Source organism: Pelodiscus sinensis, unplaced genomic scaffold (genome assembly GCF_049634645.1).
Source record: "Pelodiscus sinensis isolate JC-2024 unplaced genomic scaffold, ASM4963464v1 ctg34, whole genome shotgun sequence".
NCBI lineage: Eukaryota > Metazoa > Chordata > Testudines > Trionychidae > Pelodiscus > Pelodiscus sinensis.
In genome coordinates this window covers 3,898,398-4,001,427 of record NW_027465849.1, presented here as the reverse complement: position 1 = coordinate 4,001,427, position 103,030 = coordinate 3,898,398, and the positions used below count along the sequence as shown (strand labels likewise).

Genomic DNA, 103,030 nt, shown 5'->3' with positions numbered 1-103,030 from the left:
CCCCTCAGCCGCCATATTGGATAAGGGCAACGGAATGCTGCCCCCACCCACATCCATGGTCACCATGGCAACTCCCAGTCCGTCATCCTGGCGACAGGGGGGTTGTCACGGGGCTCATTTGCTTGTGACATCATCACATCCCCGGTGACATCATTGTCTTCCCTGATGAGCTCACCAGATCCCTCTGTGATGTCATTGCCCCTCGTGACATCATCATCCCAGACCATGGCACAGGCCTGTCACATCACTGATGGCCCCGCTGCCATGGAAACCAGGGCGGGGCATCTCGGCCACAAACATGATCTGGTGCAATGATGTCACAAGGGGAGACGATGACATCACACGACACAGTGACCTCATCAGGGGAGCTCACGTAGTCCCTCAGGGCAAATCATTTCCTGCCCCAAAGTACGGCCCAGAGCCCCACTGCCCCCCTGCCCCACGGCACAGGCCCCCAGCACCAGCCGGGGCACCAGAGACGGCCCCGCCTGCCCCCTACTGCGCCCCGCCTGCCCCCTACTGCGCCCCCTGCTGGGTCCCCGCTCGCCCCCTGCAGCCCAGCACCCCTTGCTGGTTCCCCACCCCCTGCAGCCCAGCGCTACTGCTAACGCCCCCTTACAGCCCAGCGCCCCCTGCTGGGTCCTGCCTGCCCCCTGCAGCCCAGCACCCCCTACTAACACCCCCCCCTGGAGCCCAGTGCCCCCTGCTGGATCTCCACCCCTTACAGCCCAGTGCCCCTACTAATACCCCCCTGCAGCCCAGCACCCCCTGCTGGGCCCTGCCCGCCCCCTGCAGCCCAGCACCCCCTACTAACACCCCTCTGCAGCCCAGCACCCCCTGCTGGATACCCACCCCCTGCAGCCCAGTGCTACTGCTAATGCCCCCTTACAGCCCAGCGCCCCCTGCTGGACCCCCACACCCTGCAGCCCAGCGCTACTGCTAACTCCCCCTTACAGCCCAGCGCCCCCTGCTGGATCCCCACCCCCTGCAGCCCAGCGCTCCTACTAACACCCCCTTACAGCCCAGCGCCCCCTGCTGGATCCCCACCCCCTGCAGCCCAGCGCTACTGCTAACGCCCCCTTACAGCCCAGCGCCTCCTGCTGGATCCCCACCCCCTGCAGCCCAGCGCTACTGCTAACGCCCCCTTACAGCCCAGCGCCCCCTGCTGGATCCCCACCCCCTGCAGTCCAGCGCTACTGCTAACGCCCCCTTACAGCCCAGCGCCCCCTGCTGGATCCCCACCCCCTGCAGTCCAGCGCTACTGCTAACGCCCCCTTACAGCCCAGCGCCTCCTGCTGGATCCCCACCCCCTGCAGCCCAGCGCTACTGCTAACGCCCCCTTACAGCCCAGCGCCTCCTGCTGGATCCCCACCCCCTGCAGCCCAGCGCTACTGCTAACGCCCCCTTACAGCCCAGCGCCCCCTGCTGGATCCCCACCCCACTCCCTTCACCCCAGCGCCCCCTGCTGCCCCCGCTCCCTGTATCCCAGTGCCCTGTAGTTCTGCTCCGTGGCCCTGGGGCAGCACTGACTGGCAGGGCACAGCTCTCTGCTGCCTCCCTTCCCTGCGCTGGCCCCGGCTCACCTGCGCAGGCAGTGAGCGATGGCGCTGACTCCAGCGGGGCCGCGACCCGCCCGCTCCAATGAGCACAGCAAATTTCACAGCCAAGCGGCCACAGCTGGGCGCCTTCACCCCGCGCTCACTGACGATTTACGATCCTCGCCGGGAGGATGGGACAGAGATGCCGCTGGCCTTGCCCCAGGCAGGGTCTGCGGGGCGGGAGTGGGGGGCACCGGCGGGGCTGGCGGGAGCCCAGGGCCAGGTTGGCCTGCGGGGCGGGAGTGGGGGGCACCGGCAGGGCTATAAGGCAGCCCGGGGAGGTGCCATCGCTACAGGCATCACTGCAGCAAGTGCCCACCAGGGGTCACTGTGAGTTCACGCCCGGGCATGTGGGGCTGAGCCCTGGGCAGCTCAGTGCACTGATGTGGAAGGGACCCAAAGGGCTGAGCCAGCAGCAGGGGAGTTAACAGCCCCTGGGCCTCACCAAGAGAGAAACCCCCCCAGCCACATACCCCCGCCCGGGAGCTCTGGGTATTCCCCCCACTGTGCCCCTCACTTCCCCTCCCCCAGCCCTGCCAGTGCCCCTCACTCCTGACCCACAGCCCCCGCCAGCCCTGCTCTCCCTCTCCCACCCCCTCCCGCCTCCTGGCCTGGCAGCCTGTCAAAGCTACTGCAGGACTGGGGGCTCCCCAAGGAGGAGCTGGGCTGAGCTGTCGGACTCCCCACTGGGCTGGGGGGGGGAGTCAGAGCAGCTGCAGACAGCTCAGGGGAGCCTGGGGAGGAGGGGCAGGGACATGGAAGAGAGGGCAGTGGGGAGGGGAGGAGATGGCAGAGGAGGACGAGGTGGGGGCTGGGGGCAGGCAGACATAGGGGTGGGTACGGCTGAGGCAGGGGATCCCCCCAACCCCAGTCCTGCTGGATCCCCCCAGGTGCTGCAGTTACGGGGTGCTGGGGGGGGTCCTATGTTTGCATCTCCAGCCCTTGCCTCTACCCCCGACGCTGGCAGGGGAGGGCAGCACGGGGTTGAGGAAACAGAAACTGGCATCATCAGCTTGGAGCGGGGACAGCGTCTAGGGGGCACCAGCCCCCACTGGCCGCAGGGCAGGGCCTAGCTGGTCAGGCTGGTGCAGGCAATAATGAGCCCCACGCCCTGCCAGGACCCCAGGTACCCCTTCCCCCCCCAGTGACACCCCCGAGGGGCTGCGTGTGACCCACAACTCAGGCAGCGACACACAAACATAGCACACACTGACCCACAAAGAGCTACTCCTTAGAGTGTGCACCCCCCAAGGGGGACCTCCCGCACCCACATCCATGCAGGCATGCATCCCCACACATGCACACTCACACACGCCAGGGCACGCACACACACACTCACACCCCTGCGCACGCATGCACACGCGCACGCACAAACATGCGTGCACACCTGCACTCCCCCCACCCACATGCAGATACTCACACCCCCCCGAGCATGCATACAGATACTCACACACACTGTCACACACAACATCGGTGAGCCCAGGGCCAGGTGTGAATGCTGAGAAACCCCCGAACACTGGTAAGCGCCACTCTTGCTTGTGCTGGGACGCCAGGGCTGGGCCACCTGGCTCCGCAGCTCAGGGGAGTTAGGGATCCTGGGGGGGGGGGGGGGGGCGGTTGGTCTCGCTCCAACTCTGGGAGGGCAGTGGGGGCTAGTGGGCAGAGGAGGGCCGCATGGTTTTGGGTGAGGGGCTGGGGTGAAGATTTGGAGGGTTGGGGGTGAGTTTGGGGGTGTCCGTATGACTTTGGGTGACGCTATAGCTGGCATAGCGCACAGTTTGGGGAGCACAGCAGGACATCACCTGGGCCCCCTTGGGGGGACGGGTGTCTTCAGCCTTGTTGGGCGTCACCATCCCCCCAACCCTCCTGCTGACTGTAGCTACAGGCGCCCTGGCAGGAAACAGTCCTGTGCTGAGGGTGATGGATGGATTCATCTCGTGGCTGATGCGGCAGCTGGTGCCACACCCCCCCCCCCCCCCCCCCCCCCGTGGCACTGAGTCACGGACCCAGCTGATGCACAGGGGCAGGGTGGGGGGCCAGCAAGGGACACTCCTCTAGCTGCCTGGGCTGGGCACATCACCCCAGGATGGCCGGGGGGGGGGGGCAGTTTCCCTCACTCACACCCACCAGCTGCCCCCTGGCTGGAGCAGTTGCCATGATGCCTGTCCGCCCTGTCAGTGCTGATGGCCCCTGGCTTCCCGGGGCTGTGCTCCTACCTGGCTCAGTGCACAACCACTAGGCCCCACTCCCCTCCCAGAGCCGGGGAGAGAACCCAGACGTCCTTCCCCACACCTCACGTTCCCTGTTCCGGGGAGGATCAGGCCGTGGGGTCCCTCCTCTGCTGCCTCTATCCGGTGTCCCAGGGGGCTGGTTAGAGAGGGGCTCCGGAGCTTGCACTGCGAGCGTCCCCACAGCAGTGCCTCCACCGGGGCCCCATCCCTCTCTATTCCCTGTCTTCCTCTCCTCCCTGTGTCTCTCCCCCGCGCATCCCTCCCCCGGGGGGTTGTCACACATCTCCCTGAACCCCTCGAGCCCCCCTCACTTCAGTTCTCGCATCAGGGGGCAGCCGGGGTCTTGTTTATTCCTCAGGGACCATCTGGAGAGACGGAGCCGATAATTACAGGCCTGTCACCGCCGGCTGCGCTGGCGTCAGCCGTAGATCCCGGGCGCGGCCGGCGGGGAGAAGGAGAGCGAGGAACGAGGGAGTGAGAAAGGAAGGACGAAAAAGAAGGAGATTGGGGGCCCGAAAGGGGCCCTTGAAGGGGATGCCCCATTCCCTGCCCCCCTGAGCCAGCAAGCCCCTGCCCTGGGGCAGGTGGGAGCTGGTGCCCCTAAGGGGGAATGACCCCTGCCCCATTCCCTGCCCCCCTGAGCCAGCGAGTCCCTGCCCTGGGGCCAGGTGGGAGCTGGTGTCCCCTAGCCCTGGTTAACACTAGGACTTTATTCCCCCCCCTTAGGTTGAATGTGTCAGCGGCGCGTCCGTTCTCCCGAGCCCCTTATTTCGAAATCCGCCCTCCTGCTTTCCTGGAGGAATGACGCTCATTCCGAAATCGTTATTCCGCAAGAGCGGTTAGTGTGGACGCTCGGGTGCAGCTATTCCGAAATAACCACTCCCCAGACCTGGCTGCTCCCCAGTGCGTCCTGGGCTCGACGTCGGGGCTGCGCGTCCATGTTCACGGCCCTGCCTCGGGCTCTTTTCGGGGCTTCCCCATAACAGGGACCCGCTAGCTCGATTTTTGTAAAATCGGGAGCTATTAAGTCAAACTTAGTTCTTTCCAACCCCTTTCCTAGTGTAGACCTGGCCCTAGGAGGGATCGGCCCCGATCCCCACCCTCCGAAGGAGACGGCTCCGTGGTTTGAAGCACCATAAGGAGGTGGCAGGGGTAACGGCTTGTGGGCTTACGGGGGCTGAGCAGAGGAAAGGAGAGCTCCCCAGGCCTCGCGCTCCACCCCAGAGGTGGCTGCATCTCAGCACCGGGGGGGGGACACACACGTCTCTTTCGTCTCCCGGCTTCCCAGTGCAGATTTGTTTGTTTGTTCATTGTTATAAATAAACCCTGTTAATTAAGATTCTCGCCGCGTGAGGCCAGCGGCTCCTGTCAGGCCGCCTGTGAGCCTGTCCCTGGGGGGGAGCTGAAGTGGGGAGGCGGATTCATGGAGGGTGCCCTGGCGCTGAGCCCGCAGGCGGGCGGGGGGAGGGAGTGTGGAAGGAACAGGTGTCGTCTGAATGCCGGAAGGCTGTAGAAGGACTGGGAGGGTGGTGCGTGGGGGGGACCCCAGCGTGGTGCCAGGAGGCGCTGTGCGGCAGGGAGTAGGGGGCCCAGCAGGGGGCGCTCTCCACTGGCGGGCAGCGCTGGCCCTAATGCCCCAGTGAGGCCCTAGGGGGCGCTGTGCTGTGAGGAGTAGGGGGCCCAGCAGGGGGCGCTCTCCGCTGGTGGGCAGGGCTGGCCCTAATGCCCCAGTGAAGCCCTAGGGGGCGCTGTGTGGCAGGGAGTAGGGGACCCAGCAGGGGGCGCTCTCTGCTGGTGGGCAGGGCCCCAGTGAGGCCCTAGGGGGCGCTGTGTGGCAGGGAGTAGGGGACCCAGCAGGGGGCGCTCTCCCCTGGCGGGCAGGGCCCCAGTGAGGCCCTAGGGGGCGCTGTGCTGCAGGGAGCGGGGCAGACAGCCTGGAGGGGGCGCTCTCCCTGGCCATCCGTGCTGGCTGCGCCCTAGCTGGAGTGCAGCGCGGCGGGGGAGGGGTGCCTGTCCTCGTTACCCAACTAAACGATATTTCACCTCCGGCGAGAAGGCCGCGGTTACAAACGAGCCTCAGTCACGGTAAGTGCCGGCCTAAATTATTCACCGGGGCAGCTTCCCTTGGGGCGCGCGTGATGGATGGATGCCGGGGAGGGGGAGGGAGCTGCTGGATTTCGCCTCCTGAGGAGAAAAGGCTCATCAGAGTCTAGATCATGGGAGGGGTAACTGCTGCACTGCAGTTCTAGGTCAGCGAGAGCCAGCGAGAGCCAGAACTGCCCCCTGCGTTCCAGGTGGCGGGAGGGGGAAGAAACCAGCCCCTGATGTTCTAGACCTGGGGGGGGGGAGAACCGGCACGTATGTTCTTGATCAAGCGTGAAGGAAGGAAAGCAGCCCCAGTGTTCTAGATCCATGGGCGATGGGAGCCCAGAGCTTTCTAGATCACGAGGAGGGAACCTGCCCTTAGGCCTCAGAACCATGGGCAAGGGAACCCCCGGGTTCTAGAGCCAAAGCACTGGGGGGGGGGTTGCTCTAATGTTCTAGATCTACAGAGCACAGCAGGAGGGGACATCTAGGCTGGTGTTCTAGATCCAGCAAGGAGAGAAGCCAGCAGTGTTTCTAGATCCCCAGATGAAGGGATGTGCCTGGATGTTCTAGATCACAACATGGGGAAAATCTGCTGCTAGGTGTGAGCATAGAGGGGAAACGTGGTTCTAGGCGCCAGGAAAGGAAAGGTGCTAGATCTTGGGGGCTGTGGCTTCAGTGGCCCCGTGTGTCCCTCTGGCCCCAGGGACGGGCCGAGTGTTTCAAGCTGCGGCGCACCTGGGAGCTGCCCAAAGCAGTGAAAGTCTGGCGCCCGGGGCCCAGGAGTCCGCGCAGAGGGGCCCAGCGCCAGGAAACCCACAAGCACCTAGAAGCCAAACCCACCTGGACCCCACATTTAGCCCCAGCCTGCTGAGGCCCAGGAGAATCCCCCTTAGCCAGGCCAGTACAGGGGCTAAGACACAAGGTGGATGGTTGCCTGTGCGTGCACACGCGCACACACTCGTTAAGCTTCTAGACACTGAATGGAACAGCCACTGGCCAGCATGACGTGGGCCCATCCCCAACCCTCCTCCCCCGGCCGGGCCCACGTCTCTGCCTTAGCACAACCAACCTGGCCCAGCTGTGCCATGCGGCCGGGCGCGGAGCCAGGACCCCGGAGTGACAGGGACCTTGGGGCCTCATGCGGAACGGGCGGCTGAGCGGCTGTGACAGCTGAGGTCACCAAGGACGTGAATGGACGAAAAAACAATCGGAGACGAGAGATGCAGCCACCTGTGGGTTGGGACGCAGGGGCTGGGTATCCGGGGCCGTTCGTCTGGCACAGAGATGCAGCCACCTCTGGGGCAGGACGGGGGAGGCTGGGTACCTGGGGGATCCTGGACGCTATTTAACAGGGATGGATGGGGGATCAGGCCGCCTGAGTCCTATTGCGGGTTCTGGGAGGGGAGGAGGGTCCAGTGGTTAGAGCAGCGGTGGGGCGCTGGGAGCCAGGACTCCCCGCTGCAGGGCCGGGGGCATGAAGCAGGCCGTGGCTGGCTGAGTGCGCTCATAGCCCCCTCCTCCCACAAGTCCTCCACCCGCCATCTCCCCCTCAGGTTCGAGGCTGGCAGCGAAAGAATTTTCCAGCTAAGCTAATTCATATCCCAGACAGGCCCCGTCCTCCAGCCATCCCCTCCCCCGGATCCCCCGGGAACACGCGCCTGTGTCCTGCCGCCGAGCATTTAGTGTGGAAATAATCACGGAGCAAACATAGGCCCCTAGGGCCCAGAGCCCAGCGAGGGTGGGCAGAGAACAGACACATTACACACGCTGAGACACACAATGACAGGCAGACACACGTTACACACGCTGAGACACGCAGTGACCCACAGACATGCACGTTACACATGTTGAGACACACAATGTCACGCAGACACACGTTACACATGCTGAGACACACAGTGACCCATAGACATGCATGTTACACATGCTGAGAAATGCAGTGACACGCAGACACACATTACACACACTGAGACACACAGTGACCTGCAGACACACGTTACACACGCTGAGACATGCAGCGACACGCAGACACATTACACACGCCGAGACACGCAGTGACCTGCAGACACACGTTACACACGCTGAGACATGCAGCGACACGCAGGCACGTTACACACGCTGAGACATGCAGCGACATGCAGGCACGTTACACATGCTGAGACACATGGTGACCTGCAGACACACAGGCTGAGACAAAGATGCATGCTACACACAGAGGAGCACATGGTGACATGCAGACACACTACACACACAGACACATGGCACACACCCCAGAACACATGGCAACATGGACATACACATGCCAAGACCCAGGGTGAGACACAGACGCACACGCTACACATGCTGAGACACATGGTGACACGCAGACACACACCATGACACACGTAGACATTCCTAATTTGTAAATGTTTTGATCTGGCCTCAGGGCGGGGAATGGGGCAGAGTCCTGCCCCCTCTAGGGGTCATCGGCTCCCCCCTGATCCCAGGGCAGTGACCGGAGATTCTAGCCACTTGCTTGCTGGGGATGTGGGGGGCAGGGATGAGGGATGGTGGGGCCGGGAAAGGGAGGGGACTGGAGGGGAGACCATGTGGATGGAGGGTCTCTCTCTGTGCATTTCCCTGAGTCCCCTTCCTCCTTGCCCAGAAGGGGGTGCTATGGGGAACAGGCGGGAGCGGTTATACCAGCCCCAGCCTCGCCAATGGGGGGTGCTGTGGGAAGTGGGGGAGGGAGTGCTCACGGAGGGGCGGGGGGGGGGGGACAGTGTTCCAGTCCCAGCCCCGGCCTTGCCCAGCGGCTCTTGGATCCCAGTCCTGGGTCTGCCTGGAGGTGGCAACATGAAAGGAGGTGTCCAGAGGAGAGACGCACTCGGTAAACCCTAGGGAGAGGAGAGGAGGCAGAGGAAAAGGGGAGCAGGGTTAAGTGGTTAGAGCAGGAGGGGCTGGGAGCCAGGACTCCCATGTTCCATTGTTTTAGTTCCTCTCCCCCCTCCCCGGCATGGCTCTGTGCCTCAGTTTCCCCTGTCAGTGCCAACTGCAGGCCACGGGCTGTAAATAACGGGGGGGGGGGGGCACCATGCTGGGCCTGAGCGAGCAGGAGGAGAGTGCAAAGTGCTGAGCGGAGAGCCAGGGCCGTGTTAGTGCGTCTCCCCGCAACAGCACCTGCCTCTCACGGGGTCTGGCACCCCCCAGATCTGGCACCCCCAGCCCAGCCACAGGGACGGTTTGCTCAGTGGAAGGAGGCTGCTGCGGTGGGGTCTGCTGGGGAGGAATCTCTCTGGGTGGGGGCTGGGGCTGCTGGCGGGTCACAGACCCCCCCCCCACGGCTTAGCCCGTTTCAGTGGCTCTAATGAGCAGGTGTGATATTTGCACATGCGGCTGGTGTGAAGATAAATACACATGGAGCAAGGCCCCGGTGCCAGCCTGCCTGGGGCAGCACCAGATGGGCTGGGAGAGCGGCTGGGCAGCAAGCAGATGGTATTTACCAATAGCCGTGTGTGTGTGTGTGTGTGTGTGTGTGTGTGTGTGTGTGTGTGTGTGTGTGTGTGCATGCGCGCACGGTGCTACCCCATGCATGTGTGTGCCCAGTGCTGCCCCGAGTGTGTGTGTGTGAGCGTGGGTGTGAGTGTGTGTGTGTGTGTGTGTGAGCGCGTGGGTGTGTGTGACCATGTGTGTGTGTGTGTGTGTGTGAGGGTGGGTGGGTGTGTGCGAGCTTGTGTGTGCATCGCTGCCCCCTGCTGGGGTGGGGGTGCAGGTTGGGGTGAGGCTCCAATTCTGAGCTTGGGAGCAGGTAATGGAGCTGAGCTAGTGAATTACCTGAGAGATGCTACTGAGCCTACAGGCCCCCCCTCTGCCCTGCCAGTGCCCCTCACTCCCCACCCACAGCCCCTGCCCCCTACCCTGGGATCTCCCAGGCAGGGAACATGGTGGGGAGCAGCCACGTGGGTGCCCTGTGCTTCGCTAGGGGGCTGGGAAGGGCACAGCAATAACAGGGGTGTAGCCCACCAGGGCTGGGCGGCTGTAGCTGGCGTGGGTGTCTGGGTGGAGGCTGCCCCTGTCTCCACACACCATCAGCTGACACCCGCTCCTGACACAGTCAGGTGTGGCAGGCATTCTGCCTCAGTTTCTCTTTCACCTGTTGCAGCCCGAGCAGCAACTCGACCCATTGGCCAGCCCTCTCATCCCTGCAAGAAATGACTGTTCCTTCGGCCCAGCGGGTCTCCGCCCTCGCCCCCCTTTGGTTCTCTTTGCTCTGCTGTACCCCTGCTAGGATCCCGGAGGACAGGCAGCCATAGGGTTGGCATTCATCTCCCAGCTCCCCCACCCTGCAGGCTGGCATCTGGCTGTTGGTGAGCTGGGGTGCAACTGTGCTTGTTGCTGTGCAGGTGAAGTCCAGGGTAATGAGACTTGGTGTGTGTGTTGCTTTGCGGTGTAGTTTGGGGGTAGATGGACAGTGTGTGCTTGTGTGTGAGAGCCTGCGAGTGTGGTCTAGGTACTGCGGTGTGGTGATGGGATTGTGAGTGTTGCTGGGCAGGTGTAGTCAAGCTATTAGTGTGTAATGGTGTGATTGTTGTCTAGGAGTTGTATAGCTGTGTGACTGTCGGTGTGGCTGGGCAGGTGTAGTCCAGGTGCTGGAATGGTGTTTTTAGTGCATGGGCACGTTAGGTTTTGATGCATGTGGTTGTGCAGGGGTAGTCTAGGTCCTGTGTGGTGGTGCCGGTGTTGTGTAGTCTGGGTGGGCAGTGTGTGTCACGGGGCTGGCGACCTGGCATGAGGCTTTTCATGCTGTGGATGGGCATTAGGGTTGGTGTGAACACACAGCTGGGCCTTCCTGTGAGCCAGGCAGAGTTGGGCCCTGGTATGGGGGGGGGGGGAGGCCCCGTCACAGCTGGTTCACCCGGGTGTGCCAAGCCACGTGTGTCTCTCACTCCCCCGCTGCCTCTGCGCCAGGCCCCCGGTCTCACGGTAATTAAATTTTCCAGTTGAATTACAGATTTTGTCACTAATTTAATTTTTAATTTCTATGTAAATGAACTTTCCCACACAGTGCCAGCCAATTGCAGTGGCTTCCAAACGCCCCCTGCTCTACCCACTAGACCCCACAACCCCCAGAGCTGGGGAGAGAACCCAGACGTCCTGGCTCCCCGCCCTTCCCCAGACTTGATGCAGCTTCAGGCAGGCGTCTGGCGGCAGCCAGGGAGGGGCCCAGCTTCATGGACATGCTCCCCACAGCCAGTTCCCTGCTGACAGAGGCGGGGCCGGACTAGCCGGCAGCCTCCCCCACAGGCCCCTGTTGCGACATACAGGACACAGGGCTGCAGACCAGCGGGAATAGAAAACCCTTTATTAGGAACAGTATTCAGACATTTCTGCAGCCCCCCCCCCCACCCGGGCTCCCCCCTTATGCAGCGCAGCTGTGGAGGGGAATGAGCCCGGACCCCCCTTTACTCCGCGCTGGCCTCAGGGGACTGGGAACCCCTCCCCCCCAGCCAAACCAGCAGCCCCCCTCGCTCTCCCAGGACACCTGGGTCGGACAAATTCAGGGTTCACAGCTCCTGTGCACACCCCTCAGTCCATGGCTTTATCTGGAGAGCTCCCCCGTTGTCCCCACCCCCACACTTCAGCCCCCCAGACCCTGCCCCCTCCAGCCAGACCCCACCCCCTCGGGTACCCAGATGCCCCCAGCCCCCTCTGCTCCTCCCCCTCCCCAGACACTCCCCAAGCAGTTAGCATGGCCCCAAGCCAGCCCCTTCCCCTCCCCTTGGCTATAAAGAAACCACAGCTGAGAAAATAACCAGGTGATGGGGGTAAGCCCAGACAGAGGGACATGGGATGTGGGTGTGGAAACACAGACAGACGGACACAGGGGAGGGAAGGATGGAGGGAGGGCGGGACTGCGAAGATGGATGGAAGAAAGGACATGGGGGTGGTTGGATAAAGGGGTTGGGGGGCTGAGTGGACAAACAAAGGTACATTTGGGAGTTGGGGGGATGGATGGGGGATGGAGGTTGGGGGGATGGATGAGGGATGTGGGGATGGGGGTTGGTGAGAGGGATGGGGGAGGGACAGTGGTTGGGTGGCTGACAGGGAAAAGGTGACAGAGAAAGAAGTAAAGAGGAGTGAAAAGGCCACGGGGAAGACACGTGTGTGGAGGGGGGAGGAACATAAAGTGGACGTGGGTTTGGGGGGCAGCGACAAAGACGCCCGCGAAGGACAAGGAGGTGGGGGGACCGGGGGGGGGGGAATCACAGTTTCAGTTTTGCAGGTTTTTAAATCACAGTTTCGTCTCCCCCAAAAAAGCAGAGATTTTAAAAAGGTGAAACAGCTACTCCCGGTTGTGTATTGAAAGGGGGGACCCCATCCTGGCCCACGTGGCAGTCTTGGGCAGCCCCCCATTTTCTCCTTTGTGCAGGGGAAATCTCCAAATGCCCCCCATCTGCCACGGCTCGGACCACTTGCCCCCCACGCTGCCCCCCCTTTGAGATCCCTGCCCTGGAGCTGCATCTTTCCAGGGAGCATGCCCCCCTCCCCACGCAGTGAAAGAGCCCTTTGGAGACAAGACAGGGTCGGCGGGGGGAGGCAGCATGGCCCTGTGGCTGATACCCCCACCAGCTCCCTGGTGGATGGATCCAGCCCATCCCCCTCTGGCTGCATGGGGGAGAATGTTCTTGGCAGCTCCCCCCCCAGTTGGATCCATTGCTCCGTGGATCCCACCTTGGTTCTTCTGGCAGCTTCGCCCTCGCCAGTTGCTGGTACCAGGAGCAGCCGCCGACCTGGGGCAGGTCCACCTTGGCCTGGGCCGTGGTGCCGAAGGCCACCATTCTCCCCTGATCACCTGGGGGCACTGAGGCTGGCTCCCAGGCGCCAGGGTCCATGGTAGGGGCAGCCTGTCATGGGCTCTGTGGTATCAGGCGTGGCCTCGTTCTCCGCAGCTCCTCGTCCTCCGCAGTCACGACCATCGGTCCGTGGCGCGTAGCCTCCCCGCTCCTCGGGTCCTTGGGATCAGTGGGAACTAGACCGGCCCCTGGCTCTGCCCCTGATGCTCCTGTGTCCGTGGCATCGGCATGTGTGGCCCTGTCCCCTGCCTGCAGCCCTGCCCCCCACCTGCGTCCGTGGCTGGGTCATACCTCCGACTCCAAGCTGGAGAAGTGGGCAGAGCCGCGGCGGGTGAAGAGCTCCCCGCTGCGGCTGAGGCGGCGCGGGAGGCACTCGGGCGGGGAGAAGCCGAGGCGGTGGGGGGCCAGGCCACAGCGCATCAGATGGCAGGAGCTCAGGTCCTCCAGGCTGCGGGAGGTGGGGTGCAGGAGGGAGCTGGCCGGGCCCAGCTCGCAGGAGTGGTGGTGGTGGCATCGCCGGTAGAGGCCATGGTGGTGGCGGGGCGCCAGGCAGCCGTAGGGGCCGCAGAGGCGGTGCTCCCAGTCCAGCTGGCGTTCCAGCCGCTCCTCAGAGCAGCTCAAATAGCGCCGGGCTTCCTTGCGGCAGGGTGGCGTTGGGGGGGGCAGCAGCTCCAGGCTGGCGCAGTGCCGGCACAGGCCGTGGCATGAGCGGCAGGGGGCCAGCTTGTCGGCCGACCAGTAGCGCAGAGGCTTGTGGGGGGCGAACATGGGGTGCTCCCGGGAGGGGTAGGTGCAGAAGAAATCGGCGGGCGCGTACCAGCAGCTGTGCCTGTCGGACGGGGGTGGCCCGGCTGGGGGGGAGGCCTCTGGGCGTGGCCCGTCCCGCTCGCATGGCTCTGAGTCCGAGTCCGAGAGCTCCACGTAGCGGCTCTGGCTGGGGAAGCTGGCGGCCGGCGGGTGGGAGCGGCTGCGGCAGATGTGGGAGCGGCCCCCACTGGCCGGGCAGGTGGGCCGCAGCAAGGGCTGGCTCTCGCTGTCCCGCGGTTCCTCAGGGCGCCTGTAGCGCCGCTCCCGCCCGCAGGGCGCCGTGCTCAGCGGTGGGCTCCGCTCGTCTTCGTAAGAGAGCCGGGTGTAGCTGTAGCGCCCCGGCTCCTGGGCCGCCCGCCCACATTCAGCCTCGCAGGGGCCCTTGGTGGCGAAGCCGCCACCCAGCCCCACGCCGCCGTGTTTCTTAGCCTCCGGTGTCCGGCTCCCGGCCTTGCTCGCCTGGAAACTTTCGTACAGTCCCCGCAGCGACTTCCTCTGCCAGGCCGAGGGGCCTGGGTCGGGGCCCTCCTTCTCCCGCACAATGGCGAAGTAGGACGGGGGGTTCTCCAGGCCCCGGGGGGGCGAGGAGAGCTGGCACGGTCCCAGCTTCTTGGCCTGGGCTCCCCCGCCGGCGCCCAGGTGGTCTGACAGTCCCTCCGGCTCGATGGGGCCGTAGAAGCGATGGAAGCCGTCGGCAAAGGTGTTCTGGAGGCCGTGGCGCTGGGGCGGGGCTTTGAGGGGCTCTGAGGCGGCTGGCGGGGGGTACAGGTCCTTGTAACAGTTGGGGCTGCGGGCATGGCGCCAGCGCTCCACGATGCGCCGGTCCCGGGGCAGGAAGCTGCTGCAGGGCAGGGGTGGGGCAGGGGGGCTGGGCAAAGCTGTGGGCCCCCCACGCTGTGGGGGGTAGCTGTGGTTGAGGATGGGCAGCTGCTGATGGTCCTTCGCCTGGGGGTCCTCACTGTTGCAGCAGCTGTACATGCCCTGGAAGCAAGGAGGAGAAAAAGTGAGGCTGAGTGGGCATCAGTGGGGGAGGGTGGACCCGAAAACCCTCCCGGGGTGGGCCCAAAAACCCTCCCGAGATTCACCTGCCCTGCCAGGGGGGAGTGCAATAACCGTTACACTGCCCCAGATACCATCATTGGGTAGCCACTAACACACGTCCTCTTTGCTAAGGGACTGCTGTTGCTGCAACACCCAGACTGTGAGCCCATTATTGCAGCAACACCCGCTGCGGGATATTCAAAGGGGAACCATTATTACAGTGCCACCGCTGCAGCAAGGGGGGACCATTAATACAGTGACACCGCTGCAGTGTATGCTAAGGGGGGCCATTATTGCAAGGACACTGCTGCAGGATATGCTTAGAGGGACCATTATTACAGTGACACCAATGCAGCAAGGGGGGACCAATGTCGCAGTGACACGGTTGCAGACTATGCTGCCTAGGAGGGCCCACTATTACAGAGATACTGGGCTGGGTGGTTTGGGGGGGAGAGGTGCGGGGAGGATGGGGGAGGTGGGGTGGATGGAGGACGATGGAAGTGGTGGGGGGACAGGGCAGGCCAGGCAGAGGATGGTAGAAGATGGGGGCCCATACAGGAGGGGCAGCAGAGGGGTGGGGGGCAGACAATGGGAGATGGGCAGCGACATGGGGGGGAGAGGAGCGCTGGTGAACGGGGAGCAGACGGAGGGATGGCGGGGGACAGATGAAGGATGCCGTCATGGGGACCAATGGAGAGGTGCCCGTGGGTGGGGGGAAAATCAGGGGTGCCTGGGGGCAGATGGATGGCTGCTGACAAGTTGGGGCAGACAAAGGAGTGCCAACATAGGGACAGATGGGTGCCTGGTGAGGGGTGCCCCCCACCCACGGGCACCTCTCCATTGGTCCCCATGACGGCATCCTTCATCTGTCCCCCGCCATCCCTCCGTCTGCTCCCTGTTCACCAGCGCTCCTCTCCCCCCCCCATGTCGCTGCCCATCTCCCATTGTCTGCCCCCCACCCCTCTGCTGCCCCTCCTGTATGTGCCCCCATCTTCTGGAGGGTGCCAGAATGAGGCAGATGGAGAGGTGGTGGGTGCCCAGTGGTGGGCAGGGACACACGCAGGGGTGCCCAGTGGTGGGCAGGGACACACACAGGGGTGCCCAGTGGTGGGCGGGGACACACGCAGGGGTGCCCAGTGCTGGGCGGGGACACGCGCAGGGGTGCCCAGTGGTGCGCGGGGGCAGATGCAGGGGTGCCCAGTGGTGGGCGGGGACATACACAGGGGTGCCCAGTGGTGGGCGGGGACACACGCAGGGGTGCCCAGTGGTGGGCGGGGACACACACAGGGGTGCCCAGTGTTGGGCGGGGACACACGCAGGGGTGCCCAGTCGTGGACGGGGGCAGACGCAGGGGTGCCCAGTGGTGGGCGGGGACACACACAGGGGTGCCCGGTGGTGGGCGGGGACACACACAGGGGTGCCCAGTGGTGGGCGGGGACACACGCAGGGGTGTCCAGTGGTGGGCGGGGACACACACAGGGGTGCCCAGTGGTGGGCGGGGACACACGCAGGGGTGCCCAGTGGTGGGCGGGGGCAGATGCAGGGGTGCCCAGTGGTGGGCGGGGACACACACAGGGGTGCCCAGTGGTGGGCGGGGGCAGATGCAGGGGTGCCCAGTGGTGGGTGGGGACACACACAGGGGTGCCCAGTGGTGTGCGGGGGCAGACACAGGGGTGCCCAGTGGTGGGCGGGGGCAGACACAGGGGTGTCCAGTGGTGGGCGGGGGCAGACACAGGGGTGCCCAGTGGTGGGCGGGGGCAGACACAGGGGTGTCCAGTGGTGGGCGGGGACACACACAGGGGTGCCCAGTGGTGGGCGGGGGCAGACACAGGGGTGTCCAGTGGTGGGCGGGGACACACACAGGGGTGCCCAGTGGTGGGCGGGGACACACCAGGGGTGTCCAGTGGTGGGCGGGGGCAGACACAGGGGTGTCCAGTGGTGGGCGGGGACACACACAGGGGTGCCCAGTGGTGGGCGGGGACACACCAGGGGTGTCCAGTGGTGGGCGGGGGCAGACACAGGAGTGCCCAGTGGTGGGCGGGGGCAGACGCAGGGGTGCCCAGTGGTGGGCGGGGGCAGACACGGGTGTCCAGTGGTGGGCAGGGACACACACAGGGGTGCCCAGTGGTGGGCGGGGGCAGACACAGGGGTGTCCAGTGGTGGGCGGGGACACACACAGGGGTGCCCAGTGGTGGGCGGGGACACACCAGGGGTGTCCAGTGGTGGGCGGGGGCAGACACAGGAGTGCCCAGTGGTGGGCGGGGGCAGACGCAGAGGTGCCCAGTGGTGGGCGGGGACACACTAGGGGTGTCCAGTGGTGGGCGGGGGCAGACACAGGGGTGCCCAGTGGTGGGCGGGGGCAGACGCAGGGGTGTCCAGTGGTGGGCGGGGGCAGACACGGGGTGCCTGCAGGCAGGCAGGCGGCCCCTCACCCGGCTGAAGGCCATGAGGAAGTCCAGGCGCCCGGCGTGGCGCATGCAGTGCCGCAGCTTCCAGTAGATGAGGTGCTCCCAGGCGAAGACCAGCAGGCTCAGCCCCATGGCCACCAGCAGCATGTAGAAGACGCCCGCCATGTTGTCGATGTCCAACTTGCTGCTCATCACCTCGATCTTGTCGTTGTGGCAGATCCCGGAGAGCCAGAGCCGCTCCAGCATCTCGATCTCGTCTGCAAGGCAGGGCAGGCGTGGGACCCACGTCCTGTCAGCCGCCTGGCACCCAAGCCAGCCCCCTCTGGAACCTGTCCTGCATCTGTCCCCCCTCACCCTCAACCTCTCAACCTCTGGCTGCCCCCCCAGACAGAGCCCTCCCACCAATCCCCTGTCCCAGCCCTGAGCCCCTCCCACGCTCCCAACCCCTTTGCCCCCTTGCCCACGACGTGACTTCTGTTCTGTGCACCAATGAGAAGATGACGTGTCATTCCATTCAAGGGTTGGGGGGGGGGATCAGAGGGAACACTGTGTGGGACCCAGGTGTCTGGGTGCTCCCCCCCACTCTAATCACTAGGCCCTGCTCCCCTCCCAGGGCTGACATGGAACTCAGGGGTCCGGGCGGCTCGTACCATCGCCCAGGAACTGCAGCAGGGCCAGGTCGATGGGGCGCTTCCAGCGGGAGCCCTTCTGCAGGGCGATGCCGTAGCCAGTGGTGGCAAAGACCTTCCCGCTGCCGATGGTCACCAGCTTGCAGCCCTCGTCCTTGCGCGCCATGTAGTTCAGCACGGCCGCGTCGTAGATGAAGGCGTCCAGCTTCCTGGGGGGCAGCATTTGGGGCACAGGGTTAGAGGTGTGGGGCAGGTAACGTCCTTCTAATCCCAGCTGCCCAGGTTCCCGCTTACAGCCGTGTTCCTTCCCCCAGCTCTGCCCCCCCCTTCCCTGCCCCACCCCCGGCTCCTCCCCACCCTTCATTTCTCTGGTTCCATCCCCAACCCCTCCCCAGTTCCACCCCCACCTCCCTCCACCCTTCATTTCTCTGCCCCAGATCTCACCCCCTGGCCCAGGCCCCTCCCCCAGCTCCACCCCACCTCTCCCCACCCTTAATTTCTCTGCCCCTGACCCCACACCCAGCTCCACCCCATTCCCCCCACCATTCATCTCTTTGCCTCTGACCTCGCCCACTGACCCCCACTCCCAGCTCCACCCCACGTGTCACCCATTTGTTCCTGACCCCGCCTTCTACCCATGCCCACACCCTTAGGGTATGGCTACACTAGCCACCCTAGTTCGAACTGGGGTGGCTAATGCAGTCATACGTACTTGCAAATGAAGCCCGAGTTTTAAATATCCCGGGCTTCATTTGCATGTTCCCGGGCGCCGCCATTTTTAAATGCTCGGTAGCTCAAACTACCTGCCCGCGGCTGCACACGGTACGGGCTAGGTAGTTCAAATTAACACTCTTAATTCAAACTACCGTTACTCCTCATTGCAGGAGGAGTAACAGTAATTCGAATTAAGAGTGTTAATTTGAACTACCTAGCCCGTGCCGTGTGTAGCCGCGGGCAGGCAGTTCGAGCTACCGGGCATTTAAAAATGGCGGCGCCCGGGAACATGCAAACGAAGCCCGGGATATTTAAATCTCCGGCTTCATTTGCAAGTTCGAATGACTGCATTAGCCACCCTAGTTTGAACAAGGGTGGCTAGTGTCATTGGCATGCGCATGGGGTGTGCCGGGTGTGCCCAGGCACACCCTAATGTCTCGGGCCAACTAGCCCAAGCCATGTTTGCGCCCTGTGCCCCACCCGGCCCGGCAGCACCGCGCAGCCCAGCAGCATGGCGTGGCACCCCTAAGGCACCCGGGAACGCCTCCAAACAGCACAGCAGCATCGCGCAGCACCCAGGAGCGCCCCCGCCCAGCCCAGCAGTACAGTGCGGCGCCCTTGAGGTGCCTGGGTGCGCCCCCTGCCAGGCCCGGAAGCACCGCACGGTGCCCCGGGAGCGCGCCCGCCCCACCCTACAGCACCGCGTGGCGCCCCCACCTGTCCCGGCAGCACCGCGTGGCGTCCTGCTCTGTAGCACTGCGCGGTGCCCTGGGGGCGCCCCTGCCCGGCCCTGCAGCACTATACAGCGCCCCGGGGGTGCCCATCCCTGGCCCTGCAGCTTGGGCTGGCTCTGACTCCAGCCCTGCAGCTGTAAGGCAGAAGCTGAAGGTAAGGAGGGGGGGGAATAAGAGGAAGGGGTGGGAGAGGAAGGGGCTTTTGCGGTTGGGGAGGGTGGAGGAGGAAGAAAGGGGAAGGGGTGGAAGGGGCTTATATGGAGGGGGAGGGGAGAGGGGGAAGAAAGGGGAAGGCACCAAAGGGACAGGGTAGAGGAGGCACAAATGCTAGGGGAGAAGTGGAGACAATGAGGCAAAGGGCAGAGGGGAGGTGTCAGTGGGAGGGGGTACAGGGTGATGCTGGGAGAGGAGAGGGGAAGGGCATTGGGGATTGGAGTGGGAGGTGCTGGGAGAAGGCTTGACAGAAGGGGTAGGCATGAGGAAGGTGGGGTTGGAGCAAGTCATGTGAGAGGGCACAGGGGCGTGAGGGGAATGGGGGCAGAGGGTGGTGAGGGGATGGGCATCAGAGAAAAAAGGGGGAAGGGGCAGTGAGGGAAGGGGGAGGCACCAGAAGGGTGCAGGGGGAAGGGAAGGTGCAGGTGCCAGGGTATTCTGGGGGTGAAGCAGAAGGGCAGAGACCTGCAGAGGAGGGACCAGCACCAGAGGAGAGAGGCGAGGGAGGTGTTAGACGAGGGGATGAGGAGGGGTAGCTCACATGAGCAGAGTGAGGCTACTGAAGGAGTGGGCACAGGGGGGAGAGAAGGGCTGGTGGAGGAGGGGCAGGTCTCAGGAAGGCTGAGGACAGTGAGAAGGGCAGGAGTCAGGACAGCAGAGGAGGGTGAGGGGTTGGGGGGCAGCAGGCACCAGGGGAGTTGATGGAGCAAGGGGAGGAGACATGGCAGCAGAGGGGAAAGGTAGAGGTTTATTAATAACTTGGGCGCCACAATGGCACATCCAAACAAGCCACATGAATTCGGTACTGGTGCACAACACAAAATTCATTCTACTCATGGGAGGAAACTCTTAAGGTATGGCTACACTACAAAGTTAATTCGAACTAACAGCCGTTAGTTTGAATTAACTTTGATAGGCGCTACACATGCAAACCGCTAGTTTGAACTTAATTCGAACTAGCGGAGCGCTTAATTCGAACTAGGTAAACCTCATTCTACGAGGACTAACGCCTAGTTCAAATTAAGTAGTTCGAATTAAGGGCTGTGTAGCTACTTAATTCGAACTAGTGGGAGGCTAACCCTTCCCAGCTTGCCACTCTGGGCACAACCAGGGAAATTCTTCTGCCCCCTTCCTGCCCCGGAGCCCTTAAAGGGGCACTGTCTGGCTACGGTGCCCGTGCCAGGTGCAAGCCTGCCAGCACCCAGCCAGCAGACCCTGCACTTGGCACGGCACGAGCCAGCCACCCACTGCCACCCAGCCCTCCGCCTCTTCCTGGGACCAGGCTGGCGGCTCCCAGGAGCCTGCCCGGGGCCGCAAGAGGTGGGCGCCCGCCTGGTCTAGTGCAGAGATCGTGGATCTCATCCAGGTTTGGGGGGAGGCCTCCAATGTCTATGATCTCTGCACTAGGCATAGGAAAGTGGCCGTCTAGGGCAGGATAGCTGCCAGCCTGGCCACCAAAGGCCACATGCGAAACCAGGAGCAGGTTTGCATGAAAATCAAGGTGGTCCAGTGAGCCCCCCGGCCCTGAGCCCTGAGCTTAGAACATAAGAACATAAGAACTTCCGTACTGGGTCAGACCAAAGGTCCATCTAGCCCAGTAGCCCATCTGCCGACAGCAGCCAACACCAGCTACCCCAGAGGGGATGGACTGAAGACAGTGACCAAACCATTTGTCTCGTGCCATCCATCTCCAGCCTTCCACAAACAGAGGCCAGGGACACCATTCTTACCCCCTGGCTAATAGCACTCCATGGACCCAACCTCCATGACTTTATCTAACTTCTCTTTAAACTCTGTTCTAGTTCTAGCCTTTACAGCCTCCTGTGGCAAGGAGTTCCACAGGTTGACTATTTGCTTGTGAAGAAGAACTTTCGCTTATTAGTTTGAAGTCTGCTACCCATTCATTTCATTTGGTGTCCTCTAGTCCTTCTATTATGGGAACTAATTAAGAACTTTTCTTTATGCACCCTCTCCACCCCACTCATGATTTTATAGTCCTCTATCATATCCCCCCTCAGTCTCCTCTTTTCCAAACTGAAAAGTCCCAGTCACTTTAGCCTCTTTTCATATGGGACCTGTTCCAAACCCCTGATCATTTTAGTTGCCCTTTTCAGAACCCTTTCCAAGGCCAAAATATCTTTTCGGGGATGAGGAGATCACATCTGTACACAGTACTGAAGATGTGGGCGTACCATAGTTTTATACTTCCCCTCCTCCTTCTTCCCCTGGCTTCCCCCTTCCAGCTCCCTCCTCCCAGGTTTCCCCCTCCCTTCTCTCACCCTCTCTCTTCCCCTCTCCCACCTCCTTTTCCCAGTCTCCCCAGAGGTTAATCCCCCCTCCCACCTCCAGTTTTGTTAAATAAAGAGAGTTTCTATTTTTGAACACGTGTCCTTTATTTTTTACATCAGGAAGGGGGGCTAGGGAGGGGTAAGTGGAAGGAGGTGAGGGAGGAATGGGGCATGAGCCCCCGATGGGGAGGACTGGGGTGGCTCTGCAGGCTCTCGGGGTGGAAGCTCTCCTGCAGGGCTTCCTGGAGTTTGACAGCCCCCTGATTGACCCCCCCCCCAGATGGCAGCCTGCGGCAAGTGCAGCAGGGCTGATGGCCGAGTGCTGTGATGTGCCGAGTGTGGGCACTCAGGGCTCTCCAAGACAGGACTGCTTTGCTGTCCCTCATCGAGGTAGACAAGCGAGCGGGGAACCCTGAGAACTGTCTGTCCGGGGTGGGGGTCAGGTCCCTTTAAGCACAGCCCTCGGCTAGCCTGAGGCAGCAGCTCCACACTCTAAGTCCTAACCTGATGCCCTGCTGGCACTGCTTCCGGCCAGCCTTAACTTCGGGTCAGGGTCCACTCAGTGTGGACCTGCTATTTGGAATTAGCAAAACGCTAATTCGAATTAGTTTTTAGGTCTAGATGCACTAGTTCGAATTAAGTTAGTTCGAATTAGTGCTGTAGTGTAGACATACCCTTAGAGGGAACACTTCCCCCCCCCCCCCCCCGAGCCTCTCCACCCCCGCATTAATTTCACACACATTGGATTAATGCAATTGCAGGATAGTTGCATGGGGGGGTTGGTGGGGGCCAAACTAATCCCTATTGGTAGGAGGATGGTGGGGAAAGTCCTTGGGTCGGGGGTCACATAACACTTTTAACTTTTGGTCATGTGCCCATCTTGCCCGGAGAGGGTTACCTCCATGGGCGTGGCTAACAGGGGTCAGGGGTGTGGCTAACAGGGGTCAGGAGTGTGGCTAATGGGGGGGTCAAAGTGCATTTTTTCAAAATTCTTTGGGTGCACACCCTAATGAAATGTGCTGCGCACGCCTATGACTAGTGTAGCCATACCCTTAGATCCCCCTGGACTTATCTCCCTCTGGCCCAATCCCCTCCTCCTGGCCCCGCCTTCTTCCCATCTCCCTCCAGCCCCTCTCTTTCCCATTTCTCTTCAGCTCTGCCCCTCTGCCTGGCCCTGCCCCATTTCCCTCTGGCTCCTCCCTTCTCCCTCCAGCCCTGCCCTCCCAGCCCCGAGCCTCACCCCGACTTGAGGTGCTGCAGCGCGTCCTCCACGCTGCGCTGGTTGTACTTCACCATGTAGCTGTGCATGTCGGGGTAGTTGCTGCGAATGTTCTTCTCCGTGCTGCCGTTGGGCACTGTGCCGAACTTGAGTGGTGGGTACTGGTCCTGGGGCTTCTGGAACTGGGGGGGGGAGGGGGGAGGGGGCGATTGATTACCCACAGAGGGCACCAGGATGGATTACCCCCTGGGGGGAGAGGTGCAGCCACTAAACACTCATCTAAACAGCCTTCCCTCCCCACTTCACCCCCCGAATCCCCATCCTGCCCTACCCCCGGGAGTGAGGCACTTTTGATGCAGGTTGGCTGGATCTGTCTAGAGTCGACTGTGTCTATGGCTATCAACTGGGCTGAGCCATGCTGGACGTGCCGCGACCCACGGAGCAACTCGTCCCACTCTTGCTGGTTCTACCGCAACCCACAGAGCAAGTCGTCCCACCCTTGCTGATTCTATTGTGATCCATGGAGCAACTCGTCCCACCCTTGCTGGTTCTACTGTGACCCACGGAGCAACTCGTCCCACCCTTGCTGGTTCTACTGTGACCCACGGAGCAACTCGTCCCACCCTTGCTGGTTCTACTGTGACCCACCGATCAGCTGGATGTAGTGATACTAATCTATTATGATCCATAGACCAGGCAAACCTGGGTCTAGCGCGATCTAGTGACTGACCCACCGGACCAGATCTAGAGATCTAGGAGCTGTCTTGGTCTCATGGGGTTCACTCTATCAAGGACCGGCATTGCTGAGCCCCATGGACCAGCAGGATCTAGCCAATGGCTGGGATCTGGCTGGACTGGCTCTGCCGAGGTCCAGGGATTGAGTGGTTCTGCTTAGATGGGGTCTGTCGCACTCCAGGCCTGTTTTGGACCCAGCATGGCCCCTGGTCCAGCGCAGGCTGGAGCCAGCCATGTCCAGGGATTGACTGCGGCTGCGGGGGGTGGCTGTGCAGCATGGGAACAGGGATCGGGGGGCGGCAGCAGCAGAAGGGGAGCCTCACCTTGCGGTCGCTCAGCCCTGACACCGTGTCCACGTACTCCTCCTGGATCATGAAGGCGGCCAGGTTGGCCGTGTAGCTGGCCAGGAAGATGACGGCGAAGAAGGCCCAGATCAGCACCATGATCTTGCTGGTGGTGCCCTTGGGGTTCTCCACCGGCACCGAGTTGTTGAAGACCAGAGCCCAGAGCAGCCAGATGGACTTGCCGATGGTGAACTTGGAACCCCCCGTGCCTGCAAAGCACCATGGGTGGGGCCAGTCCCCACAGAACCTCCTACCCCCTTTTCTACAGGCTTGCTCACACCCTCCCCTCCCGCAGCCCCTGCCAGCCCAGCCCTGCCGGTGCCCATCACTCCTGACCCACAGCCCCTGCCAGTCTGGCCCTGCCCCCTACCCAGCCCTGCCGGTGCCCATCACTCCTGACCCGCAGCCCCTGCCAGTCTGGCCCTGCCCCCTACCCAGCCTTGCCGGTGCCCATCACTCCTGACCCACAGCCCCTGCCCTGGGCCTGCCCCCCAGCCCTGCTGGTGCCCCTCATTCCCAAACTGCAGCCCCTGCTAGCCCGGCCCTGCCACCCACTCCCACCCTGTAGGCCCTGCCAGCTCGGCCCTGCCGGTGCCCCTCCCTCCTGACCCACGGCCCCTGCCAGTCCAACCCTGCCGGTACCCCTCACTCCCAAACTGCAGCCCCTGCCCTGGGCCTGCCCTCCCCAGCCCTACCGGTGCCCCTCATTCCTGACCCACAGCCTCTGCCTGCCCAGCCTTGCCCCCCAGCCCCGCCAGTGCCCCTCACTCCCAAACTGCAGCCCCTGCCCTGGGCCTGTCCACCCCCCAACACTACTGGTGCCCCTCACTCCCGCCCCGCAGTCCCTTCCTGTCCCCGGTTGGAGTGGGGGTAAGGGTGGGACTCACGCTTCCCCGCAGCCAGGCTGCGGTTATAACCCACAGGGCTGAAGTACTCGAAGATGAAGACAGTGACGGCCACCACGGTCAGGCACATGACGAACATCATTACCCAGACAGCTGGGCTGTAAGGCTCTGCGGGGGAAGGGGGGAGTCAGTGATCGGAGGCCTGGACTCTCGTCCCAGTGTGGTCTACTGGTCAGAGCAAAGGGCTGGGAGTCCTGGGTTCTCTCCATCTCCGGGTGGGGAGGGGAGTCTACTGGTTAGAGCAGGGAGGCCAGGAGCCAGGACTCCTGGGTTCCATTCCCCACCGCCCTCCTTGCTGGCAGAGGCTGGGGCCAAGTAGCTCTTCCCTACCACCAGGGCTCCTGCCCTGCCCCCCAGGATGCCCCCTAGTGGCGGTGGGCACTGACCCAGGAAGGCAGAGGGTGAGACGGTCCCGTTGCTCCGTGAGACCATGACGCTGATGCCCGTCTCCACAAAGGGCACGGAGAAGTCGATGATCTCGGAGCGTTCCTCGTTGATGGTCAGGGAGCCGATGGCCATGTCGGCGCGCAGGTAAAACACCTGGAGGGGCACCGAGGGGGAGGAGTCACGGAGGGGCCTTGAAAGGGGCATCCCCCCACTTGTATTGCCCCCACCTTCAGTGCTGGGAGGCCATACCCACTAAAACTCAGTTCTGGGGGGCTGCGGTGAGACCCCACAGCTCACAGGGCATTTCAGAGGGGGACTCAATCAGCTGAGATCCGGGAAGTCTCTGAAAGAAACCTGCAAGGTGCCTAGGGATTTCAAGCGGGAGGGCAGAAAAGCTGGGGGTCCCCAGGAAGGGGACATGGCAACTAACTTATAAGGGGTGGGAGCCAGGACTCTAAGGGTCTCTCTCTAGCTCTGGGAGAGGTGTGGTGCCTAGTGGTCAGAGTGAGGGCTGTGTTCTCTCTCATTTTTTAGGTCCATGTGCGGAATGAATTTTGTTAAGGGCACCAATACGGAGATGACGTACAACACACCACCTCTGTTATGGCGCTCAGAACAAAATTCATTCTTCACCTATTCTAGATGATATTTGGCAGGGGTGGGGCTGAGGGATTCGGAGCTTGGGAGGGGACCCAGGGTTGGGGGGAGGAGGGCTCTTGCTGCGGGATCCGGGGTGGGGCTGTGGATGTGGTGTTTGGAGTGAAGGAGGGGGTATGGCGTGTGGAGCAGGGCTCAGGGCAGGAGCACGGGGTGGGGCTGCAAGATCTGGGCAGGAATTAGGGCACAGGAGCTGGGGAGGTGACTGGGGCATCTGGCTCTGAACTGGGGCAGTTCCCACGGGGAGGGAAACTGAGCTGCCCTGAGCTCACCTGCCAGCACTGCACCCCCACAGCTCCCCTTGGCCGCAGAGCTTCCAGGCCCTGGTGGGGACGTGGCTCCAGCTGGGGTGGGGGGAGGAAGGGCAACACAGAGCCGCCTCCCCCCGCCAGCCAGGAAGGGCTGGCCCAGAATACAGGGGCTTTGCGAGCTGCAACCCAGGACCCTGAGCTTAGGGGGCACTCCTGTAACCCGGGGCCCTGGCCTGCAGCCCCTCCAGCTCTTTTCTTAATGTGACCCGGGCAATGGCAGCTCCCAGCTGGGGTGGGAGGAGCGCCCCTCCCCCAGCCATGGCAGCTCCGTGTGGGGCTTATTAGGCAGCTGCATGGCCGTGCTGCATAGAGGGAGCCTTGGGCAGGGGGCGTGGGGAGCCAGGAATGTAGGGTTCTCTCCCCAGCTCAGGGGTGGGGGCTGGGGACCGAGGGGTCTCACCTCCCCGATCATGCCATTCCAGACCCCGTCGATCTTCTTGCCGTGCTTGCCATTGGTGACCAGGTAGAGGTCGTAGGTGAAGCCGACGGTCTTAGCCAGGCGCTTGAGGATGTCAATGCAGAACCCTTTGCAGCATTTCTTCTCGAAGAGCAGCGGGTCTGTGGGGTGGCTGCGCAGGAGAGAGAAACAGGCGTGGGGGTGGACGCAGAGGGCAGCTGTTGGGGGGAAACTCACAGCAGCAGAGTCTGCATCTGGGGCACTGCCGCAGGGATGCTTGTAGCACTGAGGCACTTCTCTAGGAAGACTGCAACACTGGGAGCACTGCTGCTAGGAGGCTGGAAGCACTAAGGGCACTGCTATAGGAAAGCTCGCAGCAACGGGGGCACTTCTGTAGGGAAGCTCGCAGCGATGGGTGCACTGCCATAGGGAAGCTCGCAGCAATGGGGGCACTTCCGTAGGGAAGCTCGCAGTGACGGGCACTTCTGTAGGGAAGCTCGCAGCAACGGGGGCACTGCCGTAGGGAAGCTCGCAGCGACGGGGGCACTGCCGTAGGGAAGCTCGCAGCGACGGGGGCACTGCCGTGGGGAAGCTCGCAGCGACAGGGGCACTGCCGTAGGGAAGCTCGCAGCGACGGGGGCACTGCCGTAGGGAAGCTCACAGCAACAGGGGCACTGCCGTAGGGAAGCTCGCAGCGACGGGGGCACTGCCGTAGGGAAGCTCACAGCAACAGGGGCACTGCCGTAGGGAAGCTCGCAGCGACGGGGGCACTGCCGTGGGGAAGCTCGCAGCAACAGGGGCACTGCCGTAGGGAAGCTCGCAGCGACGGGGGCACTGCCGTGGGGAAGCTCGCAGCGACAGGGGCACTGCCGTGGGGAAGCTCGCAGCGACGGGGACACTGCCGTAGGGAAGCTCGCAGCGACGGGGGCACTGCCGTGGGGAAGCTCGCAGCGATGGGGGCACTGCCGTAGGGAAGCTCGCAGCGACGGGGGCACTGCTGGGCAGAGCTCTCACTGCTGCAGAGAAGCTCACAACAGCGGTACCTGTCGGTGCGGTTCAGCTGGTTGCGACAGGGCACCGAGTCCCGGATGCAGGTGCCTGTGGCTGGGTCGATGTTCTCGACGATGACGAAGGGCCGCTCCTCCAGCGTGGCCACTGTCAGGTGCTGGTCGTCATCCACCGGCTGCAGGAACTTGCCGTAGCGCGACCACACTGGGTACTTCATGCGCAGGATCTGGTGCTCCCAGCTCCCCACCTGCACGGTCATTGGGCGGGAACATCACCAGGGGGTCCCTGTTTGGAGTCTGAGCCTGGGGCCTGCCAGATTCACCCGGCTACACTGGAGACACCCCAGAGTCACTGCAGCCCTCCCAAATCTTCCTCCCACACTTATCCCCAGTCTCCCTGAACCTGCCCCTCCCAGCCCCTCCTGACTCTCCCCAAACCTGCCCATCACACTCAGGCTCTGCCCCAAACCCATCTCCAAGCTCAACCCCAAAGCCACCACCAACCCACCAGCAGAGCCAGAGAGGTGGGGGCACTTTATTAGAGGGAGGGGCAGCAGGCTAGGACAGGGAGCTCTGGCAGGGGATGGGGCAGGGCTCCGGCAGGGGACTAGGGTGGGGAGTTCTGGCAAGGGGTGAGGCAGTGGGCTGGGGAAGGGAGCTCTGGCAGGGGGCAGGGCGGGGCAGGGCTCTGGCAGGGGGTGGGGCAGCGGGCTGGGGCAGGGAGCTCTGGCAGGGGGCAGGGCAGTGGGCAAGACAGGGCTCCGGCAGGGGCGGGTTGGACAGGCCAGGTACTCACCACCTCCCAGATGCGCTCCTTGTTGAGGGAAATGACGACCAGCGAGGGGTTGATGAGGTAGCCATCGGCGTTGAAGGAGAAATCCTTTTGCCCCCAGGTAATGTTCATGAAGTACCTGGCGGTGGGAGAGGGTTAGGGGGAACCCAGCACCCTCCAGCTTAGCTGCTGACCCTCTGCCTTCTTACGGAGCTTTCATAGGCTACTCCCTGGCCAGTGAGCCAGCCAGGCTCGGGCCCTGCAGCTAGCACCCCAAGCCCCATTTTCTCTTCTAGGCCGCTCTCCGGGGCACTGTGGGGTGCCAGGGATGTGTCCCCGCCCCCACTGGCTTGGTTCTGCTGGTTTGGGGTGAGTGCAGCTGGACTGGGCTGGGGTCAGTGGGGTTGGGTTCCACTGATGGGCAGATCTGCCCCCGCATCCATACCAGTTGCGGTGGGATTGCTCATCTCCCCTACTGGGGCAGTTCTGTTCAGTTGGGCTGACGGAGGTGGGCTGGCCTTGTCGGCTTGTGGGGTGTTGGACTGGGTTTGCTGAGCTGGATTTACACTGATGGGCACCAGATTCCCATACATCTGCCCTGCCCCTCCTCCCCCCACTGAATTAGCTCTGGTGGATTGAGGGATGCAATAGTGCAGTCGATTAAGCGGTAAGCAAAAGCTGATTGGTTAATGCTACAGACTAGATGCCTTCCTCCTCCCCCCTTGCCAGTACATTTTTAGCAGGCTGGCCAGCAGCCCGGCTCAGTTCTGGCCAGCTCGCACCAGGAGCTCAGACCCCACCTTAGACAGGGGCTGCTGCCACTCCACGCTGCTGCCTCTTTATCAGAGGCAGCAGCACTGGGTGACTGGCAGCTAGTCCATGAGGGGAGCTGGCTTTTAAACTGACTCTCCTTGTGGACCAGTTCCTGCCTGGCCCCGCCCCCAGAGACTATAGAACAGTCGACTAACCGGTAAAAATCCATGAGGTTACTTGACAATTGAACAAATCGATATTTAACACCCCTAGTTGGGCTGGAACTAGAGATGGATGGGGTTGACGGGCCCCATGTTCTTGTAGCTCTTCCCCTCTGTCCGTGGGTGCAGGCCCTGCAGACCTGACCTGCCCCTCCCACCACTCACCGGTGGAGATTCTCGTGGATCTGGCTGAGGTTGGGCGCCCGGCAGTCATTGTTGAACTCTGGAATGAAGCCGTAGTCCCTGGCGAGGGCTTCGGCACCCTTGGCAATGATGGCCACCCCATTCTGGACACGATGGTGCAGATCGTCCCGCCAGCCAGCTGACAGCACCGTGAAGAGGCCGACAGGCAGGTGCTCCGGCATGTAGTCAGTGCCACCGAGGTTGGTGCCCACCATGAACCAAATATAGCCCGGCCCAGTGAGGCCGGCGTCCCGCGCTGCCCGGAAGACAGCCTCCGCTTCCTCCCGGGAGCAGTAGAGCAGGCGGATCTGGGCAGGGATCTCCCGTAGCTGGCGCTTGAGCCGGGAGCCATCCGGGTCATCAGTCAGGTTGAGGGTCAGGACGCCCCGGTGCTCCCAGCCAATGAAGCTGCTGTCGGTCAGCACCTCGATATAGTCCACGAAGTCCTCGTATCCAGGGAAGAGCGTGGTGATAACAGCGAAGGCCGTCCAGTCATACTCCTCCAGCACCTCGAACATCACCTGTAGCTGCTGCTCCGTTGATGAGCCGAGCTGCAGGAAGGTGGAGCCTTTCTCCTGAGCAGGGGGCAAAGGGTGCGGTCAGAGGGTGCTCCTCTGTCCCAACCTGCCGCCTTCTGCTGTCCCAGCTGGGGGCTCCCACCTCCCCGTTCTATCAGTGCCCCTCAGGCGTGGCCTGTAGCCACTGCTAGTCTGGCCCTGCACAACCCCTCCTCCTGCACTTCTGCTGAGGCATCTCACACCTACACCACAGCTTCTGGGCAATGCAGCCCCTGGACTTCCCCCTGTCCCTCCACAATCCCAGCCTCACACACACAGCCCATGGTGGGCACAGGGGCACGGCGGGGTGGGCTGAGAGAGGCTGCACTGGGTTAGACTTAGGATATGAGGTTGGGTTGGGTTATGTTGCTTGGTTTGGGTTGCACTGGGCTGGGCTGGATTGCTTGGATTGGGTCAATATGCTGGTTTCCATTATGGCGGGATGGACTGTGTTATATGGCATTGTGTAGGCTGATCTTTGTTGCATCCGATGGCTGGAATTAGGGTCAGGTTGAGTTGGTGAGATGGGTGAGGCGTGTAGGGATGGGTGTGGGGCTGGCAAGCCCCTCTCCGAGGGTGTGAGCATGAAGACCTCTCCCCCCCATTGATACCAATATTGGGCATTGGGTGGTGATGAGTTGAGCTGAGCTGCAGCTGGGTTGACTGTGAATGAATGGAATGTGATTGAGGTTGGTTTGAAGAGTGATTGGGATGGTTTGACTGTGGTTTGGTTGGGTTTGTTCCCTCTAATCTTTTCCATTCATGTAAGGAATAAATTTGTATGTGCACCAAAGCAGGCGGAAACGTGCACCACAAGTAAAGCAAAAAACCCAGTTGTGGGCACTCTGCTAATCAGCTGGATGGCATTGACTCTCTCCTGTGCAGCTGCCCAAATGCACAGCTTACAAGGAACACGGTCAGGTTGGAGTTCAGTGTGGGCTGGTTGGGCCAGGGTTGGAATGAGTTCAGCATGGTTGGGATGGATTAGGATTGAAATTGGTTGAATATGGTGGGGTTAGGTTGAGCTGAGGGTGGTTGGGTTGGGGTTGGGTTGAATGTGGTTGGATTCAATGTATTGTGCATTGGTTAGGGGTTGGGTTGAGTGTGGTTGGTTAGGGATGGGCGGAGTTGAGCTGAGGGTGGTTGGAGTTGCATTGGGTTGACTGGGGTTGGTTTGAGGTGGATGGAGTTGAGCTGAGAGTGGTTGGGGTTGTGTTGGGTTGAATGGGGTTGGATTGAATTGACTGTGGATTGGTTTGGGGTTGCGTTGAGTGTGGTTGATTTGGGATGGGTGGAGTTGAGCTAAGGGTGGTTGGGTTGGGTTGAGTGTGGTTGGATTGAATTGACTGTGGTTTGGTTAGGGGTTGGGATGAGTGTGGTTGGTTTGGGGTGGATTGGGATTGAGTATGGTTAGGTTGAGTTTCAAGGTTGGTTTGTGATGGGTTGAGTTGAATTGGGTTCAGCTGATGGCATTAGGTTGGGATTGGGTTGAGTGTGATGGGTTTGGGTAGGGGTTGGCTTTGCTCAGGGTGGGTAGGGGTTGGGTGTGTTCGGGTTGGGTTCAGGTTGGCTGTGCTCAGGTTGGTTGGGTTAGGGTTGGGTTGAGTGTGGTGGTTTGGGTAGGGGTTGGCTTTGCTCAGGTTGGGTAGGGGTTGGGTGTGCTCAGGTTGGCTGCGTTCGGGTTGGGTTTGGGTTGGCTGTGCTCAGGTTGGGTTGAGTATAGTGGGTTTGGGCAGGGGTTGGCTATGCTTGGGTTGGATTCTGGTTAGGTTGAGTGTGGTGGGTTGGGTTGGGGTTGGGTGTACTCAGGTTGGGTTTGGGTTGGCTATGCTCGGGTTGGGTTGAGTGTGGTGGGTTGGGTAGGGGTTGGCTGTGCTTGGGTTGGGTTGAGTGTGGTGGGTTGGGTGGGGGTTGGCTGTGCTCAGGTTGGTTTTGGGTTGGCTGTGCTTGGGTTGGGTTTGGGATGGCTGTGCTTGAGTTGGGTTGAGTTTGATTTTGCTGGATCGAGGTGAGCATGATCATGTTAAGGCTGAGTTTGGGCACAGGGGTAGGGATAGGGATAAGCACATGGCAAAGGAGAGCAGGTTTCAAGCCCAGTGACCCCCCCCCCAAACCTTCGGTGTGAGCACGATGGCCGAGCCGCCATTGATGCCGATGATGGGCACTGAGGTCTGAGCTGAGATGAAGTCCAGGATCTGAGCCACAGCCTCGGTGCGGGTGTCATCCTCGAAGACCACGCCATGGATGCGCAGGGAGGAGAGAACGTCACATAGGCGCACGATGAGGCTGCGGGGGTTGGTGTCATTGAGCAGCACCGAGACGGGGTTCACCTCCATTGAGAAGTTGCGGAAAGCAGTGGGCGCAAAGCGGGTGCTCTCGGGAGTGTAGGACGAGCCGCTGAAGATGATGGCCACGTTGAGGGAGCGCGGCCCATCAGGGCGCAGATCCAGGAAGGGGCTGGCGCAGGCCAGAGCCAACACAAAGAGCATCCTAGCAGCGGGGGGGCCAGGGGACAGGCTCATCTCGCAGGGCCTCAGCACTTCCCCTGCATTGTACCGGGAAGGGGGGTTCCAGGGGAGGGACACGGGGACACGGGGGGTGCATAGGTGAGGGGGGGCATGTAGGCGCAAGGGGGGGGCAGCAATGAGGTGAGGGGAGCAGGGGGATGAGAGAGGAGGGAGGAATCAGCGGGAAGGGAGAGGGAGAAGGGAAGCAGAAGAGGGTATAAAGGAGGGATGGGTGGGGAAGGAGGCAAAGGGGGCGGGAAGGATCGAGGTAAAGAAGAGAAAGAAAAGGAAAGAAAGAGAATTAGGCTCATGGATGGGAGCTGGTGCCCCCTAGAGGGGAACGGCTCCATATCCCCATTCCCTGCCCCCCTGAGCCTGCCAGGCCCTGCCTGGGGGCTGGATGAGACCCCCTTCAAGAGGCCAGGTACTGCTTGACACCCATCTGCACCAGTTACAGCCTGGGTCCCAGACTGGCCCTCCCACCACTGTGTGCCAGGTTGGCCCCCACCAGTGGGCCCCAGGCCAACCCCCAACCAGTGTGCCCCATGCTTGTCCCCCAACCATTGGGCCTCACACCAGCCTTCCACCCGTCAGGCTGCCACGGGTCTAGTTTTCAACGGGAAGGTCCGGATGAGAGAGGAGCTGCAGTGTGTCCGGTCAGTGTGCTGATCCCCCCCGATTCACCTCTAGACCCCTCGGAATCTGCCCCCGGAGTCACTGTCCCATCCCTCTCCGTTCCTGGCATTCACCGCCGTGCTGCACCAGCAAAGACTGGTTATGCCAAGAACGCAGGCAGCCCACAAGACCTCCGCACCCTCGGGGAAAGGGCACGCCAAGCACCTCGCACACACAGCCACACACGTGCGGTAGCACACACCTGGGCTCTCGCACAAACGGCTAAACACCCGCACTTGCCCGCCTACACTCCATGCATGCCAAAGGGACTGTGACACTGTATCCTGGGCTGGATGGGCCCATGGGAGGGGCAGGATTCTGGGGCAGAGGGTCCCATGGCCAGCTTGGAGCAGGCGGCTCTCTGCCTGTGCTGTCTGAGCCAGGTGGAGGACTGCCAGTCTGGCAGGGCCTAAGGGCCCAGCTACACCCATTGGCCTAGGGGGCAGGAGCAAAAACTGAGAGCACTCCTCCCCCAATCAGTCCCATCTCCCAGACCCATTACCCCAGTTCCATCCCACCCCTTCCATGTCCACACATGGCTCCCACCTCATTCAGGCTGGGAACCTGACGCCCCACCCCAAGAAGCAGCCACTTCAGTGGAGACATTGGAACAGGAGCCAAGACTCCTGGGTTCTCCCCCTGGCTCTGGGAGGGGGGAGGGGTCTAGTGGTTTAAGTTGCTGTATTAGGTCCCTAGGAGAGAGAGGCTCTCTGCCCCATTCCCGCCCCCTGAGCCGGCCAGTCCAGGAACCAATGCCCCCGAGGAAGGAGAAGCCCCTGTCCCATTCTCCACCCCCTGAGCCAGCCAGTCCCTGCCCTGGTGCCAGCGAGGAGCCAGCACCCCTTAGCCAAGAGAGGCCCTGTGCCTCACCCCCTCCTGTGTTGTCTGGTTAATGGCACATTCCTGCTGTCCCACAGCTGGCTCTGGGGGGCGGGAAGGCGCTAACATAAGGTGCTGATTAGCAGAGTAAACTGCCGGCCCTGATTATCCGCCCGGGAATAGAAACACTTTCACTGATTGCCAGCTCCGGAAATTACAGCCTCATAAACGATAATAGATTCCATAGATCCTGGGTTTAACCCCCCCAATGCCACCATGCAGAGCCATGAGCCCATCTACCCCAGTATCCCGCCTTGTTCCTGCCACCCCTGATCAGAGCCATGGTCCATCTATCCTGGTATCCCACCCTGTTCCTGCCCCCCGATCAGAGCCACGGGCCCATCTACCGCAGTATCCTGCCCTGTCCCTCCCATCCCTAGTCAGAGCCATGAGCCCGCCTACCCTGGTATCCCGCCCTCTCCCTTCCCCTCTCCCCACCAGCAGAGCCATGGTGCACACACACATACACAGTCATCGCTCCAAAATGCTGGAAGATACATTCCAGTGCTTCCTGAAAAATTTAACCCCCAAACCTACCCCTCAGCCCTGCCTGCGCCCCAGTGGATACACACATCCCACAGCGCTCAGCTGGAGGAAAACAGACAGAGGCATCCTAGATACACACACCAGTGCATTCTCCTCCCAGAGCTGGGCATAGTCCTGGTTCTCAACCACTCCCCTGTTCTAACCACTAGGCCCCACTCCCCTCCCTGGGCTGGAGAGAGAAGCCAGGAGTCCTGCCAATCGAGCCAGCCAGTCAGCCAGTCCCGCTGCATGAGTCCTCATTCATCTGCTGTCTCTGCTCTCACCCCCCCCTTTTCCCATCCTCGCCTCGCCCCCCCGCCCTTCCACTGCGCCTGCTGGAAGTGTATTGATTTCCTCTCCCCCCTGGGGCCGCGCCGCCGCGCTGGCCTCTCTCGCTTTCATTCTTTCCTGTCTCGCTCACGTCTCAGCTGGAGGGAAACATGGAGCCCTACATGGCCCTGGGGCGCTGGGACATGCAGCTACCCACCTGCAGGCCCTGCTCCCCACCCCAGATGGGCCATGGCCGCACCGCGTGAGGGGTTCCCAGTTATCCAGCTCCCCACCCCAGAGGGACCATGTCTCAGTGCTGTATACTCAAACCCAGCTTCCCATCTCAAAAAGGCCAGGACTCTGCTCCAAGCAAGGGGTCCCCTGAGGAGCTGTGTCCCAGAGCTGGGTGAGGGCTCCCCGGAAACCCAACCCCATGCCCACCCCAGAGGGGCCACGTCTCAGTGCTGGGTGAGGGGTACTGTATACCCAGGCCCACCACTGCACACTACAGGAGCCATGGCTCCAAACCTGCTGCCCCATCTCAGAGGGGCTGTGACTCACTATCAGGTGCCCAGATATCCAGCCCCCCACCTCAGAGGGGCCATAACTCGCTGCGGGGTGATGGGGGGGCCCCTGTCCCACTGGGGGGGCCACATCTCAGTGCTGAGTGCCCAGGGTAGAGGCTGTATCTTTTGTGCAGTCAGGGAGCAAAGGGACTTTTCTCTGGTGGTTCTTTCTCTCTGTCTCCCTCTGCCCCCTCCTCCCTCTTTTCTGGATCCCAATCAAGGGGCTGGTCTCACTCGCTGCAGCTGGTTCAGATCAGCCATGGCAGAACAGCTAATAGCCCAGCTCTCTGCTTCTACCAGGGCAGGGGAAACAGTCTCATAAATACCTATTAGAGGGTTATTCTGGGAACTAGAGCAGGGAGTGGGGTGGGGGGATCGTGCCAGAGAGCTGGGCGGGGGGAGAGGAAAACAGGCAGACAGAGGCCTTGGGGAGATGAGGGAGATGGGCGGAGGGACAGACAAGGGAACAGGCAGAGACATGAAAAGACAGGAGAAAGGATGGACAGAAGCAGGTGGAAGGATGGACAAGGGGACAGGTAAAGGGATGCACAGAGAAACAGGCAGAAGGATAGACAAGGGGATGGTTGGAGGGATGGACAGAAAAACAGGTAGAGGGATGGACAAAGGGACAGACAGACATGGACAGAGATAGGTGGAGGAATGGACAGAGGGACAGATGGAGGGATGGACAAGGGGACAGGTAGAGGTATGAACAGAGATATAGAAGGCAGGATGAACAGGACAGGCAGAGATGGATGGAGAGACAGGCTGCCTGTTGCTGAAGTGTCAAGTGGTGCTGTTTGATAGTGAGTACAGTGCTATGCATTGGCTGTAATATCAGTGTACCTTCCTCACACCTCTAATCCGAAGTTTCTGTAGTGTAGGTATAGCGTGATAGGACACTTGAGTTGTGTAGCTCTAGTCTGTACAAATATAGACACTGTGTGACCGTGTATTAGGGAAATACGTAAATACAGCCTGAAAATCTGATGATATGCACCTACAGTGAGAACGTGAGTTTATTATGTTGTGTAGGTACAGTGTGAAGATGGGTAACTGTAATGTCTGTGTTAATGTCTGTGTTATTGGAGTTTGTGAGTGTGTTTTATATGGAGGTGTAACTACCGTGGGAAATGTAAGTACACCATGACTTTGCATTGTTGCTGGTGCATAGGCACAGTCTGTGGATGTATGGATACAGTCTGAAAATATATTAGATTGTATTGTAAGTACAGTGTGAAGGGATGTAGGTGTCAGCGCAGTGGGAAAGTATGTAGCTTCTGCCTGACAGTAAAAAGTTGTGTCCCTACATTGTGAACGTGTGTAGGTACAGCCTGAAAATGCATTTATAGACCATGTATTGGTAGATAATGGTGTACAGTTACACTGAGGATGGTTGTTCGGATTGTCTGGACAGGTGTGTAAAGACAGAATAAAGGGGTGAAGCTCCAGCATGAAAGCATGTAGGCACAGTCTGAGGGTATTTATGAGGATATGTAGCTCTCGTGTGAAGGTGTTTTTATGATGGGTGGAGGGACAGACAAGGGAACAGGCTTGACGGGTGTAGGTTGTGTGTGTGTGTGTGTGTTACAGTCAGAAAAGATGTGCAGCTACAGCATGCCAACGTGTAGGTACAGCATATTTATGAGGGTGTGGTGGCACAATCTGAACATCGTGTGTCTCTCAGAGCATATAAAGTTACATTTCTCAAGACACTCTCTCTGCACTCGTGTAATACTGCTGGCAGAGTTGCGACATGCAGAGTATATTGGGTGGGTTGTTGACTACATGCCATATTGGCCATGTGCACAGATGCACTGTCATTTGTAGAGTCACATTCTGTCCCTCGCTACGAGTGGCTCTGACTGACGTCAATTGGTTGAACATGCCAAAATCTCCTGAACTTCACTGAAATTCACACTGCTCCCATGTGACAGCAGAACCCGTGTGGCAGTGTTCCCTGTAAGCTGTGTGCTTGTGCGACCACTCAGGAAAGACTCCAGTGCTACCCAGCTGATTAGCAGAGGGCTAACTGCTAGATTTTGCGTTTCTCCTGGTGGTGCACATTTGCACATGCCTTGGTGCACATACAATTTATTCTGCACATGGATGGAAAAAATCCACGCATGGATGGAAAAGATTAGAGGGAACATTGCCATGTGGGAAGGCCACCCCAGGAGGAAGGGAATGGCTGTTTTGTTCTCACCGAGTGACAGCCAAATGTGAATACAATACAGCTAGCTACAGGGGTCAATGTCCAGCCCTCAGACAGAAGCTGCAAAGCCCAATTCAGGGCCCATGATCTAAATATCAAAGGCTTGCATCCAACTGTGTATGTGTTGAGTGTGTGTGTGAGAGAGTGTGAGCGCCTGTATCTGGGCTCTACATCTGACTGTGCACACACTATCATCTGTCTCTGGGTTCTGTATTTGACTGTGCATGTGTGTGACTACCTATTAACTGTATGATGGGAGTGTGTGACTGTCTGTCTCTGGAGCTCTGCATCTGACTGTATGAGTATGTCTGCCTGTCTCTGGATTTTGCTTGCGATGGGAGTATATGGAATCTGACTGTATGCACAGAAGTCTCTGGTATCTCTTCATGAAGGGTATGTGGGTTTTGGCTGTGAAAGCACCTGCCTCTGAGTATCTCCTTGCAGGGAAGTGAGTGGTGGGGGGCTGGTTCTGATTATGCATCTGTGCCTGTAGGGATTGACTTGTGCCAGGATATGTGTGTGCTCTGACTGTGAATGTCTCTGGGATCTCTGTGGAAGAGGGGGTGTATTCCCCCCAACAGTTCCTTGCTTCTTAAACATTGGTGGACGGACAGAGGGGTTGGCAGACCCAGGAGTCCTGGTGTTTCTAAAGGGAAAGCCGAGGATGGAGACCGAGAAATCCAGGTGCCCCAAGCCAAGTGTGATCCCTGAGAATAGGACCTAAGAGCCTGTGTGGGTGTCTGAGAAGAAAGGGGGTAACTTTGAGCGGGGAGGTCAGAGGACCCAGGAGTCCAGATGCCCCAGAAAGGAGGTAAGTTCAGAGGACAGGGTTGAGGATTTGTTGGGATGTGGCCCGGGGTGCCCATTGGCACTAAGAAAGAAAGAGCAATGTTGGCAGATGAGATGCCAGCTTATGCCAAGGCCCCTGGGCCTTACTGAACACTGACAAATGCATTGCTGGAAACTGGTCTGGCTCACCAGCATGTTCCCAGTTGCGTGAAAGGCATTAGATGTTACCAAGATACATTTGGCCTTTATGAAATGTTTGGGAGTCACTGCCGGTTTTAATCTCACCTGTGACCCCTGGGTCCCACCTTCTGAAGTAACCACCCTTCAATGATAAACATGTTTGCTTTGAAACTGGGAACACCCCCCCGCCCCAAGTCAGGAGAGACCCAGATCACCCCAACAGGCATTGCCTCCTGCTTAACCCACATAGGCCAATGGACCCCAGGGGAACCGTTCTGGAGCATCATGGGGCAAAATACTTTGGTGACTGCTCCCCCCACATCATATCCCAATTTTGAACTCTGGGGGGACAGAATAAAAATGCCTGAGCAGAAGACAGTTGTGGCTGCTTGGTGCTCACAGCAGGCAGTATTTCTGAACACAAGCGAGGGATCCCTACGATAATTGGCTTGGACGACTCCTCAAGGACATACGGCACTTGCCCATCAGAGCACCTGCAATCAGCTCCTGGGAGGGCTGATGAGAATCTCTGCCAGGCCCCATGGAAGGGGCAGGGCTTTGGGCAGAAGGAGTGAGAGTGGGGCTAGCCTGCCCAGCCAGCCCTTCAGCACAGCAGAGGCTGCAGGCCACTGGGGGCTGGGGTGGGGATTTAAAGGGCCTAGTGGCAACCTTTTCAATCACTGGGCCCTGGGGCAGCCTCCCCTTTGCTCTCCCTGTCTCCTGGAGGGTATGTCTACACTAGCTCATTAGTTCGAGCTAGGTAGGGTAATTAGGGCGAGCGGAGTTGCAAACGAAGCCCAGGATTTAAATATCCCAGGCTTCATTTGCATGTCCCGGGCGCCGCCATTTTTAAATCCCCCTTAGTCCGAACTCTGTGCCCGCGGCTACATGCGGCACGGAGTAGGTAGTTCGAATTAAAGATCCTAATTTGAACTACCGTTACATCGGCGGCACCCGGGAACATGCAAATGAAGCCCGGGATATTTAAATCCCGGGCTTCGTTTGCAACTCCGCTCGCCCTAATTACCTTACCTAGCTCGAACTAACGAGCTAGTGTAGACATACCCGGACTCTAAGCCTAGAAGTGTTGGAAGCCCCTTAAAAGAGGGTGGCTGGCATCTGAACTGTGGCCCCGCCCTGTCCCCTGGCTCTGCCCCCTCTCTGCCTCTTCACCCAAGGCTCTGCTGCCACTTCTTCCCCCCCAAATATGCCCCCACCCCCCATGCTCGCTCCTCTCCAACCTCTTGCTCCCGTCACTTATCCTGATGGCTGATAAAACCTGATGGGGCATGGCCCTCTGGCCCCTCCGTTCCAGGCCCCTGCTGAAGACTGTATCTCATTCGTACGTGTTCACCTGCTGTATCCTTTGTCAGCTGCTCTGTGTCGTCTCCCTAGCTAATCAAACTTTACTTGGCTTATTCCAAGATTGGCTACAGGCGTTGTCTTTGGTGAGAGCTCTCTCAGATGCAACTGATGTGGAGTAAGCGACTGGGCCTTAGGGAATATTGCTGCGAGTTTTGGTCTACGGGACTGTCTGTCGCAAGGGCTGGCTTGCTGGGGTGGCAAGACAGACCGGTGCCCCCAGTAGCACAGGCAGTGGCTCTGTGTTAAGGTTGTTGTAGGGCTCAAGGTGTTCACGCCAGGTATGGGGCTGATGCAGTCGAATTACAGCATTCACAACCAGCCTGAGGTTCGCTCCCTGTTTTTTGACAGTCTGCCCAGAGGTGTGTATGCATGGCCATGAACCACTCCAGACTGTGTGATGGAAAGAAAGATGCCCCAAGGCAAAGGGGAACAAAGGGATGTGGGGGGCAGATTCTGGGAAGGGAGTGAGGGGTAGAACAGTTAGAATGAGGGGTGGGCATCAGGACTCTGGGGTTCCAATCCCAGCTCCCTCTGTGACCACAGGTGAGACTCTTCCCTTCAGTGTGTCTCAGTTTCTCTTGCTATGAAACAGGGAGAGTGCTAGCTCCCAAGGAATTGTGACATTTCTTCCTTCACCTCCAGACAGGCAATGATTATTATAATGACCAGCTGAGAAAGCACTCCCATTTTATCCTGCTGCCACTCAAATTCTTCTTGCACCTCCTCCGGGTACACCCTCCTATAGGGCCCAGGGATAGGGATTGTCCTGCCCCTGCTGAGGCCCCAAACTCTTGAGTAATGAGCACTATTCTATACGGACTGGCAACCTGATTTGGGACATGCAACACAACCCCCCCTCACATAGCAATGAGTTCAATGTATCACTCCAATGGACTCCATACCCACAGAGCTCCTTGTCTCATAGGTCCTGGTTATATGGGCCATTCCAATGGATTGCTCCACCTCCACAGAACTGCCTCTTGCATAAAGGCTGGTTATATGGACTGTTCAGGCACACTGCTCTATCCAAGCTCTTGCAAAGAATCTACCAACCTGTATAGACCACCTACTCCATGCCAGGCATACAACACATATACCTCTAGCATAGTGACTGGTTCATCAGACCACTCACATGGACCAATCCATGCCCATATACTCCTATGACACACAAATGCTACTTATATAGATTGTACATACACACTGATCCATCCCCACACAGCACTCCTTGTATAAAGACCAGATATATGGACCACTCCACTCATACAAAGTCCACCCTTGCCCAGAGACTGGTTATACAGACTTCTCCATCCAAGCCCTTGCACAGAGACTGCTTCTCCATACATATCAGCTATCCAATACCAGGCACCCAACACAAAACCCTCTAGAATAGAGATTGGTTATACAGACCACTAATATGGACCACTCCAATCCCACAGAACTCCCACTTCAACAGTTCCACCCTCATGAAACCCTCCTTTGCATAGAGGTTGCAGATTATATGGACCACACCTATGGACAGCTCCACCTGTCTAGATGCAGCTGGACAGACCCCATCACTCGTAGATACTGGTCGTATGGATTGTCCCAGCTTCACAGCTCATCCACGTATACAGACCACTTATATGAACCACTCCACCCTTACAATGCTCTTTAGTTGCATGGAGAGTGGGTTAGATGGACTCCTCATAGAGACCACTTATATGGACCACTCAATCCTGCTGTAGCCCCTTCTATTATAGAGGCTGCTTATATGGACCATTCAACCCCTCCATTGTAGAGACCAATTATATGGGCCAATTTAATCGAAACTATCTTGGAGATCCTCACCAAATCTCTTAAGGACACTTCTACTTCTACAGACAAGAGGCAGCCTACCTGCATAACAACTGCCTCTGTGGACTGGAGCTTGTAAATGGACCAGCATCCAGCCTAAAGGAAGCCCTGTTTGTCTGCCTCAACACTGCACCTTGGGCTTGCTATGCTTCCTGCTGGTCTGCTTCCCAACTCCACTCAGGACAGGGTATATGGACCAGCCATGTATGGAAGTAAGTGGGTGCAATGCTGAGAACTAAACCAGTACTCATTTCACATGGAACAGGTGGCAGGACCAAGGGAATGCTGTGATCTTCAGTTCACCCAAGTGCCTGCCTCAAAGGCGGGGAAAGGGGGGGTAATGGTGCTCCAGACCATCTGCTCTTTGGGAAAGGCAACTGGGATGCCCCAAATCCTGCTCCATCATGGCGAGCCAAATGCCCCTGGCAGAATTAGAGATCAGCCCCAGAGAACGGGGACAAGACAGTCACATCACTGTGGATCTGTGGGAGATAGATAGATAGATAGATAGATAGATAGATAGATAGATAGATAGATAGATAGATAGATAGATAGATAGATAGATAGCTTCCACTTCTATGGATGGATGGATGGATGGATGGGGGCTGTGTCTGCGGATGGTTAAATAGATAATGAAAGAGAAATTCTCTTTGCTGCTTGACAGCCAAATGGCCTCTGCACAGCCACAAGCCACTCTCACAGCCCAGAAATGCACAATCCATCTGTGCCTATTGCACCTCTGCATAATAACCTCTGTGGGTGTGTGTCAGGGAGGCTGTGTCTGTCTGTGTCAGGGTGTCTATTTATGTGTCTTGAGTGTGTGTCAGGATATCTTTGTCAGGATGACTGTCAGAGTGCCTGTGTGTATGTTGATATATGTCTGTGGGTGTCTGTATGTGTGAAGGTGTTTATTTGGGTGTCTCAGTATGTCAGGGTGTCTGTGTATGTGTCAGGGTCAGGGTAGCTGTCAGGATGTCAGGGTGTGTGTCAGGGTCAGGGTAGCTGTCAGGGTGCCTCTGTGTGTGTCAGGGTCAAGGTGTTTGTGTGTGTGTCAGGGGGGCGTGTGAGGGTATCTGTTTGTGTCAGTGTGTTTGTATGTTCCAGGATGTCTGTTTGTGTGTCAGGGTGCGTGTGTGTCAGAGGGTGTTTGTGTGAATGTTTTGGGGTGCCTGTGTGCCTGTCAGTGTGTGTGTGTAAGAGAGAAGGGGGGCCTGAGTGTGTCAAAGGGTGTGTGTGTCACAGGGTGTGTGTCAGGGTGGGAGTGTGTCTCAGCCCTAGCCCAGGAAGAAGGGGAAGCCTCTTACCTTTTCATGACACCTCCGTTGCACAGCAGGGCTGGGAGCTCAGAAACCTCTGCAGTAAAGCCGGAGCCGTGCAAAATCCGGAGCGACACCCGCTCCGCAACCCGGGCAGCGGCGGATTCCCATTCCTCCCCCCACTTTGTCGTCCCTAGAGAAAACCCAGGCTAAACCCCCGCACGGGGAAAGCTCCCAGGAGGCGACATCGCCCCCCCCCCTCCCGCCGCCCCCCGTCTGTCCCTCCTCAAGGTTGCAGCAGCTCCCGCTCCGCCGCCCGGCAGCCGCTACACATGTTGCATCCGAAGTTAGCGCGATGCCAAACGCGTCTGGTGCGGCTCCGGCCGCCCGGAGCCCCGATCTCCCCCCCACCAGCTTTTCCGGCAGGGGGGCGGGGGGCCTCTCCTCTCCTCCTTCCAGAATGGCCGATCCGCCGGCCGGTGTCTCCTCCCTGCTCGCCAGGACACCGGTTGGCTGTTTTTTCCCCTTCCCCTTGGGTCACCTTTCTCCGTGCGCCCGGGGAGCGCGCAATGGGGACGGGGGGAGGGGGCTGAAGGAGGGGAGCGGGTGGTTTGACTCCTCTAACGCAGAGCTACACCCGCCCCGGCTCGCTCTTACACACACCCGCCTGGGACACACACACACTCACACACACACAGCGCCAGGGTCATTAACATTCACAGCCCATCGCCGCCCAGCCAGGCGAGCGCAGGTTGGAGCCCGGCGCTGCGGGCCCGGCTTGACTGAAGCGAAGGGGCCCCAATCCAGCCATCGCCGGAGGAAGGGGGTGTGTGAGTGGGGGGCGCAGGCATCACCCCTGTAATTAAACTGGGGGGGGGCTGTGAAGGGAAAAGGATGGAGCGCAATGGGAGGGGAGAGCGTGGAGCAAAAAGGGGGAGTACTGGGGGGAAGATATAAATATCCCTTCCCCCCACAAATCTCAACCCTCAGCCCTGCTGGCTAGTTCCCCCTCCTCCTGCGGAGCAGAGCAGGAGAATGAGAGAAAGTAAGCAGGTGAGGGGACAAGGATTGTCCAAGGGTGTATGTAAGGGGGGGGGGGAGTGTGAATGCCGGTGTGCACCGGATGCATGTGTCAGAGAGGTATGTGCATGTGTGTGTGGGGAGGAGGGGTGTCCTAGGCATGTATGTCTCAGAGGGTTTGTGTGTGCAGTGTAAGGGATGTATGTCAAAGGGGGGGGCAAGGTACCCAAAGGTACATTCCCTTCCCTCCTCCATTCCTGGAGGGGCCCTAGCCCGAGGTACCCAAAGGTACATTCCCTTCCCTCCTCCATTCCCGGAGGGGTCCAGCCCAAGGTACCCAAAGGTACATTCCCTTCCCTCCTCTACTCCTGGAGGGGCCCTAGCCCGAGGTACCCAAAGGTACGTTCCCTTCCCTCCTCTACTCCCGGAGGGGCTGGGCCCGATTTGCCCTGCAGCACTTTGTCAGCTGTGCTAACAACCGGCCTTGCAAGCTAAGCAAGGTCTAGGAAGTGAGGAGAGTGGAGGCAAGACCAGGGGGTTGGCAAAGGGGCGGGAGTGGCTGGGCTAGTCTTCCCTTTACAGTCCCTGGCTGTTCCTAGAGGCCCTGGTGCAGAAGAGGGGCATTCCCCTGTCAGTGAGCCCTGAACCAAAGGGGTACTATGCAATGGGGAGGAGGGGTCTCAGAAGCTTGCTGGCTGATGGTGAAACACCCCCTCTGTAATTTCCTTAAGATTCAGAAAGAGAAAGAAGAGTGTAGAGGTTTAACCCTATAGTCTGGGGTGGGGTGGGGTGGGAGGGCAGAACCCTAGGGTCACTATGGGGTAGGTATTTACAAAAAGATCACCCACCCAGGACAAACTACCAGGGGAGAAAAATGCCCCCTACTGACCCCACACCCAGCGCCCCTAGCACCTCAGTCCAGCTGTCTCCTCTTGGTGCTGTCCGGCTGGTCCCACACACTCCGCTGGAGCAGGCACGATGATGGAAGCCGCGTTGGATTGCGACTGGGGCTGGTTAGGAGCAGCGGGGAGCAAGGCAGCTCACAGGAACAAAGGCCCCGTCCCCTATTCGTGACGCTCACGCTTTCTGTAGAGAACAAGGGGAAGGAGGAAGAAAGGAGGAAAAAATAGACTCGGCCGATAGAAAATATAACGGCAGAGCACCAGCTGGGTGTGATGAGAGAGCTGATCAGTTCCAGCCCTGCTCCTGCAGGGGATTAGGGTCTAGTGGTTAGAGCGAGGGGGGACACTGAACACCTGGGTTCTCTCCTTGGCTCTGGGAGGGCCTAGGTGAAGGAGACAGTGGGAAAGGACCTAGGACAGCTGGGATGTTCTTGGAAGGGGGCTGATCTGACCCTGCTGAGAGGTGGTGGTGAGCTGCTGGTGCCCCACATTGGGCCCCTGAAATTCCTGATGCTCCATGGCCCCAAAAGCCCATGAGCCATATCTTTAAACCCCTTCCCCCCAGGAGGCTCCAGGAATGATGAGGGAGGGGAACTCATTCCACACATGGCTCCACGCTCTGGACCCATGACCCCTGCTCACCCAGCCCCAGGGGCCTTTGTTACAGGTGGTGTCAGGCTCGTCCCTTGTTCCTCGGCTTTTTCTTTCCAAAGTTGTGCTGTGAAACCAGGTGTCCTGGACCAGTCCCATAAATTCCCTGACATTTCAATGGGGAACTTCATCTCCTGCCCCAGATGTTCCTGTGAGTTGTTACACCCATGTTCCACCCTTGAGGGGCTGCATTTCAGTACCAGGTGAAGGGTTCCCATATAACCAGCACCTGTGCCTAACCTCAAAAAGGCCTCATCTCAGCACCAGATGAGAAGTCCACATTAACTGGCCCCTGCATCTCACCCCAGCCATGACCAAGTTCTAGCACTGGGCGAGGGTCTCAATATAAATAGCCCCCACATCCCACCAGAGGCAGCTGCATTGTAAAAAAGCTATAACTGGAACAGAGCTATTAATCTATCTACAGCTTTTTCTAAGCATCCATCTGAGGCCTTTGAGAAATATCAATGGATTTCCTCTCACAAGCCCCCAGGAGTGTTGGCTTCTAGTCCCCACTGCTCTGACCACTAGATCCCACTCCCCTCCCAGAGCTGAGAAGAGAACCTAGGAGCCTTGGCTCCTAGCCCCTCCCACCTCCCCCCAGTAGGCTGGCTGTCCTGCTTACCATTCGCCTCATGTGGATCGGAAAGCAATTAACCAGCATAGTTAGCAAACAGGGGAGCGTGACTGCTGCGGAGCGCCAGCTGCTCGACCCTGGCAGCGTGAGGGGAATAGCACCCACCCACGCCCATGCCGGCTCCCCCCCAGCACCAGCTGCTTTCTCACTTTGCGAGCCAGAGGTGCCCCCACCCACCTTCCTCACTGTCTTCCAGTCCTCCAGGGCCCCCAGCTGCTGGGCAGCACGTGAGGCACATGGAGCCATGCTTATGAGGACAGTGCTGGGAGCCAGGACTGCTGGGTTCTATCACTAACTCTGGGTGGGGAGTAGGGCCTAGTGGTGAGAGTGGGAAACCCTGCCCTATGGCTTGTCTATAATCTGTTGCCTGGCTCTATGGCACATGCTAGGATTGGAAGGTAGGATGCTGGGGTTCCATCCCCAGGTAATGGGACAAAAACACCCTCTCTGGGTTTGTACAAACCAGTGCCTGGAGTTTGCCCAGGGCTCAGGCTGGCTATGCTGGTTCCTGTGCTAGTGCTGCCCCCTTCTGGCCAGAAGGGGTATGGCTACATGAACTGAGAATCATAGCAAAATGCAGGACAATGTAGCACTTTAAAGACTAACAAGATGGTTTATTAGATGATGAGCTTTCGTGGGCCAGACCCACTTCCTCAGATCAAATAGTGGAAGAAAGTAGTCACAACCATATATACCAAAGGATACAATTAAAAAAAAAATGAACAAATATGAAAAGGACAAATCACATTGCAGAACAGAAGGAGGATGCGGGGGGGTGGGAAGGGGGAGGAAGGAAGGTAAGTGTCTGTGAATTGCTGATATTAAAGGTAGGGAGAGTGGGATGTTTGTGAGTTAATGGTATTACAGGTGATAATTGGGGAAACTGTCTTGGTAATGGGTGAGAAAGTTCAAAGACTTGTTAAGTCCTTGTTGGCAAGTGTCGAATTTTAACATGAATGACAGTTCAGAGGATTCCCTTTCAAGTGCAGATGTAAAAGGTCTTTGTAGCAGAATGCAGGTGGCTAAGTCATTTAGAGAGTGTCCTTTCTGGTTAAAGTGGCAAGAAACTGTTTTCTCTTTGTGATCTTGTCTGATATCTGTTTTGTGGGCATTAATCCTTTGGCGAAGTGTCTGAGATGTTTGTCCAATGTACATAGCAGACGGACACTTTCGGCACATGATAGCATAGATTATATTTCTGGATGTGCAGGAATATGTGTTCTTGATCTTATAACTCACTTGGTTAGGTCCAATAATGGTATCAGCAGAATGAATATGTGGACAAAGTTGGCAACGGGGTTTGTTGCAAGGGAAGGTACCAGGGTTGGTATTAGTGTGGTATGTCCTGTGGTGGTTGGTAAGAATCATCTTGAGGTTAGGTGGTTGTCTATAGGAGACTATGGGTCTGTCTCCCAGAGCCTCTTTGAGTATGGTATCCTGTTCCAATATAGGCTGTAGTTTATTGATAATGTGTTGGACAGGTTTAAGTTGGGGGTTGTAGGTGATGACAAGTGGTGTTCTATTGTTGGTTTTCTTGGGTCTGTCTTGAAGTAGATGGTTTCTAGGTATTCGTCTGGCTCTTTCAATTTGCTTTTTTGTTTCTCTGGGTGGGTAGTTGAGATTTATAAATGCTTGGTAGAGATCCTGAAGCTTCTGGTCTCTGTCAGTGGGGTTAGAGCAGATGCGGTTGTATCGAAGGGCTTGGCTATAGACGATGGATCGTGTGGTGTGTTCTGGATGGGAGCTGGATGCATGTAGGTAACTGTATGAGTCGGTGAGAATCATAGGTGGGCTAAAGGGCCTTTTCCCTTCAGCAGACCCTGAGGTCTGGGCCATGCCAGGTCCCAGGACTCTGGGCAGCCACCTCTAAATCTTCTGCAGCAGCCTGCTTTTGAGGCAGGATGCTCTTTCTCTGCCTATCCTAAACATTGTGTGCAGCTGTTACACACCCCCGTGCCCTCCCCAGAGGGGCTGCGTTGCAGACCTGGGTAAGGAGGTCTCTATATAAACAACCAGCCCCCACGCCCCCATCCAGAGGGGTCAATGTCTCAGACCTGGTGAGGTGTTCCTGTATAAACAGCCTCTGTAGCCCCCCCTTCTCCTGGAGGGAGCCATGTCTCAGTGCTGGGCGAGGGGTCCCTGGAAAGAGAGGGGTTGGGAGCCAGGATTCCCATGTTCTACCTCTGGGCTTGGGTCTAGTGGGTAAAGCAGGGGATTAAGATAATTTCTCCTCCATCTCTCCCCAGCCCTGGCCTGCACATCATTCCAGCCACTTCCTGAACTAGCTGCTAGTGGGGCAGGGTGACCTGGCAGCTCGCCCCCCCTCCAAACACACACAGCTTCTACTGGGCACTGCCAAGCCGGGTCCCCTGCCAGGCACAGGATGGAGATCTTTGAGTGGCACCAGCCTCTGTGCCAGGACATCCAGTGAAGTTGGAGCCTGGGGGTAACCCCCAACTCCCCTGCTCCCTGTTAGCTAGGTCCTCCTCCCCCTGATGCTGCACCTCAGCCTGGAAGAATTGCCCTCCCCCTGGTTCTGTTATTTGGGCTAATACCCAGCTGGGCTAATACCCAGGGGGTTGTTTGGGAGTGGGGCCTAGAGGCCCATAGGGCACGAACCCATTATCTTGGGGAAACCTGGGGGAAGGAGGGAGTGTTATTACTGCTCCTGAATGGATGGAGGAGGGGTCACAGAGCTGATTCTCCAACCACCAGACCCCATTTCCCACCCAGAGCCAGGACTCCTGAGTTCTGGCTCTGACATGCTCATCTTATCAGAAATGTAGTAACTCTGTAAGCACAGCGCCTCCTAGTGCTGCTCTGGGGCACCGAAGTCAGCACTGACTATAGGGGACACAGCGCCCCAACTGACTCCTGCCCTGTTCCCTGAAGTACTGCGCCCCCGGCTGAACCCCCACCTCACTCTGTGCAGTACTAGCACTGTCCTGAGACATTGGGGCAGTAGTGATTATTAAGGTGAAGTCACTGAGTATTTGGTTGGGGTTGAGATTTGGGGGGCAGGTAAGTAGGGTGTCCCTGAGCTGAGAGCAGGGGCTGGGGAGGACCTCTAAAAATCCGTTTGCTCTGGAGGTCCTGTATGGAGCTCAGAGGGGGAGGATTCTTGCAAGCAGAAGGACGACTTGGGTGACAGCAAATGTAGGGAGCAATGGGGTGCCACTAAAATCATTCTGCTTTGTTTCTGAATCTGGGAGTCAGCAGTCCTGGGTTCTTCAGCTCTGGGAAGTGAGTGGGGAGCACTTGGGTTCTCTCCCCGGCTCGTGGAGGAGCAGGACACGTTGTCATTTCTCTCCCGGCTCTCAGCCCAGCCCCGTGGGTGGGAGGGGATTTGCTTTGCTCCTCCTTCTCGAGCAGCTCGGGCCTTGTTTCCCCAGTCCCACATACACTCCGGCCGGGGCCTACCCAGACAGTAAGGGGTGCCCCTCCCCCCCAAAAAAACCTCGGCGCCCCCTCCACCGCCCTACCCCGACAGCCATGAACATCTTCCGATTCCTGGGGGACATTTCCCACCTCTTGGCAATTATCATCCTCTTGCTGAAGATCTGGAAGTCGAGGTCCTGTGCGGGTAAGGAAGGGACCCCTTTTACCGCACCTCTGCACCCCCAAACTACGCTTCCGGGTGTCCCACGGGAAACTAACCCAGGGCCTTTGGGGGGGGTACTTGCTGACTCAGACCGGCCTTTGGCCGGAGCAGGGTGGTTCTCCGACTTCCGTGTAATAAAGGGAAAATGTTGGGGTGCGTGGGCTCCCCAGGCATCCCTCCGTCACAGGCATTGTGGGGGTTCCTGGGGTTCTCAGTCCACCCATTTTCCAGCGGCTTTGTCATCCCTCAAGTTTGCTTTCTGCCGATTATTTTGCGGAGGAGCGGGAGAGACAGCCAAAATAGAGGGTCTGCTTGATTTGGGCGGCGCTGGTACGTGAAGGCGATTCTGGGAAACAATGTGCCCCCTAAATTATATGGGTGCATGGAGTGTATAAGTAAATTGGGGGCCTCAGCCTGCCAGCAAACCCCTTCCTTTTGGGATAGGCCTTGAGCTCGATTTATTTGGAGAAGTAAAGGGGAGTGTGGCGAGATTTGGGGATTACACTTCATTTTGGGGGAGCGGACACCCCCCGTGAAGGGGAATAGGCCGTTTTACTTTGCGAGGTCCAGGGCACCCCCGTGTATTTTTGAGGTGGGGTGGGAATATTCTCTTCTGAATTTTGGAGACCCCTTTGTGAGGGGCATGAAGTCTTGTACATACAGAGTGTTGGAGAGCGGAGGACTTGGGAGGGGGAGGAAAAGGGTTTCCTCACTTGAGGAGCTGCCTTTCGGAGAAGTTTGAGAGGTTATGCCCTCCTTTTTGTGGGATGTTGTGGAGCTTCGGAAAGGGGGTGTCTAAAGCCCCAGTGATTGGGTCATTCTGTGGCCAGTGGCTTTGGGGGAGTTTTGGGGGGTTGATTTGTTACGCTCCCCCTATCATCTCTGTTGGAATATCTGGGGCACAGGCCCTCAGGCACCCCTCTTCCCAACACACACACACAGAGCAGGGGGCTGCAAGGGACTGAAGCCGGAGGCCTGATTTGTTGAGGCAGCCCCGGGCTGGAGTTGGCAGCTTCCCCAGACTGCTGAGCAAGCTGCGGGCAGGGAAGGTGGGAAAGGCCCTGGATACAGTAGGCCTGGTGTGCCTCACTCTGCATCTACAGAGTCCCCCTTAAAGACCAGCTGTGGGCTCAATTCCCCCCCAGCTTCGCAGGTGCCCCTCACTCCTGTTGCACAGCCCCCAGTTGTCCCCCTGATCCCCACTACATGTCCTGTCTCTCTTCCCCCGGGGGCAGGGATCTCTGGAAAGAGCCAGATTCTCTTTGCTGTTGTGTTCACCACCCGCTACCTGGACCTGGTCACCAACTTCATCTCCCTCTACAACACCTCCATGAAGGTAATGCTGTGCCCGAGGGCTCCCTGGCCCCTCTCCCGCCACCTGTTCCCCAATTCCCAGATCCCCTCTCACACACTCCTCCTCCACTGCTGCCCACTCTCCCCTGGGACTCAGTTGCATGGCTTGTTCATTGTCATCCCCGGCTAAAATCTTGAATAGAGTTGTCATGTGCATTTTCACCAGCCCCTGAACCCCGCTGCAGAAGGGCTGCATCTCTGCACCAGGTGCGGGGTCCCATATACCTCGCTCCCATGTCCCACTCCAGAGGGGACACATCTCAATACTGGGCAAGGGATCCCCTGTATAACTAGCCTCTATACCCCATACTAGATGGGCCGCATCTCCATATCAGGTGAGGGGGTTCCCATATAATTAGCCCCTATGTTCCCCTATACAGGGAGACCCTGTATATCCAGACAAGGTGTCCCACCGCAGAGTGTTTGTATGTAAGCAGTGGGTGAGAGGCTCCTGTATAACAAGCCCCCATGTCTCCAGAGGGGCTCCATCTCTACATCGGGCACGGGATCCCTATATAACCAGTTCCTCAACCCCATCTAAGGATCCCCGTATAACCACCAGCCCCCATGGCCGACCTCAGAGGGGCTATGTCACAGTGATGAGTGATGGTGCTGGAAGTGGACAGCCTATGTCATGGCACCTAGGTGTGGGGGCTGCCTTGAGCTAGGTTAGTACAGGCTCTTTTCTGTGACTGCAACCTCATTGCTCATGGAAAGCAGTGGGGGAGGGTTGGCTGACATCTGACTCCACCTCTGTCTCTAGATGGTGTACATCGCCTGCTCCTATGCCACAGTTTGGCTGATCTACAGCAAGTTCAAAGCCACATATGATGGGAACCACGACACCTTCCGTGTGGAGTTCCTCGTGGTGCCCACCGCTGTGCTGGCCTTCCTGGTGAACCATGACTTCACTCCGCTGGAGGTAACAGTGGCCCCAGACCTTTGGGGGGCACCACCAGGCCATTTGGGTAGGACTTGGTTAGTTTGGGGGTGGGCAGAGAGGGAGGTTGTCTCCCCGCCTAGAGCCTGGTGTGGGGGAAATCTCATGGACTCCGGCATGAATTTTAACTAGTTCTCCCCGTTGCCACCCGGGTCCTAAGATCCTCTGGACATTCTCCATCTACCTGGAGTCGGTGGCCATCTTGCCGCAGCTGTTCATGGTGAGCAAGACGGGGGAGGCGGAGACCATCACCAGCCACTATCTCTTCGCCCTGGGCATCTACCGCACCCTCTACCTCTTTAACTGGATCTGGCGCTACCAGCAGGAGGGCTTTTTTGACCTGATTGCCATAGTGGCTGGGCTGGTGCAGACCATCCTCTACTGTGACTTCTTCTACCTCTACATCACAAAAGGTGAGTACCACAGATTAGGGTGAAGGGTCTCGTGGGTTAGAGCAGGAGGGGCTGGGAGCCAGGACTGCTGGGTTCTGTCCTTGCTCTTGGAGGGGAGTGGGGTGTAGTGGTTACAGAGGGCAGGTGGCAGGCAGAACTCCTGGATTCTGACACTGATTCACTATATGGTCTAAGGAGAAAACATGTCACTTCCCTTTACTGTATCCCAGTTAACTCTTCTGGAAATCAGCTCACCCTACTCCCATGCTGATCATGTATGGACAGCTAGGATCAAAGGACCTACGCTGTTAGGGGTGATGCTGGTAATCAGCAAGTTGTATGACATAGACCTAGCATGGTTGTCAAAGGCCCTGTGGTGCTTTACTGTGAACGTCAAGTTGGCAAATCCATGCACTGGGGTGATTTTATCTCATGACCCTGGTGTCCCTGCTGTGCCTGCCTGCCGCACCATCCAGCTCTGTCAAATGCTGTTGCCTAAAGTTAGAAGTCAAAATCCATCCGATGAAGTAGCTGGGTTTTGTCAGAAGGGTTGGCTGCTCCAAGGTCGATGGGAGCTGAGTGTGTTCAGCACTTCTAAGAATCAGGCCCTTGTTTAGAATCATAGAATACTAGGACTGGAAGGGACCTCGAGAGGTCATCGAGTCCAGTCCCCTGCTCTCATGGCAGGACCCAGTACTGTCTAGACCATCCCTGATAGACATTTTTCTAACCTACTCTTAAATATCTCCAGAGATGGAGATTCCACAACCTCCCTAGGCAACTTATTCCAGTGTTTAACCACCCTGAAAGTTAGGAACTTTTTCCTAATGTCCAACCTAAACCTCCCTTGCTGCAGTTTAAGCCCATTGCTTCTTGTTCTATCCTCAGAGGCCAGGAAGAACAATTTTTCTCCCTCCTCCTTGTGACATCCTTTTAGATACCTCAAAACCACTATCCTGTCCCCTCTCAGTCTTCTCTTTTCCAAACTAAACAAGCCAATTTTTTTCAGTCTTTTTTCATAGGTCATGTTCTCTACATCTTTAATCATTCTTGTTGCTCTTCTCTGGATCTTCTTCAATTTCTCCACATCTTTCTTGAAATGTGGTGCCCAGAACTGGACACACTATTCCAACTGAGGCCTAATCAGTGCAGAGTAGAGCGGAAGAATGACTTCTAGTGTCTTGCTCACAACACACCTGTTAATGCATCCTAGAATCATGTTTGCTTTTTTTGCAATAGTGTCACACTGTGCCTAAAATTCAAGACTTGGTATTTGGTCTCTGTTCTTGCTTGTCATACATTTTTAGCATGGCTATGAGCTGATAAATAGCAGAAGTGGCTGCATCTCAATGTTGAGTAACAGCTCCTTGTACAAGCAGCTGCTGTGTCTCACCCCAGAGTAGGGATGTTAAATTGCGAGTAATTGACTAATTGAATAGTCGATACATATTGCATCGATTATTCGATTAGTTGATAGGGCGCCTTCGCCTTTGAAGTGTAGCAGCAGTCCTAGGGCTGTTGCTACATTTCAAAGGCGAAATCATCTAGTGGAGCCTGGGATCAGCTGGGGAATCCCTCACTGACTCCAGGTTCTGCGAAGCCCTGCAGCTTTAAAACACTGCAGGGAGCCCAGTGTCAGGCTTGTTGTGGCATTTCGAAACAGCAGTGCCCTGTGGAGCCCGATGTCAGCTGGGGACTCCTCCGGTGATCCTAGGCTCCATGCAGCGCTGCTGCTTTGAAACGCCGCATGCAGCCTTGGGACACCCCAGCTGGTCCTGGGCTGCATACGGCATTTCAAAGTGGCAGCGCCGCACAGAGCCCAGGGTCTGGCCCCAGGCTTCACATGGCACTGCTGCTTTGAAGTATCCCCTCCTCTTCCCCACCCTTGCTGCTTCTTTCTGATAGAGACAACTGGGGGCGGGGGGGGTGACTAGTTGACTAGCCTGTTGACTATCCAATAAGCATTTGCTTATCACATCCCTATCCCAGAGGGGGTTGCGCCTCAGTGGCATGCGAAGGTATTATTCAGTGGTCACCAACCAGTAGATCAGGATCTGCTGGTAGATCTTGGTGCCTCTGACAGGGGATCCTGACTGGTTTGGCCAAGAGTCTATCAAGTATCAGCACTTCAGCTGCCCCTCCCCCCAATGCTGCTCATCTCCTGCCCTTTGCCTTGGAGCTGCCCCTCCCTCTGGAAGCCTCTTGTTTTCTGTGCAGAGCAGGGGAGGGAGAGGAAGGCTGCTGATGTCAGGGTGCCCCCTCTCCCACTCCATATCCTTTCTCCACAGAGCAGAGAGGGGGCACAACAGGACTTGGGAGGGAGTTTGCTGGCTGCTTTAGGGAGTGGTCCAGGGCCAGAGCAGAGGCGAGACTGCCTTAGCCTCACAGCAGGAGCCAACCAGGAGCTAGCAGCAGTGCTCAGCTGAGGCCCATATCCAAAATCCTACTCGTCATGAATCCCCTCCTGCACCCCAAGCCCTTGTCCTTGCCCCGAGTACCCCTGCATCCACACGCCTTCCCAGAGCCTGCACCTAGGACCCCTTCCTACATCCCAACTGCCTGCCCCAAGAGCAGCTCAGAGCCCCTTGCACACTCCAGATCCCTTAATCCAAGAGCAGAGCCTGCACCCCAACCCTCTGCCCCAGCCTGATGAAAGTGAGTGAGGATGGGCAAGAGAAGGAGGATGAAGTGAGTAAGGGTGGGGCCTTGGGGAAGGGGCGGGAAGGAGGCAGTGCAAGGGTATTTATATTTGAGGGAGATCTTGGATTGCACTTAAATTTAAAATGTGATCTCGTGTTCAAAAAGATTGGAGACTACTGGTATAATATGCTGTGAGATCAATGGCATAAATACTGAAATCCTTCCTCCCACAGTTCTAAAAGGTAAGAAGTTAAGTTTGCCAGCATAGTGGCATCCTGCTCCCGCTGCCCTCTGTCAGCCCCTAGAAGGAAGCCTGTGCACATGCAGACGACAGACACATACCGTTTGACTCTGTTTTTTGACCAACTGGACCAACTACAAGTCAAGCTGAGCTCTCCTATATTTACTGTCACCTGGAAACGCTAGCACTTGAGCAAGAGACCATGGCGATTTGGTAGGAAACAGCTGATGCCTTTTTTTGGCAAAGATGGTTCTCTGGGTTTCAGAGTCTGTGGGATTTTTTTGCCTTTTGAAAACACCCAGTCCCATTTCTCCTGCCCCTTCTCTTCTTTTTCTCCCTCTTCCCAAACAGCCGAGGACATTTTAAACGAGCTTCTCTCTTCCCTTTCGGCTGATCCCTTGCTTGTATAGCCAGACAGGTTTGCTGAGGTCTTTGGTGCCTGCAGCGTGGTTTTTGTCATTGTCTGCTCAGATGAAGGCCAGGTTTTTTGGGGTGCTCTGTGTTCGAGGTGTAGGGTGGGAGCATTGTTTCACACCACAGGGGGAGGCATTTAAACAGCTTCTGGTTCCTTTTGATAAAAATCCATTTTTTTTTCATTTTGAGGTGGGAATTGAATCTGTCTCTCAGTTTATTCCTTTTTTATTGGTGAAGAGGATGTGACACACTAAATTCTGTAAATTTCCTTGTTTTGTACATAATTGATGGTTAATTCCTTGTTCACTTTAAATAAACAGAAGAAAACAATTTTCTTTTTTTTTTCTTAATAAAAAATCAACGTAGTGCCTTTTTTGGGGAAAAAAATTCAATAAAAGAGAAACCTGCTTTGTTTTCCTTTCTGTGTGTGGTCACCTCTTTGTTTCCCCTCTATTCCTCTGACACTTTCAATTGGATATAGGGCTCCCCATCACTTCCTGTCTCAAATGTGGTTTTGCTGTGTGCCATTTAATGTTTGCTATTAGAACTTTTTTTCATGGAAATGTAGGGCTTTGATGAAAGAATTTTTTGACAGAAAAGGTCTGCTTTTTTCCACAGGTGATTTTGAATTATTTCATCCAAAAATGAACGTCTCAAACCTGAAATATTTTAATTTGGATTTGATTTTTCACACAACACAATTAACCTGTGGAATGCATTACTATGTGATGTTGTGATGGTCAAAGGTATGACTGTTTTTAAAAAAATTGATAAGTTCATGGGGGATAGGTCCATCACTAGTATTAGCCAAGATGGTAAGGGACACACTGTGTTTGAGGCGACTTGAAAGCTTTGATTGCCAGAATGCGAGATGAGAGACAGGCTGCATCTCTCTTCTGTATGCTCTCCCTGAAGTTCTGCTATTGACCAACGTCAAAGACAGGATACTGGGCTAGATGGACTATTGGTCTGACCCACTATGACTGTTCATATGGACATGCTGCTGTAGTACCTCATGGGAATGGTAGTTCAGGTGCCTCAATATTTCTAGTCTCCTCTACGGGCTGGGCTTCCCAGCTGATTTTCATTTCCCATGAAGTACCACTTCCTTTCAGCAAGTGGAGAGATGGTTATAAATCATGGGAGATGCATAGCTACAACCAGGGAGCCTCGCTTATTGTGCAGAATGGCATCCAAATTACAACTCCTGTGAAACATTACAGTAGCCTATTTGAACTGAAATATTTCAGCTTCTGATTTATCTTTTTCTGCTGAAAAATGGAAATTGTGGTAATAGAAACTGTTTTTTGTTCAGCACTAATTCTGAGCTCTTCAAAGATCACTTATTTCTGTTCAGCCCACATAAAGTAAGTCCTGTTCCAGAGGTTTCAAATAAGTTGACAGTCCTTGTGCCACATTCAGATGATGCAGAATCTCAGTTTTTCCCATGTTGTTTAAAAGTACGTTTCCGCAACCCTTCTGGTTGTGAAGAAAACCCCCTTGGGAACTGAGGTTAAATCAAAGCAGCGCTACCTACTTGAGTCTGCAGACAGCCTGAAATTACTGCTTGGAGACATGTAAACTCCTCGCTTCTGCATCTCATTGATGTGTTGATTTGAATGCCACTTTGTCAATGAAATGGTGTTACTGCAGAAGGAGATGGTGTAGGGAAGGAAATGCAGCAAGAAGAACAGCAGAGCCACAATGATAGGAAGAGAGAGTGGGATGGGGAAAGGAAGAGGGCAGATATACCACTGACCTCTAAGGGGTTGATATATCTCTCTTTATTGTCACCAAATAGGACGATAAAGAACTGTAACTAATTTAGATACATTCTACCCTCCACTTTTGCAAACTTCCAGTTGGTATCAGTAGCGTGGCAGGGGAATGGAGTCCTGGATTTAGGGCTGTAATTATATATGTAATTTGTCCTTTTGCACCCAATGAGTTTGATACCCGTGATTGCTGGCTTTCATCTCAACACTGCATTGTGTATCAAGTCTCCCTCCCTCTTGTCTTATGATTTGAATTAAGCCACTCAGGTTCTGGTTGAGAAAGAAAAAGCCTCTCTTTATTTACTGCAGGGGAAAAAAAATAGATCTCTAATTGTCATTCATGAAAGTGAGCCGGTTTCCTATGGGAGTCTGCGGGAAGGGAGTGGAGCTGGCACCGCTACCATCAGTGGGGCTGTGATAATCCATGCTGTTGGGGATGGAGGTGGTGGTGACAGAAGAGAGCGTGGTCAGGGCCACAGCACCTTCGTCCAAGGACTGTTTGTAGGGAATGGGGGGCTCAGCCCACAGGCCCCACAGGGCTTGGTAGCCCAGATACACCTGCAAGGCAGAGACAGGGAGACCTATCACACATGTCATTCTTAGTCCAAGCATCTCCCTTTACTCTTAGGGTATAGCCCTACTGCATATATTAGCAATGTTCAAATTAGGACCTTGGGGGGCATATCTGGTGCTTCTGAGCACTGCAGTAAGCTAATCTGCTCTTTATTCTTTCGAATTAATTACAGGAGAACTTGTCTGTCCTTTCTGGGCACAAGGGGAGAACCGTGGGTAAGACAAGCAGCACTTGAGTAGACCTAGATTGCCTCCACACTGTAAAGAGGTCATGGAAAAAGCAGATGACCTGGGCTTCCTAGAGTTTTTGCCTGTGCCATACCTTGGACCAGGAGCACCACCCCACACTCAGGGGTTATTGTGTGTGCATGGGACTTAAATTAGGGGAAACACTCAGATTAATTTAGCAGTGAACACAGGTTCTCAGACTAGAAGGGCTAGAAACCCTTGTGGTGCAAATCTGTGTAGCTGTTACTTCATTAGAGTAACAATTGATTTACTGAAGCTAAGAATCTGGCCCTCAATTTGTAAACTGGTCAATTAAGCTTTTCTAAAGAAGTCCCCCTTCTTTTTGGCATCAGAATCTCCCACTTCCTGCTCTGGAATATCTCCACCTATGGATGGCAGAATCCTGAATCACTCAGTTAATTTGGTGCCCATTCATGATTGACTGAGATAGGGAAGGTCTGTAACAGATCTTGTGAGAAGGCCCCTTCTGACAGCAAAAGACTAGGTCAGCAGTGTTGAGGAAATTATGAGTCACCCATCTGCCGATGATCTGTTAAGGGTCTGATCCCAAGAGGCACTCAGCAACTGATGCTCCCCTTAAAGACAAAGGCATCAGACTTTCTTTTTGGAACCTCTCAAGGCAGAGGTAGTCTTGCAAAACATGAAGGGGCGTGGTGTCAGTATGAAATAAAATGAGGAATTCTGTCAGTTCTGGGTGGGAAGTCACAGCTATGGATAGGATTTGCGTGGACTATTGGATTAAACACGTCTTGCCAGCAAAGGAGGCAGAAACTCTTGCCTTGGTTTCCCCATATTGGTTTAAAAGGATTAATTGCTTTGAAAATAAGTGCTACCTCCATGTTAAGTGATCAGAAAAAAGGAGCCCCCTGCTGCAGTGGAGAGAACTAGAAGGGGATCCCAGTAGCACCCCTATACCCCCCTTTCATTTTGAAGTTATTGCAGGTTCCCAGAAAGGGCCAATTTTGTCTCAGTTAAGAGGAGAAATCTCCTTTACTTCCCTCCCAGTAGTGAAACTTTTTTCTTACAAGGCAGCACAGCAGGGCCTTTGCTATGATTGCTGGATCAATAGGGTGTATTCACTTTGGAAAGGACTAAAGCAGAGAAAGAGAAGTGAGAATTTCTTACCCAGCAGGGGACAGAGAAGAAAGCAAAGGCGATGCTGGCGCGGGCCGAGCTGCTTCCCAGCAGGTAGTGGTGAGTAGACCTGTTCCATTGATTGGCCAGGAAACAGAAGCCAACGAACCATATGCATGACCAGATGACTGGAAAGACAGGGAGCAAGATTATGAGCAATGCAAACAGTGTGTAGGGGGAGTTATGGTGCGGTGGGAATGGAGCTGTCAAAGGTCCATGCAAAAGCAAATGGTGAGTGTTCCTATTTGTCTGAGGCACACTTCCAGCATGACTGAGATAACAGGACTGCATTTTAAAGAATAAAGCAACTGAAAAACATCATACAATACTCCCAAGTGGTTATTGTACTTACTGAGCTAATGGGAAACTCAGTGACACTTCCTGCTCCAGGGAATAAGCTGCTTGAGAAGCTGGTGGGTATTTTTATTTCTGATGAACAACACAGGACAACTGTGGATGTAAGAAGGGGTCTTTTGTCTTCTGAGACTTTGGAAGGAGACAGAATACCAAGGTAGATGGAACACTGGACTCCCTTGGACTGGAATTCAGGAGACTCTGGGTTTAATTCTTGGCTTAGTAAGGGTAAATCACTTCACCGCCCAGTGCCACGGTTTCCCTATCTGTAAAATGGGGGTGATGCTATTTTCCCCTCCTTGTAAAGAACTTTGAGATCTACTGATGAAAAAGTGCTATTCAGGAACTATTGGTATGATCCAGTACCGCAGGTAGCTATGGGCAGATGCAGCTTAACACTGGATCATTAGCCTGATTGGGGAGCCAGAGATAGTGCACCTTTGCTCAGATCTGGTGGTAAAGGTACTTGCTTTAAGCAGGCTGCTTTTCTGATTGAAAATATCTGTGGAGGGGATACCGTGCTTAATTGATAGTTGATCTAATGTGGTACTGGAAAAGAGTGATGACAGACCAATGGGACAGCAGACAAGATATCTTAATGGCAAGATTTTTAGCCTTTTGGCTCTGGCCAAAGTGAGAAGGACTGAAAGTGCATGAGTGAAAAGAGGCTTGCCTGTGTGCTAAGATGGTGATCAACCCTATAGAACGACATTTGGATTTGTGGGAGTAATTACTTACTGGAGAAGGTCAGGTCCACACTCAGGATGACAGATTTGACTTTGTGGCTAATGATGATGCTGTCGTAAGCATCGAAGGCCAGGAAGAGGAAGGACTGTAGGAATGCCAAGATCCCAGCTGTGATGGCATAGCCACAGGCCACCCCATTGTCATTCAGCACGCAGCGCAGCTGGGATGAAGCTGTCAGGTTCTGGTAGCCGTCGGTCACAAGGGAGGCAAATATGATCAGCGAGAAGAGCTGGAGTGGCAAAGAGTGAAAGAGTTAACCACATGTACATAGATACACCACTGGAATTGTCTAGGGCTGAGGCGACTGGTGAGTAGTATGATTGTCCTGCCAGCTCTTCTCTGAATGTAGGATATTTGAGGCAGGGATTGTCTCTATTTGCTCAGTACTCTGCACAATGGGACCCCAATCCTGAACTGTGTTATTCTGTAACATACACAATAAAATGAAGAGTTGAGCAGTTAAGCAGTATGGGGCAAGTGCTGTTTGTACAGCACCTAGATCCTGACCCCCAACTGAGAAGAAGAAAGACTCCCCACATTCCACTTGCATATCAGAGCCTAGTGGGGCCCAGGCTACTAGATTTTGTGTGCTCCAGTCCTGTGGGCTACCCAATGCTGGGAAGGGGGAATCCCGGGAGCTGGATTCAGGCGAGCCCCCGGGCCTTAGGTTCCCCACCCCTGACCTAGACCATGGGAGTCTCAGTCTGTGGCTGGGACTCCTAAGCACCACCACAATACAAATAATAGAGAGCAACAAAAATTATCAAAATTTTAGGAAACCTGACCTAGGAAGAAAGGCAAACAAACTAGGCATATTTACTCTAGAGAAAAGAAGCCTGATGGGGAACCTGAGAATAGCCTGCAAATATATTAAGGGCTGTTATAAAGAAGGCTGTGATCAGTTGTTCTCCACATCTACTGAAGGTAGGAAAGAAGTAATCGGCTTAATCTGCAACAAGGGGAGATTTAGGTTAGATATTAGGAAAAATGTTCTAACTCTAAAGGAGGTTAAGCTCTGGAATTGGCTTTGAAAGGAGGCTGTGGAATCCCCATCATTACAGGTTTTTAAGAACAGATTATAGACTCATAGACTATAAGGCCAGAAGGGACCATCATAATCATCTATATTGAACAAACACCTGTCAGGCAGGGCCGACTTATCCATTAGGCACAGTGCCTAGGGCCCACGATACTTTTAGGGGCCCACGAAAATGTTTTAATTTCTTTTAAAATCAAAAGAAAAAAAGTGAGCTTTTAGGGTAGAAGAAAATGTTTTAATCTTTTTCTCACATCAGAAAAAAATGAAACTTTTAGGGCCCAGGAAAATCTATTAAATTTTGCCTAAAACAGAAAAAAATAAAATGTTGAAGTATTTAAAGTTATATCAAAAATAATTTTTAATATTTTTTTTTATGGAGGAAGGGGCCCACAAAGGCAAAAGTGCCTAGGGCCCACGAAAGTCATAATGCGACCCTGCTGTCAGAAATGGTGTAGGTTTATTTGGTCCTGCCTCTGTGCAGGGGGTTGGACTAGGTGATCTCTCAAGGTCCCTTCCAGACCTGCATTTCTATGATTATATGACTCCAGTTTACTTTAACGGTTGCTGAAATTGCTTGGTGCCTTGCAGCAATGGGTTCTGATAAAAGATTATTTATCAGTTTGGGCAGAGAAATCCTTGGACACTTTCTGTTTGTAGCTCTGGAATTTCTGGGGATGCCTGAACTCTGGCCTCCCACTCTGCTGTAGCAATAAAGAATAGGCTTTGCTTTCATGAGCGGTTGCTCTTGGGGTTAGGGCAACCATAGATCTGACTCAGTACATCTGAGTTCAGTTCTAGGCTGTGTGTCACCGCATATCAGTATCCAATAGATAGGGGCTATAGTCCTGCTTGTTGTCCATTTAAAACAGCCCTGCCACAAGAAGTTTATGCTGTGTTCTGCGACCTGAACGCTGATAATAATGATGGCGGGACCTGGGCACATATCAGAATACTTACATCCCAGCCAGCAAGCAAAACATAATATGAATATATGAATTAATTACTAGCCAATGAACAGTGAAAGAAAAGGATAAGCAGCTCCTAGCTAGCACTTTTCACCAATCAGTCACTCTCAAAGCACTTTACAAAGGAAGTCAGTATTATCTCCATTTCACAGATACAAAAACTGAGGTACAGAGTGGGAATAGGGTTACCTAGCAGGTCAGCGTCAGGACACCTGAAATCATGTCCCTTTTTACAGACAGGCCTGGATTGGGTGAAATATGAAGAGGGCAGGTGCTTTGCCCAAAGCTTGAAGTAAACTCTGATGTTCAATACATTTATTACTTAGGGATGTTTTATATTTTCAGGCCCCCTGGCTTCATACAGAATTGGCAATACTATGAGAGGGGGATGTAGGCAGGGGTGTGCTGTGTCCATCCATCCATATGCCCTGGGAATGGAGGACTTCAGTTTGCAAGCTCTCCAAGGACTCTTTCTGAGTTTGCACAGCACTGAGCACAATGGGACCAAATCCTAACTGGGGCCTTTTTGATCACTACTATACATGTTCATAATTAATTATCAGGGCACATTTTGTCAAGGGTTAAGCCAGTGTTGATTGTGAGGCTACATCGCCATCATGGGACTTGGAGGATTTAGTGTGAGGTGGCCTTTTTCTGTTGGTTTCTCACCCCAGCTAGGATCCTAGCAATGGTCTGAGGTTTCTTCAGGAACTGGACCACATTGTTTTCTGAGAGCTCCTGCAAACTGGATCTCACCCTTCTCATCCTGCTGTCTTCTTATCCTGCCTCAGGGTGAAGATGGACCTTCAGAGTGCTAGAGGGAGGCAAGAAAACAGACAAGAGGTTAGAAGTGGTGATGGATAGCAAGAAGAGGTGTCTGGTGGTCCCATTGCTAGGTAATCTTTAGTTCTCAATCACACATGAAGAAGGGCCAAGAGCTGGATCCTAATAATGCTTCCCCTTCTTATTTTCAGCAGAATGCTCCTAATTTACTGCCATGGAATTCATGTAACACCAGCTCTCTGCTCTCCTACTTCTGGCTAACCTTGCCTGGCTGCAGGGAATTTGGCAGGAGGTATCCCAGTCTATACTGTAGAGTAAGCATGACATTCACTTTGTCCTGTAAGCCACCCAGCCAGGTATCATGAGTCAAAGGGGAAGAATTTGACCCTGGTTCTGCCCTTTGACCCCTGGCAACCAGGTAACTGTGCTGGACACATCCCACCATTCTGGACCATGCCAGAGTTTGCCTGAACCCAGTTCTACTGTCTGATCCTTCCCAGCCATGGACACCCTCCCAGATGAATATCCTGGAATATGACAGGGCTGACACTCTTTTGGTATGTCTATGCAGCAACATTATTTCAAAATAACTTAGTCTGCTTCTACACAGTAGGCAGTTATTTCGAAATAATGTCAAGCTGGAGTACTTCTTACTCTGACTACTGTAATCCTCAGGCTACGTCTACATTGGCCCCTTTTCCGGAAGGGGCATGTTAATTTCAGCGATCGTAATAGGGAAATCCGCGGGGGATTTAAATATCCCCCGCGGCATTTAAATAAAAATGTCCGCCGCTTTTTTCCGGCTTTTCTAAAAGCCGGAAAAAAGCGGCGGACATTTTTATTTAAATGCCGCGGGGGGATATTTAAATCCCCCGCGGATTTCCCTATTACGATCGCTGAAATTAACATGCCCCTTCCAGAAAAGGGGCCAATGTAGATGTAGCCAAAATGTATGAGAAATAAGGGAAGTCAGAAGAAGAGTGCTTTATTTCAAAATAAGTGCTGTGTAGATGCTCCCAATTTTGAAATAAGGTACGCAATTGATGTAGCTCAATTTGCGTAGCGTATTTTGAGTCAAGCCCTGCTGTGTAGACACACCCTCTGATTCCTGCTTTCCCTAACCATGGTGAGGATGTGGATAGTGGGACCCTCCAGCAGCAAGAATAATTCTGACTCTTCCCTTGAGGCTAGGTCTACACTATAGGTTTTTTTGGAAAAAGCTATGCAAATTGTGTTCCGCAATTTGCATAGTTTTTCCGATTGCTTTTCCAGATGAGGCTTGTAGATGGGGCCAAATGGCAGAAAAGCCTCCTCTTTGGAGGAGCCCTTATTCCTCATGGAATGAGGTATACAGTGCTCCCTGAAAGAGACCATTAGCTCTTCCACAAAAAAATATGGAAGAGCAAACGCGTTCCTTGGACATGACGGAGTGTAGATATACCGCTAGTCTCTCATGTTGCCATCATTCCTGACAGCTGCAGGCTTGGCATGACCCTGTCTTTGCTATCTGAGCCCTCATACCTTGCTGCACCTAAAGGGTATGTCTACATAGCAACATTATTTAGTCCGCGTCTACACAGCAAGCAGTTATTTCGAAATAATGTTGAAATACTGTCAAGCTGGAAAACTTCTTACTCTGAATCCTGTAACCCTCATTGTATAAACAGTAAGGGAAGTTGGAGGAAGAGTGCTCTGTTTCGAAATAAGTGCTGTGTAGATGCTCCCAATTTTGAAATAAGCTATTTAGAAATAAGCTACGCAATTGAAGTATAGCTGAATTCGTGTAGCTTATTGTGAGTTAAGCGCTGCTGTATAGACGCACCCTAAGATGGCAGGGTTGTTGTGACTACCATCCTTTGAGCCCAACAACCTTGTTATCTCTGACAGGGGCTGCAATGATATCAGCCCAGCTGTGCCCTCTGACCTGTCCCCCTGACTGCATCAGAGTTAGCATGATCCCAGTTTTGCCTCCTACCATCATAGGTCTCTTTGCTGCTATGATTGGGGTGAGACCCCCAGCCCTGCTTCTGACCCTCTAACTTCTAGGCTCTTCCTGATTGTGGTGGGATTGGCATAACCCTGGCTCTGCTCTCTGACACCTTCCTGGCTGCTGTGGTGTTAGCGTGACTCTCGTGTGACTATGGCTGTACACCCTAATTTTTCTGGCAGAGGCAGGATTGGTGTGACCCCAGTTGTTCCCCCATCATATCATGCTCTCTCTCACAAAGAGGTATACCCTTTGATGCAAGGGGATTGCCATCATCCCAGCTCCAAATCTGACTGTGGCAGTATTGTTATGACCCTAGCTATGCCCTATGTATCCCCTCAAATCCCAGCCCAGCTCTTTGACATGAGAGGCGTTGGCATGACCCTGGCTGTGCCCCCTCTCACCACCCAGCTCTTTCTGATAGTAGGAGGGTGGACATGACCCTGGCTGTGTACCCCTCAGCTCTGTGACATTGAGGGGACTGGCATGACACCGTAATCCCAGCTATGTGACCTCGAACTGTCTATGAGTTGGCATGACACCAGCTGTGCCCTATCAGCTCTTCTTGACATGGAGGTAGGCGTGATCCCACTTATGCCCCTTTCAGTTCTTCCTGACGTTGGGGGGGGGGTTGTTGTGACCTTAGCTGAGCCCCCCCCCAGCTCTTCTTGACATCGGGGGTTGGTGTGACCCCAGCAGTGCCCCCTTCAACTCTCCCTGATATTGGGGGATTGGCATGACCCCAGCTGAGCCCCCTTCAACTCTCCCTGATATTGGGGGATTGGCATGACCTCAGCTGAGCCCCCTTCAGCTCTCCCTGATATTGGGGGATTGGCATGACCTCAGCTGAGCCCCCTTCAGCTCTCCTTGATATTGGGGGATTGGCATGACCCCAGCTGAGCCCCCTTCAGCTCTCCTTGATATTGGGGGATTGGCATGACCCCAGCTGAGCCCCCTTCAGCTCTCCCTGATATTGGGGGATTGGCATGACCCCAGCTGAGCCCCCTTCAGCTCTCCCTGATATTGGGGGATTGGCATGACCCCAGCTGTGTCCGCCTCAGCTCCCCTTGACTATGAGGGTTTGGCAGGACACCAGCTGTGGCTTCATTATGAGGACATGATAGTGGGAGTCTCATGGCATTTGGGGAGACTCCCACCTCAGAGACCCAGCTCCCTCCTCACCCCCCTCAAAGTCTCTCCTCAGTCCCCTTTTCCCGCCCTTTCCTTTCAAGACCCTCCCCGCCCTGATGGGGGGGGGAGAGAGAGAAAGAGGGGAGGAGCTCGACGCCTGATTGGCTAGAGCCCGGCCACGCCCCTATTTAGAACTCTGCCGCTGAGGCGGCGGTTGGAGACGCCGGTTAGAAGCGGGTGGGCCGGGGCAGGAGCGCGCGCGCCGGGTTTTCGAATCAGGCGCGCGGGCTTGCCGGGAAAAAAGAATTTGGGAGGGGAAACAGCAGGGCACGCGCAGCCTGGGAGGCAGGAAGAAATGGGCGCATGCGCAACGTGGAAAGGGACGGGCGGGGCAGAGGGAGGGAGAAAGCGAGGAGGCTCTGCTGCGCATGCGCAAATGCTCAATGTCAACACAGCCCTGCCCAAGGGTAGGGGGCTGCTGCTAGCGCCTGGGGATTTGCGCGTGTTTAGCCCGAGCCTCGGGCTGGCTGGGGCTGGAGCCACATGGTTTGGGCTGGCCAGCAGCTCCCAAGGCAGGAAGCTGGAGGGGGGGCGCCTGACGACCTTTGACCTCTGCAGGCCAGTGACCTCTGACCCACCTGCAGCCGCCAAGCCCAGTGCACCGAGGACACTGCACGTGGGCGACCTTTGACCCCTGCACGGCGGCCCAGTCGTCCTCCCTGCCGCTGCCCCACTGCCGGCGACCTTTGACCCCTGCACGGCGGCCCAGTCGTCCTCCCTGCTGCTGCCCCACTGCCGGCGACCTTTGACCCCTGCACGGCGGCCCAGTCGTCCTCGCTGCTGCTGCCCCACTGCTGGCAACCTTTGACCCCTGCACGGCGGCCCAGTCGTCCTCGCTGCTGCTGCCCCACTGCTGGCAACCTTTGACCCCTGCACGGTGGCCCAGTCGTCCTCCCTGCTGCTGCCCCACTGCTGGCGACCTTTGACCCCTGCACGGCGGCCCAGTCGTCCTCGCTGCTGCTGCCCCACTGCTGGCGACCTTTGACCCCTGCACGGCGGCCCCTTTGAAGGCTACGGTGGCCAAGACACTTTTACTGCTACTACCCTGTGACAAGTGACCTTTGAACCCTACATAGCAGCCAAGCCAACTCTGCTACTCCTGCCCAGGGCTTGTGACCTTTGAACTCTCCAGTGGGGTCTTCCTCCTAAAATCCTGCAACCCCACGCCTTTCTCTGCTGGGACAGTGGGTTTAAATGGTGCCATGGAGGAATCTAAAGAGCCTCTCCAGACCTGACTCCTGGTAGTGGCTGCAACAGAGAAGCAGGCTTGCACTGGCCATGGATATGGCTGCTGGGCGGTGGTGGGTGGTTGGGGAATGGGGCATGGGGGTCTTCCCCCTCTGGGGGTTGCTGGTTTCCACCCAGAGCAGGGTGGGTGGGGGACAGTGACTGGGGCATGGGGCTTGTCTCCTTCAGCAGGTGCTGGTTCCACTCGTCCCCAAGCTGAGCACTAAAAGTTGTTTTCATCTGACCTCTGCTTGTTAGGCCCATGTGTGAACTGAGTTGCTGGGTCTCAGCTCGGTTCCCGGACAAGGGACCCCTGAACAAATAACCCACCTGCACCTCACTCCAGAGAAGGCCACATCTCAGCAAGCAAGGGATTGCATCTGAGCAATGGGCATGGGGTCCCCATATAAACTGTCCCCATACCTGGCCCCAGAGGGGCTGCATTTTAGTGCCTTGCAAGGGGATCCCTGTATAAACGGGGCCCCGTGACAGGCAGGTTAGCTGAGGAGTGAAATGTTGGCGGAGCGGGAGCTGGTAGCTGCAGGACTAGGGTGGCTTTGTTGAGTCCTGCTGATGTCTGCCTCTCTTGCAGGATGCTGAGTGCGGCCTGGACTGCCCTGGGGAATGGGGTGCCAGGGCCGCCCTGCCGCGGCACAGCCTCCCTCGCCTCCCGGATGGCAGTGTACCGTAAGATGTGGAAGCCTACAGAGCCCCAGGGGTGGGCTGAGCAGTACAGGGAGCGGTTCATCCCCTTCTCCAAGAAGCAGCTGGTCAGCGCCCTTCTCAAGGTACAGCAGGCTCCTGGAGAGGGAGTGGGACACCTCAAAGTGACACAGGGTCAGGTTGTGTCGGCATGTGGAGGGGAAACACCTGTCTGCAGCAGGGAGCGGGATGGGTGCAGGGCAATCTCCTCCCAGTCATTCTGATCCCACCCCGGAGACAACCCGTAAAACAGTCCCACCCCAGACGTGGTTGCATCTCAGCCCTGGGTGAGGTCTCCCTTTATACACTGCCCCAGAGGCAGTCCCATATAATATAACCAGCCCCTGCTCAGTTAGGTGGTCCGAGCAGCACAGGGGATGGCTCTTGCACACAGTATAGAGTAGGCACACCTCTGAGATCCAGGGACGCTGGTCTCTGGTGAGTCCTCATGGCACTAACTATACCCCCCCAGGAGTTCCACTCTTCCAGCGATGCCGAGCAGGCCTCCTTCCTGGCATTTGTGGCACGGGTGGACTTATCCCTCCTGCACCGCTACCATTCCCTCCTGGGGCACTTGCAGGTAAGTTGTCCCTGTAAGACGCCTCCTGTTACCTTCGGAAAGAGCTGAGCCGGGCTGGAGGTTGGATGAGACCTAGCGAAAGAAAACACTGTGGGTGGGGGGGGATGCTCTCCGTCGGTGGTCAGTGCGGCCCCCTGGGCAGCCCTACGGGGTTTGTGCTGCTGGGTGCAGGGCAGGGATTCGGGAAGGGGAGGGACAGCTCGTTTGTGGCTTTTCTCTATCAGCAGCCCCAGTGCTCCACCCCAGTGGAGGTTGCATTTCTGCCAGGGGAAGGATTGCTGTATCAACAGCTCCCTTACTCTGTCCCAGGATTGGCCACATCTCACCATGGTGCTGTGGGATCTTTGGGGCTGGGCACACCCACACCAGGGGTGGGCAATCATTTTTCCCCAGGGGCCACCTCAGAGGGGGCAGGGCCTAAACGGGAAGGGGCGGGGCTACCCCACCCCGCAACCATGAATTGTTAGGAGGTGGGGGAGCCCCTTTGCCCCTCCTTTCCACTAGGCACCCATGCCCTGGAAGAGGCTTGGCATGCTCCCCCACCTCTAGGCCAATCAGGGCCTGGTGGTGGGGGAGCGTGCAAAGTCTTTTCCACTCTCCCCCCACACCCTGTGAGCAGCACACGGTGCTTCAAAGTGCCACATGCTCCTGGCAGGGCTGGAGGAGGCTTCGCACGCTCCCCTGCCCCCAGACCCTGCTTGGAGGGTCAGATCTGACCCGTGGAGGCCCTTTTGCCCACCTCTGCCCCACGCACATGTACCCTCCTGTTACCCTCGCCACAGGCTCTTTACGACCCCATTAACCCTGACCGAGAGACCCTGGCGGAGTTGCCCCTGAGTGATACGGAGCGCCTGGCTAAGGAGCGGCAGGTCCTGGCTGAGCTAGAACCGGTGCTGGATCAGGCCAACTTCAACAGCCTGTCAGAGGATGCTCTGGCCTACGCCCTCATGGTGCATCACCCTCAGGATGAGGTCCAGGTGCGGCCTGGGGAGGGGAGCGGCAGTCCGTCACTGCTCCAGTGTAACACACGGGAAAAGATAATTTTGTGCTGCCCTTGCTACTAATGCAGCAGGCCTCTTGCCCCCAGGAACTGTCTCTCTCCCTTGGTTACCACTTCAGGACAGTCCCTCCTGCCTGCCTACAATCTCATCAGGTATAGAGGACTTCCTTTCCCTCTCTGAGCTGTGCAGTGACAAAACCCTCTTCCCCATCCCAGAAACGGCTGCATCTCAACAACAGGCAAGGGGTCCCAGTATAAACAGCGCCTGCACCTCACCTGAAAGCGGCTGCTTTTCAACATAGGTCAGGGGATTGCTGGATAAACATCCCAGAGGAGCCGTGTCACTGTGCCCAGCAAGGGATCCTCATATAGCCCCTCCCCAGAAGCAGATGCATTCGAGGACCCATCCTATTGTGTGCTGTGGCTATAGGGTTTTTTCCCTTTGTTCCCCAGGTTTCGGTCAACCTGGATCAATACGAATACATCCGGTTCTGGGCCCTCGGCCAACGTGTGGGAGTCCTCCCGGTGAAATCCACGTTGGGGCCCCGCAAGGGGCTGTTTAGCACAGCCCGGGCCCCCGCAATAAGGCAAGGGGGATCTCTAGGAGTAGAATGACTTGGGGGCATGGGGATCCTGGGCTGCAGGGAGTGGGGTGGGAGGTTCAGCGGAGGGCGCTCTTCCTGGCAGTCAGCATTTGCCCCAGTGCTCTGGAGCAGTGCTAGGGGCTGGGGTCCTGCTAGGGACTCTGTAGGGGGTGCTCTCTCTTCATGGTTGGTGCTGAATTCAGTGCCCCCAGGAGCAGACTGGGGGGCTCAGCAATCAGTACTGGCCTCAGAGATTTTTCTGGGGTCATGACCTCTCTTCCCTGCCTTTGGTCTCGGCCTGAGCCCCATGGAGCCTGGCCCTACATCTGACCCCGCTGACGGTGCTTCCCTCCCCACACCAGGCGTTATTTCAAGCGGGTACTAGTGGCTGCCCGGCCCAGGCACTCCCACCTGGTGTTAAAGTGCTTCAAGGACATCCCCTTGGAGGCACTGGAGCAGCTGCTTCCAGCCCTGAGGATCCGCACGTCCATGTTCTACAAGACGCTGTTGAACGTCACGCTGGTGGTGAGTGGGCTGGCCCTCTTCGTCAACGTCGGCATGGTCGTGCTGTCTGACCTCAAGATCGGCACCAGCTTCCTGCTGCTTTGCTTCGCTGCCTTCATGACCTTCCGCGCCTGGAAGGTAGGTGCCCCGGCGAGGTCAGGGCTGCACCGCCTCCCGACCCACCGACATTGGGGCCCCGGGTGAGGTCAGGACTGTGCCAACTCCTTTCCCCAGCTGAGATCAGGGCCCCCATTGCATGGGTGCCATGCAGACCCCATGGTGCTGGTTCCTGTATGCTCTCATGGAGACAGGTCCTGCACCAAAGAGCTCACAATTTAGATAGACAAGGCAGAGAGGGGAAACCGAGGCACAGATTGCCGAACTGAGTTGACAGGTTCCCCCAGCGGGTCATGATTAGAGGTGGAAGAACACTCAGGGCCCCAGCACCCTACCCATAAGACCACAGGGCCTCCCCCTGACTCTGGGGCAGTTGAAGGCTCCCTTCAGTGTCTGATAAGAAGAGCCACACTGGGACAGACCAAAGGTCCAACTAGCCCAGTGTCCTGTCTGCCCACAGTGGCCATTGTCAGGTGCCCCAGAGGGACTGAACAGAACAGGGAATCAAGTGATCCCTTCCCTGTCCCCCATTCCCAGCTTCTGGCACACAGAGGCCAGGGACACCATCCCTGCCCAGCCTGGCTAACAGCCATTGATGGACCTGTGCCCCGTGCATTTATCCAGCTCTTTTTTGAACCCTGTTCAAGTCGTAGCCTTCGCAACATCATGGTGATGGGAGCCACTGAACTGCCAGGCCTTGGTGCTGCATCCCCTTCTCTCCCAGAGCTGGGAGACAGAACCCCGGAGTCCTGGCTGTAACCAGTAGTCTCCCTTGCCCTCCCCCAGTTGTGGAGCGAGCCCAGGCGCCCTTACCTCATGCTCCCCACGCAGGTGTTCGGGCAGCGGCGGAATATCCACTCCCTGGAACTGGCGCACATGCTGTATTACCGCAGCACCTCCAACAACTCGGAGCTGCTGGGCGCCCTGGTCCTGCGCGCCCAAGAGGAACACGCCAAGGAGCTGATCCTGGCACACAGCTTCCTGCGCCGGCTGCCGGCTCAGCCCCTGCACAGTCCTGCAGGTAGGGACCAGCAGGGGTACAGGGCTGGGAGATAGGGTCTCTCTCAGCAGGGGGGCAGGTATGGGAGATGGGGGTCTCCCTGGCAGGGGGTGCTCTCAGCTTAGGGGGCAAAGAGGGCTGGGAGATAGGGTCTCCCCGGTAGGGGGTGCTCTCAGCAGAGGGGCAGGGCTGGGAGATGAGGTTTCCCCGGCAGGGGGTGCCCTCAGCGGCAGGAAGGGGGCAGGACTCACAGAGGGAGGGGGGTTCCCCAGCCAGGAATGCACTCATGGGATTGGCAGGCAGAGCTGAGAGTAGGGTGTGGGTCTGCCATGGGGGGTGGGGGGCGGCTCCTGCCATGTGTGGTCTCCTGGGGATGGGGGTTTCTGGGAGTTTCCCAGCTGGGGGGGGTCTCTCACCAGGGTTGACCCACACCCCCCCTCTCTCCACAGACCCAGAGACGGTGGCTGGCCTTCGGGAGCACGTCCAGTCATGGCTACGGCTCCACTCAGGCCTGGATGTCTCCTTCTGTGCCGACCGCGCTTGCCAGCACCTGCTCAGCCTAGAGGGGGCTGGGCCTGTGGGGCAGCACTGGGCTGATCCTGCCACAGCTCCTGGGTCCCACTGACACCGCTGGCGCTTTGCAGTGTGGGCACCGCTGCCCCCTCCTCCTGGCTGTGCTGCGGCCTCTCCGGGAAAAGGGCAGGGACAACCCTGGAAGGGGGCCCCATACGGAGCATGCAACACCCAGGGGGAAGAAGAACTGAGGGGCAAACGCTGAGTGTGTTGTGGTGCATTCTGGGAGTCCCGCCAGCTTCCATGCTTGGCATGGCCCTGTTGTTATCCAGCGACTGCCAGGGCTGGATTGCTAGGTCGTTAACCCCCTCTGCGCCCCCTGGTGCCCGGAGGGTTTGCCAGCCAAGAGTGATGCTGGGAAGCTGGCAGCCCATTGACACCAATGGCTCAAAGCTCATTCAGCCGAGCGGGGGGGGCCTCTGGCCACATTGCAGTCACCCCCCCAGGTGTTAGGACTGTGGATCCCCCTTCTCTTTGGCGGGAAGCCACCCAGCATGCCTGGATCCCAGCGCTGGCTGCGTGTGGCAGAGAGATTCACACCTGGTGCTTCTAAGAGCTAGGCTTTGCTGTGAGAGGGGCGGAGTGGCCCGCCCGAGCTGGCAGACTGCATGCAGATCTCCCTGGTTTGGGGCCACGCCCGCCAGCTGGCAGGAGTTGCTTTGCTGGGCTCTTCCCCTGTTTTTCTCTGTTGCTGATTTTCACAGGCCTGGCCTTAATTTATTGGTGAGGGTGCCTTTTGGGCAGGAGTGGAAGCAAGCTGGGCCCCTTCCCCCCCTCCCTCCCCCCCCACGAAAGCACTTTAGTTACCACAGGCAAGGGCTGCACAGAACACGCCTCCGACGGAGCCACTGGCGGGTTGGCCACGCCGACTCCGGACCAGCCAGGCTTCAAGCCAGCAACTTTCCCTGGAGTTGGGGAGAGAACCCAAGAGTCCTGGCTCCCAGCCCCCTGCTCTGGTCCTTTGATCCCTCCTGGAGCACAAGTTCCTCCCCTGCTGAGCGATGGTAAAACGTCTTAGTCTGAGGAGCCTGGCTTTATTCCCTGCCTGAAAGCCACTGTGGGGGCAAGGAAATTTCTACTGTATTTGCCATGCAATAAAGAAGTTTCTTGACTTGATCCCTGTCCTCCTACCAGTCCTGGTCTTTGCAGGGCCTGTCAGCTTGGGAAAAGCTGATGCACCACTTTTCAGCGTGGGTGTGATTTCTGGGCCCAGGGAGAGGCCTAGAGCGTTGCTGAAGTGGGGCGGGGGGGCAGTTGCATGGCCTGTCGGTACCCGGGATCCCTCTCTCCCGGAGAGAGACAGTCACATGGGAGTGTCTGGGGCTGCTACAAATTCTGTCCCCCAGTTGTACCCACCCTTGCTTGTTCCTAGCACAAGTGCTGTCAAAGCCACGAGGCGGGTAGATAAGATTATCTTTTATTGTCCAAAAGTATAAATGCCAGAGGCTGGTTCTCGGGGCTGGGTGCGAACAAAACCGTGGCTGAAATGCCGCTGAAGGAAGGCTCCCTGTGGAGCTTGGAAATATCTGCTTTGTGGAAGGAGGGGTGTCCCCCCCACTTTCCCCGGACCACCCCCCTGGTATCCCTCTCCTGCCTGTGGAGGGGAGGAGGGCTTTGCACTGTGGAACTGCCAACTGGAGTGAAGCCAAGGGCTTTAAGCCCCTCCCCATCTTTGCCAGGGGTGGCAAAGCAGGCAAGGTCCCCAGATTTGTAAACCACACTCGGAGTGGGGTGCAATGAAGCCTCTCCCCATCTTTGCCAGGCAAGGTCAAACAATGGGGCCTAGGGACTGTAAAGGCAGGACCAGGGGGCTCCCATTCCCTGCCTGGTCAGGGAGCCGATTGGACAGTGTCGCTCCTAGCTGGCGGGATGTCCTGCCCACAGTGGGCCAGCCATGGGGTAGGGGGCAGCTCTGGCCATGGGCAGGAGGGAAGGCGCCCATGCAGAGGGGGACCCGACCCCACGTGCCTCAGTGTGGACAAGGCAAAGGGAGCTGGGTGGGACCACGCCGGCTCCAGGGCCACAGTGCTGTGTGACAGCCTGGCTGCTGTGGGGAAGAGATCAGCCGATGGCAGTGACTCCCCCTGGCAAGGGCTGTGGTCAGGAGCAGTCCCCCCGCGGCGGGAGTCACTCTCTCTTGCGGAGGTGGATGTACATGATTCCGCTGATCAGGGCCAGGGGGAAGGCCAGCCAGGCCAGTACGAAGCAGTAGCCGAAGGAGCCGCCTTGCTGCCGGCTCTGGTGAAATTCCCCCACGTGGACAGCATAGATCAAGGCAGCTGTGAACACTGAGAGACCTGCACCAGGGCAGACAAAAGAGAGGGAGGGGAGGGATAGCTTCAGGCCAGAGCAGCCAGGAGTCTTGGCCCCCCCATACCCACCCACCTCAACCTAGCCCCCCTCCCAGGGCCCGCCCAGGAGTCCTGGCTCCCAGCCCCCACTCTCATCACCCTAATTACTAGCCCCTCCCACCCACCCCCCTTCCAAGAGTCCAGGAGAGAACCCAAGAGTCCTGGTTACTACTTACTCCATCATTCACTACTAGTCCTTCATCCCAAGCCAGAGAGAGAAGGCAGGAGTCCTGACTCCCAAGCCCTGCTCTAACCACTAGACAGCACTCCCCTCCCATAGCCCTGGATAGAAACCAGCAGCCCTGGCTCCTCGACCCCTCCCTACACTGGACCCCACTCCCCACCCAGAGCTGGAGAGAAAAGCATTGCTGTGACGCGGCCCCTTGGGGTGGGGTGCAGGAGCCGGTCCCCCCTGGGCACTCACAGGCCAGGAGCTGGCAGATGCCTGTGGCGTAGAAGAGGCCCCCGCGCTCCATGGTGTAGAGCTGGTACATGAAGAGGATGAAGGCGAAGCTGGAGAAGAGCAGAGCCAGGACCATGAGGCCTTGGACAGCTTGGAGCCACTCTGGGGAGCAAGGAACAGGCACTGGTGAGACTGCATGCCCCTCGCCCAGTGACGGGGGACAGGGTCCCTCTGGGGTGGGACATGGGGGCTGGGCAGATGGGCCAGTCACTGAGACACCACCCCTCTGGGGCGGGGCACTGCTAGCCCAGAGAATCTGGGGCTGCCTCATCACCCCCAGCATGTCCATACCACCCCTCCCAGGCTCACCATCCCCTTCCACCCCTCCCAGAACCCCCTGCTCTGGGGCCCCCACTCACGGCTTTCAGACACCGAGGCACATATCCAGCTCTGGGTGGCGTTGTCGTACAGACAGTCGTACCAGAGATTGACGGTCTCCTCATCCGGCAGCACCCACCATGACTGGAGGAACAAGGGGAATTAACAGGGGGGCCTGAGATGCACCCCCCCGGGGACTTGGGCCAGGGGGCCTGTGTTCTCTCCGTGGCTCTGGGAGGGGTGTGGGGTCTAGTGGCTGTGGGGAGGGAGCAGGACTCCAGGTTTCTCTCCCCTGCTGTGGGAGGGAAGTGGGGTGTAGTGGTTACAGCAGGGGAGCCTGAGAATTAAGTTGGTTCTCTCCCCAGCTTAGGGAAATGAGTGGGGGCAGCGGGGGTGAGGGGCAGCAAGGACTTGCTGGTTCTTTCCCTGGCATTGAGAGGGGAGTGGGGTCTAGTGGTTAGATGTGCGGGGAGGATGGGGGTCAGGACCCCTGGCCCAGTTCTCTGCCTGGTGCTGGGAGGGGGACATCTCACCTTGTCCAGAGTGGCGACGAAAAGCAGCACGAGGATAAAGACGTGCAGGGCCGTCACGCCGAAGAGGAGGAAGCTCATGGTGAGTCCTGGGGGTGGTCAGAGATGGTGGTGTCAGTGGGGAAAATGTGGCCAGGCCCACAGACCTCCTGAGACCTGGGCCAGGACCCCCTTAAACTCCCCCCCCCAATCATGCTGGGAGCCATCCCACACTTCCATCCCCCCCAGATTCCTGGTCCCCCCTGTCCTTCTGCATCCCCCTTCTCCGTCTCCTGCCTGTCCCCACGCACTTCCCGGTTCTGAGCCGCAAAGGAACCACTAACTCTCTGCTGAGGCGGGAAGTTCCCCCCTCCCCCACAGGCACCGTCCCACCCCCAAATATCTTTGACCTCTCCACGCACACACAAACCTCCCTCTGTCCCAGCCTCGCCTAATGGGTTCCAGATGCTCTGGGATCATGTGAGCACGGGGTGTGGGCCTGGATTTCCCCACAACCACCCTAACACACACCCATCAGCCCCCTCCTCCCCACTCTGCACCACTGGCCCCCACCCTGGCCCCCTGCCTTCCCATTTATTAGATGGCAAGACAGAATACCAGGGTAATGGGCAGAAAGGGGGGTGGGATGCCCAGGGAAGGCGGGCCCATCAGTTTAGCACTGAATAGTTCCTCCTCCAGGGACATTCCCGATTTGTTCAGGGCATCTCAGCTGGAGCATGTGTGGGAATCCTGCCCCCCCCCCTCGCCCCTCCGCTCCATCAGCCTCGGAGGTTGGATTCAGGCCAGCGCTCCCCATCCCAGCTTTCTGTACAGGGTGGCTCTTTACACTGGGACTCCTCCCCTAGTGCTGAAACCCAGCTCCCTTGGCAAGGGGCATGGGAGCTGGATCCCCAGGGACACCCCCCACACCTGCTGGCAAACTGAGGCAACCAAAATGAATCCGGTGGGATTGTGGCAGAACAGCAGGGTCCTTTCCCTTCCCCCCACGATTTGTAGCAGAAAGGGGATCTTTACAGAGCATGGACTCCCCCCACCCCTCTTTCTGCAGCCCCAGCGCCCCCTACTGGGTCCCCGCCCTGCTCCCTGCTGCACAGCAGGACACATGGGGCTGCTCTGAGTCACAGTAACCCCCTCAAAGGCGGCCCCAGCCCTTCCCTGCAGCACGGTGGCCAACCTGGCTCCCAGCCCAGGCCTGTCCAGCCACAAGTTAGTATTTTCTGCTCTAAATCAAGACACCATTGAAGAGACACAAACAACTGACCATTGATTGCAGCCGTGCAGGCCTGGGTGTGACCAGCTGCCCCGCTGAACAGGCATGGAGCCTCTCCCCTCTAGGGGCCACCGGACCCAGGGACTGGGGCTAGTGGAGGGAGGGGGGAATGGGGCAAGGGGCCTTTCCCCTCTAGGAAGCTCCAGCTCCTACTGCATTGTGGGTGTCTGTCTGTCTGTCAGCCCAGTTTCTAGTGGCATGGCGTTCCACAGACCCCAGGTGGCGCAAAGTCCAAGGGCTGGATGGATCCTGAGAAAAGAGCTTTCTGCTGAGGCTGTCTGTGTTGAGGAGGGGGTTGGTGTACCGCGGGGGGGGGGGGGCCGTTGCATGTGTGGGGTGGGTTGAGTATTCCTGGGGGGGTGTCCTGTGAGTGCCCCTGGGGGGACTGGGCGTGCCTGAGACGCTGTGCGTGCTGCAAGCGTTGGGTGTAGGGAGGGGATTGGGTGTGTGGGGCGGGAGCACAGCATGGGCTGGGAGAGGGGCTCTTGCTGTTTGGGCAGGGACAGGGATGCTGCGAGCAGCAGGGGGGGAAGGGGAGGAGGAGTGTTCAGGGTTTGTCTCTTCCCCTCTAAACCGAAGCATGGAGAAGGCGGGGAGCAGCCAGCGCCCTGGGATTTCCTCCACCCACAGCACCAGCCTGTACTTTTACCAACCAGCAGAACTTTTAGGCGCTGCAGAGGAAACATCCAGAGAGGAACAAACAGCCCCCCCCCCCTCCAGCGGGCAGTTAAAGGGGCAGACCCCCCAGAACAGAGTGAAAAGGAGAAAAGCGAAGGGGGCAGATCCCCCAGCAGGGAGCTGGGGGGGGGAGGGGGACAGATCCCCCCTGAATAGGTGAATGGGGGGGGATCCCCAGTAGGGAACTAAGACGGGCAGGGGGCACAGCCCCCCACGGGAGCTGGGGAGCAGATCTGGGAGCTGGGGGGGGGCAGATCCCACGGGAGAGAGCTAGAGGGGCAGGGGATAATCCCCCCCGCAGGGAGCTAAGGGGAGCAGGGAGCTAAAGGGGCAGGGACGGGGGAGAGGGGGATACCTGGTGCTGCAGAAGGGCTGGGGGGTCTCTCCTCTGTCGCGCCGGCTGTCTCTCTATTCCTCTCTGCTTGTCTGAATCCACCCCCAGCCCTACCCCTGGCAGCCGCCCCAGCAGGGAGGGGCCGGACGGGACGGGCGTGTGCCCGGTGAAGAACAGCCCCCTTGGATTTCCACTCCCCCTGGGGGGACGCCCCGAACGCAGGGGATCCCCCCCGTGCGTGCTAAGCAGCCCCCCCCCCCTCCGGGAAAGCCCAGAATCGGGGCCGTCCCGCTCAGACTTTGCCGCCCGCCAAACAAAATTCGCCCCCAAATCTCGCCTCCTCTCGGGAAGGAAACTGCAGAAACTTTTGTCATAACCGCCCCCCCCCCCCCGTCACCAGCATGTGGAGGTTCCGCAGCCCCCACCATTGCAACCCCCCATGGAGAGCAGATGGGAAGGGACACTCGCCTCTGGGGCTAGCCAGGGACCCGACCCCGGCCAGCAAAGAGGGCGGGTTAACGGGGTCCGTGAGCCCCGCTTGCAAAGGGCGAAAGAGGCTCCCTCCCAATTGGGGCTTTCACTTCCCCATTGAGGTTTGGCTGAACTAAGGAGCTGGTACCGGGGAACCAGGAATATAAATAAAACAGTCCTGTATCTAGGGGGTGGTCAGAGCTGGGGCTGGGAGCCGGGACTCCTGGGTTCTCTGCTAGCTCTGGGAGGGGAGTGGGGGCTAGTGGTTAGAGCAAGGCAATGGGAGCCAGGACTCCTGGGTTCTCTGCTAGCTCTGCGAGGGGAGTGGGGGCTAGTGGTTAGAGCAAGGCAATGGGAGCCGGGACTCCTGGGTTCTCTGCTAGCTCTGCGAGGGGAGTGGGGGCTAGTGGTTAAAGCAAGGCAATGGGAGCCAGGACTCCTGGGCTCTCTCCTAACTCTGGGAGGGAAGTGTGGTCTAGTGGTTACAGCAGGAGCAGGAGCAGGAGCAGGGGCCGGGGGGGCAGGACTTCTGGGTTCTATTCCCCAGCCCTGGGAGGGGAGATGGGGTGAGAGCTCAGAGCAGGGGTCCAATCTATGGATGCTGCCGTCTTGCCTCGCCTTGCTGCTGGGATGGGGTGTGTAGGGCAATAGGAAAGCAGGCCCGTGTCTGACAATCTTCCCATCACGACATCCTGTGCCCGGAACACCCCTGCCCAATCAGGCGCCGGGCCCTGGCAACAGGCCGCAGCGCCGGCTGTGATGGGACAAACACGGGTGGTTGGGTGGGGTGACAAGGTTTGGTGGTTTCCGGTGCTGGGGTGCCGCGTGGTGTGTGGGGCTGTGAGCAAGAGCTCTATGAGTCACGCAGCCCCCACCCTCCACTGAGCCCGCCATTCGTGCAGCTGTTCCCGTCCTTAGCATCCTGCTTCCCGTATGCCTGCCCCCTTGCTTCCCTTTGCCCCTCGCTTCCTGCCAGTGCACCTGCCCCGGCTCCCCACCGTGCACTCCCCACCATTGCAGCCGGCCCCCCAGCTGTGCACTCCCCACCATTGCAGCCGGACCCCCACCGTGCACTCCCCACCATTGCAGCCGGCCCCCCACCATGCACTCCCCACCATTGCAGCCGGACCCCCACCGTGCACTCCCCACCATTGCAGCCGGCCCCCCAGCTGTGCACTCCCCACCATTGCAGCCGGCCCCCCAGCTGTGCACTCCCCACCATTGCAGCCGGCCCCCCACCGTGCACTCCCCACCATTGCAGCCGGCCCCCCAGCTGTGCACTCCCCACCATTGCAGCCGGACCCCCAGCTGTGTGCGTGTTTTGTGCACGTGCCTCAATGCATCCAGCCCCAGCCGTGCACCTGCTCCCAGCCCTCCATCCACTCCCCATTACAATTCCCCCCAGCAGAGCAGGGAGGGACCGCGCATGCGCGGGAAGTCGGCTAGGGGCGGGAGCAGCGGCAAGGGGCGGGGTTTGCACAGCGGGCGATGCCTTGGCGGGGGAAGGGGGAAGGGAGGAAGGAGGGAGCTGTTAGTCCGGCGCATGCGCAGTGACGGCCAGGCCCTACTCAGAGTTAATTCAGGAGCCTGGAGGAAGGAGGGACAACAGGCTCCGCCCCCTGTCCTGGTCCCGCCCCCTGGCCTGCTGGTGAGACACCCCCCAACCCTCCAGAGCGGGGGTGCAGGGCCTGGGAGTGACCTGCTGTGTCCTTGGTGTGACAAGCCCTTGGTGTGACCTGCCAGGTCCCTGGCATGACCCGCCGTGTCCTTGGCATGACTTGGCGGGGCATTGGTGTGACCTGCCGGGACCTTGGTATGACCCGCTGTGTCCTTGGCATGACTTGGCGGGGCATTGGTGTGACCTGCCGGGACCTTGGTATGACCTGCAGTGTCCTTGGCATGACTTGGCAGCACATTGGTGTGACCTGCCGGGACCTTGGCATGACTTGGCGGGGCATTGGTGTGACCTGCCGGGACCTTGGCATGACCCGCCGTGTCCTTGGCATGACTTGTGACGGCCTTGGCATGATCTGCCGTGTCTTTGGCATGACTTGGCGGGGCATTAGTGTGACCTGCCATGTCCTTGGCAGGACTTGTGACGGCCTTGGTGTGATCTGTCATGGCCTTGGCATGACATGTGGGGGCCTTGGTGTGACCTGATGGAGTCCTTGGCATGACTTGTGGAGGCATTGACATGGCGAGGCTTTGGCGTGGCTTGTGGGGGTGTTGGCGTGTCCTGCCATGTCCTTGGCGTGACTTGTGGGGATGTTGGTGTGACGAGGCCTTGGCATGACTTGTGGGGGCATTGGCATAACCTGCCATGTCCTTGGTATGACAAGGCCTTGCTGTGACCTGCCAGGTCTCAGGCATGATTTGTGGGGGCCTTGACATGATGTGGCAGGGCATTGGTGGGACCTGTTGGGACCTTGGAGTGACCTGATAGATCCTTGGCAAGACAGAGCCACTGAGACTTTGGCATGGCCTGTTGAGTCTGGTGTGACCTGCCAGGTCCTTGGCATGACAGAGCCACTGAGACCTTGGCGTGACCTGCTGCAGCCTTGGCATGACAAAGCCCCTGGGGCCTTGGTGTAATCTGCTTTGGTGTAATCTGAGAATCCTGGGTGTGACGGAGCCTCACTGGGGCCTTGGCATGACTTGCTGGGGCCTTGGTGTGACTGGACAGGGCTTGGGTGAGGTGCGGCTTTGGTACGACCTGTCAGGACCTAGGTATGGTTGGGCCTTGGTTTGCCATCGCCGTCTGCAGTGGGGGCGGGGCAGGAGCGTCTGGGGCCACGGCGAGATGTGACCGTGTTTTGGCGTGACCTGACGGTGTGTTGCCATGACAGCCGGGGGCAGAGCCTTAGCGTGATGCCCAGGTGAAATGAGCAGCAGTAGCGCCCCCTATGGTTGTGATGGAGCTGCTGGGGCAGTATCATGGGTCCTCCCTTACCCCATGATCCCAGGCTCTGCTGCTGCCCCTTAGCTCCTCCCCCACGCCCTGGCATCCCCCACAGTGGAGTGGGGTGCCCTGATCCCAGCAGGACTCCACCCCAACCTGCCATCTTCTGCATAGGCACCTGGGAGCTCATTAACTTGGCAATAAATTCTTTCCTGTTCACCCAGCCCTCCCACCTGCTCTAACCACTGCGCCCCACATCCCTCCAAGAGCCAAGATAGAACCCAGGAGCCCTGGCTTCTCCTCTCCCCTCCGCTCCATAGCTGAGGGTGGATGGGATAAATAAGGGTGTGTTTGGGATTGGGGTGGAGTGCTGGGGGAAGGTGGGGATGGGAATGGTTGGGACAAGGGGGCAAGGAGAGGTGGGGCTGGTGGAGGGAATAAAAGGGATTTTCCAGTGTGGCTTTCTTGTTTCTCCTAATCTGACGTGTTCCCCCTTTTTCTCCCCCCACAGGGCTCCATCCTCGCCCCCATTGGCTGAGAGATTTCTGCTTCCTGGAGACGGTTGCCAACAACTCGGGCAGTGAGGGGAGGGCGGCGATGCTGGCAGGCGAGGAGAGGCCGGGAGTGATCCCCGTGCCCCCCCGTGCCCGGCAGGGACTGGGTCCCCACCGAGCCCACTGACCACCCCATCACCCGGACTGGCTGCTGGAGAGCGAGGTAAATCCCTGCCTGCAGGGGTGGGAGGCTCTGGGTTAGGAAGGAGATTGTACCCCAGATCTCCCCTGAGCCGTGAACTGCCCCCCAGACTCCCCCCGAGCCTGAACTATCCCCCCAAACTATCCCCCAGACTCCCCCCGAGCCTGAACTATCCCCCCAAACTATCCCCCAGACTCCCCCTGAGCCTGAACTATCCCCCCAGACTCCCCCTGAACCTGAACTGTCCCCCCAAACTATCCCCCAGACTCCCCCAAGCCTGAACTATCCCCCCAAACTATCCCCCAGACTCCTCCCGAGCCTGAACTGTCCCCCCAAACTATCCCCCAGACTCCCCCAAGCCTGAACTATCCCCCCAAACTATCCCCCCAGACTCCCCCCCGAGCCTGAACTATCCCCCCAAACTATCCCCCAGACTCCCCCCGAGCCTGAACTGTCCCCCCAAACTATCCCCCAGACTCCCCCCGAGCCTGAACTATCCCCCCAGACTCCCCCCGAACCTGAACTGTCCCCCCAAACTATCCCCCAGACTCCCCCAAGCCTGAACTATCCCCCCAAACTATCCCCCAGACTCCCCCAAGCCTGAACTATCCCCCCAAACTATCCCCCCAGACTCCTCCCGAGCCTGAACTGTCCCCCCAAACTATCCCCCCAGACTCCCCCCGAACCTGAGCTGCCCTCCCAAACTATCCCCCCAGACTCCCCCTGAGCCTGAGCTGCCCCCAAACTCCCCCCGAGCCTGAACTATCCCCCTACACTCCCCTCGAGCTTCCCCCCGAGCAGGAACTATCCCCCCAAAATATCCCCCTACACTCCCCTCGAGCCTCCCCCAAGCCTGAACTGTCCTCCTAAACTATCCCCCTACACTCCCCTCGAGCTTCCCCTCGAGCCTGAACTGCCCCCAAACTCACCCAGAGCCCTGAACTGCTCCCAAACTCTCCCCAAACCTGAACTATCCCCCCAAACTATCCCCCTAAACTCACCCCAGAGCCCTGAACTGCCCCCAAACTCACCCGGAGCCTGAACTATCCCCTAAACTCACCCAGAGCCCTGAACTTGCCCCCAAACTCACCCCAAGTCTGAACTGCCCCCAAACTCACCCCAAGCCTGAACTATCCTTCCAAACTCACCCCAAGCCTGAACTATCCTTCCAAACCCTCCAAACCTTCTCCCCAAACTTACTCCAAGCCCTGAACCATCCCCCAAACCTACCCTGGTCCCCAGACCTTCCCCTCTGGTCACTTGGACCCTTCTCCCAATATTTACGCCTGATCCACAAATCTTTCACCTCCCCCGATATTCTGAACCTGCCCCATCCACAGGGCAAGCCACCGGATCCTTTCCCCCAAATAGCTCCCCAACTCCACAGCATAAGAATATAAGAGCGGCCGTACTGGGTCAGACCAAAGGTCCATCTAGCCCAGTATCCTGTCTACCGACAGTGGCCAGCACCAGGTGCCCCAGAGGGGGTGGACCGAAGACAATGATCAAACGATTTGTCTCCTGCCATCCATCTCCAGCCTCTGACAAACAGAGGCCAGGGGCACCCTCTCTATCCCCTGGCTAAAAGCCTTTTATGGACCTAATCTAACCTAACCGAACTGTCCCCCCCCCAATCCCAGTCCAGCCACTAAATCCTGCCCAGCCCCTATATGCCAGCCCCACGTCTTTGCTGCTGCCCCATAGCCCAGGTCCAAGCGCCCTGGACCCTGCAATGCCTCACCTCAGAATCAGTCACATGCCTGGCAATGCGAAGGCCGCCTGCAGCCTCAGGATCTTGCCCCGCTCTTGGTGCCCCCAGTGTCCAGCGGCACCCCCGAACCTCCATCTCCCTCTGGGCCACGTCCGTCAGGGTCCAGTTAATAGCCCCCGCTCTCGCTCTCTCTGCAGTGTTTCTTGGCCACCTGGCGGCAAGAAGGTGAAGATGCCGCTGCATCGATCTGCCTCGAGTACCCGCTCGGAGGGCAGTGACCTCGACCCGGAGGGCATCGGTAACGGCTCTGCCCCAGGGCATTGTGGGAAGGCTATGGGTTGGTGACTCCTGCCTGCCCCTAGGCAGAATGGGAGACACCCCCTTGCCCCTGGGGGCTCTGCTGCTGGGGCCACCTGCTTGGCTCCACTCCATCCCTCTTCTCTCCCTCCATGTTCTGCCCCAACATCCCCCTCAAGGCCTTGCCCCCTGCGTGGCAATGCTGAGGGTGCCCTCAGTGTGATCCCTCCACCAGTGCCCATGTGTGGGCCTGCCCCCTATGCTGTGACCCCTGCATGGCCTCACCTTGAACTCTGCCCCCTGGTATCCCCCACGTGGCCTTGCCCCACCCAGTGTCCCCTTCATGGTTCTGTCACAGGTCCCCCCGTGCAGCCGACCCCAGTAACCTCTGCATGTCCCTGCCTCCCTGCTCTGCTCCTTGGTACCCACCACAGGGCCTCCCCTCCACATGCACTTTTCATGGCCCTACCCCTGGCTTGGCCCCACCCCCAAAGCCTGTTTGGCCCCACTTCCTGTGTTCTGCCTCCTTGCTGCCCCCCAAAGGGCCCGGTCCCCTGCTTTCTGGCTTCTGTGCCCCCCACATGGCCCTATCCCCTTATCTAAACCCCCTAGATGCTCCCTGTCACTGTTGTCCCAGTGCTGCATGGAGCTTCCTGCTCTTGACCCCTCCGTTCTGGTGCCCCCCTGATTTCTGTCTCTGCCCCACATCTCTGTCCATCCCTACCCCACGCCCTCAGTCCCCAAGAGCTGGCTGTAACAGAACCTCTGCCCTCCCAGCACTGCCCCGAGAGCAATCCCAGCAGCCAGAGGCCGTGGGATATCACCTGGGAGGGGGCAGCAGGACTGGCAGACAGAGTCCTCATCCTGCCGAGGGGGTGGGCAGCACCCACTTAGCCAGATCACTGCTCTTATCAGACTCCACCTTAACCCTGGGGATGAGAGCGGAACCTGGCCCAGCTCCCATTGCAAACAGGGGTGACTCCCCTGCACTCTGCCTATAGCCCCTCCCCCAGACATCCCCTCCCCCAGGCATCCCCTCCCCTGCAGCTCTGCCCCAGCCCCGCGGGTCCCATGTATGACACTAGCACTTCATCTCAAATTGCTTGACATGAGGAGGTGGGACGCTGGTATGAAAAGGGGTGTTGGCGTGATGGGGTGGGGCATTGTCACGACAGGCGAGGCCATGGTGGGGCAGACCTCCATGAGAGATGATGCAGCCATTGTGGGACAGGTAGATCTAAGTGTGACGTCACGGGGCCTTGGTGGGACGGGGCAGACGTTGGCGTGACGTCACGGGGCCTTGGTGGGACGGGGCAGATGTTGGCGTGACGTCACGGGGCCTTGGTGGGACGGGGCAGATGTTGGCGTGACGTCACGGGGCCTTGGTGGGACGGGGCAGACGTTGGCGTGACATCACGGGGCCTTGGTGGGACAGGGCAGACCTCAGCGTGACGTCACGGGGCCTTGGTGGGACGGGGCAGATGTTGGCGTGACGTCACGGGGCCTTGGTGGGACGGGGCAGATGTTGGCGTGACGACACGGGGCCTTGGTGGGACGGGGCAGATGTTGGCGTGACGTCACGTGGCCTTGGTGGGACGGAGCAGATGTTGGCGTGACATCATGGGGCCTTGGTGGGACGGGGCAGACGTTGACGTGACGTCACGGGGCCTTGGTGGGACGGGGCAGATGTTGGCGTGTCGTCACGGGGCCTTGGTGGGACGGGGCAGACGTTGGCGTGACGTCACGGGGCCGTGGTGGGACGGGGCAGACCTCGGCGTGACGTCACGGGGCCGTGGTGGGACGGGGCAGACGTTGGCGTGACGTCACGGGGCCTTGGTGGGACGGGGCAGATGTTGGCGTGACGTCACGGGGCCTTAGTGGGCGAGGGCAGGAAACTTGGTATCAAATGTGAAAGGCCTCGGACTCTGCCTTCTGTAACATTCCCTTTCCTTCCCATCTCTGCCCCCCCTCCCGTCTGGCCCCCCAGCTGAGAGCGAGCTGGCAAAGCTGCAGCGCCAGTTCCGCCTGCTAGAGGGCGACCGTCATGCCTACGCCCTGCAGTCCCAGGGGACCATCCGCAAGCAGCTGTAGGTGCCCCGGGCCGGGGAACCTCGAAATGACCCCTGGGGTGGGGCTCACTGGGCTGAAGGGGGAGTCCTGGGAATGTGGGATCGGGGTCCCCAGACTGGGAGGCAGGATTCACACACAAATTGACACACAGCAAGTGACCCCTCCCCCCCCGGGGCAGTGCCAGGCTGACCCGCGCCCCTCTGCCCCTGCTGTGTTAGTGACATAACACTCGACCCCTAGCAACCAGCCAGTGGGTCCCTGCGCTTGGCCTCCCCATCTCTTGCCCACACACCCTCCAAGAGACACTGACATCAGCCCACCCGGGGTCACTCTGGCAAGCTCACACTTGCCAGATCACACTTGCACGCCCGGTCGCCCGCATGCCCTCACTAGCTCCGACACACACTCGTCTGTCTAGAGATCCCATGCCAGAGCCCCCTGGCTCCACAGTGCACAGAGCCCCCTAGAGCTGACACCTGCCAGGTCACCATTGATCACGCCCCCTAGCGCTCGTGCCAGATCGCACACCAGGTCTCTATGACACACACCAGGTCAGGCCAGGTCACACACAGATCCCACATACCCCATCTCACACTGGATCCTGCACACTGACCCCCCAGCTCTCTCCCTTACACACACACACTCGCACATCATCACCCAGAGCACTGTGCACCCTCACGTGCTAGATCACACGCACCCGCCCACGAGTTCTCTCCATCCCCGTCCCTGCTTCCCCCAATGCTCCACGCCCTCCAGTAGCTCCAGCCCCTGCCCTTCCGGCCTGCCGGGCCCCAGCGCACCCTGCCTGCCTCCCACCCCACTCCATGGGTCCCCACCGCTGCCACCATCCCCCTGCTCGGCGCCTCTCCCTGCCGCCCATCGCCACTGGCCAGCGCGGTCTCTCTGCCAGGGCCGACCTGCAGCGGCTGGAGAAGGAGCGGGAGGGGCTGCTGTGGAAATTACGAGTGGCCCAGGGCCGTGCCAACCGGCAGCGGGAGCAGGAGCAGGCTGGCAGCCTGCGGGCCCTGCTGCAGCACCAGGACCAGGTGGAGGAGCAGGCTGCCGCGGAGAGAAGGACGGTCGCCCAATTAGACCAGGAGGTTAGCGGGGCGCGGGGGGGGACGCCAGGCGCCTGGGTTCTTTCCTGGCGGGAGGATGGGGGTGGAGTTGCAGGGACCATACTGTGTCCCTGGCGGCTCCCCTCTTCTGTTCCTGCGGAGTGGACGGGACAGAGGGGAAGGGCCTCCTCTATCCCACAATGCTGTGGGGCGACTTGCCCACGAGCCCTTGAAAGGTGCTATGGCGTGTCCCAGCATGCTCTCGGGTAGAGCCTGGGGGATCAGGCTAAGAGGCCCCCCCTTCCTCCGGCTGGCCCTGTTGCCCCCTTCGTCGAACCACTGCCAAGGGCCCTGCTGGGCATTACCCAGAAGCCCTTGGGGTGCCCTGGTGCGCCCCAGGCCCTGTGGCGGGGTCGGCTCAGGCTGGGATTCCCCCGGCAGATCCGAAGCTGGGAGAAGCGGCTGGCGGACGTGGCGAAGCAGGCGGGCAGCGTGGGACTCAGCCAGTGGCACAGAGCTCAGGGCCAGCGGCGGATGCGCACCCTGGAGAACCAGCTGGACAAGGTGTGTGTAGGGGGGCAGGGATCTCACTGCTGGAGGGGGGCCTACTGGTTGGGGGGGGGAGCTGGCTCTGGGAGGGGAGTGGGGTCTAGTGGGGAGAGCAGAGGGCTGGCTGCCAGGGCGCCTGGGTCCTTCCGTGGTGTCGTGGGAGTGTCATGGCTGGCCCTGGGGGGGGGAGGGGGCTGCGTCCCAGGTTGCATGGCTCCGCTAGGTGCTTGGCCCTCACATGCGCTAACGCCAGCTCCCCCTTCTCGCCTCCCCTCCCCTCCCCTCCCCACACGGCAGGCCTCAGCCAGGTTCAGCTCCCAGCTGACCCTGAACGCTAGCCTGCGTGAGGAACTGGAGACGCTGCGCATCGAACGCGGGCGCTTTGAACACCTCTACCGCCGGCTGGAGAGGGTGAGCGTGCTGCCGGGGACCAGGGGTGCAAAAGGGGTGGGGGGCTGGGAGCTAGGGCGCCCAGGTTCTCTTTCAGGTTTGGGGGTAGGGTCTAGCGGTTAGAGCTGGTGGTGGTGGTTGGAGCCCAGCTTGGGAAACTGAGGCACTGATGGCTGCCACTGGGAGGAGGGCACAGAATTTGCCCCACACCACCAGGAGGGCTCTGATTGGTGCCTGGGGGACCCTCCCCCCCCCCCCCTCATTATGTACATAAAATGGAGGGCTGTGGTTGGCTGACTAGCGCCCAGAAGTAGGCCTGAAATGGAGGGATCTAATTGGTCAACAAGGATCATGTTAAGAAATTGGTATGGAATGGTGGGATCTGATTGGCCAGAGAGAGTCCTGCTCTGGCATGGGGGCAGAACAGAGGGCTCTGATTGGCTCACAGAGATCCCGCTGTGACAGAGGGATGAAATGGAGGGATCTGATTGGCTGGCAGAAGCCCATGACCTTCTCCCCTTGAATCCCAGGAGCTGCAGGAGACACGGAAAGCGATTGGAGCCGTGATCGACTCCTCCTCCTCGGCCTACGATGCTAGGTAGGGGCCGTGGTGCCCTGCTGGCCACACAGTGCCCCCTGCTGGCTCCACAGTGCCAGGGAGACACACAGTGCCCCCTGCAATGCCCGTGGTGCCAGGGAGACCCATAGCATGCCCTGCTGGCCCCACATCGCCTCCTGCTGGACCCATGGAGCGCTATGGAATCCCCTGCTGGTCCCACAACCCACCCCCACCGCCCCGCTGCCCTGTGCACTCAGGATCTGCCATCCTATCCATGCACATCTCACAATCCATGTCATGAGCCTGTCTGATCTCACCCCAGGGCCTTGCCCCCGTCCAGCAGCAGCCAAGGACTAGATGGAGGGTGGAGACCCTGCAGCCTCCTCCATGGGGCCTCTGGAAGGGCAGGGCCACAGTCTTGATATGGGAGGGAGCCAGGAGGCTTGGGTTCTCTCCCTGGCTTTGGGAGGGGAGCGGGGTCTAGTGGTTAGAGCGGGGGAACGGGTTGGGAGCCAGGACTCCTGGCTTGTGTCTAGGGCTTTGCAGGCGCTGTGTGACTGTGGGCAGGGAACCCCCTTCTATTGCTCCCCATCTCCTCCCGCAGGGACGAGGCCCAGACCAAGCTGGGGCAGCTGCGAGAGAAGGCAGAGAAGGACATGGCCCAGCACGGGATCGAGATGAAGGAGCTGCAGCGGGTCCTAGATCACGACCGGTGCTTGCGCAACTTCCTGGCCATCAAGATGCAGGAGCGGACGTTAACCCAGGAGGCACTGGAGGCCAAGCGCAAGAGAGGTACTGCCCAGGGATGGGAGTGGGGTCCAGTGCTTAGAGCAGAGGGCTGTGAGGCAGGACTCCTGGATTCTGTCATGGCACTGGGAGGGGAGAGGTGTCTAGTGGTTAGAGCAGAGTGGGAGGGGGAAGCCAGGACTCCTGGGTTCTAACCTGGCACAGGGAGGGGAGAGGTGTCTAGTGGTTAGAGCCGGGGGGGGTGGAGCTAGGACTCCTGGGTTCTAGTCTGGCACAGGGAGGGGAGAGGTGTCTAGTGGTTAGAGCCGGGGGGGTGGAGCTAGGACTCCTGGGTTCTAGTCTGGCACAGGGAGGGGAGTGGGGCCTAGTGTTTGGAGCTGGGCTGAGGGGCTCTGACTGTGCTCGGCTTGCTCCCCATTCAGAGCAAGAGGAGGCCGAGGGGAAGCACCGGGACCCCAGGGAGGAGCTGCTGGAATCCTACGAAGCCGCCTTCAAGCAGGTCCGAGAGCTGACAGGGGAGATGGACGTGGATGTGCTGGTGGAGAAGTTCATTGCAGGTGACGGGCAGCAGGGGGCACTGCAGACGCACGGGGCTGGGGCTGGCTCTGGTTGGTGGGGAGGGGGATTTGTGGGGTTTCTCTGGTGGGGGCAAGGGGCTGCCAGAGGACGGGGGGGCTCTTTTCAGTCAGGGGCTCTGACACCCTCCTCCCCCACCCAGTTGAGGAGCAGAATTTCGCCCAATTCAACTATGTCAACGAGCAGAATAATGAGCTGGAGCGATTGGGGGAGCGGATCGCCCAGGTGAGGGGGGGTGCCCCGTCAACGGCCCTGCCCCCCTCCACTCCCTAGAGTGCTGCTTGCCACAGACAGCCCTGCCCCCCATCCCCTATTGCCCGTCAGAGTCCTGCCTCCCTCACAAGCCCTGAACCCTCCCCGTTCCCCCTCCAGGGCACCTCTGCCTCCTAGACAGCCCTGCACCCCTCTGCCCTCCATGGCCCTGCCCCCACAGGCAGCCCCCCCTGCGGCCCTGTCGAGAGCCCTGCTCTGCCTGCCCTCCCTGCACCCTCCTGCTCCCTCCCAGGTGCGCCGGGAGATCCAGGCGGCACGGGCCGGGGAGGAGCGGGAGCAGCAGGAGCACCAGGCACAGTCCAGGGCGCTGGAGATGCAGCAGGCAGCGGCCAGCCAGGAGGCCCAGCAGCTGCTGAGCAAAGAGAAGGCCAACAGGAAAACCCTGGAACAGCTCAAAGAGGGTACGGAGCCAAGGGCGTTGGGGCTGCACCAGGGACCCCCCTCACCTCCCCAAGTTGGAACTCAGGAATCCTGGTTCCCAGCCCCCAGCCCCACCAAATCCTCCTCCCTGAGCCGGAGAGAGAACCCAGGTGTCCTGGCTCCCAGCCCCTGCTGCTCTAATCACTAGACCCCTCTCCCCTCCCTGAGCTGTGGGTGGAACCCAGGAGTTCGGGCTCTGTCCCCCCAGGGATCGGGGTGCTGTTCAGGAAGCTGGACTGTAAGTGCTCCGCGCTGGACGAGGCGCTGGGGGGCTCAGCCGAGGTGCGAGACGGGAACATCTCTGTATTCCTGGCTGTGCTGGAGCAGCGGGCCCACGACCTGCTGACCATGCGCTCCTACCTGGCCTCCAAGGTACGGGCAGCTGCAGCTGGGACTGGATGGAGCCGGGGGCATCTGTGCCTGCAGGAATTTTTGGGGATGGACCAGGGCAGGGAGGGGCATTGGCGGATGGGGTGGGAGGATGAGGAAACCAGGGGTGGGGGATCTGTGCTGGGGCAGGGGAGGGTTCCTGCGGGTGGGATGGGGTGGAATGGGCAGGTCTGTGTCAGGTGGGAGGAATGGGGGTGTCTGATGGGAGGAATCGTCCCCAGTGAGGGATGATCAGGGAGTGGGATGGGATGGGGAGGGATGTGGAGGGGGCAGGAAATGTGTCCCCAAGCTTCTGGACCATCCCCCCAACCTTCTCCCTCTGCCCCCAGAATTATGACCTGCCCTACGACCCCGAAGAGACGGCTCGGCTGCTCCTGGGGCAGATGGTGGGTTTTGCCCCCATAGAATACCCCCTGCGGCCCCCCACTGCTGGGTAAGCACTGTGCCCCCAAGGCCCCACAGCTGTGGGTCTGCCCCAGCACACCTGCTCTAGAGGGACCAGATCCAGGAGAGGCGAGGGGTGGAGTAGGGGGGCGGGGTTCTCGCCCTAGCCATGGGAAGGTAGTAGTTAGAGCGGGGGTGGGGGTCTGGAAGCCAGGACTCCTGGGTTCCATCTCTCGCTGGAGGGGTGGGGGGCTGCTCACACATTCTTAGTGTCCTCCTGGTCTTGCTCCCCTCCAGGGAGGAATATGACGGTGTGAGTGAGGATGAGGAGCGACCTCTCACAGACAGTGAACTGAGAAACCGCATCCTCCGGGAGGTGAGTGATGTCTAGTGGTTAGAGCGGGGGGGAGGGGGCTGGGAGCCAGGCCTCTTGGGTTCCCTCCCCAGTTCTCCCTGAAACACCCTGTCTCATTTGCCTCCCTCCAGGTGCTGAGCAAGGAGATGTCGTCCCTCAAGAAGACCCAGTACACTGAGCTCGGGGGGCTGCGGGCGACTGGTGGGGCCCAGCAGCCCGTAGAGGCCTGAGGCGGGGGTCGGAGCTGGGTCTCCTGTGGCAAATAGCACCCAGGGCAGACTCCTGTAGTGTGTGCTGCTTTCCCTTACCCCAGGATCCCCTCTTTCTCCCGCCATCCCGGCCCCACATGGGCTGGATTCCTCCTTCGCCTTCCTCCAGCTCAGCACCCCCACTGTCCTCTCTGCCTTCCGGGCCTGCCTGTGTCCTTAGATCGGGGGAACCATGGGGGAACCCCAGTAGTCCTGCCTCCCATACCAGATGAAGCTTTGCTGAAGTGGCCGGTTCCTTTGGCTTGACAGCATGGCTGTGGGAGGAGGCTGAGCCCTGCTCCCCTCCCCCGCTTTCCCGCTGTCCCCCCCAAGCCACATCCCCACTCTGGGAATCTGGTCTGATCTTCAGGTCCCTCCTGCCAATCAATCATGGATAGAAGCTTGTTAATTTGTTAATTTCATGCCCTGAAATTGATGCAGATGCGCGATAACCCCCCCTCCACTGCGCCCACCACAGCCAGAGGGTCCCCAAGGAGCATGCCTAGATGTGAAGCGAGGGTCCCCCTCCTTCTGGCCAGATGGAAATTTCTCCCAGGGCAGACCCCAACCTTCTCCCCCGGTTGGAGGGTGCTGGGTGGGAGCCAGTAGTGGGATTGTATCGTGGCTCCGGGGCCAGTCGGTAATAAACTCCACAAGGCTTCATTGTGTGAAACAGCGCTGCCCCCTGCTGGGCATGTGTGTGAGCTCCCACTCCCTGCGATGCGGCCCCTCTGGGGTGGGGCACGGGGACTGGGTATACAGGGACCCTTCTAGCTCGGAGACACGGCTCCTCTGGGGTGGGGGGCAGGGATTGGATATACCGGGGACCCCTCATCTGGCTCTGGGAGTGGAGGGTCAGTTACCTGGGGTGCCCTGGCTTGATGTCTCCCAGCCCTGCACTGGGGGCCAGAGCAGAGCACCCCCTCGGGCCGAGCCCCCGCCCCACTCTGCTGTCCTGTCTGCCAGAGCCCCTCCGGGAACCCAGAGTCCTGGCTGGCTGACCCCAGATGGGACCTTGCAGTGCCAGCTCTGGCCACAAGGCAGCAGCGCTGCCCTGGCAATGGGGCAGGACCTGACAAGGGGAGAGACCCCCATGTCTCCCTATTCCCGGCTCCCTCCAGGGGAGATGTCCCCTCCCTCTTTCCTCACCTTCTTCCCAGAGGGGAAGTTTGCCCAGGCTGGGGGGGAGAATAAACTTTCTGTTCCCTGCTGCCAGCAAGGGAAGGGGGAGCAGAGCCAGCATGGGGGGGGGGGGGCTGCCAGTTGGGGGGCGTGGGAAATTTTCAGGGCGGGAGGGAGTCTTCCTGGTTTGCAGCTGTTAAGGTCAACCCAGAACTCTTCAGCCCCAGGCAACTCCTGCTCTAACCCCCTCCCTGAGCCAGCTAAAGAATCCCAGAGTCCTATCTAACCACTAGACATCACTCTCCTCCCAGAGCCAAACAGAGAACCCTGGCCTCCTGGCTCCCTGCCCCCCTGCTCTAACCACTAGACATCACTCCCGGAGCAGCAGAGAACCCTGGCTCCCTGCCCCCCCCCCCCCCCCCCCAACCACTAGCCCCACGCTGGCAGGGGGCGGGGTCCTATGGGGGTCAGGACCGTGTTAGATGATGGAAGTTGGGGCAGTACAAGAGTTGTCCGGGCAACCAAATATTGAGAGCCCGAGGGGCGGAGCCTCCTTTGTGACGTCCCCATAGTGGGGGGAGGGGCGCTTCCGCCCCTCCCCTCTCCCGCCGCTGGTGGAAGAAACGCCAGATGTTGAGCGCAGCGTGGAGCCCCGCCCCCGTCGCCATGGACACAAAAACAGTCCCGCCAAACAGAGCGCCGGCCCGTGGGGCACTGCTGGGGGGAAGCCCGCAGCACCAGAGTTCCCGGCTGGGGCACTGCTAGGAGGAAGCCCGCAGCGCTGAGGCAGAAATCTTATGACACTGCAAAGACAGGAAACACCTTGAGGTGTGAGCAACGGACTGCCTGGCCCCCTCCCTGCCTGGCCCCGCCCTTCCTCCCTGCCCCCCATCTGCCCCGGGGCCCATCCAGCCCGGTAACCTGCCCCCCATGTCCCCCAGGGGCCCAACCACCCTGGTATCCTGCCCCCCATCTCCCCCAGGGACCCAACCACCCTGGTATCCTGCCCCCAACCACCCTGGTATCCTGCCCCCCATCTCCCCCAGGGACCCAACCACCCTGGTATCCTGCCCCCCATCTCCCCCAGGGACCCAACCACCCTGGTATCCTGCCCCCAACCACCCTGGTATCCTGCCCCCCATCTCCCCCAGGGGCCCAACCACCCTGGTATCCTGCCCCCCATCTGCCCCAGGGGCCCAACCACCCTGGTATCCTGCCCCCAACCACCCTGGTATCCTGCTCCCAACCACCCCCAGAGGCCCAACCACCCTGGTATCCTGCCCCCCATCTCCCCCAGGGGCCCAACCACCCTGGTGTCCTGCCCCCCATCTACCCCAGAGGCCCAACCACCCTGGTATCCTGCCCCCCATCTGCCCCAGAGGCCCAACCACCCTGGTGTCCTGCCCCCCATCTGCCCCAGAGGCCCAACCACCCTGGTGTCCTGCCCCCCATCTACCCCAGAGGCCCAACCACCCTGGTATCCTGCCCCCCATCTGCCCCAGAGGCCCAACCACCCTGGTATCCTGCCCCCCATCTGCCCCAGGGGCCCAACCACCCTGGTATCCTGCTCCCCATCACCCCCAGGGTCCCAACCACCCTGGTATCCTGCCCCCATCACCTCCAGGGGCCCAACCACCCCCAGGGTCCCAACCACCCCGGTAACCTGCCCCCCATCACCTCCAGGGGCCCAACCACCCTGGTATCCTGCCCCCCATCTCCCCCAGGGGCCCAACCACCCTGGTATCCTGCCCCCATCACCTCCAGGGGCCCAACCACCCCGGTAACCTGCCCCCCATCACCTCCAGGGGCCCAACCACCCTGGTATCCTGCCCCCCATCACCTCCAGGGTCCCAACCACCCCGGTTACCTGCCCCCTCTTCCCATAGCACCCGGCCACACCCACGTGCCTTGAGGGGGCATCTCTCAACCCCCCTCAGCCCCTTGGGCAGCGGGCGGGGCTCTGGCGGGGCAGGCTCCGTGCAGGGCGGGGGGCGGTGTTGTCGGGGCGCTGTGTGCACAGTAGGGGTGGGGTGCATGAGAGGCGCTGCATTGGGGAGCTCGGCTGGGGGCGGGGGGCCGCTGGGGGGAGCTCTGAGGCGGCGGGGTGCACGGGGGGAGCTCTGGGGTGCCCTGTAGGGGTGCGTGGGGTCGCTGGGCTGGGGAGACCTGGGGGTCCGGGGATTGGTTCAAGGGGGGCGCTAGGCTGGGGAGATGGGGGACCACGTGGGACCACGGTCCCCACTCCAGGCACCCCGCGTCCGGGGCTCCACTCTCCGCGGGGGGGGGGGGGGGGGGGGCGGACACACAGGCCTCCCCGCCCCGGGTAGGCACGGGGACGCCGCTGTCCCTGCTGGGCTGGGCTGGGCTGGGCTGGGTGTCCGCCCCCCCCCCCCGCCGTTTCCGCCCTGAGCCTAGACCCCCCCTTGCCCCGCCCAGCCCCGCGCTCCAAAATTGCAGCTCGCGCGAGGCGCAGGGACCAGCGCCCCAGACCCGCTCCAGCCCCCCAGCCGCCTCTCGGGCCCCCCAGCGAGGTAAATACCTGGAAACGTGGTGTGTGTGGGGGCGGGGGGGATGTCAGACTTTGCGTGGAGCTTGGGGGGCGTGGATCGGACGCTTGGGGTTATGTTGGTGTGGGGGAGTGAGCAGAGCTTTTTGGGGGGGTCTAGCCAGCATCCCCGGGTTTGGGGGGCCATGTGGAAGGATGGGGGGCTGTGTAGCATGGGAGGTTTTGTGGGGGGTAGGTCAGAGCAGAGCTTTTTGGGGTCCAGCATAATGTGGGTCTTGAGGGCATCACTGGGTTTTGGGGGGGTCCTGTGGCGGGATGGGGGGGCCGTCTGGCAAGGGAGGATTTGTGGAGGCTCGATCAGAAAGTGGGGGGATTATTAGGGGTGAGTGGAGCATGGGAGCGGCTGCAGCAGGTGGGGTGACCGACTGCTGGGGGTTTGGAGGGGTCAGATGCAATTTGGGGGTGCGATTGATTGGGGGGGTCGGGCCCTAGGGGGCGGCACGGAGCCTTGTGGATATTCTGAGCAGTTCACTGTCCAGCCACGCCCTGGGTGTTTGCCACACCCGGACGGGGCTGAGATTTGAGGGGGGGCATCAGATCTGAGGTGCAGCATTTGTGGGGCTACCCCTCTATCCCCCCCAAAAAAACCACCACAGGACACTGTCCCCATGCCTCACCGTATCCACCCCATAGTGATTTTGGCCCGTCACTGGAGTAAATATTTTGAGGGCTCAGAACTGCTGCTGCAGGGGTAGGTTGTGGGGTGGAGCAAAACAACATGGCAACGAAGGGTCCCCTCCTTGCCAGGTCTGCAGGCCAGGCGGAGAGAAGTGCAGTCTAGTGGTTAGGGCGGGCGGGTCCTGGCGCCTGTGAAGAGCTCTGCCATGGCAGCAGGGAGGTGTGGGGCCACAGGTTTTTATTTTGCACGCCCAGACCTGATTTCCTGTGGCGGAGCAGGGCCAGTGCCCAGAGGCGCGAATCAGAGTCAGTGAAAGGAAGGGGGCACCGTGGGGTGCCTCAGGCAGGTTGCTTAGTGTGGGAACCCCCTGCCTCATATGGGGAAACTGAGGCACGGGTTGGGGCAGGGACTCACCCCAGGTCACCCAGCAAAGCAATGACAGAGCCCAGGAGTCCTGGCCTCCAGGCTCCTGCTCTCACCACTAGACCCTCCTATCCCCTTCCAGAGCTGGGGTGGAACCCCCGGACTCCCAGCCCCTTCCTCTAACCCAGTGGTTCCCAAACTTTTCACCATCACGCCCCCTTCTTGATTTTTGAAAAAACCCTCCCTCCCCCCCCCGCCAAAAAAAAAAAGCAGCAAAACTTTTTGAGGGAAAAAAAAAACGGAACTGAACAGGGCAGCAACACTTCATGCGGGGGGGAGGCTGGGTCGCCTTGCACCCTCCCTGGAATTTCTTCACGTCCTCCCAGCGGGGCACGCCCTCCAGTTTGGGAACCCATGCTCTAACCACTAGACCCCAGTGCCTGTTCAGAGGCAGGGAGGGAGCCCAGGCGTCCCGCTGTGCTTAGCCTCCCCAGCAGCTGGGGAAGCCCTGTCTAATTCCAGGCCTGAGCCGAAGGCACCGAAATGAGATGGAAAATAACATACCGGGGTTGGGTTTGACTCTAGGCCTTATAAGGGCAGCGACTGCAGGCTGTCCCCCTCCCATAATCCCCCCCCCCCACTGCCCTTCCTTGGGCTCCCTTTGCCCCTCCCTTCTGGCCCCCAGCCCAGCTGTACCCAGGAGAGGAAGGGAGCCACTCTGAGACAGAAAACCCCTGGGTGAGTGTTTACAGCAGGGCCCCGTGCCAGGACTCCTGGGCTCCATTGTCACAGAGGGGCAGGGCTCCCCGCCCAGTTTCCTGGTTTCTCCCCACACAGAACTGGAGTCCAGTGTCTGGCTCCTCTGCCATTGCCAGGGCCCGTGAGTTTCCATCTCCCGCCTGATGAATAAGATTGTAATTTATACACGCCCACATAGCGGATCTGTGCTAGGGACTGAGGAGAATGACATGGCCCCTGTTTGTTGGTTTCTAGCTAACTTGATTGGGTTGCCCAGCCTCCCCTCTTCAGGGGAAACTGAGGCAGGGAGTGTGGCAGGAGTGGTCCACAGTGTCAGTCCCGGCGTACTAGATCCCATTCCCCTCCCAACAGGCTGGGTCCCTGTTCTGGGGTGGGGCGAACCCCAGGACTGGGTGTGAGAGCAGGTCTGGCTCTCAGCTCCTCCCTGTAAACCACTTGGGTCCCTTTAACTCCCCTGTCGTCCCGTCCCCCCCCCCCACCCCCCGTTTAATCTGGCTTGCCCCCAGGGCGTGGGAGAAGTGAGTGGAACAGTAATCCTTTCACCACCACACCCATGCGAGCACAGGGGAGAAGGCAGTGGAGGGGGCAGGAGTGGGGAGGCACTGGGTGACGATGGGGAGCTGCACGGGGTATTGGGAAGTAGCCATCTGACTGCTTGTTTCGGGGAGGAGGGACCCGTGTGTAATTCCCCCCCCCCCCCCAATCCCTGCCCTGACCAAATATTTCCATGTTGGGCTGAGTGGTTCTAGCTCTTGGAGCATGGGGGGAGAGGGGTGCTGGCTCCCAGGACTGGGAGGTGTGTGTGTGTCGGGGGGGGGAGAGGGGTGCTGGCTCCCAGGACTGGGAGAGGTGTGTGTGTGTCGGGGGGGGGGGGGGAGATTGGTGGCTCCCAGGATCTGGGGGCAGGCTTGGTCGGGGCTCGGTGACTCCCAGGACCGGGGTGTGGCCAGAGGGGGGCACTGGCTTCCAGGACCCAGGGTGTGGCCAGAGGGGGGTGCTGGCTCCCAGGAGTGGGGTGTGGCCGGAGGGGGGTGCTGGCTCCCATCATACTAGTTCAGTGTTCTTCAACCTTTTTTTAGAAAGTCCCCCTTTTAAAATAAAAGTCTAAGTACCGCCAGTACCTACGGTTTTCAGACACACACATTTTTTTTCTACCGTTGCAACACACTTGTTTAAACAACTTAATTGTAGCTGGGCGGGCGATGAAATTTTTGGGTGTAAAAAGGACAAAAATAATAAAAGCGCTGTAAAACTTAGAACAATCGGCTTTCTCCGAATTTCAGTTGTGTTGATGTTACCCCCCCACCCCCCTGACTTCTCTTGAGTACCCCTAAAGGTACTCTTGCCACTGGTGGAGAAACACTGCACTAGTTGGCTCGGGCTGGGGGGGAGGGGTGCTGCCCTTGGGACATTGATCAGATGTGGGAGTGCGGGGCCCTTTGAGAGGGGAGCAGGAGCTAATGAGGGAAACGCCCCCCCCATTTTGTGTGTGTGCATCCCTGCTGCCCCCTGCTGGAGGGGCTCGGCTCTGCATGTGTCTGACACCCCCTGCTGGACAAGTTGGGCCCTGCTGTCCGTTTGTGTCTGTCCGTCCCTGCTGCCCAGCTCCCCTCCCACCCTGCCATGGCCTGATGCCTCCCCCCTCCGTCTCCCCAGGTGACTCCACCATGCCAGTCCAGCGCGTCAAATCCGTGGGCAACACGCAGGCCCTCACCTCGCAGGTGGGCATCATCCGCCTGCTGGAGCTGCTCTTCGCCTGCGTCACCTTCAGCCTGGTGGTGCACCGGGGGGGCTGGGATGGCCGCAATGGCGACTGGTGCATGTTCTGCTGGTGCTTCTGCTTCGCCGTGACGCTGCTGGTGCTGGTGGTGGAGTTCGCTGGCCTCCAGCACCGCATACCCGTCTCCTGGAGGAATTTCCCCATCACTTTTGCCATGTACGCCAGCCTCATGTGCCTCTCGGCCTCCGTCATCTACCCCGTCACCTACATCCAGAACAGTGGTGTCCGCGGGCAGGTGAAGGACTACCGCATCGCCGCCACGGTCTTCTCCTGCCTCACCTGCCTGGCCTACATGGCGGAGGTCACCCTAACCCGGGCCAAGCCAGGCGAGGTGACTGGCTACATGGCCACCACGCCCGGGCTGCTGAAGGTGGTGGAGACCTTTGTGGCCTGCATCATCTTCGTCTTCATCAGCGACCCGGTTTCCTACGACCGCCAGGAGGCGCTGAAGTGGTGCCTGGCCGTCTACTGCATCTGCTTCATCCTCTCGCTGGTGGTCATCGTGCTGTGCATCGGGGAGTGCACCGGCTGGCTGCCCTGTGCCTTCAACAAGTTCTTGAGCGGCTACACGCTGCTGGCCGTGCTCATGTACGCCACGGCCACCGTCATCTGGCCCATCTACAAGTTCGACCGCAAACAAGGCGGCCAACCCAACCGGCCCGGCTACTGCCAAAACCGGAGCTTCTGCGACTGGGATAAGCTGGTGGCCATCGCCGTGCTGACGGCCATCAACCTGCTGGTCTACCTAGCCGACCTGGTGTACTCCGCCCGGCTCATCTTCATCCAGGCCTAGCCAGGCCACCATGCTGGGGGCTGCTGGGCCAGCTGAGGGCTGGGCAGGGGTGGTCTCCAGATCTCCTCCTGTGTCTTGTCCTTTCTTGCTTGCTTGCTTTCTCTTGCTTTCTTATTTATTCTGTCCTCTTTTCTTTCATTTCCTCTCATTCAATTGTTCTTTTACTTTCTTTCCTGTCACATTCATTCATTTTCTTTCTCTCTCTCTTTCATTCCCATTTATTCCGTCTTTTAGCTCTTTCTTTTACTTTCTTTCGCTTGTTCTTTTGTTCTTTTCCCGTCATTTATTTTCTCTTTTATTCTTTTTCCTTCTGTTCTCTCCTCTGTACTCCTGCCTAGCGCTCCGTCCAGGTGTACCACCCCCTCCTAATAACAGTATTATCCTTTGTGACTTAGCCTGGCCCTGTAAAAAGCCCGTTGTTTCCCCTCCATGGTGGCCAACCAACCATTCTGTATCTTTTATCCAGCAGGTGGCATGGCCAATGAAAAATCAATGGCCTGATTAGCAGGGACCCAGAGATCACTGGAGTCTTTAAACCTAGCATCTCCAATCTGGGTGAAGAAATGAGGGGGGAAAGAGGTGACAACTTCCCTTTAATGGAAATATTTGTCTGGCTGTTGAAAACGCTTGCCTCCCAAGTGTCTTAAAGGTAATGTGTGCACTCTGGCGCCTTTCTGACAAAAAGCCACCAGTGGTTAAACAGCACGCCGCCTTTAATTAAAATATTTTTAGGAGGTCAGAAATGTTCACCTGCTGGAATCTTAAAGGAAATGTGCAAGACCTGGCCATGCTGAAAAGCACCCAGCCATGCATACAAATATTGGTCTGGAGATCGACAGTCCTGGCCTGTTGGAGTCTGACAGGGTAAATCAGGGAATCAGCCCTATAGCTGGAAATAATAATAATACCCCCATTTGCTTGGTTCTTGAATATTTATCCAGGGCTTTTCAATGGTCTGGCGGCAGCCGTTATTTAAAGGCGATGTCGCCGGACCCTGCGTACCGTGCCTCACAGTGCTAGAATTTAGCTGGCTGCTTAAATCTGTCCAGTCTCAATCTTTGTATCATTCATCTGATTTTTTTATACATATATTTTTTACACTGGTATAAGCGCAGACAAAACGTATTATGGTCCTTGTGGCAAGTGTTTGTTTCATGATTGACTTAGCAAATTATAGGGGGAATGGCATACCTTTAAATAGAGGGAGAGAGAAAATGGGAACGGAACAATAAATGACTGAAAGGTACTTTCTGTGTTTGTCTGCCGTCTCTCCTGTGTAGCGTGTTGCCAAGACAGATGAGCCGGAGGAGGAAGTTGAACACTGGCAAAATGGTTGTGGGGTGGGGGGGGGGGAGAATGGGGCCTGAGGCCTTTTCCCTCAAAGGGATGCCAGTTCCTGTCTGGCCCCAGGGCAGGGATGGCTCAGGGGGCAAGGAACGGAACATGGGGCCTCTCCCATCTATGGCTTTGATGCAGCTCCCGAGTTGGGAGGCGGGCCGGTTGGTGGGGTGAGCGGGGGCCATGTGGAGCAGCCTGTCAGGGAAAGGCTTGTTTCTCAGCAGAGGCTGGGCGTGGAGATGGGGCGGCGGCGCTGCCAGTGGAAATTCCACCTCAGGGCTGCGTTTCCGCGGCAGGGAGCTCCCTGACTGCAGCTGTTGTTGGCTGGGGCCGGACCAGCCAGAGAAAGACCCACAAAGCGGCTGTGTCTGCTTCCCACATGCTGGCAAATGCATGACGTGCACGGCTGCCCGTGCCCCACCCCAGACTTGGCTGCATTTCAGCCCCAGCCAAGGGGTTCCCAAATACCCAGCCCCCGGCCGCGCCCCAGCGCCGGGTGAGGACATAGCTATGTTTAGCCGGGGGCTGTTCTCCAGCGCCGGTAGGAGTTGTCTAGCGCTAGCTCCCGGGGGTGCTGCCAGAAGGGGCTGGACTGGGCTGGGTCTGGAACGAGGCGATTCCTACAAACAGCCTTGGCTGGACTAGGGAAGGAGTCACAGGAGATGCTGCTGTCTGGCTAGGGTTAA

The 103,030-nt window shown here is 58.4% G+C and overlaps 7 protein-coding genes across 21 annotated transcripts; 4 read left to right on the top strand and 3 right to left on the bottom strand.

Moving 5' to 3' along the window:
* Positions 1 to 11,068: 11,068 nt before the first annotated feature.
* GRIN2D (glutamate ionotropic receptor NMDA type subunit 2D) lies at positions 11,069 to 45,162 on the bottom strand. 3 transcript variants are annotated; one of them, XM_075915496.1, is made up of 13 exons: positions 45,025 to 45,162; positions 32,147 to 32,577; positions 29,458 to 30,050; positions 28,343 to 28,457; positions 27,583 to 27,794; positions 26,543 to 26,711; positions 25,174 to 25,327; positions 24,770 to 24,895; positions 23,862 to 24,091; positions 22,825 to 22,985; positions 17,657 to 17,844; positions 17,031 to 17,263; positions 11,069 to 14,538 (listed from the first exon to the last, which is right to left on the bottom strand). In XM_075915496.1, exons 2-13 carry the CDS (start codon positions 32,552 to 32,554, stop codon positions 13,036 to 13,038), a joined length of 4,092 nt encoding a protein of 1,363 aa, XP_075771611.1. In that variant the 5' UTR covers positions 32,555 to 32,577; positions 45,025 to 45,162; the 3' UTR covers positions 11,069 to 13,035. The 3 variants fall into 3 exon arrangements, with proteins under 3 accessions (XP_075771611.1, XP_075771610.1, XP_075771612.1); XM_075915495.1 differs by lacking the exon at positions 45,025 to 45,162 and adding an exon at positions 43,141 to 43,772; XM_075915497.1 differs by lacking the exons at positions 32,147 to 32,577; positions 45,025 to 45,162 and adding an exon at positions 43,141 to 43,772.
* Positions 45,034 to 66,776, bottom strand: SYNGR4 (synaptogyrin 4). Of its 8 annotated transcripts, none has more exons than XM_025183971.2 (6): positions 66,672 to 66,776; positions 63,389 to 63,533; positions 60,707 to 60,944; positions 59,967 to 60,064; positions 59,606 to 59,742; positions 45,034 to 45,198 (listed from the first exon to the last, which is right to left on the bottom strand). In XM_025183971.2, exons 2-6 carry the CDS (start codon positions 63,482 to 63,484, stop codon positions 45,177 to 45,179), a joined length of 591 nt encoding a protein of 196 aa, XP_025039756.1. In that variant the 5' UTR covers positions 63,485 to 63,533; positions 66,672 to 66,776; the 3' UTR covers positions 45,034 to 45,176. The 8 variants fall into 8 exon arrangements, with proteins under 8 accessions (XP_025039756.1, XP_025039751.1, XP_025039752.1 ...); XM_025183968.2 differs by lacking the exon at positions 45,034 to 45,198 and adding an exon at positions 58,079 to 58,216 and having other exon boundaries at positions 66,672 to 66,775; XM_075915504.1 differs by lacking the exon at positions 45,034 to 45,198 and adding an exon at positions 58,079 to 58,216 and having other exon boundaries at positions 63,476 to 63,533; positions 66,672 to 66,748.
* On the top strand, positions 49,657 to 56,300 carry KDELR1 (KDEL endoplasmic reticulum protein retention receptor 1). Its single transcript, XM_006121794.3, has 5 exons — positions 49,657 to 49,885; positions 51,139 to 51,239; positions 52,020 to 52,178; positions 52,357 to 52,609; positions 55,462 to 56,300. Exons 1-5 carry the CDS (start codon positions 49,795 to 49,797, stop codon positions 55,494 to 55,496), a joined length of 639 nt encoding a protein of 212 aa, XP_006121856.1. The 5' UTR covers positions 49,657 to 49,794; the 3' UTR covers positions 55,497 to 56,300.
* On the top strand, positions 56,664 to 74,083 carry TMEM143 (transmembrane protein 143). 4 transcript variants are annotated; one of them, XM_075915498.1, is made up of 10 exons: positions 56,670 to 63,615; positions 63,694 to 63,816; positions 65,952 to 67,921; positions 68,500 to 68,695; positions 69,082 to 69,189; positions 69,972 to 70,166; positions 70,643 to 70,776; positions 71,136 to 71,415; positions 72,181 to 72,415; positions 72,844 to 74,083. In XM_075915498.1, the coding sequence occupies exons 3-10, from the start codon at positions 67,875 to 67,877 to the stop codon at positions 73,017 to 73,019; spliced, it is 1,371 nt and encodes a 456-aa protein (XP_075771613.1). In that variant the 5' UTR covers positions 56,670 to 63,615; positions 63,694 to 63,816; positions 65,952 to 67,874; the 3' UTR covers positions 73,020 to 74,083. The 4 variants fall into 4 exon arrangements, with proteins under 4 accessions (XP_075771615.1, XP_075771613.1, XP_075771617.1 ...); XM_075915500.1 differs by lacking the exon at positions 69,972 to 70,166 and having other exon boundaries at positions 56,664 to 63,615; XM_075915502.1 differs by lacking the exon at positions 69,972 to 70,166 and having other exon boundaries at positions 56,674 to 63,615; positions 72,226 to 72,415.
* Positions 74,084 to 74,368: 285 nt separating this feature from the next.
* Positions 74,369 to 79,089, bottom strand: EMP3 (epithelial membrane protein 3 (MAM blood group)). The gene is made up of 5 exons (XM_006121792.4): positions 78,933 to 79,089; positions 76,633 to 76,718; positions 76,141 to 76,243; positions 75,743 to 75,883; positions 74,369 to 75,264 (listed from the first exon to the last, which is right to left on the bottom strand). Exons 2-5 carry the CDS (start codon positions 76,708 to 76,710, stop codon positions 75,095 to 75,097), a joined length of 492 nt encoding a protein of 163 aa, XP_006121854.1. The 5' UTR covers positions 76,711 to 76,718; positions 78,933 to 79,089; the 3' UTR covers positions 74,369 to 75,094.
* A 1,813-nt stretch (positions 79,090 to 80,902) lies between these two features.
* On the top strand, positions 80,903 to 93,684 carry ODAD1 (outer dynein arm docking complex subunit 1). The gene is made up of 16 exons (XM_075915241.1): positions 80,903 to 81,030; positions 82,793 to 82,998; positions 84,886 to 84,986; positions 86,973 to 87,072; positions 87,966 to 88,155; positions 88,555 to 88,677; positions 88,960 to 89,073; positions 89,583 to 89,650; positions 90,216 to 90,403; positions 90,781 to 90,915; positions 91,077 to 91,159; positions 91,440 to 91,608; positions 91,836 to 91,999; positions 92,347 to 92,450; positions 92,699 to 92,777; positions 92,888 to 93,684. The coding sequence occupies exons 3-16, from the start codon at positions 84,920 to 84,922 to the stop codon at positions 92,984 to 92,986; spliced, it is 1,683 nt and encodes a 560-aa protein (XP_075771356.1). The 5' UTR covers positions 80,903 to 81,030; positions 82,793 to 82,998; positions 84,886 to 84,919; the 3' UTR covers positions 92,987 to 93,684.
* Positions 93,685 to 94,812: 1,128 nt separating this feature from the next.
* On the top strand, positions 94,813 to 102,252 carry MYADM (myeloid associated differentiation marker). 3 transcript variants are annotated; one of them, XM_075915085.1, is made up of 2 exons: positions 94,813 to 94,954; positions 100,090 to 102,252. In XM_075915085.1, exon 2 carries the CDS (start codon positions 100,101 to 100,103, stop codon positions 101,004 to 101,006), a length of 906 nt encoding a protein of 301 aa, XP_075771200.1. In that variant the 5' UTR covers positions 94,813 to 94,954; positions 100,090 to 100,100; the 3' UTR covers positions 101,007 to 102,252. The 3 variants fall into 3 exon arrangements, with proteins under 3 accessions (XP_075771200.1, XP_075771199.1, XP_014428412.2); XM_075915084.1 differs by lacking the exon at positions 94,813 to 94,954 and adding an exon at positions 96,511 to 96,657; XM_014572926.3 differs by lacking the exon at positions 94,813 to 94,954 and adding an exon at positions 98,293 to 98,412.
* The last annotated feature ends 778 nt before the right edge of the window (positions 102,253 to 103,030 follow it).

Coding starts and splice junctions, on each gene's coding strand:
- KDELR1 (XM_006121794.3), top strand. CDS start 49,795: ATGAACATCTTCCGATTCCTGGGGGACATTTCCCACCTCTTGGCAATT. Junction 51,240..52,019: donor TCTACAACACCTCCATGAAG/GTAATGCTGTGC, acceptor CTCTGTCTCTAG/ATGGTGTACATCGCCTGCTC. Junction 52,179..52,356: donor ATGACTTCACTCCGCTGGAG/GTAACAGTGGCC, acceptor CCGGGTCCTAAG/ATCCTCTGGACATTCTCCAT.
- ODAD1 (XM_075915241.1), top strand. CDS start 84,920: ATGCCGCTGCATCGATCTGCCTCGAGTACCCGCTCGGAGGGCAGTGAC. Junction 88,156..88,554: donor TCGCCCAATTAGACCAGGAG/GTTAGCGGGGCG, acceptor TTCCCCCGGCAG/ATCCGAAGCTGGGAGAAGCG. Junction 91,160..91,439: donor TGGGGGAGCGGATCGCCCAG/GTGAGGGGGGGT, acceptor GCTCCCTCCCAG/GTGCGCCGGGAGATCCAGGC.
- MYADM (XM_075915085.1), top strand. CDS start 100,101: ATGCCAGTCCAGCGCGTCAAATCCGTGGGCAACACGCAGGCCCTCACC.
- TMEM143 (XM_075915498.1), top strand. CDS start 67,875: ATGGTGCCATGGAGGAATCTAAAGAGCCTCTCCAGACCTGACTCCTG. Junction 67,922..68,499: donor CTCTCCAGACCTGACTCCTG/GTAGTGGCTGCA, acceptor CCTCTCTTGCAG/GATGCTGAGTGCGGCCTGGA. Junction 72,416..72,843: donor GCCCCTGCACAGTCCTGCAG/GTAGGGACCAGC, acceptor CTCTCTCCACAG/ACCCAGAGACGGTGGCTGGC.
- GRIN2D (XM_075915496.1), bottom strand. CDS start 32,554: ATGAGCCTGTCCCCTGGCCCCCCCGCTGCTAGGATGCTCTTTGTGTTG. Junction 30,051..32,146: donor CCATCGTGCTCACACCGAAG/GTTTGGGGGGGG, acceptor CCCCCTGCTCAG/GAGAAAGGCTCCACCTTCCT. Junction 17,845..22,824: donor CTGCAGCACCTCAAGTCGGG/GTGAGGCTCGGG, acceptor GCTGCCCCCCAG/GAAGCTGGACGCCTTCATCT.
- EMP3 (XM_006121792.4), bottom strand. CDS start 76,710: ATGAGCTTCCTCCTCTTCGGCGTGACGGCCCTGCACGTCTTTATCCTC. Junction 76,244..76,632: donor TCGTCGCCACTCTGGACAAG/GTGAGATGTCCC, acceptor TTGTTCCTCCAG/TCATGGTGGGTGCTGCCGGA. Junction 75,265..75,742: donor CATCTGCCAGCTCCTGGCCT/GTGAGTGCCCAG, acceptor GCCCTGGTGCAG/GTCTCTCAGTGTTCACAGCT.
- SYNGR4 (XM_025183966.2), bottom strand. CDS start 63,484: ATGAGAAGGGTGAGATCCAGTTTGCAGGAGCTCTCAGAAAACAATGTG. Junction 60,945..63,388: donor TTGCTAGGATCCTAGCTGGG/GTGAGAAACCAA, acceptor TTGCCACTCCAG/CTCTTCTCGCTGATCATATT. Junction 58,217..59,605: donor TCTTCTCTGTCCCCTGCTGG/GTAAGAAATTCT, acceptor TCTGCCTTGCAG/GTGTATCTGGGCTACCAAGC.